Raw genomic sequence first — 136,933 nt, 5'->3', positions numbered from 1 at the left:
CCCAAGATACTTAAACTCCTCCACCTGGGGCAGGTCCTTTCCCCTTTCCTGGAGTGGGCATGCCATCCTTTTCCGGGCTAAGACCATGGCCTCAGACTTGGAGGTGCTGATCCACATTACAACCGCTTCACAGTCAGCTGCAAACTGCTCCAGCGAGCGTTGGAGGCATCCATGTGATTCAGCCATAAGAACAACATCATCTGCAAATACCAGAGACACCACCCTCCGGCCTCTACACATAATGCCCTTCTTACCCTGGCTACACCCTCACACTCTGTCCATGAATATCACGAACAGGAGACGGGGCACAACCCTGGTGGAGTCCAACGCTATCCACCCTCAGTGCCTTGCCACTGAGGCGCTTACCAACTACATCAGTGACCTCCACCAGGGAAATGGAACTTGACACCCCAGGAGCCCCTGGTCCTGACTACCGTGAGGGAGCCACATCTCCCGGATTGAGGAGTTCCTCAAAGTGCTCCTTCCACCGACCGACAAGGTCCTCATTTGAAGTCAGAATTTCTCCACCCTTGCTGAATACAGCTTGGGCGCAGCCACCCCAACCACTCCTGAGTCACCAGACAGTTGTCCAGATCCTCTTTGAGGCTGAACAAAAGTCTTTTTCCATGTCCTCACCAAACTACTCCCATGCCCTGGATTTTGCTTCTGCCACCATTGCAGCTGCCACCTTTTTACCCTTTCGGTACCTATCTGCTGAATCGGGAGTCCTTTGGGCCAACCACTCCCTAAAGACCTTTTTTCAGCTTGACAGCCTCCCTCACCACCGGTGTCCACCAGGAGGTTCTTGGGTTACCGCCCCCACAGGCACCCACAAGCTTTTGGCCACAGCTACACCTGGCAGCTTCCACAATGGAGGTTTTGAACAGGGTCCATTCAGACTCCACGTTCCCTTCTTCCTCCAGGACATGAGAAAAGCTCTCCCGGACGTGGGAGTTGAAATCATTCTGAATAGGGGCCTCCGACAGTTGTTCCCAGGACACCCTCACTGTTCGCTTGGGCCTACCAGTTCTGACCATCAGTCTTCCCTGCCATCTGATCCAACTCACCACCACATGGTGATCAGTTAAGAGCTCAGCACCTCTCTTCACCCTCGTGTCCAGAACATATGGTCCCAAGTCAGATGAAACGACAACAAAGTCGATCATTGACCTTTGACCTGAGGAGCTCTGGTACCATGTACACTTATGAATATCCTTGTGTTTGAACTTGGTGTTCATTATGGACAATCCATTCCTGGCACAGAAGTCCAATAACAATTCACCATTCGGGTTTAGATCAGGCAGGCCGTTATTCCCAATCACGCCTCTCCAGGTCTCCCAGTCATTGCCAACATTAGCATTGAAGTCCCCCAGTAAGACTATGGAGTCTGTAGGAGGGACCCTTTCCAGAACCCCGTCCACTCACTCCAAGAAGGCAGAATACTCTGACCTGTTGTTTGGTGCATAAGCACAGACAACAGTCAAAGTTTTCCTCTCTGCAATTTTAATTCGCACTGAGGCGACCCTCTCGTCCACCGGGGCAAACTCCAACTGTATGGTCACCAGCCAGGGACTTGTGAACATCCCAACACCCACCTGGTGTCTGTCACCCTGTGCAACCCCTGAGTAGGAGGGTAGCCAACCCATACCCAGGACACTGTGGGTGGAGGTGAGCCCAACTATATCTAGTTTGTACCTCTCAATCTCCTGCACAAGTTCTGGCTCCTTCCCCCCCCGGTGAGGTTACATTCCATGTATGGAGAGCCAGTTTCTGCCGCAGGGACCTAGGCCACCAAGGGCCTCCCTGCAATCTCCCACTGCCAATATGGCACTGCAACGCTCCCCCATGCTGGAAATGCGGGTGGTGGGCCCACATGGCCTCCCCATGTTGCCTCTTCGGGCTGAGCGTGGCCGGGTTGTGTTGGCTGCCCGGCCACCGTGGAACACTACCCCTAGGCCTGGCTCCAGGGGTAGGTCCCAGTGACCCTTTCCCGGGCAGGGTACCCTACCAGCAGCATACTGCTTTTGACAACTGAGCTCTGAAGATCCCTAGACCAAACAATTCCTTCCTCCACGACAAGGCCGCGATCCAGGAAGGGATATATTTATTTATTTATTTATTTATATTTATTTATATATACAACCCCAATTCCAATGAAGTTGGGACGTTGTGTAAAACATAAATAAAAACAGAATATGATGATTTCAATCCTTTTCAACCTACATTCAATTGCATACACTACAAAGACAAGATATTTAATGTTTAAATGGATAAACTTTATTGTTTTTTGCAAATATTCATTCATTTTCAATGTGATGCCTGCAACACGTTCCAAAGAAGTTAGGACAGGGGCATGTTTACCACTGTGTTACATCACCTTTCCTTTTAACAACACTCAATAAGCGTTTGGGAATTGAGGACACTAATTGTTGAAGCTTTGTAGGTGGAATTCTTTCCCATTCTTGCTTGATGTACAACTTATGTTGCTCAACAGTCCAGGGTCTCCGTTGTTGTATTTTGTACTTCATAATGCGCCACATGTTTCAATGGGAGTTCTGGACTGCAGGCAGGCCAGTCTAGTCCCCATACTGTTTTACTACAAAGCCACGCTGTTGTAACACATGCAGAATGTGACTTGGCATTGTCTTGCTGAAATAAGCAGGACTTTGCACTGATAACAATCTGGACAGTCCTTTTCCTCTTTGGCCAAGAGGACACGACGTCCATGATTTCCAAAAACAATTTGAAATGTGGACTCGTTAGACTACAGGACACTTTTCCACTTTGCGTCAGTCCATCTCAGATGAGCTCGGGCCCAGAGAAGCCGGCGGCATTTCTGGGTGTTGTTGATATATGGCTTTTGCTTTGCATCGCAGTATTTTAACTTGCACTTGTAGATGGAGCGACGAACTCTGTTCACTGACAGTGGTTTTCTGAAGTGTTCCTGAACCCATGTGGTAATATCCATTACAGAATAATGTCGGTTTTAATGCAGTGCCGCCTGAAGGATCGAAGGTCACGGGCATTCAATGTTGGTTTTCTGCCTTGCCGCTTACTTGCAGAGATTTCTCCAGATTCTCTGAATCTTTTGATGATATTATGGACTGTAGATGATGAAATCCCTAAATTCCTTGCAATTGCACGTTGAGAAACATTGTTCTTAAACTGTTGTTCACAAACTGGTGAACCTTGCCCCATCCTTGCTTGTGAATGACTTAGCCTTTCAGGGATGCTCCCTTCATACCCAATCATGACACTAACCTGTTTCCAATTAACCTGTTCACCTGTGGAATGTTCCAAACAGGTGTTTTTTGATTATTCCTCAACATTCCCAGTCTTTTGTTGCCCCTGTCCCAACTTCTTTGGAACGTTTTGTAGGCATCAAATTGAAAATGAGTGAATATTTGCACTGCGATGGACTGGCGACCTGTCCAGGGTGTATCCTGCCTTCCGCCCGAAGACTGCTGGGATAGGCTCCAGGACCCCCCCCCCGCGACCCTGACGGAGAAGCGGATTAGAAAATGGATGGATGGATGGATGAATATTTGCAAAAAACAATAAAATTTATTCATTTGAACATTAAATATTTTGTCTTTGTAGTGTATTCAACTAAATATAGGTTGAAAAGGATTTGCAAATCATTGTATTCTGTTTTTATTTATGTTTTACACAACGTCCCAACTTCATTGGAATTGGGGTTGTATATACGCCCTGGACCGGTCGCCAGTCCATCGCAGGGCAGACAGACAGACAGAACAGACAGTCACTCACACACTCACACCCAGGGGCAACACTGAGAACACGAAAGAAACCCACACAGACACGAGGAGAACATGCAAACTCCACACAGAGAGGACCCAGGTCACCCTCATTTCACAGGTCACAGCGAGGAGGGCCACTGCATGGTACAGCTCATCTCGACCCAACTCACATTTGGTACCAGCTGCTTAGTTTTCCATGGCATAAACATAGCGCCCTTAATGTAGCTTGTTGTCAGTGAAACTGCCGTGATGTGAAGGAGACAAATTTTGTTCAGAGAAGGTTAAAGTTCAGCTCTTCACTGTTGAGCTTTAGTTACATTTAGGGCATCATATGCCTTCAAAGAAGGGGACAATTATTTATTATCAACCACCACAAATTTTTCAGTGATATGAAGCTGAAGTCAGATATTCGCCAGATTCTTGTTCGAATTTTCCCGTTCCACCTTAAATGGAGCAGCAGTTACATTTTTGCGCTTCAGGTGTCAGAACTGCTGGACTATTTAAGGTGGAATGGGAAGGTTAGCTAGTCAGCTACCAAGACATTAGCATGCTATTAGTGATTTTCATGCTTGTTATGAAGAAAAAGACCAAAATACACTGAAACCATGTTAAACTAAGATAAAAAGTGGTTATCGTAATTTTTTAACAGCAAAAATTCTCACATTTGTGGGTTTCTTTGGTCTCTTGTTTAGCCAGCTTGCCTTTTTTTCCTTTTCCTCATAACTCTCCTTCTCATAACTTCTCTGAACAGCCTCTGTTTTGAGGGTCATGCAGCCCAAACACTTTACCCTACCCCTCCATCTCAGCAAGAATTGGGACACACTACCTCTATACATGAACGTGAAAAACAAAGGGCCAAGAGCTAAGGGGTAGAGGCAAAGGGTGAAATGGGATTGGGCCAAATAAGACATGAAGGTGGTGCAGGGCCACATATCTCACAATTCAACACATCAATGACATTTAACCATTTAAAATGTAATCCTGAATCTTCATTTGCAGCCGCGAGGGCCACACAACATTTAGGTCCATGTTACAGGCTGAAGGTTCTAGTAAAATTCTAATTATATATATATATATATATATATATATATATATATATATATGTACACATACATACATAAATACATATACACACACACACACATACACACTATATTTCCAAAAGCACTCACTCGTCTGCCTTCACACGCATATGAACTTGAGTGAGGTCCCCTTCTTAATCCATAGGGTTTAATATGATGTCAGCCCACCCTCTGCAGCTATAAGAGCTTCAGCTCTTCGGGGAAGGCTTTCCACAAGGGTTAGGAGTTTTGGGAATTATGGGAATTTTTGACCGTTCTTCCAGAAGACCTGTCTCGCAGTCTCCGCACCAATTCATCCCAAAGGTGTTCTATTGGGTTGAGGTCAGGACTCTCTGCAGGCCAGTCAAGTTCTTCCACACCAAACTCACTCATCCATGTCTTTATGGACCTGCTTTGTGCACTGGTGTGCAGTCATGCTGGAACAGGCTGAAGCATTAAGTGTTCCTTTCATGGGATCTAAGAGGCCGAGCCCAATTCCTGAAAAAACAACTCCACACCATAATCCCCCTCCACCAAACTTTACACTCGGCACAGTGCAGTCAGACAAGTACCGTTCTCCTGGCAACCGCCAAAACTGGACTCATCCAGTCAGGATTTCCAGACAGAGAAGCGTGATTGGTCACTCCAGAGAACACGTCTCCACTGCTCTAGAGTCCAGTGGCGGCACTTTACACCACTGCATTCCACGCTTTGCATTGCGCTTGGTGATGTAAGGCTTGGATGCAGATGCTCGGCCATGGAAACCCATTCCATGAAGCTCTCTACGCTGTTTTGAGCTGATCTGAAGGCCACATGAAGTTTGGAGGTCTGTAGCGATTGACTCTGCAGAAAGTCGGCGACCTCTGCATACTATGCGCCTCAGCATCCGCTGACCTCATTTTACGTGGCCAACCACTTCGTGGCTGAGTTGCTGTCGTTGCTAATCACTTCCACTTTGTTATAGTCCCACTGACAGTTGATTGTGGAATATTTAGTAGTGAGGAAATTTCACAAAAGAACTTGTTGCACAGGTGGCGTCCGATCATGGTACCACACTGGAATTCACTGAGCTCCTGAGAGCAACCCATTCTTTCACTAATGTTTGTAGAAGCAGTCTGCAGGCCTACGGGTTTGGTTTTATACACCTGTGGCCATGGAAGTGGAACACCTGAATTCAATTATTTGAATGGGTGAGTGAATACCTTTGGAAATATAGTGTATATAATTTGACATATATAAGGGGGTCAAATTAGAGCACAGAAATCAAATTCATTAACTACACAATTTTACTACAATTTTAATTATTGTAAACGAGTGAAAGCAGAATCACTTGAATAACTGCTTGGAGAAGATGTGAATGAAGTTGGTTACAGACTCGCTCATTGAACAGAGGGACGAGAATAAAGATGAATTTAATTAACATGAAAATGAATCGTTGAATCGGATGTTCGATTCATTGAGACGTAGACTTGAGGGAGTCGGTTCTTCAAGTGAATCAGTTTCCGCCTCTCTGCTTTCCTCAGTGGGTCTGTAACAGCGCGCTCCGGCTCAGTGTCGTCCCCTGCAGGCCGCGGCTGGATGTAGCATCTGTGGTTTTCACTGTTTTTCAAGATTTCGAATCCTCAGAGACTCAATTGCAGCGCGACTGTGAAATCCAAAGGCCCAGCTCACTATTTCACTCCAGTCTGAAATAACTGTTCATGTTTCGGGAGATTAAACTTACTGAACGTACAGTATAGAAGTATAGAAAAAACAGCACAGAATGGCATGCATTTTATACTGGTTTATGCTCTGGTGCTGGTTTAGCTGGTCACCCAGCACGGTCATTCTGGTTGACCAGCATACCAGCATTGAAAACACAACATATGCTGATGTCGTGTTGTATGTTTGGTGTGTTGATAAATTGTATTAGCTCTGCTATGTTTATTCATTATGTACACACATACACATTTTCTAAGCTGCTTCTCCCTCAGGGTTGCGGGGGGGGTCTTGGAGCCTATCCCAGCGGTCATTGGGCAGAAGGCAGGATACACCCTGGACAAGTCGCCAGTCCATCGCAGGGCAGACAGACAGACACATTCACTCACAGCTAGGGGCAATTTAGAAAGTGCAATTGGCGTGACTGCATGTCTTTGGACTGTGGGAGGAAACCGGAGAACCAGGAGGAAACCCATGCAGACACGGGGAGAACATGCAAACTCCACATAGAGAGGAGTCCAGTCGCTCAGCCGGGGAATCAAACCCAGGCCCTCCTCATTGTGAAGCGACAGCGCTACCCACTGTGCCACCATGCCACCCTCATTATAAGGGTAAATATGGAAAAGAAATCAAATCAATGGCCACAAATCAATATTTTGAGGGCATGAGTCGAGTTTCTTGTGGCCACAAATTAATATTATAGCACCTACTACTGGCTTATGTTGCTGTGGGCCCGCAGGAGGCATGGCCATGCAGAGTGGCCATGCTAGGAGGCTCTAGGTAAGTGCTGCGTTAACGATAGGAAAGACTTTAATGTGTAAATCAATTTATGTTGTCAGCTTTACACGTGTTTACATGTTGTGCTACTCTGTGCTGGGCTTTGGGGTAGTAGGTGCATTGTTAATGCCTACCGTCAGGAGCAAGTGGATGATTAGAAGTGACCTGCCTGCTTTGCTATTCCAGTAGAACGATTCTCCCCTGCTGTTGTCTTTGATAAAAGAGTGCATGATTAAAGCACAGTGTTTCCCATGTCTTATTTTATGCCAATGTCACAGTAGTGTCAGAAGTGGGACACCACCCCCTGAGCGGATTGCAGAGGAGTGGTGCTTCCATGAACTTAAGGTGAATTGGTGGAAGATTGAGCCCAGTCAATGATTTCTGAAGAAAAAGCTGCGTGGTGAGGATGGATGGCAAAGCAATTACTTTTTAACTTGGCACAAATTCCTCTTTAATTTAATTTTAAATGCTTCACAAAAAAGCAATAAGTGTGCATAATGATTGCCAATAAGCTGTGCACTTCAACTTGTTCTTGAAAATTATCCTGAGAAAAAGTCTACATCTGATTTATGACGTGTTCTTACTCCACAGAACTGCACATTTAAGAAATTTTTTAGACGCTTTGGTGATTCCAGCCCCAAATAGCTTTGAGAATACTTGCTAAGGATTATGAAATGACTGATTAAAATAATAAATTTAGACAAATATTTGATGATCAGTTTGTGGATATCATTTGCAAACACAAATAACTAAAAAAAGAAAACAAATAAATAACCACAAATAGCCACAAATAACAATCCATTGGACTCTTTTTACATTGCTGCCAACATCCTACCCTTAATCCTGGCCTCTGCATTTACTGCACATGAAATCCTCTTGGTTTTAGTTCCACTGCTCATCTGCCACACTTGGCAGAAGGGACAGCGTGTCCATAACACCATCTCATCCTTCTGCCCTTTAAACAGAGGAATCTGCAGACATGCAAAAGAGACAAATGAATGTTTGGAAGAATGTTTGGCCACCAAGTTCTCCAAGATGTCCTTCAAGGGCACAACACATTTCCAGACCCTGCCATTCTGGCCTCCTTCTTTGTTTTCAAATGCTTATGACATCATGTGATGGTCAGTTTCTTTATATGGACTGCGTGGACTGAGGAGTGACCTGCACATTTTGAAACTGTTTACATGCTACAATACATTTTTATTTGACAGGAATATTAGTTTTATCGTGACATGGACCCTTTTGAATATCCAGAACATAAACAATATAAACAATGTAGCGTTCAGATCTTAGACATTTACAAGGATTATGTTCTGATTTATTTAAACCAAAGGCATTAATAGAGACAGTAACAAGCTAAATATACTCACAATCCTCATTTATAGGGTATTTTCTATGAGGTCTGTCCTAAACCCCAACCCCTAAATTTACACTTCTGATATGAAATAATACTTACATTAAAAATTGTGTTTTAAAAGTTTATGTGTGACTAAGTGTCAAAAGAGTAAATAACTGTTTAATCATTTGAAAAGGGACATAGACAATTCAGTCGTAATTATTGATGATTTTATTTAGTTATTTTTGTATGAAGTATGAAGTATGAGTATGAAGTAATCAAGTCATTATTAACACACCATAATACATGGTTAGATTTCTACAATTCAAAATTAGTGATTATTCAGTAAATAAAACAGTGTATGGTTAAGTAGAAAAGTATCTTTCCTGAAGAATGTGCAGCTTAAGCAGTTGCCAGATGGTTGGTAGGGTGTTGCTAGGAAGTTGCTATGGTATTCCAGGTGGTTGCTAAATGAGAACCAAGAAGAAGATGATGAAGAAAAAGAAGAAGAATATGCTATCAGATAATAGTGCTGCACATGTTGCTAGGGTGTTGCTATGCTATCCCAAATGGTTGCTAGGATGTTGCTATGTGGTTGCTATGGTATCTCACATGGTTGCTAGGGTGATGCTATTGTATCCCAGATGGTTGGTAGGATGTTGTTAGGGTGTTGCTATAGTATTGCAAATGGTTGCTAGGATGTTGCGAGGTGGTTGCTATAGTATCTCACATGGTTTCCAGGGTGAAGCTATGGTATCCCAGATGGTTGGTAGGGTGTTGGTAGGGTGTTGCTATGGTATCCCAAATAGTCGATAGGAAGTTGCTAAGGTGTTGCTAGGTAGTTGGTATGGTATCCCAGATCGTTGCTTGGATGTTGCTAGGCGGTTGCTTTGGCATCCCAGGTGATTGCTAGGGATTTGCAAGGTGGTTGCTCTAATATCTCACATGGTTAAATGGGTGTTACTAATGGATTTCATGTTATAAGCTGGGAGTACCTCATTCATTCCTATGGGGAAAAATATTGTCATTTAAAGATGATTGTACGAAAACCGTACGTCCGATGAAACAGCTGTACACTATACTGAACATTCCAGTGCTGCTATCTAGAAAACCAACAAAAGGTATGGGTATAAAGGTAACATGCCTGATGTTAGGCTCAGTCCTTCACAAGCAAGGATGGGGCGAGGTTCACCACTTTGTGAACAACTAAGAACCAGGAGGAAGAGTTTATAACATAAACTGGATAACAGTACAGTTGTGCAAGGGTGATTTACAGTCCTAACATGGATCAGTCCAGCTGTCATTCACCTGCTAACCTCTTTCATCACTCTATTCAGTTGAATACACTACAAAGACAAGATATTTCATGTTCAAATGGATAAGCTTTATTGTTTTTTGCAAATATTTACTCTTTTTGTATTTGATGCCTGCAACACGTTCCAAAGAAGTTGGACAGGGACAACAAAAGACTGGGAAAGTTGAGGAATGCTCAAAGAACACCTGTTTGGAACATTCCACAGGTAAACAGGTTAATTGGAAACAGGTTAGTCTCATAACCTGGTATAAAGGTAGCATCCCTGAAAGGCTCAGTCGTCCACAAGCAAGGATGGGGTGAGGTTCACCACTTTTGTGAACAAATAAGAACCAGGAGGAAGAGGAAGAACATAAACTGGATAACAGTACTGTTGTGCAAGGGTGATTTACAGTCCTAACATGGATCAGTCCAGCTGTCATTCACCTGCTAACCTCTTTCATCACTTTCGGCAAACATGGTTTATTTCCATCCTTCCCTTCCCTCCACCCCCCCTCCCCCATCTGTTACATCTGCCCCCGTTATACCCTCACCTGCACCCCCTCCCCCCCACCCACCCCACCATTCTCTTCCTTTCGTCTGTCCTTTATGTAACCTTTTTTTGGCATCGCTGCTAGAACGTGGAATAATAACAAAATCTGTATTAAGTTCTTCTTGGCCAAAGCTGGGGATTAAAGTGCTTATGCAAACAGATTTGTGGCTTTAAAAGAAGGTGGAGTCATAAATTTACATAACCGTGCGACGGTTAAGGGGTTAAGGGTGTCGGCACATGCACGAAAGGTCAGCTTAGAGGACGTGGCGGAGAGATTTAGGCAGAGCGATAATGATAATGTCATCAACACAGCAGCATCCACATGATCTTTAGCCTCAGTGCTCTAATCCGTTTGGCACAGCCGCTACCAGGCCTTATAATGGCATGATCACCATAACGATGCCTCGTTTACTCTCATTAGCATACAGTTTCCAAATACTGCAACATATTTGAGTAGAATCCATAGAATTCATTATATGGTATTTATTATTAAGTACTTAATGATAGAAGTTTCGGTAACACATCCTATGAACCTTGTATTCGTAATGCTTTAATAAGGCATTATTAGCATCATTAAATGTTTCTTCAGATTGATGTAGAGTGTGTTTCTAGGGTTTAAATAGAACCTTTTTGAAAAAGGTTCTATGTAGCACCGAAAACAGTTCAGGCTTGACATCGTAACAATAGAAGAACCCTTTTTGGCGCTATGGGGAACCATCTTCAGCACATTCTACCTCAATCTGAAGAACCATTTAATGAATGTAGGTCTTTACCAGCGGTGGATGAAGTACACAAACCATGTACTTGAGTTAAAGTAGAGACACCCAAGGTAAAATATTACATTACATACATATTATGCCAGTGAAAGTAGAAGTTCCTCTCTTTAGACCTCCACTTGAGGTTCACCACTTTGTGAACAGCTGAGTGAGCAAATAGTCCAACAGTTTTAGAACAACGTTTCTCAATGTGCAATTGCAAGGAATTTAGAAATTTCATCATCTACAGTCCATAATATCATCAAAAGATTCAGAGAATCTGGAGAAATCTCTCGAAGTAAGCGGCAAGGCAGAAAACCAACATTGAATGCCCGTGACGTTCGATCCCTCAGGAAGCACTGCATTAAAAACCCACATCATTCTGTAATGGATATTACCACATGGGCTCAGGAACACTTCAGAAAACCATTGTCAGTGAACAGAGTTCGTCGCTCCATCTACAAGTGCAAGTTAAAACTCTGCCATGCAAAGCGAAAGCCATATATCAACAACACCCAGAAACGCTGCCGGCTTCTCTGGGCCCGAGCTCATCTGAGATGGACTGACGCAAAGTGGAAAAGTGTTGTGTGGTCTGACGAGTCCACATTTCAAATTGTTTTTGGAAATCATGGATGTCGTGTCCTCCGGGCCAAAGAGAAAATGGACTGTCCAGATTGTTATCAGCACAGAGTTCAAAAGCCAGCATCTCTGATGGTATGAGGGTGTGTTAGTGCCCATGGCATGGGTAACTTGCACATCTGTGAGGGCACCATTATTGCTGAAAGGTACATACAGGTTTTGGAGCAACATATGCTGCCATCCAAGCAACATCTTTTTCAGGGACGTCACTACTTATTTCAGCAAGACAATGCCAAGCCACGTTCTGCACGTGTTACAACAGCGTGGCTTCGTAGTAAAGAGTGTGGGTACTAGACTGGCCTGCCTGCAGTCCAGACCTGTCTTCTATTGAAAATGTGTGGAGCATTATGAAGCACAAAATACGACAACGGAGACCCCGGACTGTTGAGGACCTGAAGTTGTACATCAAGCAAGAATGGGAAAGAATTCCACCTACAAAGCTTCAACAATTAGTGTCCTCAGTTCCCAAATGCTTACTGAGTGTTGTTTGAATGTTAAATATCTTTTCTTTGTAGTGTATTCAAATGAATATAGGTTGAAAAAGATTTGCAAATCATCATATTCTGTTTTTATTTATGTTTTACACAACGTCCCAACTTCATTGGAATTGGGGTTGTATTTACCTTCAAATGTACTTAGTATCAAAGTAAAAGTACTAAAAGAGTAATTATGGCTCTGATGTCCTGTTATCATTTTTATAACAAGACTCGCTACATGAACTCATTTTAGGTGAAAATCCTCCAGTGTCTCTCTTGGTAAACCAGTCTTTTAATAGAACGTCAATAATTAGTGATGCTGACGTCTATTAAAATGATCATAAGCACAAAACACTGAAGGCAAACAGTTTCCATTAGGTAGAATCGAGTGGCTCTGAAATCACTTTTTACACACAAGCAAAGTTTCAGTTTAAGGTTTATTTACAACGTAGTTCTGAGTTTAAGTTTAATAAAAACTGGCTTAAACTCAGGATCACAAATGAGTTTCCCTTACTATATTGATCTGTAGGTTTCTGTTCATAAACATAAATCAGCCCAAACTAATTTACTATAAAATTAAATGGTGTTTATATAAATTCACAAAAAAACAAAACAAGCTCTAAACAAAGTGACCGCTGTGCCCTGATTGGTGCTCTTGCTTTGCGCTTCTTTCGTTCAGATACCAGTTACCTAAAAATAAATTACTCTATTAATTTCATTCTACATATAAAATATGTGCTTTTTAAGTTAATATTTTTAGAACCAATCAGTTCTTCATTTTAGCTGAGTCAGTAATCAGAACCATGTTATAACGCATTACATCATTCTTATGAGCAGATATTATAATGCATTATGAAACCCGACGGAATCCATTTATAAAGCACTGTGAATACAGTGTTCATAGGAAGTGTTACTGATGTTTACAGTCTTACTTTAGCTTGTTTGTGATAAAATATTTCACTTTACTACAATCATTTTCAGCTAAACTGATAAGAAGAAAACATTAATGTGCTTTGGAACAATGAATCATTGTTGGCTCCCCAGAGAACATTTCAGAGGACAAGTGTTTAGCCTTCTATCGCACACATTATGAGAGGAATGTTAAAAGACGTTCACTTTTTTTGTATAAAATGGATATTTAAAATAAATATTAGTGAATATTTTCCCATCAGCTCTGTTACTAGATTAACTGTGACAAATGACAGTCAGCTCAACTTCACCTCTCTTGAGGTAGCTCAACCGGAGGGCACTGGAGTTCTCTAGACTCAAATTTCTTCATTTAGTCCAATGTTCTCCTAACTCACATTTTTGGTTCTGAGTCTCAGTTTAGCGACAATATAGAACCAGGTTATCTGTTATCTGCCCTTGAGCAAGGCACCTAACCCTCAACTGCTCTTAGGTTTAAAAGCTGCATTTTTTTTTCAACTGTGTATGCTCTTTAATTTCCCTGCTAGCTGGGATTCTTTACATCACACAGCCCCAACAGGCTTTTTGTCCTCTTGGGCTCCCAGTTATGGATCCCTGTAGCATCACTGGGTTTCAAATTTGTAACCTCCAGGTGGAGATGAATACTTAGGCTCAATCCCTTTTCTTATTTCTACCTCTACCCCTTGTTTTCAAGTGTCTTTTTGCCAATGCATATATATGTATTTACACACACACACACACACACACACACACACACACACACACACACACACAAACACACACACACTGTATTTCCAAAAGTATTCGGTCGTCTGCCTTCACACACATATGAAATTGACTGAGATCCCATTCTTTATCCATAGGGTTTAATGTGATGTCCGCCCACCCTTCGCAGCTATAACAGCTTCAGCTCTTCTGGGAAGGCTTTCCACAAGGTTTAGGAGTGTGTTTATGGGAATTTTTGACTGTTCTTGCAGAAGCACATTTGTGAGGTCAGAAACTGATGCTGGACGAGAAGGCCTGGCTCACAGTCTTCGCTCTAATTCATCCCAAAGGTGTTCTATCGGGTTGAGGTTAGGACAGTCAAGTTCTGCAGGTCAGTCAAGTTCTTCCACACCAAACTCGCTCATCCATGTCTTTATGGATCTTGCTTTGTGCACTGGTGCGCAGTTATGTTGGAACAGGAAGAGGCCATCCTCAAACTGTTCCCACAAAGTTGGGAGCATGAAATTGTCCAAAATCTCTTGGTGCTGAAGCATTAAGAGCTCCTTTTACTGGAACCAAGGGGCTGAGCCCAACTCCTGAAAAACACCCCCACACCATAATCCCCCCTCCACCAAACTTTACACTCGGCACAATGCAGTCAGACAAGTACCATTCTCCTGGCAACCGCCAAACTCAGACTTTTCCATCAGATTTCCAGATAGAGAAGCGTGATTGGTCATTCCAGAGAACATGTCTCCACTGCTCTCGAATCCAGTGGCGGCGCTTTACACCACTGCATTCCATGCTTTGCATTGTGCTTGGGGATGTAAGGCTTGGATGTAGCTGCTCGCCATGGAAATCCATTCCATGAAGCTCTCTATGCTGTTCTTGAGCTGATCTGAAGGCCACATGAAGTTTGGAGGTCTGTAGCGATTGACTCTGCAGAAAGTCAGCGACCTCAGCGCACTATGCACCTCAGCATCCGCTGACCCCACTCTGTCATTTTATGTGGCTGACCACTTCGTGGCTAAGTTGCTGTCTTTCCCAATCGCTTCTACTTTGTTATAATACCACTGACAGTTAACTGTGGAATATTTAGTAGGGAGGAAATTTCACAACTGGACTTGTTGCACTGGTGGCCTCCTATCACGGTACCATGCTGGAATTCACTGAGCTCCTGAGAGCGACCTATTCTTTCACTAATGTTGGTAGAAGCAGTCTGCAGGCCTAGGGGTTTCGTTTTATACACCTGAACATCTGAATGCAATGACTTGGTTGGGTACGTGAATACTTTTGGAAATATATATATATATATATATATATATATATATATATATATATATATATATATATGTGTGTGTGTGTGTGTGTGTGTTTGTGTGTGTGTGTGTGTGTGTGTGTGTGTGTGTGTGTGTGTATAATATGGACCAAAGCCCAAAGGTGATGCTTGTTTATTCTGTTGTGAATGCCTGTTAGCTCGGAATTACAGTCTATACAGGTTCAAGCCGAATATTTACATAACGACTTGTTAAATAATGAGCAAACGTGTCATGTGTCCTAATCCCAGATGCCATGACATGAATTGGTGCGCTGTATAGAAACAGTGGAATTACTGTAATCCTATTCTGTTTACTCCACTGACCCACGCTAAGGTAAAACCTTACGGACCAGACGGAGGTTATATGATTTAGGTTTGACTTATTATTAAATCGCACAGCAGTTAAGAACATATCAGTGACATGTTTATCTAACAGCATGTGATGTAACAGAAACGTATACATAAAAGAAGTTGCATAAGATACCTATTTTTAATAATTAAAATACAAGTATGTTGTTTTGTTTACTTTTGAATCAACAATAGATGACATTCTGTGAATTCAAAGGTAAATCCCACCCACTTTTAAAATTTTCAGTATATTTCAGTGTTTGAGATGTAGATTCAGGGTGGTTTGGTGTGAAATGGTTCAAATGTCTTTACAGTGGTGGTAATAGGAACCAGGCGTCACCATGACTACAACACAAATATAGCCATTTTATTTACCATCCAGAACCACCAGTGAACCTACACGAGTCTTCTGAGTTTATATGGAATGTTGTTGATGGAAAATAGTGGAAAATCTGGAATAATACATTTTCTTTGGGAACTATTTTGCCTCTCTACCACGAATGACTTTTAAAAGATGCACCTTAGGCCCAAAATCTTATTTCAAAGCTATCAGCCCATTCATAACCATTTTATGTAGTCACTTTCTGAGGGGAGCTTTTAGAGGAGGACGTCTGGTTCCTATCACCACCACTGTGAACAGTATTGACTCTGTAAGTTTCTCTAGAACAGAAAGTTTCGCACCAGACCACTCTGAATGACTCTGTTTACATCTTAACCACTTAATTATGTGCAAATTAAAAAATAAGGGTGGAGTTCCCCTTTAATGCATGACATTGGCTTTGAGGTAAAAGTCCAGCATTTGTGTCATTTCTGTACCAACAGGTCATTCTATTTTTTGACCCATTCAAGCTGAGATGTGGATGATGTCATCATGACCACTCCCTCCTGCTGCTCTCCTTTTTTGCCGCTCACTCTATACAAACAGCTCACACACTCTCGGCCAGTCAGAGTGATCGAGAAGGACCGTCCACTCGTTTCTGACCACAGAGAGAGAGAGAGAGAGAGAGAGAGAGGGAGAAAGAGAGAGAGAGAGAGAGAAAGAGAGAGAGAGAGACAGAGAGAGAGAAAGAGACAGAGAGAGAGCGACAGAGAGAGAGAGACCACTGCAAGGAGAGAGGGTGGAAAGACCTCAGATCGACTGAATAGAGGTGAGCAGAATGATCATATTTCAATAGCAACAAAAAGTTTGAGTTAAAGGGTAACTCCACCGCTTTTTCAAAATTCCTGCATGATGAAATGGTCAAGATGTAAAGTCATTCATAGTGATTTGGTGTGAAATCCTCCGCTCTAGAGAAATTTACAGAAAATCACAACCCCTGGTTCCTATCACGACCACTGTAAAGTAATCTGAATCTCTGTAATGAACCATTTCAAACCTCTCTACATGGTTCTATTTGCATCTCAACTGAATTATGCAGAAATTTAGAAATATCAGTGGGCTAGGGATGCGCTGATATGGGAATTGATGCTGGTATTTAATCATTTTCTTGCACATATCCATCAACGCTGATCCATAAACATTCCTAGAATGTAGAAACTAAGCCTAAACAAACCTAAAATGTGAATATTTTAGTACAGTAATCCTGAACATTATACTCCACAATAAAAATATTATCAAATTTGAGCTTAAAATATCAGCCAAATCTAATCATTGGTCCAATACTGATTATTTATTAGTATTTATTCCTTTGGTCCTGCAGTGACGTGGACTCCAGAGCCAGGCACGCAAGTGCTGTACTCTCATTCAGCTCAGCATCATCTTCCTCACGAACATGACAGCCTGCATCTTCATTCGGGGCGGGAAGATCGTACGTATATCAAACATCCTACAATATTCCAGTATCTGCCTGAATGATTCATTATTTTAATACACAGAGTGATTAATTAGGGTTACTTTTGTGTGATGTCAGGAATAACAATACAAGAAAGATACTAACACATCTATCTATCTAACCACTAATCTATCTATTAATATATGACATGTATTTCTATATATTTTATCATAAAATATGAATATCAATGTTTAATGTAGTTCTTGTATGATATTTCTGACACCATATTAAATTAGCACTCATAAATCATTGTGAAATATATTACACTTTTTAATGTTAATACAATATTTTCTTACATAAAGAAAATATTTATATAGATATTTATGTGAATATTAAAATTGTATTCAAATTCATAGGGTGTCCTGAAATATCATATAAAATACAGAAAGACATTTTTTAAAAAGGTCAATAATTCTACAATAATTATAAGCTATTAATATATTTTATTCAGATAAAAGCTAAAGGTATTTCAATATATACATCACAAGTATAATATCAGAAATATCCATTTAGGAAAGATATGAAATTAATATGAATGTACTGAATGTTGGCTATTTGAATATTTTATTTTAAGATGGTATAATATTAATTACAATTTACATGACTAGTGATTATTATCACTAATATGATTAGTGAATATTAGTGATTAGTGGTGATAAATTCAAAACAGCAATATAAGAAAGTTGAATATCTTTATCTGTATTTATCACACAAAATCCAAAACACCAATAATAAGAAAGATACTAAGGATGATCAATAATATCACAAAAATAAATATTTATTTTGTATAAATATAAGAAAGATTCATGTATTTCTTTAAATGCATGATTTATCAGTGCAACAATGCATGTAGCATCAGAAAAATCAATACAAAAATTGATATGAAAGAGTAGTATTAATCTATTACATATAGACCAAATAAATCACTCAGTATATTTTATAAACTGTAAAGTGTAAAGTTTAATATACTTTGAAATGTTTTTGTTAAATTCACATAGTCTCAGAAATATAAATATGAGAAATACTGACAGTGCTTTTAGAGTCCATTTAGAATATCATATATTATGAATTTATAAAATTCTTTGTCTTTCAGGACAGACAGCTGGCAGAGGATGAGATTGAAGGTAAATAATGGAACTATCAAGTTTACATTCTACTCCTGAAATATAGCACTGGATTTATTTTGTGCCATGAGCCTAACTTTCACATTAAATTAAATAATATTGTTAATGTTTTGGCATTAGCATTACAAAAATATTAGTTATATTGGGAAAAAATTTGATCTTACTATTACATACACTCACTGGCCACTTTATTAGGTACAGGTAAAAGGTTGGACCCCCTTTTGCCTTCAGAACTGCCTTAATTCTTCGTGGTGTACTTTCAACAAGGTGTTGGAAACGTTCCTCAGAGATTTTGGTTGGTTATTTGAGTTACTGTTGCCTTTCTATCATCTTAAACCAGTCTGCCCATTCTCCTCTGACCTCTCACATCAACAAGGCATTTTCGTCCACACAACTGCCGCTCACTGGATATTTTCTCTTTTTCTGACCATTCTCTGTAAACCCTAGAGATGGTTGTGTGTAGGAAAATCCCAGTAGATCAGCAGTTTATGAAATACTCAGACCAGCCCGTCTGTTCAAACACCCCGGTGAAATTCCATATTTTGTTGCTATTCAAAGTGTGAATAAGTTAACACACCCTCAGAGAACACACTTAAATATCACATTTTTCACTTATTTTACTTTTAAATCAACAAGAACATGTCATATGACCATGGGCACCCAAGCTTTTGCATACGACCGTACATACCACCATCCAAGTTTGTTATCAAGTTTGCAGTCAACAGTTGGCAATGCTCAGTAGAGTTAATATGTGAAGGTAAAGGCTAACACAGCACAACACAGTCCGATTTTGAACATTAACACTATAAAAAATGTAGGATAATTTTTTTCGCTCTGGACACATTCAGTTCAATGTGGTTTCTTGTTCTCCAGTGAGTTTTGACTCTATAAATTTCCAGTATTTATTTTACAGTAAAAAACGATTGTTATTTTACAGGATTGTACTGCAAAAGACTTAACATACCAGTCAACTTGCTTAAAATACCAGTCAACACTTTTGACAGTAATTTACTGGCAGCAGAGTTGCAAGTAAATTACTGTAAATTCACTGTATTTCACTGTAAATTCACTGTATTTTACTGTATTTAGCTGTATACCTTGCTGTCAACTGTGCTTCTAGTAAATCACTGTAAATTACATTGTCTGGTCTGTTGCTGTAAACCAATACACTACTCCAAATGTTTAACAGTATGATTCTGTAAAATAGCCAACTTGCTTTTTACTGTAAAATGCTGTAAATTTACAGGACTTTTTACATTGTTGTTGCTACATCACTTTATTGCCTAATTCGTTATTACAGCAGTAGCATTTCTGCAGCATTTGTGGTTTTAATCTTACTTTGCAGAGCTGCGTGAGGCCTTTGATGAGTTTGATAAGGATAAAGATGGACTGATCAGCTGTAAGGACCTCGGGAACCTGATGAGGACGATGGGCTACATGCCTACTGAGATGGAACTGATCGAACTGGGCCAGAACATCAACATGAACCGTACGTTCTTCAGCAGAGATGATTCTTTAATGTTCTCTCCAAATTCCCCTTAAGTATGAGATGTTCATTTTTCAGGATAAACATATATAATCGTAAGCCAACATTTGAACACTCCTGGCCTAATTAATTAATTAATTAATTGATTGATTAATCAACATATTAGACAACATATATATATATATATATATATATATATATATATATATATATATATATATATATATATATATATATATAATGTGCCATCCAAATGTTTGCAAGTGACTGTATCTACTAAATATAACATCAGTTTTTCAGTATTTCATGTGTCCACACAAGATGTTTCTTCAAGGGTTCTTCAGTAAAATGATCCTGCATAGAACCATGAACACCCAAGAACCCTTTGCACAATTAAAGGGTTCTCTGCTTTGAGAAAACCTCTTTGAAAAGGGTTCCATATGGGACCAAAAGAGTTCTTCTGTTGTTACATTGTCAAGCTTGTATACAATGGTATACACTAGCAGAACCTTTTTGGTGCTATGTAGAACCACATACAACACATTCCCCATCAACCACAATGCAGAGAACTCTTTCATCATGCAAATGGTTCTTTAAGGGATCATGGTCCTATAAAGAACCTTTCAGAAAAGGGTTCTATGTGGCTCCAAAAGGGTTCTTTTATTTTAACAATGTCAAGCTTGTAACAACCCTTGTAAAAGCCCTCCTTAGTGCTATATAGAACCATATACAACACATTCTCCATTGATCTCAAGAACCATTTCACAATGCAGAGAGCCTTACACATGCAAAGGGTTCTTTGAGTCTTCATGGTTCTACATAGAACCGTTTACTTTACTGAAGAACCCTTGAAGAACCATCCTTTTTGAGTGCACTCTGTCCCTTTGTTCCAGCTTCCATTCTTTTCAGGAGACTTGCTTTCAGCTTCTCAAAGAATCTGCAGACACAACTGCAAAGTTCAGTCTTAGAAGCTGGTTGTATTTTCTGAAGTAATCAAACCCACTCAGTGGTGTTTTTTATTTGTTTTCCTTTGACTTTCCCGGTGACAGTACATTATCGCATCAAATGTCCTCCAATTAACAGTTTATACTTAATGGATGTGTTGAATGGAAATAAGTGATTTTCGGACAGTGCTGCATTTCAGTGGTACTAACTAACTGACCATGCCCTGCAGTGGGAGGCCGAGTGGACTTTGAGGACTTTGTGGAGCTGATGGCACCAAAGCTCCTGGCTGAAACGGCCGGCATGATTGGCATGAAGGAGCTGAGAGATGCTTTCAAAGAGGTGAGAGGAGAACCTGGAGGTATTTGGAGAGTTGAAACCTTTTTAACTTCAACACTAAAGAGGAGACGCTGCAGCGCTGGACATGGCAAACCTTGGGTTTTGTTAACTGTTCTTGTTCTTCTGTTTCTTCTTGTTCTGCAGTTTGACATGGATGGAGACGGAGAGATCACAACAGAAGAGCTGAGGCTGGCAATGACTAAGCTAATGGGGGAAAACATGAACCGCCGAGAGATCGACGCAGTGGTTAAAGAGGCGGATAACAACGGCGACGGAACAGTAGACTTTGAAGGTACAAACTGGTGTATTACATTGCAAATAATCTTATACTGACCATATCCTACATGTTGTACCCTGAGGTCTACATGTCGCTGCTGTTGGAACAAAACCTTGTATCTCCATTTTTTGTTGTTTTTCAGTTTTTGACATAATTGGAAAATGCCTGTTGCCCTTTACACTGTGTGTAAATTTTATGATGAATGGACAAAAAGAAACAGCCCCTAATTACATGGAAAAAACTCTGGTTCCATTAACTTAGATTAAAAGTAAAGTATCTTTTTTTCTTCTCCTGTAAAGTCACCATTTTGGAGATACAAGGTTTTGCTCCCACAGCAGCGATATGATTTTTGTGGGTCATTAGTTCATTTTTATATGACTATTTTCCCACTTTTCTTTATCCCTTAGAAGGCAAAAAGGCTGTGGTTACTGTTCCTTTAAGACTGATATAACACGCTCTGTTCCGACTGACTGACCTATTTTCTGCCTCATTCAAAAAGCAGGCTGAGTTGAAACACTCCTAATAACTTCAGTGCAAATTGAGCTAAGCTGCAGCAGGCCAAAAATGCATGTCTATGTAAATGCTTTGGTTTTTCTGACATCACAAAAACTAAGAATTCAAAATGAGCTGTTTTTGTCAGCTTACTTTCTGTACATGAGCTGTGTGGACTGGGGAGTGAATGGCATTCAAAGTATTTAAACTTTGATAATGTTTCAGAAAATTAAAGAAGTGTTGATTTTTCTTAGAATTACAGTTGAAAGTGTATATATAAATACGTTTTAGCATTTACTTATTCAAGTGTTCAAATAAAGAAATTGTAAAGTGGAATATAGGAAAATACAACAGACCTAAATCACTAAATCAGCCGAACAATCAGGTACAGATCATTTCTCATTTCTCGTAACATTTGACATGTAAATGCAAGATGCTGATGTGGGAGAATGGCAATGATGAGGCCAATCGATAAACAATTCGAGACAGACACAATGTAGATAATATTTTTGTGACCAAGCACAGAAACAAGCAGTCTTCATTCATCCCATACATTTACACCTAGTGCTGTAAAAGATGGGCCTGTGGTTATTTAGCTTTTACACAGTTGGCAGATAGTTGGCAATTATGAATTATTCAGTATCTACAATTAATTATTCAGTATCTACTATGAATTATTCAGTATCTGCTATGAATTATTCAGTAACTACTATGAATTCCTCAGTAACTACTATGAATTATTCAGTAACTACTATGAATTCCTCAGTAACTACTATGAATTACTCAGTAAGTACTATGAATTATTCAGTATCTACTATGAATTATTTAGTATCTACAACTAATTTTTCAGTATCTGCTACGAATTACTCAGTAACTGTTATTAATTATTCAGTATATAGAAGGAATTACTCAGTATCTAGTGTAAATTATTCAGTAAATACTATGAATTATTCAGTATCTGCTATGTATTATTTAGTATCTACAGTAAATTATTCAGTAACTACTATGAATTATTCAATACCTATAAGGAATCATTCATGATCTACTACAAATAAGTTAGTAACTGTAATGAGTAACTGCAAATCTACTACAAATTATTCAGTGACTACTATGAATTATGTAGTTATGAGAGTGAAGAACTGATCTGTGGACCCTCTGTACAGACCCTTAGAGTTTGAGGTTAAAATACCAGTCAGTATAAATTTTATTCAGCTGAAGAACCTTTATAAAAAAGATATTTTCCAAACATGTTGCTTCTCACCCTGGAAAACTAAGTGTGGAGCGAAGTCTAATACTATATTTTCACTTTTTCTTTGCAGAGTTTGTGAAAATGATGTCGAACTGCTGAGAGAGGAGCGTGGACACACACAATCACACACACACACACACACACACACACACACACACACACACACACACACACACACACACACACACACACACACACACACACAACGAGATAAAAATAAATAAATAAGTTGTATACAGAGACACTTTACCAAACTAAACGTCAGCTTCAAATATGACTTTCCACTGAATATTAAACAACATCAAAATGTGTATATATGAGGTCAAAATGTAATATGTTATATATTATATGAAACTATTTTTGGACATTGTTTACTAATAAATAAAATTGTGCTGTTTCCAAAAAAAGTCAAGTTCTACTTTTAATGCCTTGTTGCATATCGCTGCTGTCGGAACAAAACCTTGTATGTCCATTTTTTGGTCATTTTTCAGTTTTTGACTTAATTTGAAAATACCTATTGTTGTTTACGTTGCGTGTAAATTTCATGATGAATGGACCCAAAAAAATGGCCCAAAATGACTTGAAAAGACGTTTGGTTCCATTGACTTACATTAAAAGTAGAGTATGTTTTTTTTCCTTCTCCTGTAAAGTTACCATTTTGGAGATATGAGGTTTTCGTACGACAACAGTGAAATGTTTATGACCGAGCTTTGAGACGCATGAGGCCAACAGCACTGACCAGGCATCACAAATGACCAGGGATGGGGGTTAGGCTCAATCATTAAGCCAGACAGGTATTAACTGACCTTAGATCTGAACCTTGATGTGCTTTAGCCCAAATAGCCCTGTCACTGTGCAGGTGTGACATATTTTTATGAATGAAAGGAAAAGCATCTCTGCTAATCTGTCATTTCCATGAAGAGGAAAGAAAAACTCTCATCGCCTGTTTAATCTGGGTAATGGGTGGATTGGGAGGAGCAGATGGTGAGGAGAAAAATCTCTTGCGAGACGAAGCGACATTTAAGGATTAAGAGATGGGGAGAGGGTGGGTAAGGAGGGGAGAGAAAATCAGAATAATCCAGGCTGGATATGAACACAGCATGAAGCAAAGGCTGAAAGACACAAGAGTGAAAGAGGGCACATCGATGGGCCCTGTCTGCAGCGGAGAAGTGCAATGGTTTTAGGATACATGTGATTGGAAAAAGGGATTACAAATATGAAGAACAATATTTTTTAAGAACAAGCTGTGGATCCTTATAAAATTACACAAATATGTTTTATTTTATGATTGAATAAAGAAGGAAATATTTAATTTTGTAATTTTATCTCAACTCAAACAGTCCATACACTCTAAAATGTCTGTCATTAGGCAATAAGCTTAAGAAATGGTGTTGAGAAATACTGCATTCAGGTGTTGCTCACATATCCCAGACCAAAAAACTGACCACAGTCTTATATAGTGGTGGATCATGACTAGTAGAGCTAGGCCTTCAGTTCAGGCTATGAATTTTAAAATTTGAGTTAAAAATAAATAAGTAAGTAAGTAAGTAAGTAAGTAAACAAAACCCACCCACCTCTGTAATAATGCTGCTTTCTGTTAGTGACACTATGGCATTTCTAATAGTAAGTTGGTGCTGAGCTAACGATGGTACATGTTTTTTGGTTGTTCTAGATAAAACACAGACTTTTGAAGCTTGTAAATAACATTAATATTTTTAAGCCATTAACATGAATGGCGGCAGCACGGTGGCGTGGTGGGTAGCGCTGTCGCCTCACAGTAAAGAGGGCCTGGGTTCAATTCCCCGGCCGGGTGACCAGGGTCCTTTTTGTGTTCTCCCCTTGTTTACGTGGGTTACCTCCCACAGACAAAAGACATGCAGTCAGGCTGTTTGAACATGCTAATTTGCCCCTAGGTGTGAGTGAATGTGTCTGTCTGCCCTGCAAACTGTCCAGGGTGTATCCTGTTTTCTGCCCAATGACCGCTGGGATAGGCTCCAGCATCCCCTGTGACCCAGAAGGAGAAGTGGCTTAGAAGGTGTGTGTTTCATAATTGGCCTAGTATGTAGCAGTGACTCTTTCGGTAAAGAGTTCTGGCACAGAGCTGAAACCTGGTCAGACTATGGATCATATTCACAGTCAGTGATGTATCTAGAATGTCCAAAATTGGTCCGTCATTGTAAATCAAAACTTGAGAGATGGATCACTTTATTATGTTGGTAGTTAATCTTACGTGTAAGGCCTTCAGTGCAGCTCCTGAAGTTCTAACCAATGACAGAGCTCACTTGGCTGTATCTACCTAATAACCCCTGGGGAAAATAGCCTAAGATTAGGCTATAAAGCTACAAAACACTCTCTATATGAAAACAAGCTCTATATGAAAATTGGCCTAGCTACAAGCTATAAGCTCTAACCTCTAAATGAAGGCAGAGGTGGACGATGTACACAAATAATGTACTTGAGTTAAAGTAGAGATACACAAGGTAAAATATTGCTTCAGTAAAAGTAGAAGTCCTTATTCTAGACCTCAACTTGAGTAAAAGTACAAAAGTATTTGGCTTCAAATGTACTTAGGTATCGAAAGTAAAAGTACTAAAAGATTAATTATGGCTCTAATGTCCTGTTATCATTTTTATAACAACTAATTTTAGGTGAAAATCCTCCAGTGTCTCTCTTGGTAAACCAGTCTTTTAATAGAACGTTGTTAATTAGTGACGCTGACGTCTATTAAAATGATCATAAGCACAAACACTGAAGGTAAACAGTTTCCATCAGGGAGAACCGAGTGGCTCTGAAATCACTTTTTACAAACAAGCAAAGTTTTAGTTTAAGATTACTTTGTAACTTAATTACGAGTTGAATAAAAACTCAGGCTCTGGCTTTAAACTCAGGATCAGGATTGATCTGTAGGTCTCTGTTCATAAACATAGAAAAAAAGAAAAAAAAATGCCAGTCACGACTGCATATGTGGACATATTTCTATATTGTGCTCTATTTACACAAAGTTAGGTTAGTTCCATCATATAGGTAGGTGTATGTGCTCCCAAATTTTTACGCTGCTGTGCTGACGTTGAACTGTGTGCTGCACTGGGTCGGTATGACCAACACGTCAAAACAAGCTCAGAACAAAGTAACCGCTATGCACTGATTGGTGCTCTTGCTTTCCACTTCTTTCGTTTTGACATGTTGCGTTTTTATGCACACAGAAACCAAAAGGAATGACAGATTTCTCAAAATGTAGTGGAGGAAAAAGTCAGATATTAGACTTTGAAATGTAGTGGAGTGAAAGTAAAAAGTCACCCAAAATGGAAATACTTAAGTAAAGTACAGATATACAAAAAACTACTTAAGTACAATAACGAATTACATTTACTTAGTTACTGTCCACCTCTGTATGAAGGTTAGCCTGGCTATAAGCTTCAAGCTCTAACCTCTGTGTAAGCTTAATAAGGATGGCTTACCTTTCATTTGCAAGTGTAACAGTATAACACTTTTCCCCAGTCACTTTCAAGAATAGTATTGTGGATTTAACACTACAAATCAAACGTTTCACCACAGTTTGAAAACGGAGTGTTTAAACAGTAGCGACAAAAGCAAACAGTACAAACATTACAAGCGTCGCATTCCCAGAACGTGTCTCTTTATGAAGTGACATGTTTTAATAGAAAACGTATGAATACATCAGTGTATTTGTTCACTTTCGCCACAGAATGAGTGGATGCTGGTTGTCATTGTGACTAATAATAATTCTGTTCAGTTCGATTTTTTCAAAATCTATTCAATTGATTCGTCAGCTTGAGATCACAATGCACTTTTACACCCCTAATAGAACCTTTATTTCACAGCCTGAGCTTCATCCAGGCTGACCAAGAGCAGCTCTGCTGAATCACCTTATCAGAAGGTCAGAAGGTACAAAACCTCAGACTGACAGAACCTGCTAGAATTAGAGAGAACAGAGGGGAGGGAACGGCGCGATTACTGCGTGTTCTAAAATCCCAAATTGCCCCGGATCTGCCGGCTGCCGGCTCTCCGGATCCTAAGGTGATGGAGGGGGGATGCTGGAACGTCTGAAGGGTAAGAGATGAGACTGGTAGCAAGGCTTTTATACTGCATTACAGTAGTGGTTCTCAGCCTATTACACCGCAAGGTCGCAAGTGTCTGTTTGCCCAAAATGGGACGCGTGACACTGAAAATGAAATACTATTAAAACACATTAGGCTGAAATAAATTTGTTTTATTTCAGAAATCAGGCAGTATGATGGCAAACTAAGCAGAACGTTCCTGCAAAGCATGAACCCTGCAAAGTTTGGCCCACTGGGGACCACTTTCCTTCAGTATTGTCCCTAGGACCACCTTGGAAGGTGCTTCAAGGCCCAGTTGTGATCCATAGGCCCAGGTGTTGAAATATCCTGCATAGTACTTACACTACCTAATATTTTAACACCTCCCCAAAAGAAGAAAAGTTAGGGTTAAAATCAGTGGTGGACAGTAACAAAGTAAATGTAATTAGTTTCTGTACTTAAGTATTATTTCGTGTATCTGTACTGAAGTTTTTCCATTCTGGGCGACTTTTTACTTTCACTCCACTACATTTCAAAGTCTAATATCTGACTCTTTCCTCTAAATTTTGAGAAATCTGTCGCTCCTTTTGGTTTCTGTGTGTATAAAAACGTAACATGTCAAAATGAAAAAAGCACAAAGCAAGAGCACCAATCAGGGCACAGCGGTCACTTTGTTTAGAGCTTGTTTTGACCTGTTGGTCATACCGACCAGTGCAGCACATGGTTCAACGTCAGCGCAGCAGCGTAAAATTTTGGTAGAGTCTGTTCAACATAAATGATGAACTAACCTAACTTTGTGTAAATAGAGCACAATATAGAAATATGTCCACATATGCAGTCGTGACTGACACGGCTTTTTTCTGAATTTATACAAACACCATTTCATTTTATAGTAAATTAGTTTGGGCTGGTTTATGTTTATGAACAGAGACCTACAGATCAACACAGTAAAGGAAACCCATTTGTGATCCTGAATTTAAAGCCAGTTTTTATTAAACTTAAACTTGGAACTAAGTTGTAAATAAATCTTAAACTGAAACTTTTCTTGTCTGTAAAAGTGATTTCAGAGCCACTCGATTCTACCTAATGGAAACTGTTTGTCTTCAGTGTTTTGTGCTTATGATCATTTTAATAGACGTCAGCGTCACTAATTAATGACGTTCTATTAAAAGACTGGTTTAGACTGAGTTCATGAAGCAAGTCTTGTAAGTCTTGAGCCATAATTACTCTTTTAGAACTTTTACTTTTGATGCTTAAGTACATTTGAAGGCAAATACTTTTAGACTAGTACTTTTACTATAGTGGAGGTCTAAAGGGAGGAACTTCTACTTTTACTGGAGTAATATTTTACCTTGGGTGTATTTACTTTAACTCAAGTACGTGGTTTCTGAACTTCGTCCACCACTGATTAAAACATGTAGAATAAATAAATAATGTACTTCCTGATGGGTTGATGTCACAGTGTAAAGTACTGTAATGGTTTAACAGGTGCTCTCAGACTGATACTGGATATATTAGATGGTTTCCTAATGAGATATAAAGGTATACTACAGGAAACTATTGGTCAATAAACTAGCTGGCTTAGTTTTGCACTTTAAATGGAACCATGTAAACTGTCCTGTGAATTAATTTGCCACCTATACTGATACAAAAAGCAGCACAGTTTAGTATGAATTCCATGCTGGTTTATCTTTGTTTATGCTGGTGCTGGTTTAGCTGGTCAGACAGCCTGGTTGTACTGGTTGACCAGCATACCAGAATCCAAATACAACATATGGTCGTTTTGGTGGTGATCAGCATATTAACATCTATTACAGCTGACCAATGTAGTTCTTCAGTTCATTTTGATTAATATTACTTACTAGAATAGTAGACACTGGCTTTCGGCTAATGTTAGCTGGTAAACTTTCCTCAGTGGCTACCTCTACCACTGTTGGTTGTCCTAAAATTTGTATCTAAGCTACTTTTGTGCCACTTTGTGTCACTGACGTCATTTTTCCTTCATCAAGGTACAAACAGTGTAAATGTTCCCCCAAAGGTTCTACAGTGGTTTTAACTTCTGATTGTGAACCTTAAATCAGTTTTTCCAGGTGAAAAGTTGGTATTTATACCTTTTCATAACCGAATGTTTTAAAACAGAACAGTAGAACAAAAGCCGGGAGGCGAGGCAGGGTGTGTGGAGTCAGTACAGCTTAGAACATATCATTTCAGTGGATTATGGTTTAGTTATGTTCCCTGACTGAAGGTACTGAGGTGGAGCCTAGAGGGTCCCACCACAGTGACCAGAGGGGAACTGACCCAGTGGCAGTCTAAATAAATAACATAATAATAAATAAATAAAAAACAGAATACGACAATTTGCGAATCCTTTTCAACCGATATTCAATTGAATAAACTACAAAGACAAGATATTTAATGTTCAAACGGATAAACTTTATTGTTTTTTGCAAATATTCACTCATTTTGAATTTTATGCCTGCAACATGTTACAAAGAAGTTGGCACAGGGGCAACAAAAGACTGGGAAAGTTGAAGAATGCTCAAAAAACACCTGTTTGGAACATTCCACAGTTGAACAGGTTAATTGGAAACAGGTGAACTGAAGTTGTACATCAAGCAAGAATGGGAAAGAATTCCACCTACAAAGCTTCAGCAATTAGTGTCCTCAGTTCCCAAACGCTTACTGAGTGTTGTTAGAAGGAAAGGTGATGTAATACAGTGGTAAACATGCCCCTGTCCCAACTTCTTTGGAACGTGTTGCAGGCATCAAATTCAAAATTAGTGAATATTTGCAAAAAACAATAAAGTTTATCCATTTGAACATTAAATATCTTGTCTTTGTAGTGTATTCAATTGAATATAAGTTGAAAAGGATTTGCAAATCATCACATTCTGTTTTTATTTATGTTTTACACAACGTCCCAAATAGTTTGAAATTGGGGTCGTAGTAATAAAGGCAAATTGAAAAAATAAAAGAACCACAACAACCTAATCTGCAGGAGAAATTCAGCGCAGGTAAATGAAGTCAGAGGGGAGGCTGACTGTCTACATACATCAAATCTGTGATCCAAATTACCCAGATTCAATGGAAGCTCTTAATTCAGTGCATCATGGTAGAGATACGTTTGTGGTGCTTAGCCAGTGTAATTCTGTCCATATGGTGTTTTTTTTTAAAGGAACACTATGTAACAAGAGACTAAATTGCCAGTAGTTTTTAGGCGAATCAGCCTCTCACATAACTGTTCTAACTGTAGGACAGAAAACAGGTCAAGGTGCATTGCAGGTCGAAGTGTGATGATTTGAGTTTCAGATATATTTGACTGTTTAGTCAGTTTGCCAACAACAAACACAGCCTGCCCATTTCCCCAAACACAGATTAAGCCTAATCCGAGACTAAATTAATTTCCATTGCAGATTTATTGGCACGACAATTTAGTCCAAGGCTTAATCTTAATCTTAACGTAAGCATTAAATGCAATTTTTACCTGTTTTGGAGCCTCTCAGTATCTACACCTCAGATGTTTCTACACTCACTGTCCATTTATCAGCTCCACTTACTGTATAGGTGCACTTTGTAGTTCTACAGTTACAGACTGTAGTCCATCTGTTTCTCTGATACTTTGTTACCCTGTTCTTCAGTGGTCAGGACCCCTATGGACCCCCACAGAGCAGGTACTATTTGGGTGGTAGATCATTCTGATTACTGGATTATATGGATTATATTACAAAAACATCTGAGAGGATGCATTACAATGGAAGAATGACCACTAGGTGTCGCTGCAGAAAAAGGTTGTCCAAAACAGTTTATTCCATATTCCAGCTCAGTACTCTTATTCAACACTTATTACACACTCTTTGTTGATAATACTGCCTTAGAAGGGCCAGACTGTGATTTATTATGGGCTACTGTTCAAAGCTGTTTCTGCACTTTTGACTGTCCATATCATCAGAATCAGAAGCAGAATCCTTTGTTGATCCCAGAGGGAAATTCCAGTTGTTACAGTTGCAACCATTTATGTAAAAGAATAAACACTTTAATAATTTAAAACAAAGATAAAGAGAAATTTGCAATATGTACACAAGATTTAGGTTCTTATGAATATAGTAAAGTGGTGGTGACTGTTATAATAAATATTAAACATCTAGTATAAGGCAGTTCAAATTATTGTACCTCTGAGTTTTTACACATAATTATTATTATTACACATATGAACAGTTAGGTATTGAGTTTTGCACAGATGAACCACACTTTGTGAATCACACACTGAGGGAGGAGTTATAGAGTTTGATGGCCACAGGTAAGAATGACGTCCTGTGGCGCTCTGTGGTCATTTTGATAGAATGAGTCTTGCACTGAATGCGCTCCTGTGTCTCATCACTGTGTCGTAGAGTGGGTGGGAGCCATTGTCCATAATGGCCTGAAGCTTAGACAGCATCCTCCTCTCCGACACTGCCTTCAGCAAGTCCAGCTCCACACCCATAACATCACCAGCCTTGCGGATCAGTTTGTTGAGTCTGTTCGCGTCTGCCACCCTCAACCTGCTTCCACAGCATGCAACAACATAGAGGATAGCACTCGCCACCACAGACTCATAGAAGATCCTGAGCATAGTCCAGCAGATGTTGAAGGACCTCAGGCACCTCAAAAAATAGAGACGGCATTGGCCCTTCCTGTAGAGGGCGTCAGTGTTCTTAGCCCAGTCCAGTTTATTGTCAATATACACACCCAGATATTTGTAATCCTCCACAGCGTCCACACTGACCCCCCTGATGGACACAGTGCCATGCGACAAAGTCCTTCACCGTTGCCCTGTACTCGTCCTCATCACCCCTGCTGATACATCCAACTATTGCAGAGAATAATGAATATAATGAACTATACAAATAATATATATAACGTATTATTATACATATAATGAACTATACAAAATTACAATTCATTTTTCACTTCAAACATTTTTAATCTGAATGAATCTGGATTTGCAACCTTCTAATTTATGTTTTTCCTTGAAAGACATATTTACAGAAGAAGTAACTGTATTTTTTTCATTATGTTCATTATTTTTTTTTATATAGTTATTAAATAGTTATATAGTTATTTATTTTTATATAGTGCAGCTTCAGTTGAAAAGATGTCATTTTGTAATTTAGTAACGTTTTCTTCATTTGAAGATTGAAATCCCCTAAAAAAAATAACCTAAAATATCATGAATTACATTAGCTGAGTACATTTAGCAGCAGTTTGATATTCGAAAATGATTTATGGGACTAACTAAAAGTGCCCATAGTAACAGAAATACCCATAAATATGTCATCTCAGGACAGCCTCTCTTAAAAACAAATGAATGGATATAGAACTAAAGGCAAATTGAAAAGAAAAAAAAACACAACAACCTAATCTGCAGGAGGAATTTATAATCACAGATCCGATAAGCAGCTCTGGTCATCGGTTAATCACACATTCATCTTAATTTAATGCATTTAAGGTGAGTTTATGATGGGAAAATCAAAGCACCTCAGTAAGTTTAATAACTCGTGCCCAGTGTTTCTGAAACAGGTCGACAGCTGGCCTGGAGAGGCTTAGACCACCAATTACCCAAAGTGGACCGGCACCCATCTCTCTCTCTCTGTGTCTCACGCTCAGTGTTCACCATGCACATCTGTCCCCCTCCGCAGGCACATCTGTAAAAAACCCTCTTCTGCACTCTCTAGCCAGAGCCAAGACATGCTCTCCAAAACATGCTTGATTAAAACGTTACGCAACGCTTTCAGTTGCTCTGCTTTACCCGCCGCCCTCTGCACTCACTTTAAATCCTCACTTTTTAAACTCTTAGACGTGGCAGATATTATCACACTGTCACATCTATCACCTCATATCATACCTATTAGACATGGAATCTCTGGACGCCCTGCGACACCATTGTAGAACGCTAATAAGCATGTTTACAATGTTTATAGTGATGGTTATGTTTTTCTTTTAGGATGGAGTGCCCCTTCAAGGTAAAACCACCAAGCACATGACAGAAACGTGTGCCAGGACATAAAATAGAACGGTGTGTTAATGTGGCGCTCACTATTTTTAGAACCATTGCAAAGAGTTTGTTATAGTGGGTGGGATAGTGTAGTGGGTAACACCTCTGTCTTCCCCACTGTAGACTGGGTTTCAAGGCCCCAATTGGGGACCAAGCCTACACTATACCAGTAAGAGTCCTTGGGCAAGACACCACTTTCGCCTACATGTGTAAAATGATCAAATTGTAAGTCGCTCTGGATAAGAGCGTCAGCCAAATGGCAATGCTAATGTCACTGGCATTTATGCTAGGGGAATGTTTTCATACTCGCCAGAGAGAAATATCAGCTTTGTTCAACTCTACACACGATTTTGTGTAACTGCAGATGTTTGAATGAGTGTGAGCTCAGAGAAGTGCTCTTAATTCATTTCAGCAAAAGTAGTGCTAAGCAAAGCTAACGAAGCAACTAGCCATATTAGCCACTATGAATTAGCGATATTAGATGCCCGCCTTGCACCAAAAAGAATGACATGGTCTGAGTTTTAAACATTCCCATATGGAAATCTGATATATGACAATATATAGATTTCAAATATATAACATTTATTAGTGTTATGTCCTGTGTCTGGGTGTTTACTTTTCTTTCTCTCTCTCTCTCTCTCTCTCTCTCTCTCTCTGAGTGTTTTCAGGTGGTCATTGCTGCATGGCTGACACCTCGTTTTTCCTGGCGAATGATTGATTGTTCCAGTTGGCACCAGTTATAAAAGGTCTTTGATGTTGGAGTCATATGGAGCAGCTTTTTACTTATTCGGTCTCGCTGCCTGCCAGTCGACAGACCAGTTATTGCTGATTTACTGGCCTACAGGTACCTGTGGGCCAGTGAAGACACTTTGGTAATTTTGTTTCTTGTTTTAGAAAGGAAATGTCGGGGTGCCCTGCCCTTTTTGTTTGATCTGTTGGACTTTGTTTACTGGTAGTGTAGTGAGGGCAGTGTTTTTGTAATTTCCTTTCCCTTTCTTTTGTTAGTTAAGCTACTTATATATTCTTATTGGCTTTTATAGGCTTATTTGTTTGTTATTTTGGGCTTTGGGCCTCCCTGAAGTTATGTTTCCTTTATTTTTTTTGGTTTCTTTGCTTCAGTTGACTGCTGAGAATAATTTTGATGACTGGATGAAAGTGCAAAGAATCGAATAAATTGTCAAATCCATATCTGATGTGTTTATTATTATTATTTATTAATTCGATTTTTTTTGTTCTGGTCTGGTGTCTGTACAGGCAGTCTTGCTTCCTCTTTGTGTGTCTTACCCCTAGGAGAAGTAACATTAGCATATATGAGTTTCCCTTACATGTCCATGTATGCAACTGATATTAGTCGCATATGGCATATAAAACACATATATGGTAACTTTTTAAAAATTGGCCATTTTAAAATATGGAGCATATATTTCAGCCATATATCAACATTTGCACACATTATATGTGTAACACATATAATGAGGCATTATAAGCTGCCTCAGTCAGAGACTGCCTCTACCAGTGCAGTTTCTAAAGCTTTACTGTCCAGTCTTCAAACAGAGATCCTCTTAGCTTTTATTTGGTATGTAGCTTATTAAATTGTAAATACTGTTTGGCCAGAGGAGGACGGGTCTCCCCTTGTGAGTCTTGGTTCCTCTCAAGGTTTCTTCCTCCAGTCTGAGGGAGTTTTTCCCTGCCACCTGGCTTGCTCACTGGGTGATATATGTTGTAACTGTATGTTTCCAAACTTCTGTAAAGCTGCTTTGTGACACCATCGCTGTAAAAAGTGCTATACAAATAAACTTGAACTAAATTGAATTGAATTGTAAATTCCACAACGAATGGACCAAAAGAAATGTCCCAATGTCCTTTTAGCCTTCATATTATAAACAAAGGGCTTTAGGTTTACATTGATTTTGAGTATTAAAAACACCTGATATTAAATATGCAACTAATTTTTAAATTAAAAATAAAGCCAGTCTTGCGTTTCAGAGTTTTAGCACTGAGCCTGAACAACTGCACTTGTTTTCAAGATCTCTATAATTAAAAAAAAGCTAAATTTAGCAGGCGCTGGGTACATTATTGTTTAAATGTATAAAGATATCAAATTTCTGTCAGCATTTCATGTCAAACAATGGCATATCTGAGTAGCCAAGAGTCTCAACAACACATGTCACATGTCAATTACTTTATAATCGTAATTGTAATTGACCCAAAAAAAAAAAATACCCCAAAAGGTTCATTGTGGTTATTAGTCATGGCACACCAAATGGTGGAGAAAGACACAACCATCAAATACCAGCTGGCTCTGTGATATGACTGGGCCTTGTGCGTTGTTGCTAGCCACCCTACAGCGAGGTTAGTGGCTTAATGAAGATGAACGCAGGAATATTAATAAAGAAAACAGGGCAGAAGGCCAATGAAAGAGAGTGGAACGTAACAGCCTCTGCCACTGATTCGCTTCTCATCTGTCCAACATCCAGAACACTTGTGGCCTCTCTCCATCTCATTAATCCAAATTAATCCCCCATCTCTCTTTTTGAGCCATGTGAGCGGCGCGTGTCACCGCTGGGGGTAGTAACCCTTTCCTGTAATCAGATTTTCTCCTTCTGCTATTTCTCTCTCTTTTCCTCTGAGTTAGGATTTGATTGATTCCCTGGAATCCTGTTTCCATAGCGGATATGGATGGCCTGCTAATTCCTGGAACTCATAATCAGAGACCAGATAGCAACTGGTGCGTTTGGATTGAAGGCTATTCAGATGGACTCTACATGTTTGGTTTATCGCTGATGTCATTGTATTGTTTATGTCATACATGTTGATTCCCTTTAACCCTTTAAGGTTCAGGGCGAAAACGCAGCTATTTCTGCTGTTTAGGGCACTTTTTTTTTAGCTAAAACCAGGCTTTTTAATGCCGGGGCTGCATTTATTTTAAAAAATATGACCTGATGATGCAGAAATTTTATCATCGTTTATTTTATATGTGCCACTAATGACCTTTTTCAGTAAACACATGAACAGACCTCTGAAGAAACGTTCTTCTGTAGAGATGGTTCTTCAGAAGCACGAACACTAAATGAACCCTTTGCCTGATTAAAGGCTTCTTTGCATCATGAAATGGTTCTTGATTGACAGAAAATGTGCTGTTGATGGTTCATCCCTTTTGAGCGCTATTGATATAGAACCCACATTCTCCACCAATCTGAAGAACCCTTTCATGATGCAAAGAACCCTCTAAGCATGCAAATGGTTCCATGAGTATTCAGGGTTCTTTATAGAAGCATTTCTTTACTAAAGAACCCTTGAAGAACCATCTTTTTTGAGAGCGAGTATAAGGAACTCTGGGTCTAAACCATTTTCCTTTATGGGAAAAATCAATGGTATTTTCAAAAATCACTGCTGTCTCACGCTGTGGTGAATAAAACTCTTCCGAACGTGATCTGTTTTGCCGTACGAACACTCCTCCATTTATCACTGGATCTTCGGAATTACAAGGTCGTTAAGGAGTAGGAATATGAATATTGCCACATATTGCCGCATTGCTGCACATAGAACTGACCTCATAATACCGGCAAAGTCCAATAACTCTTCCTAAAAATTTTGCTAAACTTTTCTTAGGAGAAAAAATATTTAAATAAATCACATTTACTATGCACTTCCACTTATACACCCAGGCACAGTGTTTACAGTGTTTAGTCAATTTGTTCATTCACTGGACGTGACATGCAATGCTGCATCACCTGCATAATATTTATGCAGTTTTTCTTTAAAATGCAGTATTTTATGGTTGTTTTAGTATATTTCATTATATACACTGTATTTCCAAAAGTATTTGCTTGTCTGCCTTCACACGGATATGAACTAGAGTAACATCCAATTCTTAATCCATAGGGTTTAATATGATGTCGGCCCACCCACAAGGGTTAGGGGAATTATGGGAATTTTTGACTGTTCTTCCAGAAGCACATTTGTGAGGTCAGACACTTATGCTGGACTAGAAGGCCTGGCTTGCAGTCTCCGCTCTAATTCATCCCAAAGGTGTTCTATCGGGTTGAGGTCAGGACTCTGTGCAGGTCACTCAAGTTCTTCCACACCAAACTCGCTCATCCATGTCTTTATGGACCATGCTTTGTGCACTGGTGCGTTGGGAGCATGAAATTGTCCAAACTCTCTTGGTGCTGAAGCATTAAGAGTTCCTTTCACTGGAACTAAGGGGCCAAGCCCAACTCCTGAAAAACAACCCCACAACATTAATCCCCCCTCCACCAAACTTTACACAAGTACTGTTCTCTTGATAACTGCCAAACCCAAATTTCCAGATGGGGAAGCATGATTGGTCACTCCAAAGAACACGTCTCCACTGCTCTAGAGTCCAGTGGCAGCGCTTTACACCACTGCATTCCACGCTTTATATTGCATTTAGTGATGTAAGGCAGGGATGCAGCTGCTCGGATATGGAAACCCATTCCATGAAGCTCTCTACGCTGTTCTTGAGCTGATCTGAAGGCCACATGAAGTTTGAAGTCTGTAGAGATTGACTCTGGAGAAAGTTGGCGACCTCAGCGCACTATGAACCTCAGCATCATTTTACGTGGCTGAGTTGCTGTCGTTCCCAGTCGCTTCCACTTTGTTATAATCCCACTGACAGTTGACTGTGGAATATTTAGTAGTGAGGAAATTTCACGACTGGACTGTTGCACAGGTGGCACATTTATCATTCCTTTATACAAACAGCAAATTATGTGGAGCACTATAGCAAATTATTCTATACAACTGTCTGCTGTTTCCCAAATTCTCAATCACTTTTGTCATGCAAATCACAATATATTATACTTTTCTCTACTAAACTGTCCTACCCCACCAAAACACCTAGCCATTAGTTCATTGTATACATCATTATAATCAAAATAGTTAAGCCAGTTGTCAGGACCTAATAAGCAGATTTTATACACTTCTAGTGGACTTTTTTGTAAATATTGTTTGAACTGGTGATTAGCTCTCTGGTGAATCATGACTTTTACTAATGAAGGGGAGTGTCTGATGTTCTAGATCAACCCATGATCAAGCAGTTTTCTGAAACTACTCTAAGGTGCATCTCATGAACCTTCATTTGGCAAACATATGTAGACTAAACAAAACACAGTTCTACAATTTCTAACAATGGAAGATCCACAAAGAAATGACCATGCTCAACAGCCAGAAGTAAGAAGAGCAGTAAGAGTGCGTGGAAGGGGAGTAAGGAGGCATAACAGAGGGAGAGGTAGAAGAGGCCATGGACATAGGCAAGTTGCAGATGAAATAAGGGCCTTACTTCTTGTGTACCACACAGGTCTGCAGGGCTCCCTCACAGGGGTGGCAGAGGTTCCCTTTTTACACCTCAGCAGGAGGATGCCATCTGTGAAATGGTCATAGCTAATAATGCTATTAGACTTGGGGAGATCCAGAGTGCTATTATAGACAACCATGACATCTCTGAAAACATACAGTCAGTAAGCATCTCAACTATTGACAGAGTGCTTAGAAAAAAACAGATGAGAATGAAACAGTTGTACCGTGTACCATTTGAAAGGAATGGTGACAGAGTGAAGGAGCTTCGCTATCAGTATGTGCAGGTAAATCATCTACGTGCGTACACTACCCATTTCAGTAAATAGTTCATTGTGTAATGATACAATACAGTACATTTGACTAACATGTACATTTGATGTGATCTTCAGTGAATTCGGTTAAGATTATAACTTTATGTAATTTGTTTTTGTATCTTCTGAAGTGTAGAGTATAATGGAGCTGGAATCAAGTGAGCAACCTCATCGATTCATATACGTGGATGAGGCTGGCTTCAACCTGACAAAAGGCAGAAGGCGTGGTCGAAATATTATTGGACACAGAGCCACTGTTGATGTACCTTTCCAACGAGGGTGTGCTAACTCACATTCCCACTTTAGTGCCATACAACACACAGCATCTCGTCACATTCATAGATACACTCTACAGGGATCTAATCCCAGATGGTGAGATGGCTCTACATGATCGTGAAAATGCTCCAAATTTAACAAATTATGTGGTAATTTGGGACAATGTGAGATTCCATCATTCAAACACCATCAGGCAATGGTTTGCAACCCATACTCAGATGACTCTGCTGGCTGCCATGGATGCAGCATGTGAAGACATCACAGCAGAAGCTTGCAGAGGCTGGATTAGACATTCCAAAAGATTCTTTCCACGCTGCATTGCAAGGGAAGATATCCGTTGTGGTGTGGATGAGAATATGTGGCCCAACAAGAGCGTCAGGAGGTATAGAAAACAGCACTGTGATTTGTACTGTACAATGCTGCTTGTTTCCTAGGTTTAAATTTCTGAACATTTTATTCTTTGTGCAAAGTAATGTTTTTCCAGACTTGTCTTTTGTTTGTTTATTTTTTTGTTACAATGACATGATCCATCAATAAATTTCTTTACAAACAAAGAATGCATCAATGGATTTCTGTTCATTTTCTTACAATCATGCTCCCATAAACAGTAATGTGTAATTTTATCCTGCTAAAATTGACATATGCTTTATAAAGCATGTTCAATCTGTCATCAAAAGAACAACATTGAGAAAATCCTTACAGAGTAAACATGATTACAGGACTAATCATTTTGACTGTCTTGTTCGTAATCAGTGATTGAAGAACTTTTAATTGTGACGACTCTGACATGTTTACTGATATAAGTACTTACCTTTGGGGAATGAACAAAGGATTGTGAGTGAGGTACAGGCTTTAGGTGGCCAATCATTGTGTGGTGCTGTTTGAACAAATTGTTTTGAGAAATGCACACATTGTGGTGCAAATATTAATCCTGATTTGAGAAATGCTCCAAAGCGACTGAGAAAAACTGTAAATCAAGGTTTAACCATTTCCACAATGAACTATGGAGGCCCTAAAGGGTCATAGTCATGCTTTTTTCACTCCGTTACTAAAACATTAGCTATTTTTGTTTGTTTTCTTGACGTTCTTCACTGCAAAGTGAATGCTTTATTCTCAATATCTTTAACACGACATCACATAGTTTTACTGAGATAACATTTGCCATGTTATGATTATGGCATAAATATCTGGAGATCTCAAGAAAAGAACATTTGTTGTCAAGACAATGCTATAAATAACTCAAGATCTCAAGAAAACACATTCGATTTGCCATTATACTGACGTAAATGTCACAGGATCTCAAGAATTTATAAAATTAACTTGTTTTCATTTAAAAAGAAGCAAATGCATGGCCCTTTAAGGCTACTGACTAATGTGTTTCACCAATTTTAACAGTGAAAGCGCTTTTATGGTTTACCGACATTTTTCTCTAATGTCGATAAAGCTAAAATAAGAGAATAACTGTCTCTGCCTCAGATTTCCTGTGATTCTTTTTTAATTAAAAAAAAAAATATATTGTTTATTTTAAAAATAAATATTTTATTTATTTGTTAAAAATTAGTATTTCTTTTTTTTATGTTTAAACTTGCTATAAAACAGTTAAGCAACTGTCCACACTCGACGCAATTTTTATTTCCTTTTTTTAATTTTTAAAAGTCTTTCGAGTGATCTGAAGCAAATTACGCCCATGCAATGACGTTTGCCCAATCACATCTCACGTGCTTCTGAGACCCCACCCACAGCGCCCAGCCATGGAGCTGCAGTAGTGGACAGTGAGTTTACTTTCTGTTGTGTTTTATGGGTTTTGGACCGAGAGTTTGACTTTATTTTAGTCCCATAAGTCAGATTTCCATATTTTAAACTCGCTAATAATGAGGGTCGCTCAGTTTCTCCGCGCTGCGAACTCGTTTTGAGTTGAGCTCGTCAGCTTCTTATTCAAATGATCCGTTCCACCTTAAGCGGTGCAGCTTGTTGAATAGGGAACTGCAGGAGCCGCAATGTATATACACTGTACCATTTAAGGTGGAACGGAAACTGAATTAAGATAGCTAGCTAGCACGCACTGCCGTGACGAAAGCAAGCTAAAGAAAGCTAATGAACGCTACCAAAAGCTAACTAAGGCCTTCTGTTTGACTATAAGGCTCAAATTACATCCCAGTTTGTTGTAGAAAGTGAATGTAATTGATAACCCTGGATTTATTACGCGGTGTAACGTGCCCACTCAGTTTTACGGGTGTCTAGGCTGCATTCATTCTGACTTCAAAGGAAAACTCCACCTAATTTTCTGATTTTCTGCACAATTCAGTGGTTGGGATGTAAACAGAGTGATTCTGAGTGGGTTTGGTGTGAAATGGTTCAGATGTCTTTACAGTGGTGGTGATAGGAACCAGGGGACTACAACACAAATATGGATATTTTATTTACCATACAGAACCACCAGAGAACCTACACGGGTCTTCTGAGTGTTTATATGGAATGATGATGATGATGGGGAAATTGCTGTAAATGTGAAAAAATAATATTATTTTGACTATTTTGTCTCACAGCATCCTTCACATGTCCCTTGGCCATAATCCGAATACATTGTAGACCAAAGCTCTTTTACAGAACTGTCGTGAAACTATAGCATCTCAGGCGTTGTGTTCATAACCAAGCATTTCACACTAGATACATAATTTTAATGAACGTAATGGACTTTTGATGGACATGAAATGTTTTCCTTGAATTTAGCACTTCTTATTCTTTTACAGGTCGCACTTCATCCATGTTTTCTGAGTGTAGGATCGTGTCTGGAAGCCTCCTCAGACTGAGCTGCCGTCTGTCTCCACTGAACCTCAGCTGTAGCGCTACCTTCAAAAGACCTTCCTGTCCTTGTTCCTCTTTGCATCATTCTGCTTCTAATACATTTGGCAACCGCCCTGTTCTTTTTCTTTCTCACCTCTCCTCCCTCCTTTCCTCTCCTCATCGCTCTCAGAAGGCATCTCGCTGGCTTTCTCAGGCTGCTGTTTCCATGGAGTTAAAGGCAGTTCTGGAAGTTCTCGAGCAGCTCGCGCCACTCTCGTTGGCCGAATCATGGGATAATGTCGGTCTGTTGGTGGAACCCAGCAAACCACATCCAGTCAAAGCAATCCTGCTCACTAACGACCTCACATCCGCTGTTATGGACGAGGCCGAAGCGATGCAGTGTGACCTCATCATTTCATACCACCCACCTCTGTTTCGGCCGTTCAAGCGGCTGGTTCAGAAGGACTGGAAGCAGCGACTGGCTGTCCGAGCCATAGAAGGTGGGATAGCGGTTTTCTCCCCACATACATCATGGGACAGTGCCAACGGTGGCCTGAACGATTGGCTGATTGGAGGATTAGGTTGGTTATTATTATTAAAACTGCCACAAATAATCACATACTTTTATTTTCATTTTCTTCATCTTCTTTCATTCAGTGTCTCTCCGTTCTGTCTTTAGGTGGTGGGCGGGTGTCGGTGTTAAGCCAAGCTCTCTGTAGCGCCCCCCAAAAGAATAGATTGGAGTTCACTGCCAGGGGTCAAGAGGAGCTCAACAATATCTTGAAGCTACTAAAGGAAACAGAAAACAGTGAAGCATTTCAGTACACTGTGCTTAGGTATGCGGTTACTCACATATGCACTAAACTCTGTGTGACTAGTGTCTTTAAAGGGCCCATATTATGTGGAACACAGTCATTTCAATAATGGTAGTAATTTAATTTTATGAACTAAGCGTTTGATGTAGTATGTAAACTTTAAACGTGTTTCAAAACATACCATTTCCTCCCCAGACCGTATATGGAAATTAGGCTCCAAAAACAGTCCATTTTTTATTCTTTGTTTTTGTGATGTCACAAAACTATTGCATTCACTTATATACCTATTCAGCAGTTTAGCTTTGCCATATGAAGATTGATTCAGCTCAGAATGCTTTTTGAATAAGGCACAATACTGGGCACCCAATAAGAACAGAACTCATTTACACATATTAGTTTTAAAGGGAAAATCTACTGATTTTTAAAAATTCCTGCATAATTAAAGGGTTGAGATGTAAACAGAGTTGTTCAGAGTAGTTTGGTGTGAAATGCTCCGTTCTAGAGAAACTTGAGTCAGAATCGTTCATAGTGGTGGTGATAGGAACCAGACTCCCACCTCTAAAATGCCCCTCACAGAAAGTTCCTACATGAAATGTTTATGAATTCACTGCCTGATGCCTCAGAGATTGTTCTACAGTAGTTTTGTGAAAATTTTGGCCCTTTTAGTTTTTTTAAAATAAACGAAAATTTCTTGGCGGAGAGGTACATGCAGGATGTCGTGAGGCAAAATAGTCCCTAAAGTAACTTGCCACTGTTTTACCATCAGAAATTTTGCATATAAACTCAGAAGACATGTGTAGGTTCTCTGGTGGTTTGTGGATTGTAAATGTCTATATTTGTTTTGTAGTCATGGTGACCCCTGGTTCCCATCACCACCACTGTAAAGGTGTCTGAACCATTTCACACCAAACCGCTCTGGCGTTGCTTACATTTTAGAGTACAGAAAATGTAAAAAATTGGTGGAATTCCCCTTAGACATAGAGACAAAACCAGCTGTTTAATGTTTAATCCATAAAGAGAGGTTGGAAAATTGTCACATAAAAATGTTTTTGGTACATAAAACCACAAAAATAATGGGAAATGATATACAAGAAAATGTATGTGTATGGTTTGGAATCACACAATATTTATACAAATTATGATATAAAGTAAACAGAATAGATTATATTAAATGCTTACTTTAAAGCAGTTTATTATGAATCAGTTAAAGGTTCATGCAGAATGTGCCTGTTTGAGCTGACCATTATACAGCAGGTCAGACACACTTCTAATGCTGCTTGCTTTTTGGACAAGGATAAGATTTTCCACATTCATTCATCTCTTCATTCGCTTGTTATTAGAAATGAGGAAGGGGGACAGCAAGTGATCCTGACCTGTCCTAGCTCAGCACTGACCCCTGTTGTTCAGACCGTGTTAGGGAACACCACAGCCAGCCAGTCCCTCAGCATCACGCAGGTTCAACAGGTAAACACAGTAAAGCTGTGAATTCATACCTAATATTCTATAGTTATTCTGTCATATGCTACCTGTCAGAGGTTTGGGGACTGGGAAATGTTTACAATTACCCACAAACATTTAGGCCCAATTCCATTTCTTCTTTTTACCCCTACCCCTTGTTTTCGAGCATCACCCTAACCCCTTAGAATAGAGTTACAAGGGTAGTGGTCAAAATCTTCCTCTAAGAAATGGGACCCTCAAATAAAAAGAGCATCACTTCATTAACAACTACTAGTGCTGCTCTGTAGACGACCCTGCCCGTCTGCAGTGACAGCAGAGGAGGGTAAAGTTCAACTCTTCACTGCTGGGCTTTAGTTACATTTAGGGATCATACGCCTTCAAAGAGGGGGGCAATTATTTATTATCACCCACCCCTAATTCTTCAGTGATACGAAGCTGAAGTCAGACATTCGCCAGATTCTTGTTAGAATTTTCCCGTTCCACCTTAAATGGTGCAGCAGTTACATTTTAGTGCTTCAGGCATCAGAACTGCTGGATTAAGGTGGAATGGGAAAAGGTGGAATGGGAAAGTTAACTAGCTAGCTACTGAAACATTAGCATACTATTAATGATTTTTAATGCTTGTTATGAATAAATTGACCAAAATACACTGAAACCACATAAAACTAAGATAAAACAGTGGTTATCGTAATTTTTTTACAGAGAAAATTCTCACATTTGTGGGTTTCTTTGGTCTCTTGTGCTCCGTCTCGCTGGTTTTTCTATTTTTCTCATAACTCTCTATTTGGAAGGTCATGTAGCCCCAACACTTCCCCACCTCTCCATCTGTCCATCTGAACAAGAATTGGGACACCCCACCCATAGATGTGAACATGCAAAGCAGAAGACTAAGGGCTCAGTGGTAGGGACGAGGGGTGAAATGGGACTGGGCCGTAGTCCATTACATTACATTACATTACATTACATTTAGCAGACGCTTTTATCCAAAGCGACTTACAAATAATGTGGTAGTCCACAGCTAAGTTGCAGTTAGAAGGGAAATTTTGACCGAAATAAAAAAGTTAACCGTTATTACATCAGTTGTAAACATGCCTACTGTCTAATAACGACACAAATTTCCTGGTTTAAACACAAGGAAAATCCGCTTCTGGCATCAAGTTGGGAGGAACTTTTGAAAAGCTACAACTGCTTTGGTGACTCTGGATTCCATTTACTGCTCAATAAAGATAGAATCTCTGTTTTCTCTACGATTTTATCAACTAATCCTGCCTGCTAGCCAAGCCACGGAGCAATAGGTTAATAAACACAGCCTAGCTAGTAGACAGAATTAGTTGACAGCCCAGAGATTACTGATTTTTGTGTAATGCATGCTGGGTATTGTAGTGAGAGAACACCACTAAATGAAAACTTGAAAGAGGTATAAAATGATGAATTCTGTCAAACGTATGAGGCTACAGTACAGAATAACACATTACCCCACAAATAACATATTGAACTCAGCTACAGGCTGGAGTCCCCTTTTAATAGTAAAGTAATGAAACTGTATACTGTAAATATTAATACTTAATAATACTACAAATATTTTGGATTTAACTTTCAGATACAGATTTATATGATTTAAAGTGTCTTTCTTGGTATGAAGAGCAGGTTTGGCTTAACTTTGGCTTTGGTTTTTTAACTGAGGTGGGGCTCTTGCTCGTTCAGTTTTTCATTTTTTAGAGGGGATAATGGCAAAATCTAAACTTATTTCAATGTAATATGTTCAGTTTTGTCAATATGATAAAGAAGCCATGCTCCTTTATATTAAAACATTTAATCTGGTCCCCAAATTTAACAGTGTAGTTTTCTAGTGAGCTTCACATATTAATTCTAACATAAAGAAAATAAAATTTTGGTTTTATTTAGCATCAAGGTCATCACATTTAGCTTAACAGTTCATTAAATACATTACTAATGAGAAGTAGAACTGTATCGACAAGCAGATATGATATGTTCATTATAAAAATCGAATGAAATCTGAACAGTTAATTCATTATTCATTATTTCTGTTTTTCTAATGCTGATATTTCAGTTAATATTTATTGTCTTTATATTTATTGCAACATGTACAATGTAATGGAAAGCTTTGTCTCAGTGAGACTTACTGTATTTTCATTTTGTTTATATCTGTAGCCCCCCATGCTGGGCTGTGGTCAAGGGCGACATATTGTTCTGGACGAGCCTGTGTCCGTGGCTGTGGCAGTCCAGAGAATGAAGACGCACCTTGGCCTGCCTCACCTTAGACTGGCCCTGGGAGAGCAGAGATCTTTAGGTAAGTGGGGTGGGGTTGTTTAAGAAGCTTATGAGAGGAAATAAAGGTACACTACAATTCTGGAGAATGATTGTTGATATTTGAACACAAAAGCAACACAAATACACCCCTCCCTTTAGTGCTCCTTCAGAAGCTCTGCCCCTAAATCCTTGGATGCGCATTGCCAAAGCGAACACCACTGGGTTATTAATTGTTTCCCTCCTGTCAAGCAGAAATTGAGCAACCTCCTCAACCTCTATGAAGCTGTAGTCAACTCCTCATTCATCAACTTGTTCAGATTTTCCCATTCCATTAAATTGTGCAGCAATTACATTCAGGCGTCTCCGGTGCAGGATAGAACACCTGCACAATTTAAGGTGGAATGGGAAAATGCAAATAGGAAGCTAACTTCAGCCTCGTCAACTTAGAGGACTATTCTTCGGGGGACTGTTTGGAAGGTCTCTTTCAAACACTGCCCTCTACCGTCTTGCATGCAAAGTGCTGTGTGGGTAGTCACTGTCTTTGTCTCCTGGGGAGGGCAAAACAAAACATGGGGAGGACCAGCGTCTTCATAGGGCGGGATTAACGTGCACGCACGGTTAGGCCGGCTTTGAAAACAAAAAACAGAAGCTCAGATTAAACACGCAGAGGGGCGTGACTTCATTCTGTGCTCAGGACACTGTTACTCCACTATCTATTTACATAGAAAATGTAAGCTGTTTGCTGCTACATTAATGTCTAAAATGTTGTGTGTAGAACCTTTAAGATATGGAAATGACAAGAAGGAAGATTAAATTAAAAGAAGGTGGAATAAATTACTGTATTTTATACTTCTGATTGCTTTGTAAAATTCTGGACTTGATTGATGTAATATATTGTCTGTCAGTCACTCTCACGATATTGGCCTTTATTAAACCTGACATCACAGAAGGCTGCAGTATGCAAATGAGCCCTTTAACCTATCACAATGCTGTGAGCATCCTGACCAATCACAATTCTAGACTACTTTCTGTGGGTTGTTTGATCAGTCAGGGTGTTTCTGTTACCCAACAAAAGGAAATTATTTTGATCAAAATAATGAAGGTCAGTCCTGAGCTGGGCGACGTGGCCAACAGTGTTATCATGATAAACAAAATTCACATAGTTCGATATCGATACCTATCGCGATACATGTTAAATAATTTCTTTCAAGTTTGAAGGCTGATTTTTGCTCCTGGGTGGTCAGTTGCTGTTTTAAACTATCCTTTATGGTCGGAACACAACAAACACTCACCAAACAGTGGAACATTTCATAGATCTGTCCTGGGACAGTGGGAGAAAGTGTTTCACTGTATTTACCAGCTGGAAAAACACAGCCGCAGTTTTTGTAATAATCTTTTTTTTCCTTAAATTTTGACTATTTCAGCTGTCTGGTGACGAGCGCTCGGCTAACCTGTTACAAACGCTAAACAAGTGGCCAACAACAGTGCTAAACTGTTTAGTTTGTCAACGTCAACGAACAGCAAACCTGGCTCAGTAGGTGATGGATCACACTGCTTTACTGCCGTCAGTCCTACCACATCCATGTCAGAGCATATCACAGTATTCAGACACCAGCAGACAACTAGATTTCTCTATTTTATCGTAGTTTTTGAAAGGTGAACCACAATATATCAACACCAGACAAACTGAGTCCTTCTTTTAGGTACGTTTAAACTGAAAGCGGTGCTTTTGTGTCCTGTTTGATCTGCAGTAACATCAGTTCGCCTTGTTGTGCGAGTAACAAGAAAAGATAGTGTTCTCCCACTCTCCAATGCCTCACAGCTTCCTCAGTTTCCTTTCGCTTCATTCTTTCACTTCCGTTGCTCGGGAATGCACTAAGACTAAAATATGACGAGTTGGTGCTGTAACACAGCGCTGCAGACGTGATCACGTAACGCTGCTAAAGCTTGTTAGGATGTACAGAAAGAGGCGAGGTCACTGCAGGACAGTACAGTTACGCCACTGATCTTGTCACTCACGGGAGAACAGATTGCCGGTCGCTTCACTCAAACAGGGAGTGTATAACTACACGTTTTAGCCGTTGCTAAAGTTGACCACCCCCGCCATCCCCCCAGGCTTTAATCATGTTGAAAAACACGGAAGTCCACCTTCTCCTGGCAACAGCAGGAGATACTATCACAATACTTATTGTTATCGTTTTATCGCCCAGCCCTATCCTGAACACTTGAACGTTTCTTTAAACACACTGCTTTTGCAATGCATTTTTAATTTATCTCAATCATAATGTATAGCAGTATAAGTGCAATAATACCAGCTTCTCTTTATTTTGGATCCCTACTTATGGACGACTGTCTGTTTCTGAAGACGCTGTTGTGAAGACTGCGGCCGTCTGTGCTGGTTCAGGAGCTTCCGTCCTGCAGGGAGTGAAAGCGGATCTCTACGTTACAGGTAACCTTATAAAACACACACCAAACACCAAATGCTTTTCCAGAAACCTCAATTCGTCCCTTCAAAGCTCCTTATAACTTCAGTGTAGGGGAGTGACGCTTCAACAGTACATTTTGAAACACCTAACAGTGTTTAAATACTACACACTTAAAAATTATGGGTCGTCAGTTCTGTATAGATCCATGAACGCTTAAAGAACCCTTTGCATGTTTAAAGGGTTATTTTCATTGTAAACAGGTTCTTCAAATTGAGGGAGAATGTGCTGGAGATTGGTTCTTCATTATAGAACATTTTTGATAAGGCTTCTACATAGCACCAGAAAGGGTTCTGTTATTGTTATGATGTTAAGCTAGTTACATTAGAAGATGGTTTATAGAACCATCTATGGCACTTTATAGAACCATCTGTGGCACTATACATCAGTCAGAAGAACCCTTTCACAATGCATGTGAAAGCTGTTCCAGGGACGACACTTTAGTCCCACCCTATGAAGATGCCGGTCCTCCCCATGTTTTGTTTAGCCCTAGAACCATCTATGGCACTTTATAGAATCATCTGGGGCACTATACATCAGTCAGAAGAACCCTTTCACAATCCATGTGAAAGCTGTTCCAGGGACGACACTTTAGTCCCACCCTATGAAGATGCCGGTCCTCCCCATGTTTTGTTTAGCCCTAGAACCATCTATGGCACTTTATAGAATCATCTGGGGCACTATACATCAGTCAGAAGAACCCTTTCACAATGCATGTGAAAGCTGTTCCAGAGACGACACTTTGATGAACATGAAGTTGAGCTTTATGCTAACCAATGCTAAGTACTTAGTTAGCTGACAAGTAATTTTAAATTAAAGCAAACTTTTGGCTCAGATGAGTTTCTTAGACATTTATTGATGTTGTTTAGAATGAAAACTACAAAAGGTAAAAAAAAAAAATAATAATAATTTACATCACATAATTTAAATGTGTCAGTTTTTTAAACGCTGGTCTGGTTGCCCACTCAGGTGAGATGTCCCATCATGAGGTCCTGGACGCAGTTGCCAAGGGAACGAGTGTGGTCCTGAGTGACCATAGCAACAGCGAGAGGGGGTTTCTGAGTGTGTTTAAGGAGCGGCTGGCTTCCCGTCTACCGGACTCTGTTACCATAGCGATCTCAAAAAGAGACAGAGACCCCCTGGAGGTGGTGTGACCTCACTGACCCTCAGGGCACATTATCCCGACCTTTCTCAGTGAGGGTCCTCTGTTGTTATTGTCTGTTTAAAAATTTTGGATCATTTAATATACTATAATAACAAGATATACATATTTAAAAGGAGTCAAAAATGGATTTGTATTTCAAACATTTTGGGAGCAATAAGTTAGTAAGGGATAAAAAATATTAATACACTGTGTTGTGAGATTTGATCGGCATCATGTACAAGCACACTAGTTTTATATTATAAAAAAGTGATTCCAAACTTTTAAACAGTACAATGATCCAACATATGCCACCTTTACGCACAGAAACTCATTCAAAACTAATAAAATTGCTATGCAGTTGACTTGTTGTCAATTATGAAACTATATGAAAGATCTTTTTCTTAAAAAAATTAGAAATAGTTTAACATGGATGGTATGGAGTATAGAGGAGAGTGTTATTTTGTGGGAGGGATGGGATGCTTTCGAAGGTACTCTGACAGGACGGTGGGGTAGTCGCTCATCACTCCTGTGGCGCCGACTGAAAAGGCGGCTTCCATGTCTTTCTCCTCGTTACACACAAACAGCTGTACCTGAGAAAGAAAAGAGCAAGAGAGAAAGAAAAGGATAAGCCTTTCTGACAAAACAGGGATAAAAGAGGCATTGTAGAATCGAAAAGACTAAAGCGGCAGAGGCGAAATAAATCCTGATCGGATTTTCTTCGCGATTGGATTACAGAGCTGTGGCTGAAATGTGTCAGTGTCTGTATGTTTTTTATGTTGCACAGACATAATCCAGATTACAGAGGAAAGCGGTGCGGAAAACATACCTGCATTCCACGCTTCACCAAGTGGTTAAATAGAGACTTTCTCATGGTCAGTCTAGAACAAAGAATCGAGAACACTTAAGGCCACCTACATAGTAACTACATAGGTAACACAAGTATTGTGTAACAACATAAAGGGCCTTAACTAAAGTGTAATGTTACAGTATTCATGTCAGTTAACATAAGCCTAAATTAACGTTTATTTAAGAAAGTGTCAATTGTCATAAAGATCTATTACCAAAACCCTCTAAACTCGAAAAAACTGACCTCAAAATAGATGCGGATTTTTATGAATGTACTTACTTTTCCATAAGAAAGATCACAAATCTTTTCTTCAGTAAGGTTTCTTCTGGAATATAGGTTCTGTAAGAGCACACACAATTGACGTTAACCTACCACAGCAAAACAAAATGAGTTGCTAGTGTATGTATTTATTTCACACTTTGACACTATGACACCCTGTTATCTATAAACATGGACAAACGGACATTCAAACTGGACAGGCTGGGGCTGAACACTTCACTGCGCAACTGGCCGTTGGACTTCCTGACTGGGAGATCACAGGTAGTACGGGCTGGCAACAACACATCCCGCACCATCACACTGAACATGGGGACCCCAAGGATGTGTACTGAGCCCCCTCCTGTTTGATTATGCTTAAAGGGGCAGTGTAGCCTAAAACTAGCATTAAATATTATGTAATATTCTGTGGTGCAGCATTGTATCATCCCCCCCCAATTTTAGTCAGATCCAATTCCAGGACTCCCCGCATTACATGCCACCACCAGCACTATGAGGGCGAAGGCACTTCGTGTCTGACCGACTCATACCAGCGCAACACACACTAACACACCACCACCACGTCAGTGTTACTGCAGAGCTGAGAATGATCCACCACCCAAATAGTACGTGCTCTGTGAGGGTCCATGGGGGTGCTGACCACTGAAGAACAGGGTAAAAGGGGCTAATAAGGTATGCAGAGAAACAGATGGACTACAGTCTGTAACTGTAGAACTATAAAGTGCACCTATACAGTGGAGCTGATAAAATGGACAACGAGCATGGAAACAAGGAGGTGGCCATGATGTTCTGCCTGATCGTTGTATATATTCAACACTTTTCAGCCTAAAGGTTTTTAGACAGGGAAGCCACTGACCTGTTGATTATGCTGGGCAGGTAGAACTGTAGCAGACTCTCTCCCAGAGGCACGAAGGGCAGAAGGCCGGTGTAGAACAGCACCAAGAGGAGGAGGCCTCGTCTCATGGTGAAGCTGTAGGGCATGGCAGGGCACTGCGCAAGAGATTAAGCTGCAGTTATACATAAAGGCGTATTTCACTGCTTCATTTTACAACAGAAACTGGCTAACGACATCCAGACAGGGGGCAGCTGGGCGGGGGCAGCTGGGCAGGTCCACCTGCGGCAGTAAGGGTTAAGTGCCTTGTCAAGGCCAGAAAGGTTGACTAATCAAATCTAGCATCCAGGTGCTATCAACCCTCCAGTAGGGGCGGGCGATATGGCAAAAAACATTGTATGACAATAAATTTAGACACGATATGCATCATGATATTTTGTTTTTTATGTGTTGGAACAGAGGACATAGAATCTGTAGTGGCACATAAACTATGAAAATAATAGTAAACTTACAGCTACAATGATTTTTATTTGACGTTTCACAAGCAGCTCTGCACAAAATCGAATTAAACAGGCCTACTTATGCAGACCTTGTAATGAACGCAGTTAGTCTGTGTTCTCAATGTACTGACGAAATCCATGATATGCTCAGAAATGCATATTGTGGAGAACAGTTTCTTGTAAAACGTCTCTCAGTGTTCGACTTTTTACGAGGCTAAAGTTGCTTCTCATTCGCCACCTTCTTGTTCGAATTTTCCTGTTTCACCTTAAATGGTGTCTGAGGCGCCTGAATGTAACTGCTGCACCATTTAAGGTGGAATGGGAAAATTCTAGTGAGACTTAAGCTTCATGAATTTTTAGTGTATGTCAGTTTCTCATTTGTTTAAACATATCAGGAAACCAGCTGGAGTGACTATAAACACAAATCAGTCCATTTGTCTCTAAATTATCAATGTTTGTCTTAAATCTCTCTCTTTGCCTTTTCCTAGCTACTAGCTGGGCGAGACTGTCATCTGTGTTGCTATGGTGACCAGCAGTCTGTGCTGATCTTCAGGGTTAAAGGGTGAATCAGCAATTCTACATTAACTCCAGTGTTTAAGACCATTTACTGTTAAACTGTGTAGAACGATCAGCAGAGCTTTATTTTACTGTAAAGGAGGATTATTTTATTATTACCTACTAATCTAATTCAGCTGTGGAGCTGCAAGAGGGCAGTAAAAGAGCTACATGCAGCTCTGGAGCCACATGTTGCCGACCCCTGCTCCTGGATATAAGGCCCAGTTTCCCAAAGGCACTGAGAGCTCAAGGCTAGTCTGTGAGTGCAGATTGCGACTTGAGGAAAGATTGCAAAAACAACTGATCTGCTTAAAAAGGAAATTTCAAAATTTCCTCAGTGAACGAGAGGTAAACATGATGACCTTGTAGGTTTATGCTATCTTGCCATACCTGTTTCCTGCACTTTCTCATGATGTCGGAGTCTTCAGTGGCCCAGACGGTGATGCTCTCTCTGTTGTGCTTCTTCACTAGAGAGGAGACCTGTCGTATGTAGCAAAGCAAGTAGAGTTATCATCAATTCCAGCTGATTACAGTGGTAAGATAAGGTAATCAGCAGGCATAACACGCTAATACCTTTTCTATGAGCGTGTCATTGTTTTCCTTGACCTCGATGTTGATGGGCATTTGAGGGAACTTCATGAAGACGTCCTCCAGCGGAGCAAATTTCCGGTCCTGGCCTGTGCTGTAGTGCCCTGATGGAGATGATAGGGGATTTTCACTCGCTCTCATCGCCATCCATTAGTTCAGGGTTCTCAAACTACCAGCAGCTAAAATACTTACTAAAATTAGCAAGCAAGCAAGCAAAGCAAGCATTACTGCTACTGAGAGCTGATTGGTTAGCATTACTGCTACTGAGAGTTGATTGGTTAGCATTACTGCTACTGAGAGTTGATTGGTTAGCATTACTGCTACTGAGTGCTGATTGGTTGGCATTACTGCTACTGAGAGCTGATTTGGTTAGCATTACTGCTACTGAGCGCTGATTGGTTGGAATTACTGCTACTGAGCGCTGATTGGTTGGAATTACTGCTACTGAGAGCTGATTGGTTGGCATTACTGCTACTGAGGGCTGATTGGTTGGCATTACTGCTACTGAGAGCTGATTGGTTGGCATTACTGCTACTGAGAGCTGACTGGTTAGCATTACTGCTACTGAGAGTTGATTAGTTAGCATTACTGCCACTGAGAGCTGATTGGTTGGCATTACTGCTACTGAGCGCTGATTGGTTGGCATTACTGCTACTGAGCGCTGATTGGTTGGCGTTACTGCTACTAAGAGCTGATTGGTTGGCATTACTGCTACTGAGCGCTGATTGGTTGGTGTTACTGCTACTAAGAGCTGATTGGTTAGCATTACTGCTACTGAGTGCTGATTGGTTGGCATTACTTCTACTGAGAGCTGATTGGTTGAAATTACTGCTACTGAGTGCTGATTGGTTGGCATTACTGCTACTGAGTACTGATCGGTTAGCATTACTGCTATTGAGAGCTGATTAGTTAGCATTACTGCTACTTAGAACCGATTGGTTGGCATTACTGCTACTGAGCGCTGATTGGTCAGCATTACTGCTACTGAGCGCTGTTTGGTTGGCATTACTGCTACTGAGACTCTCTGCTACTGTGTTGATTGGTTGGCATTACTAGTAATTACTAATCTACAGAGGCAGATTTAACCAACTATGGCCTAAATTAGAATAAAAGCTGTGGCCAAATTAAAGCTCAGTGTGACCCTTCATGCAGTATCAGGTTTGCATATGAATGGTTCCTCTTTAACATCATAATCATGAGTCTGAGCTGAGTTTATACATCTTATGTTGGGGAACCAGACACAGTGTGTGTGTGTCACTAATGAAAATGTAATGTAATGTAAATGTTCAGCTACTAAAAAGGGAAATAAAAGACTTGTAAGTATACTTAGGTACAAATTCTAAATATGTGATGCTGCTGGTGGTTTGAGACCCCTGCATTAGTTTGCAAGGTCTGAGTGGTCTAAACTTACCGACATAGAATGTGACCTCCAGCTTTTCTTTATAGGGCGGCAACTCCTGCCATAGAAATGCATTTGGACATTAACATCATTGGGGCCAGTTAAGATTTATTGATGTGCGAACTGTGTTAGGACAGATCGGAATTCTCATGATGCACACCTGTAATTTCAGGGACGAGATTTCAATATTGTATCCAGTTTGTCTCCCAAGGTTCTTGTCATGGGACACGACCACACAGCCATCCTGGGTTAGATGACAGTCCAGTTCCAGCATGTCAGTTCCTGCTTCCAATGCACTGAGGGAGGAAGAGAGGAGGACTTTAGTGTGACTAATTTTTAGTTAATTTAAAATCATACATGTCTGTACTGGTTGCCAGTATTGATGTTAGTATTAGTAGTGGTGGTTGTAAAATACATGTGGTCCTAGGGGGTCTGGGACCTGCTAATTGACCTCTCAGACCCCCCTGAATGTCCTTAAAATTCTAGAGGGTCCCTTAAATAAACCTAAGCTCCTTGTTAGGTCTTTGGTATTATTAACTAGAGCTGCAGTGCTGGTCTGCCTCAAGGTGACGATGCAGCAAACTGGTTCACCCAATAGACTAGCGACTATAACCGGGATCAGTGTTGCCAGATTGGGCAGCTTCTGACCATATTGAGCGTATTTTAGTTTGGATTTGATGGGAGAAAATTGCTTTGATTGGTGGATTCAATTTGGGCTGGTTTGTCATTATTTTAGTAGGTTTTCAAAAAGTATATCGAATTAATAAACTGCATCACCTAAAAATGCAGCTTAAATCCAAATAGGCCTAACTTCTCCACACAATCAATCAGTCATCAAAACTTTGATTGACTTCTTCAGGTGTTTTTTTTTAGATGTTTATCATGCATTTTGGCAGGTTTTAAACACTTTTTTGTGTTTTGGCTGGAAACTATAGAATCAATCTGGCAACCCTGTCCGACTGTTTGGAGTGTAGAGTGACTGTTCCTCATTTCCCACTCTGAAGACAGAAGAGGAGGCGAGGAAGAACTCAGTTAATGTGAGGAAGTGCGTGGAACCACGCTAGAACAGAGACTTCACAGAAGAACATTTCTAAAACATTAGATTGCCATTGAAGTAGCACTAGCACTGCTATGGTGAGTAAAGGGGGTATATCACACAGTAGCAGTTGTAGTAATAATAGTGTTAATAATTCCACTGTTAATCTTTATTACCCGAATTACTGAGTCGTCATCTGTTTATCACAACAGTTCCCTGATAGCAAGAGATTAATGGACCACTGTTGGCCCCCTGAGGGCGAAGCTGACGGTAAACTTACTCAGCATTTTCTGGGCGGCCCAGCACTGGTTAAGCAGAGTATTAGACAAAATTCCACTTATCGTCGCTCATTTTCCACTCAGAGTCCAATTTTACCTAATTTTCCCTCCTTCCTTTCTTTAGTCATACTTTGTAAGTTAGTAAATGATTTTAATTTAGCTCAGTATCAGCAACAACTTTTTTAATAAATTATTTTATATCAGGTCTTGTAATTTTTTGGTTCTCTCAGTTGTTTGTAAGTTTATTTTCTAAAATCAAAGTCTCTGTGCATTTAAAATCTGTTTGTTGAGATCAAATACTAGCTAGTACAGAGCCCTGCTGGTGACGTCCTGTGGAGATAAAAATAATGCTTATTAAATGCATGGGAACAAGATCCTAATGCGTGGCCATGACTTAGCAAGGTACGAGGCCACGCGTTATTTTTATTTCTACAGGATGTCACCAGCGGGGCTCTGTAAGTTAGAGCTTGTATGCAGGACAGTAATCTGGGTGGTCTGAAGGTGGAACAGTCAGTAGGATGCTGACGGTATCAAGCCAGTGGACCGATACATGCTCGCTATCTGGGTTACAGTACGTTTGGACATATGACATCCCACCGAGAGAATCAGAAGTGCGGAAGGGAAATTTTATCAGTCTCCTTTATCTGCTGGCAGACTGTGGTCAAGACACGTTCACGACACATCTCTTTCGCTGTTCCCACTCTCAGACCTGGGAACGGATTGTTCAGAGGACTGCTTGGTCTGCATTTGTGGCTGGAGTCACAGTACAGCCACTTCTCCTTCTCCATTTTATTGATAATTCTAATCTCTTTTAGGGGCACTGAACCTTTTAAGGAGAACCTTGGGTCAAATATGCTTTCATCAAACACTTTCTACAGGGCTTTCTCAGCCTCCACAGCATGACTCAAACATGTCTCATCAACAACTGCAGTATCCAGCACTGCAGAGACTCCATCCCTGCCAAGCAAGTCATCTGAAAATCTGACTTTCTATTTCAGAAGCCAAATTGCCCAAGGTGTGTATGAATGTATACACTATGTTCCCAAAAGTATTCAGTCACCCATCCTAATCATTGAGTTCAGGTGTTACAATCACTTCCATGGCCACAGGTGTACAGAACCAAGCCCGTAGGCCTGCAGACTGCTTCTACCAACATTAGTGAAAGAATGGGTCGCTCTCAGGAGCTCCAAGTCCAGTCGTGAAATTTCCTCACTACTAAATATTCCACAGTCAACTCTCAGTGGGATTATAACAAAGTGGAAGCGATTTGGAACGACAGCAACTCAGCCACGAAGTGGTCAGCCATGTAAAATGACAGAGTGGGGTCAGCGGATGCTGAGGCTCATAGTGTGCAGAGGTCGCCAACTTTCTGCAGAGTCAATCGCTACAGACCTCCAAACTTCATGTGGCCTTCAGATTAGCTCAAGAACAGCATAGAGAGCTGTGAAAAGAACTCTTAATGCTTCAGCACCAAGAGATTTTGGACAATTTCATGCTCCCAACTTTGTGGGAACAGTTTAGGGACGGCCCCTTCCTGTTCCAAAGCAAGGTCCATAAAGACATGGATGAGCAAGTTTGGTGTGGAAGAGCTTGACTGGCCTGCACAGAGTCCTGACCTCAGCCCAATAGAACACCTTTGGGATGAATTAGAGTGGAGACTGCGAGCCAGGCCTTCTCGTCCAACATCAGTGTTTGACCTCACAAATGCACTTCTGGAAGAATGGTATAAAATTCCCATAAACACACTCCTAACCTTTGTGGAAAGCCTTCCCAGAAGAGTTGAAGTTGTTATACCTACATCATATTAAACCCTATGGATTAAGAATGGGATGTCACTCAAGTTCATTTGCGTGTGAAGCCAGATAACCGAATACTTTTTGCAGTATAGCATATGTCTGTGTATCTGCCCTGTGATGGACTGCCTTTCAATGAGCGCTGGGATAGGCTCTGGTTCTCCCCGGCAACCCAGAAGGTTAAGTGGCTCAGATAATAGTCAGTCCTGCAGCCAAAAGAGATGCACTCCCTACTCGGCTCTTCAATCTGAGTCATCACAGTAAAGGGGAAGTAACAGTTTGTGTGTAATTTTAGACTCTGATGTAAGTTTTAAACCACACATGGTGATTAAAATAGCTTTCTTCTATCTAAGAAATATGGCCAAAGTACGTCTATTTTTAACTCAACAGGATGTTGAGAAATTCATTCATTTAGAGTAGACTAGACATTACTCCTGTTCTGCTTTTAAATAAAGCTCTTAATGGTTTAAAGAAGGTGCTTCTTACATCATAGTCTGTGTTTACATGCAAAGATTTCTGTCAATCTGATCCGATTACAGATTAAGACGAAGGTGTTTATTCTCATTCTATTCAACAATCTGATGGAAATCCTCTGTTTACATGCTCACTACAAGTAATCCGATCCAAACTTACGCGCATGTGTGGAGAACCACTTAGTACAGACGTTACAATGATAACCAGCATCACGTGAGGTTCAGTCAGAGTGAGATGAGCAGCAGTGAGCAGTGCTTGTTTTTAACTGCTTTAAAATGACATCAGACTCAGGAAAACGTCCTTCACATGTCCTTATTAAAGAAGGCAGAGAGGAAGATGTCGTGCTCTGAGACACATAAGATGGACGTCCGTCCCACCCCCGTCTTTTAAAGATCAGAGCATAAACTTCGTCTGCAGACCTGTTTCTGCTCCGCTGTATAAACTCTCACTATGATGCGACGCACATGCAGAATGGAGTTAAACTTTCCGATAGGGAATGTAATCGGATACAGGCGTTTACACAGATATTATTGTTCTATTTAACAGATTATTTACAGGATCAACTAGATAGAAATTATATTCCGAATGGCTTCAATCAGACTAAACTATTCCAATGAAGCTGCTTACAGCTCTCAGTGAGATTATTAATGGATTAAGGGGTGTGTGGAGTTAATACAATTTAGAGAATATCATTTCAATGGATTATGTACAGTTATGTTCCCTGACTACAGGTACTGAGATGTACCCTTGAAGGCCCCATCCCAGTGGGAGGGGTACTGCCCCAGTGACAGTCTAGTACCTTTGTTTCTGAGAGTATTTGTGGTGCCAATATATTAGAAACACAATTTATTGTATTCACAGGATAAAAAACGATTATCGTGTGTATTGTAATACCCTTTCACAGTCAGGAATGTAACTAAACTTGATGGAACTGAATGAGGAGAGATGGAGATACTCACTGTGTAAAAGCCTCAATAGTGTTTTCTATCTTCTCTCCGGCACCTGAAGACCAAAAGATCATCAGACACTTGAGCAGAGCACAGCAAATAAACATACGTGGCCAAACGGTGGACTACACTACACTACATGTTTTTTGTAAAACATGGTAACAAGGTAAAAACAATGTAAATCTAAGGTACAACCTTGGTTTTCGGGTCAAATTTTGTGCCTTAAAGAAGTTTTTCTTAAGGAAAAAGTCCATTGTTGTAGTTTTTCATAGCCTCATGCTTTAAAACTCTACAATAAAACAAGGTTAGAGACGAGGTGTGGTGTGTGGAGTCAATACAACCTGAAAATGAATTGCAGGGGATTATAATATAATTATGTTTCCTGACTAAAGGTACTTAGGTGTAGCCTTTATGGTCTCACCCCAGTGACTAGAGGGGCACTGCCCTGGTGTTTAGTTAAGTAACTTTTTCCTGAGAGTGTGATAGTGGATAAAAGCAGTACAGAAAATTGTTCCATATTACAGTGTAAAAAGCAATTATTAAAAAAAAAGAAAGAGTGGATGCTTACCTCCTCTGTGGGAAATGTGTCTGCATTGAAATGCTAACTGTTTCTTCTTGTGGAGAATCTGAGGGTAAAGCAGTAGAAAAAGAGAACATAGGATGTAAAGTCCAAAAGCCAAGAGGTACGGCACAGCGTCCATAGCGTCCATTCAGACGAATCAGAGCTCGGATGTCAGGTAGTCGTATCTTCTCTATTGACCTGCCTTTCTTATATAGTGTAGCTAAAGCATGTGAGGGGGCATGTGAATGGTTGTGTGTGTGTGGGTGTGTTTGTGTGTGTGTGTGTGTGTGTGTGTGGTCAGGTATGACACAGCGTAAAACATACAGCTGGATGAAAAACCTGAAAAAGTCACACTGCTATTCAGTCATATCCAGACATTCCCTATCTGCATTACGTAACACTGGAAACTGAAACCGAGTCGTGCTCCGGCTCTGTTAACTGGTGGGAACCATTTTTCTGAGCTACTGTACATCTCATGACTTATCCCAGTTTTTCTCAGCTCTGCTCTGTGTTCTTTCCTTAGAAAATCACATGAACAGTGGACCGCAAACCAACCCAGACTTACCACCGGAACACAACATGGCAGAACATGATATCCTCTTTATAAGAAAGCCTGGCCTGCGAGGCTCTGGGTGCCAAGGTGAAGTACGGCTTATCTCAACTGAGACCACATAGCTACTCCCATTTCCTTCCGTGGAGGAGTTGCACAATGAAGAAACTGCTGATACTTCTTTAAAAGGACTGTCTGTCACCCTTTGACCTTAAATGCATCAGTTTGTTTAGTCAGTAGATTAGTGAGTGTTAGTGAGATGGGTGAGTACAGTGAGAACCTTGCTGTGAATCCCATAGGAAATACATTCATTTGTGTCCATTATAAAGGACTTTTTTGACATCTAAAAATCTAATAGTGTCTAAAATGACACTATTGCAGCTCATTCCATATTATTATGACTAAATAATTTGCAAGAAATGGACAGAAATACAGATATATTTGCAGATTGAAGTATATCCAGCCCTTGTTTCTGCACTAATTGTCCATTTTATGAGCTCCACATACTGTATAGCTGCACTTTGTTGTTCTAGAGTTACAGACTGTAGTCCATCTGTTTCTCTGATACTTTGTTACCCTGTTCTTCAGTGGTCAGGACCCTCATGGACCCTCATAGAGCAGGTACTATTTGGGTGGTGGGTCATTCTCAGCACTGCAGTAACACTGATGTGGTGGTGGTATGTTAGTGTGTGTTGTACTGGTCAGACATGGGTAGAACATGCCAACTCCACACAGAGAGGACCCTGGTCGCCCGGCCATGGAATCGAACCCAGGCCCTGCTTGCTGTGAGGCAACAGCGCTACCCACTACGCCACCATGCTGCCCTAATTATTAGTAAAATAATAAAAAAAAACATCTGAATAAAAATATTGTATTGATTGGAATGATTTTCTAACAGAAATCTTCCAATATTATATATACTGACTACATGTAAGACGGTTTCACTTGGCAACATCATTTTCATCTTCAGTTAAATCTGTTGGAACACAGTAACTTATTAAAACATGATATTATGAAACTTGCACATTCAGTGCCATCATCACTTTGACTAATATTTTTCAGTTTCACATTCACATTGAACTTCACACGTCATCGACCTCCACTCAGCTCAAATGACCAAACTTATCAATGACCTGCTGCCCCAGTTATTCATATATTTATGAATAATTTATTAGGTAAATTTATTTATTATTAATTTATATATATATATATATATATATATATATATATATATATATATATATATATATATATATTTCTTTTGGAAGAATTGTATTATCAGTTCTTTTGGTTTCTGTTTTGTTTTGAACAACGTTTTACATTAAGAAGCCAAATTACGCTTTATTTACAATTTAGTGACCCCTTTGATTAAATATTGGACATTGAATAATCCCACACCGTGCTTATATGAATTTCATAGCCCAGCCAGACAGATTACACATGGATTGATATAGAACAAACACTATGCAAAGATATCCAGATAGCAGACCTACCATTCATCACCCAAACACTGAAAAAAACAGGCCTGCTTTAAAAATCCAATAATCGCAACAACTCTCACAGCTTGATGGAAATTTCAGAAAATCACAATCTCTCCTCTCTCATTGAATATTAACTCCCCCATCTGGAATATCCCTGACCTCCTTATATATAAAAAACACTGCACTGTACTTCCTGGATTGATAAAGGCGTTACACACGTTAAACATATCTTCCACAACAATACCCTGGTATCATTCTCATATCTCAAACAGAACCACGGCATTGGCAGCAATCAGTTCCTCAAATTCCACCAGTGAAAGTCCTTACTGTGATCCATATTTAAAGTGACTGAAAATCTACTCCTCGCAATTTCAGATCCTTTGAATATATCCTCTCCAAACAAACTCTTGTGAAAAATATACGAACTCATTTCTAAATCAGACGCAAAAATAACCTTGCCGACTGGCAAAAAAATAAGATTGCCAAATGGAAAGATCTATCCATCACTCCCAGTGCCGATTTCTGGCTACAGATATGCAGAAATAATAGAAATCTGATCTCATGTTCTAATCTACAGCTCATACAATACAAAATCACCCACTGAATACATTACACTGGACAAAAGATGCTTAAAATGGGATTTACCAGTGCTGAAATCTGCTCTTATTGCACACTGAATGCCACAGATAATTATACCCATGCCATGTGGTACTGTACATCTATAAAATAAAATTGTGTGTGTTATTTATAAGAATTAGAGTAAGCAATTCTTCTGCAAAGCAGTGTAATAGTACAGTGTAGGTCATTAACCCCTGCCAACCGGCAGGTCCAAAGTTTTGCTACACACTTCTATAACCTAAGAAGAGCTCAGCCAGTTTGCACTATTGTCCCTGTAGTTACTGAATAATAAGCTTTAGAGTGTAATAAGCCTGAGATTTTAAGGGGTTAAACTGTAGACTATAATCAGCAACATACACTATATGGACAGAAGTATTGGGACACACCTCTTAATCATTGAATTCAGGTGTTTCATTCAGTCTCATTGCCATAGGTGTATGAAATCAAGCACCTTGCCATGCAGCCTCACACACATCAGTGCAATGTGTGTAAACTTGTCATTTAAATAATCTGTGTAGTGTCTGTTTACTGTCTGTGCACTAATCACATTAATAGCACTGAGTTAACAGCTATTTAGTGGGGTTGTGTTACGGCGGAGGTGTTAAAGATTGACTTTACAGTTGAGCAGCACAGTAAACACAGTCAGCTCTTGTTCATGAACAAAAACACACTCATTACCACTAATGTAGATGAGTGTGTCTGCACTGCTACCGCTACACACCTGTCCACTCATAAACACATTAAAGGTCATTACGCCTAACACAACACCCCCCCCATACACCCATGCTGGGGAGTAATGACCCCAGTGCCACCCTGAGACAGACTTCAGGAGGAGGTGTGTTCACACCTCCACTTCCTCCTCTTTCCCAGTCTGGCTTTCATCCCAAACTTCAGGTGTCAAACGAAAACAGCAACTACAACAACAGATCTGAGGCCCTGCTGTCAGAGGCTCTGACCGAAGACCAGGGGTTATGTCCATAGGAGGCTTTCTCTGCTGATCGAACTCCTTAAGTTGCACTAAAACTATTATGTTTGAACCTTATTGCAATTGTCTATTATAAAATGCAGGAGACAAAATAAGTTTCAGCCCACAGCTTTTCAGTCAATGTTTTTGTTTGTTTGTTTTGTTTGTCTCTTGTATTTATTTAAGATCTTATTTTTTTATTCATTTCTATGTTTGTATTTGTTTATTATAAACAAGCACCAAAATAAACAATAAACAACAAGCCATTTAGTCCAAAAGAGCTGTCAGGCCAAAACTTTCTCTGAAGTGCTAACTAGAAAATACATACATATATACATCATTTATATGCATACTTTTTATGGAATGTTGATAAGGGTAAAATAGTGTAAAATCTGAAAGAATAAGTTTTCTTCGGGACTACTATTTTACCTCACAACACCCTGCATGTATCCCTTCACCAATTATTTTTAAGAATAATTTTAGTAAAAAACAAAATCTTAGTGTTTTGCAGTCAACTGGCAGAAAATTTGAGGCATCAGGCAGCTTTTAGAGGTACTAAACTTTTTAGACGTCTGGTTCCTATCACCACCACTGTGAACAATTTTGAGCCTGTAAGTTTCTCTAGAACACATTTTCAGACATTAAACATTTAATTGAGCAGAAATTTTGAAAAACTGGTGGAATTCCTCTTTATTGTATGGATAGGCCTTTAGACCATTTCAACTGATCCAGTCATCATGATTTTTGACACAATGTAAAAGGCCAATGTGTTTTCACATTATTTCGAGAAAATATAATGATACATGAAAAATGGAGACACGAGGTGTTTATATACAGAGTGTTTGGTTCCATTCAGCACCTTTATTTTCAAGAGAGTAACAGACAAATGGCTTTGCAAATGGCTAATAATGCATAAATTAAGCACTAAGTGCTTGGACCCCTAAAAAGAAAAGACCTGAAAAATACGTGTGTCTCTGAGATTTCTATATTAATATAACCATATAAGAATATTGGAAATCATTTCAAACCCCAACCCACAGAAAATGGAAACATTTAAAAGGAAATAAACACCAAAGGGATGAGTAAAGGCCTTTCTGCATGCTCATTTGATTAGGACCTTTAAGATCAACCTTTAAGTTCATTGATTACTCAGGAACGGTAAGGAAATGGACCATACAGTGTATATTTAAAAGCACAGTGTATTACTGAGATGAATAAAATACACTTTAAAATATGCACAGTTTGTCATTCCTGACTGAACAGGCTGCTGTCTGCTCTGGGCGTGTGCGCAGGGGTCCTGCTGGTTGTTATTCCACAGCTCAGTGTTGTTGTAAGGCTGTTTCTGAGCCATGTGGGTGCATTTTGTCTGAGTTTGTTGTGTTTATCTAGAAGACCAAACTGCAGCAATAAGACCAAACTGTGTGTGTCACAGGTTTCCACCTGCAAAAGCCTGCCCCCTGTCCACACCTCCTGCCGAGAGAGAGAGAGAGAGAGAAAGAGAGAGAGAGGGGCTATTTATCTTTAAACACCACATACACTACCATTCAAAACATAGGAGTTGTTTATCATCTTACTCATTAATGTCGTTGTATATACGACAGCTTGCACAATGTCGATCTTAAGGGCTATTTAGTAATGAAAATAGTTCTATATAGAACCAAGGACACTTAAAGAACCCTTCGCCTGATTTAAGGGTTCTTTGCATCATGAAATTAATGGAGAATGTGCAGCGGTCAGAAGAAAACCTTGTATCTCCTTTTTTTTTAATCATTTTTCAGTTTTTGACATAATTTGAAAGTATCTGTTGTCCTTATATACATTGTGTATAAATTTCAAGATGAATGGACCAAAAGAAACAGCCCAAAATTACTTGGAAAGACGTCTGGTTCCATTGACTTACATTAAAAGCAGTAGGTTTTTTCCTTCTTCTGTAAAGTTGCTATTTTGGAGATGCAAGGTTTTGTTCCAACAACAGCAATATGGTTCTATGTAGCCCCTAAAAGGGTTCCTCTATTGTCACAAGCTTCACATTGTAACAATAGAAGAACCCTTTTGGGTGCTACATAGAACCCTTTTCAAAAAGCTTCTGTATTGAACCATCTATAGCACATTCTCCATCAATCTCAAGAACTGTTTCTTGATGCAAAGAACCATTTAATCATGCAAAGGGTTCTCTAAGTGGTTGTACACAGAGCCATTTTTTTTACTAAAGAACCCTTGAAGAACCATCCCTACCAGATTGTAGAGACTCAGATTTCTTTACAGTGGTGGTGATGGGAACCAGGGGTCTTCATGACTACAACACAGATATAGACATTTTATTTACCATCCAGAACCACCAGAGAACCTACACGAGTCTTCTGAGTCTATATGGAATGTTGATGATGGAAAATAGTGGAAATCTGAAATAATAAGTTTTCCTAGTGGATTATTTTTCCTGTGGATTTAAATATTAGTATGTTTAGTTTCACTGACTGAAGGACGAGCTACTTTGGGAAGTTCTTAAATGTCAAATGATATATTGTAATTATACATTTACAAAACTGCTTGGTCAGTTATCCAGCTGGACATTTGATGACCAGTTTTGATTTATGAGCCATTATGGGTTTTTTTTTAACGGAACTTCATGCTGTATTAATTTTATTAGAGCTTCTTTTTATTGTACCTTCATTCTTGACATGAATTTAGTTATAATTTCATTCTGGATATTTATTTCATGACAGCTTTGTTCTTCATTCTGGATATTCCTTTTGTTATGGCCTCATTCTGGGTTTGTGTGTTTCATACCTGCAAGCTACCACTCAAAGCTAATGACATGCTATGGCAGTAAGTCTACCATTATACCTGTATATACTGTTATTCACCAACACCAGCTGCTGAAACTGCAGCCTGAAACTGCCAAACGCCTCTGAAATACCACAATAGACAGAGTCTGCTGGTCTGTAGAGGCTGTTCTGGTGAGGTCAGTCTTATGATGTCATTATATGTTGTAGCCTGTGTGTAACAAAGTATGTATTGTAGCTCATAAATGACCTCATAGTCCAGAAGATCTGGTGATAATCGGAAGGAAAGTGTTCCCTGATGAACCTTTAGAAACTACTAGGATTAAAACCTAATGAATTGGCTTTCTAACAGGCTAGATAGCTTAATGGTTTCCAATATAGAGCATTAGTTTCCAGTAGATCACACAGGGAAACCATTAAACACATTGAGACTCAGCTGCTGGTCACCTGCTAAACCTTAGGGATCTTTACACTGTGATATCAAACCAGTAAAAAAGCCAAAACCCTTTGCAAAATTCAGCAAAATTCAGCAGGGCTCATATAACAAAACATCAGGTCTGGAGCTCCTAACATGGGCCAAATGACATAAATTTAGAGTTAATCAATGAAGTTCAGCCCTGAGTCCCAGAACCTGGGATGTTACCCTTGAGAAGCATCTTCTCTCTGAATTATGAGGTGTTAAGAGATGTCTGTGATCCAATCAGCACTTCGAATACAAACAAGAGGACCAATCAGGTTCTTGTGCTGTTTTCTTCATCATGTATGCCCTGCTCAGTGACTTCGGGAGAAGCTTATAAAACGCTATGAAACATGAAAATGTTGCCGAAACACTGCCTGTCTTCTTTAAATAGTCTTATTGACTCAAGTCTTATAAATACCTTAAAAGTCCTTTAACGTGATTAAATAACACACATTTGAATTGATGGGCTCTTAATTACACCATAAACATTAATTTCATTCATTCATTCATCTTTTCTTTTTCTTCTCTCGCCCAAAATAAGACATTTTGGCATATTTCTGATATAAAACCTTTAGACTGACCTGCTTCACTGACTCTCTGGGTCAGTTCATTACAGTATCTGGTTACTGTCTGAACTAAAGGACACTTAAACTAGTGGTTCCTACCTAAAATTGACCACTGGACAGAATATTTAGCACTGACCTTCAAACTTAATCTGCAGTGCTTTTAGGACTAGGTGCTTTATCTTAAAATGAGAAATAGATGGGAAAAAAATAAACATATAAATAAAATATAAAAATCAACATCTAAAGGTATTAAGTTAAGGCTTTATAATTCCAGCGGGACGATCTTTTAAAATATTGCTAATAAACATGCTTAATGCGGAACAGCAGTGCAGTGGAGTAGGTACATGCTAACTCACAGCTAAATGGGTGTAGATGCATGATTTCACATTAGAATTAGAGCCAGCATATTGCTGCTGTCGGAAGACAACCTCATATCTCCAACATGGTAACTTTACAGGAGAAGGAAAAAACCTACTTTACTTTTAATGTAAGTCAGTGGAACCAGACATCTTTCCAAGTCATTTTGGGCCGTTTCATCATGAAACGTTTCATCATCAGTCCATTCATCATGAAATTCATGTACAATGTAAAGATCGACAGGCACTTTCAAACTATGAAAACAAAACTGAGAAAACAATAAAAATGGAGATACGAGGTTTTATTCTGACCTCAGCAATATACGTTCAAGCAGGTAACTGTGTGCCTGTGTGTTTGTTTAGGCCGTATGCAAAGGCCAAGAGTGTGGGGCCTACAGGCCTGGCTGAGACAGAAGGAGAGGGAGGGAGTGTGAAGACCTCACCATTTGGTAGCTCACACTCACCTATATAACAGAAAGAGCATGGAGCAACGGGTGTTAGAAGAAATGCAATCACCTGAAGACAACTGAGGACAGAAGAAGCAAAGGCCAGTGATGCCGAAGGAATGTTAAACTGTTTGGTCAGTTAATTCCTCAGGAAGAAGATCCAACACTGAACTCAGAAGAAGACTGAAGAAGCACTGTAACATAAAAGCATGCTGGGAGTGGACATGTACCCCAGTTTGGCCCTTGGCCCCAGACTCGGAGACTGCTACTACCGAGGTAAGAGAGAGCAACACCAATATGAAACACGATTGATTGTACACACTGGAAAAAGATGGTTCTTCAAGGGTTCTTTAATTCTATGGTTCTATATGGAACTACGAACACTCAAAGACCGCTTTGCATGATTAAAGGGTTCTTTGCATTGTGAAACAGTTCTTCAGCTTAATGGACAATGTGTTTTAGGTGGCACCAAAAAGAGTTCTTCTATTGTTACAAGCCTTTTTGGTGCTTTTTATGAAAGATTCTTAATAGAACCACCTACGGCACATTCTCCATTGATCTGAAGAACCATTTTACAATACCAAGAATCATGCAAAGAGTTTGAGTGTTTATGGTCCCATATAGAACCATTTTCTTTACTATAAAGAACCCTTGAAGAACCATCTCTACCAGACTGTAGAGATGTCTTTACAGTGGTGGTGATGGGAACCAGGGGTCGACATGACTACAACACAAATAGAGACATTTTATTTACCATCCAGAACCACCAGAGAACCTACACGAGTCTTCTGAGTTTATATGGAATGTTGATGATGGAAAATAGTGGAAAATCTGGAATAATAAGTTTTCTTTGGGGACTATTTTGCCTCACAGTGCCATCTTTGCCATTAAAAGGTTTAAAAAATACCTTTTATGCCAAAATCTTGTGTCAAACGTATCATAAAGCAGAGTCTCAGCTATCAAGCAGGGTATTAGTAATCGTTTCATGTAATCACTTTCTGTGAGGGAGCTTTTAGAGGTGGATGTCTGGTTCTTATCACCACCACTGTGAAAAACTCACAGAGCGTTTCATACCAAACCACTCTGAACAACTCTGTTTACATCACATTGATTTAATTATGCTGACATTTTTAAAAATCAGTTTTATTCCACTTTGAATGCCTAGTAAATGTGTGCATTTCTTATTAATCTACTGGGCTTTTGGAGGGAAATTCATTGCTGTTTAGACTGTTGGACTTGGGGGTCTTGAGTTTCACTACAATTCATTCATTTTGGTGCAACTCAGAATTATCATTTATAAATACACTGCATACTCAAATGTGATCAGAGGATCTATTTTCATGGCAGTAGAATACAGACAACAGCCTTTTCCCCATTTAAAATAGCTGTATATTTTGATTTTGGTCAAGAAATGACCACATACTTTACTCAACATTGTTTACAGTCAGTTATTACTTTCAAATTATTGCATCATGGCCTTTTTACACCACTGTCCAATAGATATTGTCACAGAGTGATCTGTTCAGTGCTTATGTGAACTCAGGTTCCATAGGGACCTCCTGTGAATGGCCTGATTCGACAGCTGAAGGGTGTGATAATGAGCTGATGAGCTACATCATGCTGCTGTTAACTGCGCTGGATTCTTTCAGTTTCAAACTTTGGTTGTAGTTTTGTTTGGTTCACACAAACTCCTAACACCCACTGACATATCATCATTTTACCGCCCGGCAGATCGAGAGCCCCCAGCCCGTGTGCCCCTGTACCCGCCATCATGTGACATGGTGGCCCGAAGCTTGCCCCCTCGCCTTCTAGCCCCACCCCCTCCAAACAGAGAGACATCTATGAAAGCTCAGGGCACTGTGAAGTTGGAGTTGGAGGATGCATCGCTATGGAAACAGTTCACCACTGTTGGCACTGAAATGATCATCACCAAGAAGGGCAGGTAGTGCATTTTTGATTAATATTCAAAATTACACAGTCAGTAAATCAGTGGAATTTAATTCCTTTAATCAACATCTATGTTTTTAAATGAGTGGCAAATGCTTTTTCCTTTGAACATGAAAATATATATAAATATAGCACAGAATCGTGATCTCTTTCCTTGTCTCTCTCCATCAGACGGATGTTTCCCCCGCTGAAGGTGAAACTATCAGGCTTGAACCCGTCTCTGCGTTACATTCTTCTGTTAGACATTGTACCCGTAGACTCCTCCCGCTACCGTTTCCAAGACGACAGCTGGCAGGTGGTAGGTGGGGCCGAGGCCCGACTTCCAGACCGGGTTTTCATCCATCCTGACTCACCTGCGACTGGAGAACACTGGCAGAACCGCACTATATCCTTTCACCGAGCCAAACTTACCAACAACACACTGGACACACAAGGACACGTAAGTGTGCACAGTGCTTCACCTGCACGATTTTTCTCTGTGCAAATAATGGAAAGCTTTGAAATCGCAAATGCTCCTCAAGGATCCATATCATCAAATCAGAGATACACAGTGCCTTTCTCTGCATTTGGAGTAACATTTATATTAATAGTTTTTGTTATTTTATTCAGTAAATAACTTATAGAGTGTTTATTGGAATACAATAAACCAGCATAAGCAGGATAAATAATAGTGTGCCTAATAAAACGTGTCTAATTTATTCTTAAAAACCTTGAGATTTAATTACTAATTTTCAATATGAGGCATTTTGGAAATGCATGTTATTATAACTTATTCTATGTTATGTAGCTTTCTCCATTATTGTGGAATCTTCTACACCAATTATTTTGTACACTAAAATTTTCTTTTTTACAGCTTCCTGCTGTTTACTTGAAACCTGTGAAGTTGTAGGGCATTAGCATCACATTATAATAATATTATACCTGTATTTGCAATAAATGAGGTTTAATATTATTGATAAAACACCGGTTCCACACTCTTAAAAATGTGCTTCTAAACTTTTTTAAAGGTAGTGCAAATATTTTCCCACTTAATCTCTGTCCATCAGATCATTCTCCACTCTTTGCACAAGTACCAGCCACGGTTGCATGTGATTGAGGCCAGAGATGTGCTGATGTGGGGAGGAGCTCAGCATTCCTTCACCTTCCCAGAGACCCAGTTCATCACTGTTACAGCCTACCAGAACAACAAGGTGAAACATATTTGAAAATTAATGGAATAAAACTTGAGTCTGAGGATTAACTCTGCAGTGAAAAAACACAGGACAAACAAGTTTAGAATGTCAACACACCTTGATACTGCTGTCTTAGAAACAGTGTGAATTGTAAATCTCTGTATGTTTTTAGATAACTGAGCTGAAGATCAATTCCAATCCATTTGCCAAAGGCTTCAGGGAAAATGGAATGAACTGCAAAAAGTAAGTTTCAATCAATGGACACATAATCTATGCAAGATCAAGAGAATGGAAAACTAGCATTATAAACTCCATCCTTATTTCTTTCAGACAAAGAGAGGCAAGGCAGAAGAGGAAACAGCCCTATCAAGAAGAACCTCTCGACATAGGTAACTAAACTCATTTAGGAATGTCCAAAATAAAATCCAAATACAGAGTGATCATTTCTAACTCAGTGTATTTCTTGCCTTCAGAGTCATGTGACCCATGTGATTCCACAGAGGTCCTATCACAGACTATGGTACTGCAGAGTACCACTCTGCCTTTACCCGATTCAGGCTACTGCACTGATGTGGCATCTTACCCAGAGCAGACAGAACAGCAGCATAGCTCTGCGCAAGAATTTCTGGGTTCCCAGATGACCCAGATACCCGAGATCTCAGAGATTCCAGATTCCAGAGAAAACCGACCTCAGGCTTCAGATAATGATATGAACAGTGGATTGCTTCATGGGTGAGCAGTGCACCCTTACACATATTTGTACACCAGCTCAGTCTGTGGTTATAAGCTGAGGTTTGAAGTTTTGAGCAAGTTAATCAATGACTCCTTTGAAAGTCTAGGAATGACAGTTGTTTGTTCAATTGTTCAATTCTCTGGTTCTCTTTCTTATTTCCAGGTCTGCCCAAATGATGGAACTTTCCTCATACTCCACGTTTACATCCCCTCCAATTACATCCTCATCTCACCCACCTGTGCCTCTTCCTCAGCCAACATCCCTCTATTCCTCAGTGTCCTCCACTCAGGCACCCGATCTATCATCCTCTCATTCTGACCCATCCCCTCTGCAAGATTATTCTTCCATAGCTTCCTCCCACTATCCTATCCTGAATTCCTCTTCTTCAATCACATCTTCCTCTACCTCTCCCCAGGCTTCTACATATCCCCCCATCTCTCATTCCCTCTTCTTCTCCTCAGTTGGCACCTTCCTCCTCTTACACCCTGTCCTTTCATCCAAGAACACCTAGGTCCTCAGACACCATACAAATCCATCCTTCCAATCTCTTCCCTCAACCTTCTTGCCAGTCCATCAATGGCTGTTCTTCCAGTCTTTCCATAGACACAGCTCAGAACCAAGCTGTTGATGGAAGTTTGGTCAGTACACCCTCTTCTGTCCAAGACGCAGCACCGACTGCCTTCCCCTTCCCCCAGTGCAGTCATCTAACAACCCTGATCCCACTACGCCTCCATCCCAAGTCATTCCCCAAACTGCTTTCCCCTTTCCTCCAGTTCCACAGGCAAACCCTAATAATGGCACACCAGATTCAAATCCAATCCCAACAGCATTCCCTTTTCATTCTGTGCCGCAAACCAATTCCAACCCTGTAACTACCCCATCTGAACTGAACACTAACACAACTGCCTTTCCTTTCCCAACACAGCCCAACAATCCAAGTTCTTTGCCTAGGCAAACCCCAGCAGCATGCTCTTTCACAACCACTCAACTATCATCAACTTCTCATCTAAACCCTTCTCCATCTTTCCAAAACCCAACACATTCAACAACTGAATCCTTCATCTCCATCCCAACAATCAATTCTACCACTTCTCTGCCAACACATGCAATCCCTGGGCCCATTCCTAACTCTGTCCAACCCCCTCACACATCTCATCCCTTCCCAACTTCCATCCCATCCGGTTCCTATCCTCTCCAGAATCTAGGTATGCCAGCTATTGGCCCTTCTCATGGTATTCCAGCTATTCCAAATATGGTCCAAATCCAGCCCACTATCCCTCAGTCACTACCAGTCTCCTCTTTCTCTCATGTTCCTCCCCAATGTGCAAATCCTTCTCAAGTCCCAGCACAACCCTTTGTGTCTATACAGGCTTCCACAACTTCCCATTTTCCACATGCAGCCCTACAAAACCACTCTGTCCCCCCAGGTCCAACCCATGCCCAGTATCCTGCTTCTTTCAATGCATATCCTCCTGTTGCTCCATCTGAGATCGGGTCTTTTTCTCAGATGAATCCAGCTGCTCCCTACCTGCCTGACATGGTACTGCACCCTTCCCTTCTCCCTCCTTTAGATCATGCTCTTCCATCGTCTACTCCCCCTTCCCGCTATAACCCCTTTCCTTCCTATCCTCTCCGCCTATGCCAGGACCCTCGGACCTCTTTTCATTTACCACTCAGACCATCTTTACAGACAGCCCCAGCATGTACACTCCTAATAACCAAGGGCCCCTACCTGGACCTGGGAGGAAGGGCAGCATTCTGACGAGTCTCGGAAAGATAATAAGTGAGATTCTCTGTGAAAAGATGTGATTTTATGTTTAGATAGACTTTCAGCAACTTTGTGGCTTTTTTTTGGTCAAGCATTTAAATTAAAATGGCAGTTTTGTAGAGCAGTTATGGCTTCAAATAATGAAATGCCTTTTATTTAAGATCCCAACAGATGTCAATTTCTAGTCTTAAAATGTTTAGAGATTCTGTTTTAGCATTTTTATGAATGGGTTTTGCTGTTTATAATTTTTCAACATATCTATATACTGATATTACTAAATAAAGTGTGTTACTTTTTAACCTTCTTTTTCCATTCTTTTGTGAATAAATGCAGTGCAAGTTTAACAAAGCACTTTGCAGTAGCTTTAGCACTACTATGTTATTCATTAATACCATTCAAGAGTAACAAAATATGAACACAACCATTTTACAAGAAATGCAAATACCCTAAATCATGCACTACACATACACCAACATTTGCCAAAACATTGGTCAAAAAATGTAATGTCAATGAATGAATTTTAAACCATTCAAATGCTGGCAGTTGGTGGGTGGTAGCCCAGGGTTTGGAGTGGTTGAGCCAGCAACCAGAAGGTTGTGGCTTCAAATCCCAGGAGTGACTGAGTATACCTGGTAGTACCCTTATGCAAGTCACCTACCAAACCCCCACAGGTTGCCTATTTAATTTCATGATAGATGGTGGTGTGGCAAGCTTTGAGAGCATCAGGTTGTCTCAGACCTAACAATTTATGAGTAAACAAGCAAATCATTGTCCTGAAAATGTTTATTTTTTTCCTTTTTAGCTGAGATACTGGCCACTGCAATGATTACGCGAGAGTATGAAGCTGTCCAGGGTAGTTTATCATTCTATTTTAGTTATTCACTACCACTAATGAGCTAATCCTATAGATTTGATGGAAAAAAAACATCTGTGCCATTGTGACACAATTTAGTTTGAGGAACTAACAAACAAAAGCTAAAAAAGAAGTATTTAGTAAGAAAAGTAAGAAAATGTGATCACACTTCAAGTATGAAAGGCCCATTTGCTCAAGGGCAGGTGCTTCAAAAGGTGTGGGGGCACTGTAGGCGATGGGGAGGGGGCGTCATTAATGAACAGGCGACAACGACTCCAGGCCCCTCCTATCTTTCTCGCCCCATTTAGTGATACAGGGGAAAGAAGAATAATGGGTTAGATAAACAAACTATACTGAGTGAATGTTTTATGAGGGTAAAATGGATTTAAAACACAGTAAGATCACACATTACTAAAAGGGGGTCTCATTTGACTGTATTACATAATACAGAGAGAAAAACATACAGGACAGGACATGTGAGGTCTTCGATCACATGATTGCACCATTTCTGCAGCCTCGAGCACTTACAGTCAAGCTTATGATGCGTTTATGATGACATCACCACAAATGATTTCAGTTTCACATTTACATTCACGCTAACATGCAGTTTACTGACCACTACATATGAAATCCAGTACATTTATGTTTAGGGTCAACGTCATTACAATGTGCTTTTGGTGTTCCCAGCAAAGTCATTTCATTTCATACAAACATTGTGAAACAGTGGAAAACTACATAAATACATATTAAAATACATTTTGGACAATTTATACCATTTTCTTTGATGTGGATATGTCTGAGGTGCTCTTTTAAGTGGTTAAATAACACAACTTTCTTAGAATTTATACCTTTTCCTAAAGTTTTAAAGCCTTTTTTAGGTAAATTTAGGCCTTTTGTTTAAATGACTCATTTGTCATTTTCATAAAAAATACCAAACTCTTCAAACATGTTCAAGAATTTCTGTCCACTCTGCGATCTTTAAGAGAATGGCCAGTGACGGCATCAGTGACACCACAACCTCAGTATTGTTTTAACTTCAACAGACTGAAGACACCTGCTGCATATTCAGCAACTACGTTAGTTAATGTTTCACTCCATCATTTCCATGTGTAGCTAAGGTCAAGCTTTAGGTCCGTCCTTCTCTGGTGAAACACTGAGAATTAAAATAATTTTAGAATATCAAACAATAGGTCAACCACGTGTTCCTCAAATGCTAACTTTAGCTGAAACTGGACCTGTTTTTGATGTTTTATTTGTTGTTGTGTTTTTCTGGTACCACTTTCGAATAAGACTACCCTTATGAAGCCTTTATGAATGCTTTAAAATGAGTTTATTAATAGTTACTAGTCATGTCATAAACACTTCAAAAATGTTTAGTAATCAGTTGAGCTTTAACAGTTTCAATGAATGTGGGCTCACTATAAGGTGAACGGCTCACTGTTGCCCTTTTTATTTACGTTGTTACTGCTTATTCCATTATTTTTAGATGTTTATGACCTAGTCTATAAACATTAATAAACTCATGTTCTGCTCAACCATTTGTGCCAATGTGCCATCTCATTTAAAATCACTTATTTAAAAAAATGAATAAAACACATAAAAATAAAAATGACCCCCCAAAAAATCCATTGCTTTTTGATTGGTGAAGACATTAAAGGGTTAAACAGTTCATAAACCCTTCATAAGGGTGATCTTATTCTAGCTTATATATACACAGCTTATTCATCACTGCTGTCAGAACAAAACCTTGTATCTCCAAAATGGTAACTTTACAGGAGAAGGAAAACACCTACTTTACTTTTAATGTACGTCAATGGAACCAGACATATTTCCAAGTCATTTTGGGCTGTTTCTTTTGGTCCATTCATCGTGAAATTTACACACATTGTAAAGAGCAACAGACACTTTCAAACTATGACAAAAACTGAAAAATGGAGTTAAAAAGTTTTGCTCTGACAGCAGCAATATGTTGTGTTTGTCCATGACAGGGTGGACACTTGTGGTTGAGTCACAAGATGTTGGCTTGCAATTGCAAACTAAACAGCCTCATAACTATGATGAACATTCAAAGGAATCAGTGTTGGCGGTTAGTGAACTACCTGCAATTAAACTAGGAGTTTAACTATATTATGCAGTAGCTTGCTGGTAGGTCAACTACCTTCAATATTTGCATAGTGAGTCAGGTAGTTTTATTATTTATATTTTATATTTTAGTAATTGCTTTTTTTGCCATTTTTTTGTGTACTTAACTACTGAAACTTCAATTTGGGGTCACACTTTATTTAGATCTATCTAGATTCTATCTTTAACTAACATTCAAATTAATATCTATTAAATGCAACTGAACTTGAAGTTGCATGTAAAAGAGACTATTACATTTATCCCTAATCCTAAACCTAAAGCTAACCCTAACCCAGAGGCTGTAACCCAAATGTTAAGAAGAGCCCTTTTGTCAAGTTTCAACAAAAACCTAAACACCTTGGGAGCAATTTTATGTCCATTTTATTGAAGACATGTTTCAAGATCTTGGCTGTAAATGTGTCTCAGTATGTGCTAATGTGCTAGTATAGGCTAAAAAATATAACATTAATAAAAACACAGATTTACTTTGCCCTACTTGCTTTTCTCGCATCTCTGGCAGGAAACTTTCTTGTAAAATGTCTCTCAATGCTCAAATTTCTATGAGGCTAAAGTCGCTTCTTGTTAGAATTTTTCCATTCCACCTTAAATGGTGCTTGAGGTGCCAGAATGTAACCGCTGCACCATTTAAGGTGGAACATGAAGATTCGAACAAGAAGCTGCCGAATGAAAAGCAACTTCAGCCTCGCGACCTTTGAATGTTTAATGTTTGACCAGCAGTCTGTGCTGATCTTCAGGGTTAAAGGGAGAATCAGCAGTTCTACATTAACTCCAGCTTTTAAGACCATTTACTGTTAAACTGTGTTGAACGATCAACAGAGCTTTATTTGACTGTAAAGAAGGATTATTTTATTATTGCCTACTAATCTAATTCAGCTGTCAAGCCACAACAGGGCGGTAAAAGAGCCGCATGTTGTCGACCCCTGGACTAACCTCAGGGCAAAACCTAGGCAAACTTCTAAAACTAACCCTAACCATAATGTTGTTGATAATCAACTGAGTATCAGCAGAGACTTTGTTAATAATGTACGTATCTGTAGATCATCTATGGGGACCAACCAAATAAAGTGTGACCCAGTTTTAGGTCATAAAAGGAAAAATAATGTTATTTTATTTTTCGTTTCACCATTGCTATGGTAACTGACCAGCCCCTGCTTTTTCTTTCATCCTGACATAGATCGATAGATAAATAGATAGATACTTTACTGATCCTGAAGGAAATTTAACATCATCACTCATGACAAATCAGATGAGGTGAAAATCTTTCTGGATACATTCCCTGTCTGTGCTCTCATCTCTGACAAAGTCTTCATAAAAGTTCTAGCCAGTCCTGCATATGAGCAGCTTTTTAGTGTCAGCAAGGGCATTTTCAGTGCCAAACAGAATCGCCTGCTGGATAAGAACTTTGACAGACTGCTAAAGTGTCGAATAATGAACAGATTATGCTCTGACACATGGGCCCATCATTTAGACAGGCCCACTGTGTAGACTCTTCTAGTTATTAAGGCACTTTTTGCAGTGAACTCAATTTGAGTGGCATTTTTTGCTGGTATACGACTTATTTTGTATATACTTTGCATGATTAAAGTGTTCTTTGTGAAATTAACGGGTTCTTCAGATTTATTGAGAATGGGCTGCAGATGGTTCTATGTAGTACCTCTTTGAAAAGGGTTCTATATATCACCAAAAAGCTTTCTTCTATGGTCAAACGTTTGACATCGTCACAATAGAAGAACCCTTTTTGGTGCTATATAGAACTCTTGGTAACACTTTACTGTAGGGTGCTGTTCATAAGGCTACATGACAACCTAAGGTTGTCATTGTTCCAATAAGCCTTACTTGCTAAAATGCCAATTTTGGTCAAAGTCAGCTAAAGTAGCCTGTATGACAGATGATGCCTGTTGTAATAAGCATTTATAACCAGTTATGTAGGGTTATGTCAGTTGTAATGACAACCTTATATAGGTGTCGTGTAGCCTTACGAACAGCACCCTACAGTAAAGTGTTACTGAACTCTCTATAACACATTCTCCATCAATCTGAAGAACCTTTCATGATGCAAATAACTCTTTAATCATGCAAAAGGTTCTTTGAGTGTTCATGGTTATATACAGAACCATTTTCTTTACTAAAAAACCCTTAAAGGACCACCTTTTTAAAAAGTGTGCTATAATATTTTGTCATAATTTCATATCACATACATTATCAATTTGGTAACTTCTTACAAATAGCTTAACTAGATCTCTTCCTAAAGGATAACTTTACCATAGTTCAACCTCTTCCAATAGGAAGTAATTGGTGGCTTACAAAGCTATGCTTTCAAAGTAGCTTCCACGGCACTGACAGGAATTTTTTGGAACGTTTTAATGACTTTTTACTGTTTGTATGGTAGTAGTACTCATTTCTAGATTGCCTATTCCTAGGTGGAGGCAGTCGTGGGCCCAGCTGAGTCCCAGAGCCGACAGTACGTGACTGAAGTGCCCTTGAGCAAACTACCTGACCCCAACTGCTTCCTGGGTGCTGTGGATAGGGCTGTCCATCGCTCCTGGCACCTTACATCCCTATGCAATTGATCAGGCGATGCTGATGTGTTCTTCTTTAGTTTTGTATTTGGCTAATTCAGCTAATATGTAATAGAAAAGTGGGTAACAGTTCTATCAACCATGCTAAAGTAACAGCCACCATCTATGTTTATAGGTAACTGTTCATAATACAGTGTCAGGAACTACATGATCGGGCCTATTAGCTATATAATATTACACAACTATAACTGTGTAAATTCATCACTGAGCTGTTGCTTTAGTGACCATCTACTTGGCCCAAGTGATCTTCTCTTTTACTCTGCGGTGGACCTCTTGCCTTAGCAGGTCTCTCTCTTTGCGGATGCCTTGCAGAACGGTGCGGTTCTCCTGAGCTCTCCGCACTAGATAGGGCAGTGTGTCATCCACCGAGCCATACGGCACGGACTTGTACACCGAGAACCCCTGCTGGGCTGGAGATGAGGAGAACATGAGGAGACAGAGAGAGAAAGGTAGTCGTGATTGAGGCTAGTTAACCTACGACCGATAACAATGTGACCTTCCACACAAACACTAAATAAATATGCACCTAATCTGAAATCAGTGCATTCTAAGTGAAGATATTTTGAGAAAAACACACAAATGCATTATTTTGTAGCTGCGGTTGCAAAACTTCACAAGCTGTACAGAATCAGTTTCAACCTAATGCAACTACTGTACATCGCTGCTGTCGGAACAAAACCTTGTATCTCCATTTCTGTCATTTTTCAGTCTTTGACATAATTTGAAAATACTTGCTGTCCTTTACATTTTTTGTAAATTTCATAAAGAACTGACCAAAAGATATGGATCAAAATGACTTGGAAAAAAGTCTGGTTCCACTGACTTACATTAAAAGTAAAGTAGTTTTTTTTCTTCTCCTGTAAAGTTACCATTTTGGAGATACAAGGTTTTGTTCCGATGGCAGTGGTATAAGACATAAACATACATTCGAATTATTTACATCACAGTGCTACAATGTTTGCTTAGGATAGCAAAATAGTGTTGATTCAACACTGAACAGTGTGTGGACTTTTGTCATATAACCAACATCTAAAATCAACATTGATTCAGCAGTTCTGTGTTGGTGTATCATCGTTGTTTCAACGTTTGCTTTCTGTGATCGAGTTTCCACTTTAAATGCTGTGGTACTGAGCAGAGCTTGAAGCTAATTAAAACTGAGCAGCCTGAAAACAACAGGTTTTGCTGCCAACAATGCTTAGGTCCTGTCACGATTGGCCCCTCCCAGTCCTCCACGTGCTTTTGTTTTGCTTTCCTTCTGGTCCTGCCCCCTTGTTTCCAGGCCTGCCCTTGATTGTTCTCACCTGTGTTGTCCACCTGTGTATTGTTAACCCTCGTTTTTTCCCGGCATTTAAGTCCTGTGTTTTCCCTAGTCTCTTGCTGGTCTTTGTGGTGTGTAGTCTATGCTTTGCTTTGTATTCTCTTATAGTATATTGTTTGGTCTTTGTTGGTATTGTATTGTTTGAAGTGTATTGTTTGGATTGTCTGGTGTTTGTTCTTCCGGCCTCCGTTTGTTTATCCCTGTGTTCATTTTTGTCATGTCTGTTCCCCGTTCAATCCGTGTTGGCTCCCTTACCCTGGACCATCTTGACTTTGAAATGGATTGAAAATGGATTTGCCCCTAATACTCTACGCATATGCGTCTGCCTCCTCATCGCTCCCACTCGTTACAGGTCCCAAGTGTCAAACACAAGGCTGGGTCCAGATCAGGCCCATAGCTTAATCCTATCTGGCCTGTGAAATATTCTATTAATATTTTCATTTTCTATTAACATTAGCCCGTTTCACAATGCGTTGCACTACAATCCCCAGCATGCACTGCAGCATAGTGTGCCTAATGTAATGTAGCCTATTGCAATGAGCATAATATTGTGTATTTAAATGGTTCCTTGCATGGTGAAAGGGTTCTTCACATTGATAGAGAATGTGACTATAGAGAACCTTTTTGGAAAGGGTTCTAAATAGCACCACAAAGGGTTCTTGTATTGTTACAATGTCAAGCCTGATACAGTATAAGAACACTTTTCAAAAAGGTTCTATATAGAACCATGTACAGCACATTCCCCATGAATCTGAAAGAGCTCTTTAATCATGCAATGGGATCTTTAAGCATTTGTGGTTCTATATAGAATGATTTCAAAAAGAGTTCTTTATAGCATCAAAAAAAGTTCTTCTATTGTTCCAAGCTTGACATAAGTTACAATAGCAGAAGTCTTTTTGGTGCTGTATAGAACACTTTCCCAAAAGGTTCTATATGAAACAAAGCACATTTTCCATCAATCTGAAGAACCATTTTATGATGCACAGGGTTCTTTAAGCATTCATGGTTCTACGTAGAACCATATTCTTAATTAAAGGCCCTGAAAAAATCACCCTTTTACGATTGTGGACTTGAAGAATGTGAAAGAAAAAAGGTAAATGAAGTATATTACCAAGAGTGAGGGACACGTGGTCACACATCCCCAGCAGCTGACCGAAACACACCGACCCCCCATTCCGATCAATCCCCAACTCATCCATCCTGGAATAGAGATGAATTATGCTCTTTGAAGACTGCTTTCTGTACACAGATTAGGCCCTATAAACCTAAAGAACACCTTTCACTATTAGTGTAACTGCTCTGTCTTGTGTAACTGCACTCTGAGTATTTACTGTTTTGTGCTGCACGGTCATCAGTTTGTGTACTCGCTTGTTTACTTATAGTAAAGGAATATTTGGGTGAAAAATCAAATGTATGGGTCATTCTACAGAAACTTTAGTCTTTACAGTTATGTTGCACTTGAAAAGCATGTTAGGGTTACAATTTATTTATATTTTAAAATAAAACAATAAGTTATTTGAACAATCACACCTTCCTGAGCCTCAATTTAGCGATATTGGTTTATAAATCAATTACATAGACTTCCAAGCACCACAGAAGAGCTCGTCCTCACAGTCGTGTGTAAAATATGTGCCATATGTTGAGGCAAAAATATGTTTTTTCTGCTATTTTAACTGCAATAATCTATACATGACACGTGAAATACATGAATTAAATGACAAAGTAAAATATATAATTAAAGTTCCCCAGGAGTCCTGTCACTGGTGTTACCATGTAACAAAAAATCTCTTATTTTGAAATAAAAGTCACACTGATGATGTCACTCGACTTCCTTTGACCTGTTTTCTGAGGATCTATGAAGAAAAGCACATGGTGAGTCCACTGTGTCTTTCAGTTCTCAGAGATTTTCTCATTCAGCTCATGATTTCATATGTAGCTTTTAGCTGACATCACCAGTGTGACTGACTTTATTCTGAGGTAATTGTGGAAAAATAGAACACAAATGGATAAAATTCCATATTTTAGTGGATGTTCCATGATTGACAGCGTGTGGTTTGATGTTCTGTAGCAGCCGTTCTGTAAAATGCATTGTTCATTAAAAACGTCTCTGGTGTTTCCTTTATTATGTGGAACACCAATGAGGATCAGTAACACCACTGACTCCTATGGAAAGACAGGAAAGTGGACGTTTCTGTAGAATGACCTGTATATGACTTTCCCCTTGACCTAAATGTACTCTCATGTTGTCTACATGGTTTCTGTGTGGCATACTGTCATCTAAAAGGACACAGCAAAGCTAAAACAGTATTTTGTTTAGCCCTTTAAAGCCTGAATTTTGATCTTTTGTGCATTGCCATGTATGCAACCTGTCTTATTTTCTTTGTTGCACCAAGATGAACCACTATTTTGCTCGACTGCATTGGTTCTCCAAAGAAAGTTGTTTTTTTTTTTAAATGAAAGATTCTGTAATAAACCAAATTGGTTCTCCTCCAGCTTCGCTCTTAAGAACGCTTTTCAACTCCTTAATTTCTAAGAGTGTAGATTCAGCAGCCATACCGAGCCACTGCCCTTTTAACAGACTCCTCATTGTGCGTCGCTACTATGATCTTGTAGCGGTCAGGATGCTGGGAGATGAGGTTCAGCATGATGTCCAGAGAGCCGTTGTAGCTGCAGGCAAAAGTTGCTAAAATATGAGGACAGAAACATCACACAAAGCATTTGTGGAACATTCGAAAAGCTTTATGATCTGATCACCAATTATTTGTGTACTCCCAGGTCTCGTGAATGGGGTCTGTTCGTCTTTCCTTGTCAGCGAGTTTCCTCTCCTTGTCCATGTACGCCCCTCTAACGAGTTTGACCCCGAGACAGAAAGACAGGTCCTTAGAAAGACGGATGGCTTCTAGCAACAGATCCCTTGACTCCTGAAGAGAGAAGGTAAGGTGGGTCTGATTTGAAAGAACTGATTGGTGCTGTATTGTGCTACATGGTTTGGCACCTTGATATACTTCAGATCTCTTGTGTCCCTGTTCTACACAGGCCGCTTAGATCCTGTAATACATTACCTTTGAATAGTCAATGGTCTTAGTTGGGATCTAGGGCGGTTCACAGTGTTTCTGAGAAGTCTGATGGAACTTGACATACGTATCACTGGAAGAACTTCTTCTGCTTCTATGCAAAAACCTTATATTTCCATATTTGTCTTTTTCTTAAACTATAATTTGAAAATGACTCATTACCAGGTACCAGCTACCCTCAAAATTTCATGAGGAACAAGCAATGAGAACTACATTTACAGCACTTTGAACTATATTTAAAATCATAATCTAGCATGATATTTTGTGTTGTAGGCTGAACATTAGCTCAATCCCATTTCAACCCTCATTCCTACCACTTAGCCCTATCCCTCCGTTTTGCGCATTCACTTCTAGAGGTAGGGTGTCTGGGTTGTTGAGATAGAGAGGTGGGACAAAGTGTTAGACGGTGGTTTTTCAGAGACACTCCAAACAGAGTGAGAAAAAAATGGCGAGATGGAGCACAAGAGACCAAAGAAACTCACAAATGTGAGAATTTTCACAATTAAAAAAGTATGATAACCAATGTATTCATTTTTGTTGCATCATGGTCCTTTTCTTCATAACAAGCATAAGAAAGCACTAAGATGCTGATGTCTCAGTAGTTAGTTAGCTAAACCTCCTGTTCCACCTTAAAATGAGCAGCATTTACATTCTCAGGCATCAGACCTGCTGCACATTTAAGGTGGAACGGGAAAATTTGAACAATAATCTGGCGAATATCTGACTTCACCTTCATATCACTGAAGAATTAGGGGTGGGTGATAATAAATAATTGCCCCCCTCTTTGAAGGCATTTGATGCTCTAAATGTAACTAAAGCCCAGCAGTGATGAGCTGAACTTTCACTGCAGAGGAGCAGGGTCGCCTACAGAGCTGATCAGAGTTAATGTTCTTCTCAGCGAAGCTCGTTCTGCTCGTTAGTTTGTGCTGATGATGCAGTGATTAAGTCACTTGACGTTACCAAGTAGGATGAGCTCATGAGAGTCATTTCAGGATGAGGGTTAATCACATTAATGACAGATTTGTGTCGCTTACCTAAACCAGTGTGAAGCATTGTGATTAGGTTTCATTAAATCATTTTTTTTATTTTCTCTGCCGCACTTTGGTTAAATGTTGGCTTCCACTTGTGAATAAACTTTCCAAAAGCTTCCAACTAACCACCCACCTTCAAGTAACACTGGTAGGTGTTCCAGATCCAGGCATCATCTTGATTGAACTTCTTCATCATGGCCATGGTGATGAGAGAGAGCGCGGGGTTCATGTATGTGTATTCGGCGTCCACTAGAATTCTGACCTTGTTTATACTGGCCTGTTGACCAAAAATAAAGAAATAAAGTGTTTTTGAGTGAATAAATCAACATAATTTCCTGTCTTACCTCAAATGTAGTCAAAAACATAGATATACATTTCTAGATGCCATGTTGTCTGTTCTTCTCTGTCTGAGGTGATATGTCTGCGTGTCCGCCATGTTGGAGAGGTCAAGATCCGCTTGTGAACAGATTCACTTGTATTGAGAGACAAAGAGTCTCATGATTAAATCTACCACAACTTCCTTATTACTCAACCGATTTTCACCAAATCTGTTTAGTTATAATCCTCAGACTCAGATTAATCTGGGCTGCATGGATCTGCTCTTGGAAGCATTTATTACTTTAATAACTGATGCTATAATTCCATTATAATGGAACTATAATGCTATAAATCCAGACCAGCAGGGAAGTGGTTAGTCTGTACCGGACGTTAAAAACCGAGTTAAGCACGAGTAAAAACACAAACTAACACTCATCAGCAAATCCATCAATGAGTAAGTCACTTCTAATATTAATACACATAGAAATACAATAAACTCCCCAAAACACAGTGAGAAGGACGAAGCTGAAGTCGTCTTCGCATTCGCCAGCTTCTTCTTCGAGTTTTCCCGTTCCGCCTTAAATGGTGCAGTAGTCACTTTCTGGTGCCTGAAGCTGCAGATTTTAAGGTGGAACAGGAAAATTCACACAAGTAAATAAATAGTATTTATCACCTGAATAGAATATTAAATGAAATAAGCTTAATGTAAAACCAGAGGAAAAACAATCACATCAATAGGTTCTCTGGCGGTACTGAATGCAGTCCAGCAGCGATGCTGACCACGCTAAAATGGTGGTGCCGTTGACATGCCTGACTGGACCCAACTCGGCATCTAGGTCTGTATATCTATGGTCAAACAGCTGAGACATGTTTAGGGTCTTCAGTCTGCTGCTTTAGTTTTAGCCCAGGATCTACGAGGCTAATGCAGCTAACAAGTAAAAGTAGCTTATGTACAACAATTAGCATTGTGCTAACAGCATGTCTTCACACAATTCCCACAAAATGTTTTGGGTTGCTCAGAATCTCTGATAGGCTTGATTATGTGGTTTATGACACTGTATGACTCAACTTTTATCTCTGGGGTTTATCGACTTTTATCTCTGGGGTTTATCGACTTTTATCTCTGGGGTTTATCTCAAACAAATCATGTATGCTGAGAAAATCCGCAACAAACACCACCTTCAGCACCGCATCGTGGATGCTTATGACAGCATTTATACAGAGATTCTCAAGTGGGTTCATAACAATTGGATCCTGCGCCTTCAGCTCTGTGTTCAGCACCAGGGACAGCAAACTGAACACATCAAATAGCTGTGCGTCACAGGCAACGTTCCCAGTTGTTGTTGTAACTTTCTGTGTTGATAACTTTTGAACCACAAGAGATATTTGCAAATCTGATTGCGGCTCAATTTCTGAGACAATTCCGGTCTTCTTTGATCTACTACATGACCACCTTCCCTTTGGAAAAACTTGCCCTTGATCCAATATCCATAGCCCCCCTCACCCATTACTTGCTGGGGTATTCAGATTTGTCATTTTCCATTTTGTTTCTGAAATAAAACGGTGCCTTATGACTTACCCTGTATAAACACGAACAAACCATGGCGGCTACTGTTAGCTATGCTAATGTACGGCATGTTTACAGATATCAGTGATTCATACAAAGTCAGAAACCACATAATGAAGTCTACCAGAGACTCTGAGCACCTCCTCACGCTTTGCAGTAAGTGTGTATTGGTTATAGCATACGGTTAGCTAAATGCTATAACCTTAGCTTCCGTTACATTAGCCTCCTAGCTCCCAGCTCCATTTGAGTTGAAACTGTGTAAATTGGATTTTTCACCCAACTGTTCCTTTAAGGCTTTAACTGTACTGAAGTTTTGTACCTCTCCTATTTGGTCCAGTCTGCGGAGACCACACAGAAAATGTGTGTTTTCACTGTCACTGAGACCAGGAAACACCACCGCCTGCTAGGGCAAAACGATTCACAGTCATGCAACATCCTACTGTTTCCTGACCTTAAAAGGTTTTTGATATAAAGCAAAAAAATTCCAGCGTCTACCTCGCTGTTCATAGCTCCAACCAGGAGGTCCAGGTCATACTGTTGTTCCTTCAGCAAGCAGGTCAGTTTCACCTAAACACCGCAACACATAGTTACACCTGTGATGCCTCATGTGTTAAAATACATCCTGAAAGAGCCTCCCTCTGTTCCCATCATCCTATGTTCCTTGGGTTCTATATTCCTGGGGTCCTATGTTCCCAGTGTCCTATGTTCCTAGGGTTCCATGTTCCTTGTGTGTTATGTTTGTATGGTTCTATTTTCCCAGCATCCTATTTGTCTAGAGTTCTATGTTCCCAGCATCCTATGTTCCTAGGGTTCTATATTCCTGTGGTTCTATTTTCCCAGCATCCTGTGTTCCTAGGGTTCCATGATCCCAGTGTCCTATGTTCCTAGGGCTCTATGTTCCCCTTTTCTTATGTTTATAGGGTTCTATGTTCCTGAGATTCTATGTTCCCAGCATCCTATGTTCCTAGTGTTCTGTATTCCTGGGGTTCTATGTTCCCAGTACTCTGTGTTCCTAGGGTTCCATGATCCCTGTGTCCTATGCTCCTAGGGTTCTATGTTCCCTGTCTTTTATGTTTATAGGGTTCTATGTTCCCAGCAACCTATTTTTCTAGGGTTCTATTTTCCTGGGGTTCTATGTTCCTAGCTCCTGTAATATATATATATATATATATATATATATATATATATATATATATAAACCCTACATTTTGTACAGTGTCCTTGAGTGTCGAGATAGGCGCTTTTAAATTAAATATATTATTATTATTATATTAAGTGGAAACACAGGTGGGAACAATCAGGGGTGGAGTCACTAAACAAGGGGGCTGGACTACAAAACCAAAACAAAGAACACACTGGCTAAACCAAAACACAACACATGGACAGGACTGGGAGGGGCCAATCGTGATAGTTCCTTGGGTTCTATATTCCTGGGGTTCAATGTTCCCAGCATCATGTGTTCCTAGGGTTCCATGAAATCAGTGTCCTATGCTCCTAGGGTTCTATGTTCCCTGTGTCCTATTTTTATAGGGTTCTATGTTCCTAGGTTTCTATGTTCCTGGTGTCCAATGTTTCAAGTCTTCTATGTTCCCAGCATTCTATGTTCCCAGCATTCTATGTTCCAAGAGTTCTGCATTCCCAGGGGTCTATGTTGCCAATGTTCTATACTCTCAGGGCTCTATTTTCCCAGGATTCTATGTTCCCACAGCCATATGTTCCCAGGACTATGCATGCACAGAGTCTTATGTTCCAAGGATTCTAAGTTTCCATGGTTCTATAGTCCCAGGGTTCTGAATTCCCAGGGTCATATGTTTCTAGGGTTCTTCATTCACAGGGTTTTATAGTCTCAGTGTCCTTTCTTCCCAGGGCTCTAGCTTCTCAGGGTCTTGTGTTCCCAGGTTCTGTGTTCCCAGGATCCTGTGTTCAGCTGTTTATATGATACGTAACTCCTCAGATTGACACATTAAGGGAACCTATGAAATGTTCCAAGATCATGGGATCATCAAGTTGCAATGCACTTACACTCAGCTAGGCCAGCCACAGTGAGCTAATCAGTTATTTCAGACCATTTTAGTGTGGGAAAATAATTGTTTTGTCTGGCTGTTTAAAACATTAGAAAATGAGAAGGCCTCGAGGCCTGAGCCACAGATGGCTGTTTCCTAGAAACTTAATGAGGAAATAAGGGGAACATAATACCCTGGAAACATAGGGATGGCCTTCTAAAATGCCAAGCTACAAAAACATCACAAATCAGCAGTGGGTGCCATCTGAAAGTGGACATTTAAACTAATCTGAACTAAACTCAGTATTCTGAATGGGTCTGTTGCCAGTGGCAGGTCAGCTGGTCTGACCTGCTAAGAGCTGCGGTTAAAGGATACAGTTGTGCATCAGGATGCACTGGGAAGATCTTTTAGTGGCGTTTTGTTCTAACCTACTCACACAAAGCTCAGGGCTGACCAGTGCTGTGATCTTCAGCTGCATCATGGGATCTTTGCTCCATGAATTGCAGTGAGACATCCGCACACATTCCAGCATGGCGGCCAAGTTGTCATTGTACCTCCGCTCCCTGTTATAACAGATGGATTGTCTCTATAAGAAACCCAAACATTAATGATATCTAATATTCTCAAAAATAACATAGGATTAAAGGAGAATTCCGTTTAAATGGTTCAGATGTAAACAGAGTCATTCTGAGTGGCTAATGTAAAAGGCTCTCTGTTCTACAGAAACTTACAGAGTCAGAACTGTTCACAGTGGTGGTGATAGGAACCAGACGTCCATCTAAAAGCTCCTCACAGATAGTTCCTACATGAAATGGTTATGAATTCACTGCCTGATGCCTGAGATGCTGTTTTATGATACCTCTGAGATGGTTTTGGTCTTAAGATCCATTCATAGTGGAGGGATACATGCAGGACGTTGTGAGGCAAAGTAGTCCCCAAAGAAAATTCATTATTTGAGATGTATTATTTGAGTAAATAAAATGTCTATTTTTCTGTTGAAGTCATGGTGATGCCTGGTAAGTTTCTCTAGAACAAAACGTTTTACACCAAACCACTCTGATTGACTCTACATCTCAACCACTGAATTCTTCAGAAATTAAAAAAAAAAAATCGGTGGAATTTCCCTTTAAACACCCCAAAGACAACAAGGGGATAAAATGATATCTCAAGGTTGGGGCATTTGTCACCTTGAGTTTTGCTGATTGTGTACCGTAAGTTATTTATTTGGTCAAATCTTTGTGTCCACAAATGTTTAATAAGCATTATAAGTTAATCTATAACCAGTGCTCTTAACCTACCCAGTGCTCTCTCCCAGGTCCTCCTCAATGGGGACGGCCAGCATGGGCCGCAGTCCCAGAGAGCTCATCTTTTCCATGGACTCTGAAATCTCCTTCTCCGTTTCCCCGGCAACAAACTGGGCATACACAAACGGGCGAAGGACCTTAGCAAAAGCTTGTTTGCCCAGGATGGTCCGTGTAAACGTCATGACCTGAGAGACAGAGAGGGAGAGCGAGAGAGATATCCCTGCTTAGACCAACACATGCACTGTAGAAGATGCATTGCAGGATCTCTGGTTTGGTCTATAGGAGGCACTGACAGGGACGTCTCACCCAAAATCCAAAATGAGAGAATCGTCACTTTTTATTAGTGCTCAAGTAACAAGAAAATCTCTAATAGATGTCCATGTCACTTGTTAGCTACATTAACCTTGTAGCTCCAGAAGTTGTTTCTCCGAACTATTCCTTTAAAGGGCTCATAGCCAACTTTTTTTTGTCTTTTATTTTTTCTCTGAGCTCCACTTATAACACTTGCATGGTTTTATTTATCAACAGTCATAACTTACTTTTACATGACCATTTCCCAGCCTCTTTATTCCTTAGAATTAAACAAACTTTTTTGTCAGTGCACCTTTAATACTGAAATATGTACAACCCCATTTCCAAAAAAGTTGGGACGATGTGCAGAATGTAATTAAAATAGAATGCAATGACATGCAAATCAGGTAAACTATATTTTTAAAGGAAAATACTACAAAGGCAACACATCAAATGTTGAAACTGAGAAATTTTATGTTTTTGTGGCAATTTTGAATTTGATGCCAACATGTTCCAAAAAAGTTGGAACGAGGGCCTATTTACCACTGCTCAGCTGCTGTAGTTCTGAAAGTGAAATGTTTTCTCTTCTGGTTTGATACAGGATTTCAGCTGCTCCTCAGTTTCAGGGGCTCATTTGTCGTAAATTTAATTTCATAATGTGCCATTTGTTTTCAGTGGTGACCGGTCTGGACTGCAGGCAGGTCAGTTTAGCACCCAAACTCTTTTCATACGGAGCAATACTGCTATAATACATGCAGAATGTAGTTTGACATCATCTTGCTGAAATAATCAAGACCTTCCCTGAAAAAGACGTCATCTGGATGGCAGCATATGTGGCCAAAACATGTACATATAGTTCAACATTAATGGAGCCTTCACAGATGTGCATGTCACCCATGCCATGTGCACTAATGGCCCCTATACCATCATGAATATAGGTTTTGAACTGCGCACTGATAACAAGTTGAGTGGTCTTTAGCTCAGAGGACACAGCGTCCATGATTTCCAAAAGAATTTAAAATATTGATTCGGACCACAGGACACTTTCCACTTCCCCTCAGTCCATTTGAATGAGCTCAGGCCCAGAGAAGGTGGCAGCGTTTCTGGATCCTGTTTATATCTGGTTTCATCTTTTTGTTTTAGAGGTTTAACCTGCATTTGTGGATGCAGCGACGAACTGTGTTCATAGACAGTGGTTTTCAGAAATGTTTCTGAGCCCATGCAGTTATTTCCACTACAGAATCATGTTTTTAATGCAGTGCTGCCTGAGGGCCCAAAGATCACGGCCAGCAAATACTGTTTTTTGGCCTTGTCCCTCACATACAGAGATTTCTCCAGATTCTCTGAATCTTTTAATGATATTCTGTACCATAGACGATGAAAAGCAGAGGTTCTTTGTTATTTCACATTGAGAAATGTTTTTCTTGAATTGTTGCTCTATTTAATGGTGCAGTCTTTCACAGAGTGGTGAACCCCTCCTCATCTTTACGTCTGAAAGAGCTCTGAGATGCTCTTTTATACTTAATAATACTTATGTTACTGACCTGCTGCTGATCAACCACCACGTGTGTTTTTTAAGAACTACACAACTTTACCAGCTTTTTGTTCCCCATCCCAACTTTTTTGGAACGTTTTGTTGGCGTCAAATTCAAAATAGGCATATATTTATCAAAAAAACAATAACATTTCTCAGTTTCAGTATTTGACATGTCTTTGAAGCACTATCAATGAAATATTGGGATTAAATGATTTGCACATCATTGCATTTTGTTTTTATTTACATTTTTCACAGTATCCCAACTTTTTTGGAAATGGGGTTGTAAATAAAATGCCTGTATTTGTGCTGTAGTCATGGCGACCCCTGGTTCCTATCACCACCACTGTAAAGAAAACCATTTCACACCAAACCCCCTCTGAATCTCTCTGTTTACACCTGGGTGGACGAGTTCTGCATAAGTTGTGAAAAATCAAATACTCCTTCAAAGAAGACTGAACTGGACTGACCTTTAGAGAAGCTCACCTTACCACAGTTGTTGACCAGCGTAGGGAAAGAGCAGAGTCTGAAAACCCCCAGCGCTCGCATGAGCTCCCACCAGCTCTTCACCCGAAACGCCTGTGGGTCCTCGAAGGATAGGGGAGTGGGTGCAACAGGGTCCCTGAGGTCACGACCCTTTACGGCTGCAAGCTTTGCATGCTGTGATGCCAGCATCCGAGAGGCCAAGCTCATAACTCGCAGAGACAGGAAGTAATGCAGTGCAGGGGGCCGGAGAACAGAAGACATCCTTGGCTTGAATGAGCCTCTGTGTATGATCCTAATAGGTCACGTCGTAATAGTCGATGTTCTTACTTTATCGATATCTTCTGGTGGAGAATCAGAGGAGATACACCAGTGAACCTACTGTGAGTGAATTATAGAGACTCAGTGCCTCTTTCTGCATTATGGTATGGACTCAGACGCAAAATATACAATGCAGTAAAAGAAACTGGAGCAAACATCTTGCAAAAACCACTCTTACCTGTTCAATCTTCAGCAGATACCACCCAGACTGGCAGTGATTACAAAGTGAACGTTTTGACCTGACTCAACTCTCAGCTCTGGTTCAATAAACAATGAAAGAAGACCGGCGTGGGAGGGATGGTTTGTCCATGACTCTGGGATTGGGGTTTGCATTGGGTTTTGTGGTTAATTACTGACAAATGGCCTGAACTTTGGGCCATTTTGAGGTCAACACCTCTAGTGTCCTCTTGAAACTTCACTTTTTACCAAAATATATCTTAACCCCTTAAATAGTCAGGGCCTACCAGCAGGCCCACACTTCTATAACCTAAGAAAAGCTCAATAAGTTCAATTCCACGTAGTTACTGAATAATAAGCCTTAGTATGTAATTAGCCTGGGATTTTAAGGGGTTAATGCAGAACACGACTGAAAACATTGATGCATTAACTAGAGAGCTGTAGAGTAAAGCCACACTCATGCAAAAGTACTTTTCCTAAAATTAATATGAGTAGAAGTGCAAAAGTTTACTATTTGAGTTCTGCACAATTCAGTGAGCAAACAGGGTGATTTAGAGTGGTCTGGTATGAAATGGTTCAGATGTCTTTACAGTGGTGGTGATGGGAACCAGAGGTCGCCATGACTACAACACAGCTACAGATAGCTTATTTACCATCCAGAACCACCAGTGAACCTACACAAGTCTTCTGAGCTTATATAGAATGTTGATGATGGAAAATAGTGGAAACCTAAAATAATACGTTTTCTATGGGGAAAATGTTTGCCTCACAGTGCCTAAAATATCTAAAATGTTATTGAAAAACTATCGTAAAACAGCATCTCGGTCATCAGGCAGTGAATTCATAACCATTTCATGTAGTAACTTTCTGTGAGGGAGCTTTTAGAGGTGGACGTCTGGTTCCCATCACCACCACTGTGAACGATTCTGATTCGGTAAGTTTCTCTAGAACAGAGCATTTCACACCAAACTGCTCTGAACGACTCAGATTACAACTTTACTGTAGAATTATGCAAACATTTTGAACAATTGGTGGAGTTCCCCTTTACGTTCTGAGTAATGGAACTGCAGTGGAGCTTTTTAATTCATGAAATTTCTATCAAGTGAAGTTTGTTAGACTCTATCCTTCTCTTTTTGCATAATTCTGGTCTAAAGTAAAGTACTAAAGCTCCAGAGTGAGAGGAGTGAGCAACAGAGCAGGAGCTGAACTAACACAACAGGATGAAATTAAACCCTAAAAAAAGAGAATAAGGCACTAAATGTTAATGGCTAAAACAGAACCGAGAAGCAGTAATTCCTTTTTTTTAATGCAATAATGCAATCTGGTTGGAACTGGGAGGAAACCCAAATGTGATTCTCTCCCATTAACCTGGCACTGTTCATGTCAGACAATGCCAAGAGCACAAGAAATGTGCAGACGGAAATCTGACCCAGCGGGCTGTGACCTCTGAAGATAAACGGACTTTGGTCCAACCTTGACTCCGCTGACAAACTAAGGGTCAAAAATTAACTTTACACCACCTGCACGTTGCATCACTGCTTAAAACGGATCTGTTTATGGTGCATACCAAACTGCTTCCTTTGGAAACAAGATATTGTTGCTGTCAGCACAAAATTTGAGCATTTTCAGTTTCTAACAATCTGAAAAGGCCTACTGCTCTTTACACTGTGTGTGAATCTTACAGTGAACGGCCAAAGAAAATGATCCAAAATGACTTGGAAAAAATTCTGGTTCCATTCCATTCCATCCATCTTCCGCTTCTCCGGGGTTCGGGTCATGGGGGCATCTTAAGCAAAGAGGCCCAGACCTCCCTTTCCCCAGCCACTTCCACAAGCTCTCCGGGGGGATCCCGAGGCGCTCCCAGGCCAGCTGAGCAATATAGTCACACCAGCGTGTCCTGGGTCTTCCCCAGGCTCTCCTCCCTGCTGGACTTGCCTGCGACCTGTGACCTGCCTCACAAAACCTATTAAATGAAATGGTTGTGAAAACGGTGCTTGATGCCTGAGACATTGTTTTTTAACTTCCATAGACCACTGAAGTCGGGCCTCATTCTGTTGCCCTTATACCTATTCTTGGAATTCTAGGCCTAAGGACGATTGCTCTGAACCAGAGTAAATGGGGTTCTCCAAAAATCGCCTCTATTACAGAGCCCCACTGGTGACATTCTGTAGAAATTAAAATGATGCGTGACCACAACTCAGTAAGCGGTTCTCATTCCCACGCCTTACTAAGCCGTGGCCACACATTAGGATCTCGTTCCCACGCGTTAATAAGGCGTTGCCATGTGTTATTTTTATTTATACAGCTTTGTCACCAGCTGGGCTCTGTACTCTGTTGCACCTTAAATAAAAATGAAAGTCCAGAACCTGATACATTGTGTGCAAATCTTATAGTGAATGGACCAAAGCAAATGAGGATTCCAAAATTATTTGGAAAAAATTCTGGTTCCATTGACGTACATTAAAATTGAAGGAAAAAGTTTTCCTTCTCCTGCAAAGCTACCATTTTGAAGAGGAGTTAAATAAAAACTGAATGAAGAACATGGCCAGGTTTCCTGAGCTTTGACATCACTGGCTTCAAGGTCAAAACAACCAGCCGATACAAATAAAACAGACTGCAGCTTTTGGAAACTCAATCTCACGAGAGACCGTTTCATAAACTGAATAATCTTTATTGTTTCAAGTTAGATAGCACACAAAGAACCAACCTGTTCAACCCAAGTCTGCTAGGCTTCTACCTCAAAACCTGCTCATCCTCCAATTCACACTATTCACTGTTGAAGAGTGGATTTAGGGGAAGCAGATTTTGCACAAACTGTATTAGAAATGATTCAGCTACAAATCTGCACAATAGATAACATGGTAAAACAGGCTGAAGCAGTGCAGATGATTGAACTGCACAGAAGTGGAAAACTTAGGAAGTTGCAGTCTGGTCTTGGAATGAAAACAGGCCCTGTTGCGAATGGGCTGGCCTTCAGTAGGAGCTCTGGTTCTGGGACCTGTAGCCTCCTCGGTAGCCCTGCTTCTGCTGGTAGCCGCCTTTCTGATCTGAGAGGGAGAAAGGAGAGCAGAATAAAAAGTGGGATCAGTTAGAGAAAAATCAGGTACATGTACAATTCAAAAACAAATACAACACTGGCAAATGATGCTAGGAGTCTTGGTGCAGCAGCTAAAAAAAGAGAATGAAGGTGGGGAGGTGGAACGTGGTGGCTAGAGCAGGAAAATCAGAGACCTGATTAATAAAGTGCACCCAAATTAAAAACAAGCATATTCTTGAACAAACACTGACTGAGTAAAGGTCAGAGTGCATGTGAGCAAGCTTTTAACCTCCACCCTTTAGTTAACTGACCTATTTATGCTTAGAAATAAACCCATCCTTAAAGAGGTGTTTTACCCAGTGTTTATGAAGTCCTTATAACAGGCTAATGAAGTAATTTATGAGAGAAAAGCCCAAAATCAAAAGTTTGTCACCCCCCCCCCCCCCCCAGTTTTTCCCCTTACCCCAGATGGAGGCGATCAGGATCCAAATTTTGCTTCTTTAGTTCACAACAGGTCCCATGAAGCTAATGTTGCTAACAAACACGAATCAAATAGTCACCCAAATAGCTTCTGTAAAAACATATCCAGTATGACAGGCAGCCACCTCAAAAAACACCAGGGCTGGTATTAAAATCTGATCCAGGACTGATCTTGCATCAGGTTCCTCTGTATTTGAGGGTCATGGTCACACGTTAATTCTAGATCATCAATCCTGGCTCCTGCAGTGGTTTGTGGATACAGACCCTGGTTGTCCGTTTATTGCTGGGCTATAGGTCGGAGTTTAGTTCATTCTATAGCTCACAGTGAGCCACACTATCCTAAACAAACAACATCAAGTCTGCCACCATAATGAAGACTTGGAAGTGGACTGAGTGGGCTGAAAAAGTTATGTATTTTTATAGAAATGTTTTGGGCCATTTGGGTGACTTGAGTTCTAGTGTGAGCCATAGTATCATCAGCCTTGCTTCAGTTCCTATTTAACAAGGAAAAATTTGGACTCTCAGCCGACTCTAGATGCTATGTCTAGTAGGGTTGCACGATAAATCGTCTCATTATTGTGATATGAGTTTTCATTATAAACACACTGGGAATCCATAAAATGTACCAATAACTCAGCTTTTATGGAAATTCAACTAAAAAAGCTGCAGAAAAGGGGGAAACATGCAGCACACAGGCTGCTCAAGCGGGTCAAGACTATGATCTCAATAGAAAGTACCTCGTTGGTAACCTTGCCTCTGTTGGTAACCGCCCCTCTGGTCTGAATCTGCACAGTGAGAACAGTTTAGAGGCATGCAGCTGTGGATGTGTGTAGACAGATGCTATACTACATTGTGCTGAAACAAGCACGATAAATCGTCTCATTATTTTGATACGAGTTTCTGTGACAACCACACCGGGAATCCTTAATCTCCACATAACTCAAATTTTAATTCAACTAAAAAAAAAGCTCAGGCTCTGTTTTTCTGTCAGTTGGCCTACTGAAGCCCAGTACCTTATACCCCCCCCCAGAGCCCTTCAAGAGTCCCAGACCAACTAAGAAAAGTGACGGACTTAAACAATTTCAATTTCTTTAAAAACAAAAAAAAAGCCCTCCCCAAAAAATATCACTACCATTTTATCCAGCCAGCAACTCATTATTTTAATAGTACTTCATCACCAGCTTTATCGAACATAGCATTTTTTGTCAATATGGCGCAGCCCTACAGTCTAGGATAAGTGGAACATTGTGCAAAACTGATCTGTTGTGGAACCATTCCTTTAATAAGACAACATAATAATTGCAACTGTCCTGACAATAAAAGGGTCAAGACCATGAACTCAATAGAAAGTACCTCGTTGGTAACCTTGCCTCTGTTGGTAACCGCCCCTCTGGTCTGAATCTGCACAGTGAGAACAGTTTAGAAGCATGTGGTTGTGGATGTGTGTAGACAGATGCTACGCTACATTGTGCTGACACAAGCACGATAAAATGTCTCATTGTGATACGAGATTCTATGATTAAAAACACAGAGATAAACACACTGGGAATCCTTAAAAATGTCCCCAAAACTCTGCTTTAAAGAAAATTCAACTAAAAAAAAAGCTGCAGAAAAGGGGGAAACATGCAGCACACAGGCTGCTCAGGCTCTACCGTTCTTCTGTCAGCTGGGCTACTGAAGCTCGCTACCTTATGCCCCCCCGCAGAGCCCGTCAAGAGTCCCAGACTAAGAAAAGTGTCCAACTTATTTGAACAATTTAAATTTCTCTGTACAAATCCCAAAATGTCTTCACTTTTATCCGTACAGAGACTCATTATTTTAATAGTACTTTATCACCCCTTAAATAGTCATTGTGATAGTTTTATCGAAATTCGCATTTTCTGTCAATATGGTGCAGCCCTACAGTCTAGGGTAAGTGGAACATTGTGCAAAACTGATCTTTTGTGGAACCATTCATTTAATAAGTGAACATAATTGCAAAGACCATGACCTCTAAAGGAAGTACCTCGTTGGTAACCTTGCCTCTGTTGGTAACCGCCCCTCTGGTCTGAATCTGCACAATGAGAACAGTTTAGAGGCATGCGGCTGTGGATGTGTAGACAGATGTATGGGCTATGCTGACACAAGCAATACAGTATGACAAATATGAACATGGGGTTTCTCATGCAGCCTGGGCCATCTAGTGAAGATGACTAACTACCTTCCAGATTATGCTATGTCAGCGAGGCAAACGCCAGCAGCACTTCCCAACTTGGTGAGCTAAAGTCTTAATGCAAATAGTTGACTATGCAATGTACTAGAATTTATGCATAATTAAATGGTTGCGATGTAAACGGAGTCATTCAGAGTGGTTTGGTGTTTAGAGTCAAAACTGCTCATAGTGGTGGTGATAGGAACCAGACGTCCACCTCTAAAAGCTCCCTCACAAAAAACTACTACGTTACATGGTTAGAAATAAGCTGTCTGATGCCTGAAACAGTAGCTTTAAGAAGAAAACTTTTCAGATTTTTCACTATTTTACCACCAACATTCCATATTATACTCAGAAGGTTCACTGGTGGTTTTGGATAATAGATCATTGACGGACGACTGACTGTTGAGCTCTCCTGCTACCCACTTCAGACCAGCTGCCCACGCCCCAGCTACCACCACCTGCCTTGGACTAGCTATAGACTCCTTACTAATACTACTGCTATACTTGGGGGGCAGTCGTGGGCTGGATGTTAAGGTCGCCGGTTCGATCCCCAGAGCCGACAGCACATGACTGAGGTGTCCTTGAGCAAGACACCTAACTCCCAACTGCTCCCCGGGCGCTGCGGATTGGGCTGCCCACCGCTCCGGGCAAGTGTGCTCACTGCCCCCTAGTGTGTGTGTGCTCACTAGTGTGTATGTGGTGTTTCACTTCACAGATGGGTTAAATGCGGAGTTGAAATTTCCCCATTGTGGGACTAATAAGGGTCACTTAATCTTAATTAATATTAGTAGTATAATAACTTTATAGGTAGCTTGACCAGAGGAGGATGGGTCGACCTTGGTTCCTCCCAAGGTTTCTTCCTCAGCTCTGAGGGAGTTTCTCCTTGCCACTGTTGCCCCTGACTTGCTCACCTGGGGGTTTTACATTCATGTTAAAACTTTGTCTTTACTAGAATTCTGTGAAGCTGCTTTGTGACATCAGTTGTAAAAAGCGCCACAAATAAATATGATTTGATTAATAAGATGTCTATATCCGTGTTGTAGTCATGGTGCCCACTGGTTCCCACCACTAAAGAAACCCAAACCATTTCACACCACTCTGAATCATTCGGTTTGCTTCTCTCACACTGATATGTAGTGATTTTGAAAAAATAGTGGAACAAAAACACAAACAACCAGAACAGCTGGCTGTTTGTTGTGGCTAGTTAGCCAGTCATCTTACTATAAACTACAATGCCGAAGACATATACCAAAACATGTTTATTAATGCCATAATAATGAAAAAAACAAACAAAAAAACAAACAAACCAGTACATCCAGAAGAATTAAATCTTATCAACGTAAGTGTTAAATACATCAGTGCTGCACAGAACACTTACATTAAGCAACATTTGGGTAATTAGTTAAAAGTTTATAAAAGTTTTATATTTTTTATTTTAGTAACACAACATGTACAGTACTGTGCGAAGGTTTTAGGCAACTAAGCAAATTTTTAAACAACTGACCTCAGCAGTGAGTTTATCAGAATATAGAATTAGAATAAAGTCATATTCAAAATTCAAATAAACAATAAAAAGTAAAGAATTTCTTGGGTCCATATTTTTCCTTGACACCTTCACAGCCACCACAGAGACTTGTTAATATCATCAATGACATCATGAGCTCAATTTACTGAAGCACTGATTGGTCAAACCAGGAGCTGCTTTTTAACTACATATAATACTGGGCTTCCTCTAGGAGAGGTTTGAAAATAACAAACACACTAACATCCAGAAAAATATCTCTCTCTCTCTCTCTGTATGTATGTATGTATGTATGTATGTATGTATGTATGTCTATTAAAAAACCATAACACTTCTCAGCAAATAAACACAAACTACACAAATAAATAGATCTTGAAAATGTGTCTTGGGTGCCTAAGATTTTCGCACAGTACTATATGTATAAACTGCTACAAATCACTGGATGTACCTGATGCGCACTCATAAGAGTGCTACAGTTTTAAGCGATTAACACTTAAGCAGAAAATGATCATCTGCCTGTGAGCAGTTAAGAATTGTCTAAAATATAATTTGTGGAAACACTAACCTCTCTGGTAGCCTTGCTTCTGTTGGTAGCCTCCTTTTTGATCTGTTGCAAAGAACGAGATACAGATTAATGAACGCTTGGTTATAAAAACAAAAATAAACATTATGAATGTTAATTCCTATATTAATCATCTCGTGGCTGTCTGAAGAAAACCATGCATCTGCATTTGTCTACATTTCAACACACCACAGACCAATAGAAATGCTCCAAAATCACTCTGTGTAAAATCTCTTTACATAACTTGCACTGAATGATTTTTTTTCCCGCCCTAAATTAGATTTTTGATGTCCTGCCACCATTAATGCCAAAGTGTGACTGTTTAATATCAATGTAGAAAATTTTGGCAATTTTGACTGAAATTCAGGGACATTTTACACTAATGGTGACATTTAGCTAAATATACAGAACATTTAGATCTAATCAGAATAATAACTGCTGGTTTAACTTATGACAGAAATATAAAATTAAACATGCCAGTTTTAATTCAGAAAAGGCAAGTGGGCATCATCCAGCTTTTACTGGGGCAGTTTTGCCCCCCCCCCCCCCCCCCCCCCCAATATGTCTGATGCTGAAAGTGTAAGAGCTCCTCACCTCTGTTGAAGTAACTTCCGTAGACACCCTGTTTGAGGTCGAAGACGCGCTCATTGTTCTCCACAAGGCCACCCAGCTTCTCTGCCAGCTGCAGTGCCATGTTCTGCAGGGAGGTGGGCTCAGTCCTGTGCATCACTACCGTCTGAGTGGGCTGGTCCAGAGACGCCTGGGATAAAGGTGACAGTTCTTAGACCTTCTCTCTAATCCAAATCTAACAAACACAGAAGCCAGGAACTTCATATTTACCATGAGCTCCTCATTAATGATCATCTTGCTGATGATGCTGTGAACTGTGGGCAACTCCAGCTGAAACATCTCTGCCAATGTCTCCATACTGAGGAGGACACAGAGGAATCATAGATGGTATTAAAAGCAGGCATTAAAGCGAGTAGTGCAAATGTGCTTCCACTGAGCAGAGACACCTGTAGGGGTACCTGATTGAGTCGTATACGCTGCTGTAGGTGAAGAGGTAGGTCCGCAGAGACTCCTCCTGAATCTTCCTACAGAAGACATAAGGCAAAACACCAATGAAACAGGAGACAGACAGACAGACACAAACAAGACAGTAACAGCTTCCACTCTTCTAGGAATGCTTTACATTAGATGTTGGTACATTGCTGTGAGGATTTGATTGAGCATTAGTGAGGCCAGGTTTGATGGTCAGTTCTGGATCACTCCAACTCATCCCAAAGGTATTGGATGGAGCTCTATGACTACAGAGAACACTGTTCCACTGGCTTTATACGGCCCTCTAGCCCACACCTGGCGTTGGGCATGGTGACCTTAGGCTCATATGCATCATTCATTTCCTCCATAAAATTAAAATTAATTAAAAAATCAGAATTTTTAAAGCAATTAAAACTAATTATAATTTGATTTTGTATTCAACTACATTAAGAATAAAACCATTTGACAGGTCGATTTTCGTTCTAGCAGCTCAACTGCCACTAGAAAGCCTGCAGGCAGGGGTTAAATGTACTGATGGATCATGCAAGCATTTGGTTTAATTCTACTTTGTGTACGTTACTCATGTTGTCCAGGACCTGACCGTTAACAGCAATGGACGTCCTTTATTGGGTGCTTCAAGTCGCTTTGAAAGAACAGCTCTAAATACATAAATATGCCTTCTTAAAATGTTAAAGTTAACACCACCTAGGCTCCCTCAAATTTTAGGAAAACGGAAACTGTCAGCTTTGTCAGACATTCAGGAAGCATGAGCTCATTAACTTTATAATAAACTCACATATCAGCAAATACTATGATATTTTTGAAAAATAAAGCGAGCACGAAAACAAACACTATTATTGCGTACCTGACAAGCATTTCACGGACGCGCTGGGCCTCAGGGAACAGGTCCCAAACTTTGCTGTTCATTTTCTCGTTGATGATGAACGAATGGCAGGTGCGCCAGTCGCCCATCTTCATGGCCTTGCTGGCAGCCACAACGTGCTCCCTCATGCTCTCAGGGGGGCCTGTAAGAGCAAACAGGAGATTAGGTCAGTTTCATGGTCATCATGCTACTCAGGCTGTGATGTGCGAGTAAACCCTCCTAAGTCTCGCATGGTCACCTTTAATTTCATTTGAACTTGATTTCAATAAATGTTTCACTTTATGCCTCTCCTTGGATCACCACCTTATCGTGGTGGAGGGGTTTGCGTGCTTGAATGATCTTAGGAGCTATGTTGTCTGGAGCAAAAGCTCCTGGTAGGGTCTCCCATGGCAAACTGGTCCTAGGTGACAGGTCAGACAAAGTGTGATCCATAATAACCCCCATGAAGACACAAAAGCAGGACTTGTGTACCCTGCCCGGAACAGGGTTACCGGGGCCCCACCCTGGAGCCAGGCCTGGGGGAGGGGCTCGCCAGCGAGCGTCTGGTGGCCGGGCATTTACTCATGGTGCCCGGCCGGGCCCAGCCCGAAGGAGTTACATGAGTCCCCCCTCCCATCGACCCACCACCAATGGGAGGGGCAGTAGTAGGGGTTCGGTGCTTTGTGGATCGGGCATTGTCCGAAGGCGTGGGCCTTGGCGTTCTGATCCTCGGTTGCTGAAACTGGCTTTTGGAACTTGGAACGTTACCTCACTGGCTGGGAAAGAGCCTGAGTTGGTGCGCGAGGTTGAGAGATACCGGCTAGATATAGTCGGGCTCACCTCAACACACAGCTTGGGCTCTGGGTCCAATCTCCTTGAGAGGGGCTGGACTTTATTCTTTTCTGGAGTTGCCCATGGTGAGAGGCGGCGGGCAGGTGTGGGCTTTCTCATAGCCCCTCGACTCGGTGCCTGTATGTTGGGGTTTTCTCCGGTGGACGAGAGGGTAGCTTCCCTACGCCTTCGGGTTGGGGAACGGGTCCTGACTGTTGTCTGTGCTTATGCACCGAACAGCATTTCAGAGTACCCAGCCTTCTTAGAGTCCTTGGGAAGGGTGCTTGAAAGTGCTCCTCCTGGAGACTATTGTCCTACTGGGGGACTTCAACGCTCACGTGGGCAATGACAGTGAGACCTGGAGGGGTGTGATTGGGAGGAATGGCCTCTCTGATCTGAACCCGAGTGGTGTTCAGTTTTTGGACTTCTGCGCAAACCACAGTTTGTCCATCACGAACACCATGTTCGAACACAAGGATGTCCATAAGTGCACATGGCACCAGGACACCCTAGGCCGCAGTTCAATGATTGACTTTGTAGTCGTGTCATCGGACTTGCGGCCATGTGTTTTGGACACTCGGGTAAAGAGAGGAGCTGAGCTGTCAACTGATCACCACCTGGTGGTGAGTTGGATCAGGTGGTGGGGGAAGATGCCGGTCAGACCAGGCAGGCCCAAACGTATAGTGAGGGTTTGCTGGGAACGTCTAGCAGAAGAACCTGTCAGATTGATCTTCAACTCACACCTCCGTCAGAACTTTGACCGATCGAGGGAGGTGGGGGACATTGACTCAGAATGGGCCATGTTCCGTTCCTCCATTGCTGAAGCGGCTGACTGTAGCTGTGGCCGTAAGGTAGTTGGTGCCTGTCGAGGCGGTAATCCTTGAACCCGGTGGTGGACACCCCAGGTGAGAGATGCCGTCAAGCTGAAGAAGGAGTCCTACCGGGCATGGTTGGCCTGTGGGACACCAGAGGCAGCTGGCAGGTATCGACAGGCCAAGCGATCTGCGGCTTCAGTTGTCGCCAAGGCAAAAACCCGTGTATGGGAGGAGTTTGGTGAGGCCTTGGAAAGTGACTAAGTCGGCTCCGAAAAGATTCTGGCAAACCGTCAGGCGACTCAGAAGGGGAAAGCAGTGTGCCACTAGCACTGTATATAGTGGAGATGGTGTGCTGCTGACTTCGACTGAAGACGTCATTGGGCGGTGGAAGGAGTACTTTGAGGACCTTCTCAATCCCACCGACAAGTTCTCCAGTGAGGAGGCTGAGTCTGGGGACATGGGAATAGGCTTGTCCATTACTGAGGCCAAAGTCGCTAAGGTAGTTAAGAAGCTCCTTGGTGGCAAGGCTCCAGGGGTGGATGAGATCCGCCCTGAGTTCCTCAAGGCTCTGGATGTTGTGGGGCTGTCTTGGCTGACACGCCTTTTCAACATTGCGTGGACATCGGGGGCGGTGCCACTGGATTGGCAGACTGGGGTGGTGGTGCCTCTTTTTAAAAAAGGGGACCGGAGGGTGTGTTCCAACTACAGGGGAATCACACTCCTCAGCCTCCCTGGTAAGGTCTATGCAGGGGTACTGGAGAAGAGAGTCCAGCTTATAGTCGAACCTCGGATACAGGAGGAACAGTGCGGGTTCCGCCCTGGTCGTGGAACACTGGACCAACTTCACCCTCTCCAGGATTCTGGAGGGTTCATGGGAGTTTGCCCAACCAGTCCACATGTGCTTTGTGGATCTGAGGAAGGCATTCGACTGTGTTCCCCGGGGTATTCTGTGGGAGGTGCTTCGGGAGTACGGGGTACATAGCTCTTTGCTACGAGCCATTCAGGCCCTGTACAAACAAAGCAGGAACTTGGTTCGCATGGCCGGCAGTAAGTCAGACTCGTTCCCAGTGAGAGTTGGACTCCGTCAGGGCTGCCCTTTGTCACCGATTCTATTCATAATTTTTATGGATAGAATTTCTAGGCGCAGTCAAGGGATGGAGGGTGTCCGGTTTGGTGACCTCAGGGTCACATCGCTGCTGTTTGCAGATGATGTGGTCCTATTGGGGACATCAGGCCGCGAACTTCAGCTTTCGCTGGATCGGTTTGCAGCCGAGTGTGAAGCGGCTGGGATGAGAATCAGTACCTCTAAATCCGAGACCATGGTTCTCAGGCGGAAAAGGGTGGAGAGCCCTCTCTGGGTCGGGGATAGGCTCTTGCCTCAAGTGGAGGAGTTCAAGTATCTCGGGGTCTTGTTCACGAGTGATGGTACAAGGGAGCGGGAGATTGACAGGCGGATTGGTGCTGGGTCAGCAGTGATGCGGGCTCTTTACCGGTCTGTTGTGGTAAAGAAAGAGCTGAGCCATAAGGCAAGGCTCTCGATTTACCGGTCGATCTACGTTCCCACCCTCACCTATGGTCATGAGCTTTGGGTAATGACCGAAAGAATAAGATCGCGAATACAAGCGGCCGAAATGAGTTTCCTCCGCAGGGTGTCTGGACTCTCCCTTAGAGATAGGGTGAGAAGTTCAGTCATCCGGGAGGGACTGAGTAGAGCCGCTGCTTCTTCACGTCGAGAGGAGCCAGCTGAGGTTCGGGCATCTGGTTAGGATGCCTCCTGGACGCCTCCCTCGGGAGGTGTCACAGGCGAGTCCACCTGGGAGGAGACCCCGGGGAAGACCCAGGACACGCTGGCGCGACTATATCGCCCAGCTGGCCTGGGAGCACCTCGGAATCCCTCTTGGAGAGCTGGTGGAAGTGGCTGGGGAAAGGGAGGTCTGGGCTTCATTGCTTAGGATGCTGCCCCCGCGACCCGAACCCCGGAGAAGCGGAAGATGATGGATGGATGGATGGATGGATGGTTGGTTTCACTTTATACATTATAACTCACATTTTTTAAAATTAGAAACCCTTAAAAATCATTGTTGCAAGCAAAAACAAAATCATACAGTAATACCATCTGAATTAGTTCTATTTGTAGCTCAATGAAACAAGTGACGATACTGTGTGAAGCGCCAATTCTTTCACTTCCAATCCATATCACATTAGCGTCTAAGTAGAAGATAATTTATTATGATTTGAATTTGATGAGTTATGGTTGTGCATACAATCTTTCTGTGGAAATACAGAATTTAAATGCAAAAGTAATTGATTACCATAATCAGGGCTAATTATGTAATTACATTTACATAAGTAACAAACAAATTCATAACTCCTGACTAATGGCTCAGAGGTGTTTAACTGTTGTACATGGAAATTATTTGACCATATACTACAAATACAGCAGAAGAGATCATTTTGAACAGTGCTGGAGTACTCTAATAACTCCTCTCTTTATCCTCACCCAGAAGGGGCTGCCTCTCTCCCACTCGCAGCTGATGATGGAACTGCTTGCTGATCATCCTGCGACGGGCATCAAACTCGTGGGCAGCCATGTAGGGGATTTCCAGCAGCATAGCTGAAACTAGATACACGCACTCCAGCAGCTCCAGGTTAATGTGCATGTGGAATGGAACCTGGCAGAAACAGATCAATTGCACTTCTATTCACGGTAATCAACTGCATTTCTCCACACCCATCCATTGATCTCATTTGTCTACTGGAGCAGGCTGAAGTATTCGCTGTAAATATTGACCCTGATGTAAAGTTTCTCTGTGGTCAGAAACTGACCTTTGATGAACAGGGTACAGGTGTCTGATAAACTGTCCAGTAACAGACAGGCTACAGTCTGTAACTGTACACCTATACAGCTGACCTATTAGGTGGGTGGATTTCAAAAGTGGCCAGTGAGCAGAAGCACAAGGCAGGCGTTTCCAATAAAGTGGCCAGTGAATGGAAGCACTAGGTGGATGTGTCTAATAGCGGCCCTACCTGCCGCCTCTTCTCGATCTTCTCTTGCTCGGCGTTCCTTTCCTGCATGTTCCTCATGAGCAGGCCCTGACCCAGCAGTTCCTTGGCCCTACCGCTTGACTGGATGTCCAGAAGTGCATTGTGGGCGTCTTTGATCATGCCCTGGCGGAACGCGCAAATGCCCAGCTGCACCATTGTCCTGTTATACAGGATCTGAAGAAGGGAGACAAACAGATCCATCAACCAAAGGCCAACATGCTCAAAGTTTAAAGCACAGGAACAGTTAAAGTACTTTCAAAAGTTAGTGACAAAAACAATTTTCCCCCATTTGTGAATGACACATTATCAGGGTGGACTGGCTACCAACACTAAATTGAGAGATAACATTTTATTGCTCACCAGATTCCTTTTTTTGTTCATGCTACTTCACACATCATCCTCAAATTGGAGCCATAAAGCACCATTTACAAAACGTAAGCAGGTTAGATTCTACGGTGTGCCCGCACCTGTACGGGAGGGTCGGCGTGCTGAATGTTGTCCTGCAGGTGACTCATGAGCATGAGGTCGCGGGCCTGGTACCAGCGGCTGTGCAGGGCGTGGTGGTAGATGTGGCACAGGATGGCACAGGTGCGGATGCGGTCAGTGCGGTCCTTGGCGTAGATGAACTTACACAGGCGGTCCATGATTATGGCGCTGTCCTCCCCCTCGCTCTCCTCTTGGTCCTGCTCAGACTGTGGGGAGGGGGAAAAAAAAAAAAAAAAAAAAAAAAAAAAAAAAAAAAAAAAAAAAAGTCATTTCAGTTGTACTGCGGGAAATAGAAGCTGAAAGCCTGTTACTAGAACAGTAACTCAAAATATAATAGAGGGTTGCTGCACAGAGTGTCCTAATCATGTGATCAAGCTAAAGAAGTCATTGCCGAGCAGTAAAGTCGACTAGTTTTGTGCCAAACTTTACCTTATATAAGCTAAATATTCTAAGAATCAGGTCCATCTAAATTTCTGACTAAAACCCGCCACACTACCAGGCTCTGCTCACCTTGCTCTCCCCCTGTATGCCCATGCAGCGGCGATGGGTCTTGTAGTCGAACTTGTAGTAGGTGTGCATGATCCTGCGCAGGTAGACACGACACACCTCCTCAGTGCTGCCTTTATTCTCCAGGTACTGCAGCAGCCGGTCGATGATGTTGCACACGCGACCTTCGTCCTTCAGGTTATCCACGTACTCTGGAATGGAGAGATCCCACGTTAATGCGAGATCATGATGCACACTGGGCAATAAATCAGCACATATCCTGCAATTTGACCATTAAACATCTACACACACACTTATTTAATCAGGAGGACTGTAGATTTGAGATCAGACAAGTTCGGGAGGGTAAGAAAACTAAAGTTTACCCTTTCTCATTTATTTATAGCAATATATAGATTAAAAAGGTACATTGACAAGTCCAGCTCTGACTGTATTGATGCCAAAAACAACAGTCATTCCCCAATGATTAGAACTGTGTAGAGCTGTTCAGTATCTATTAGACTTCTGATGCTGCATGACTCACTGATATCTATAAACACATTACAGAACATCAGAATAGCAGATGTCGTCTAGACGCCTGAATTTTGTCTGCATGTTCACAGAAACTCCATAATCAAGTCCACTAAAGATTACTCAACTGTATCATGGAATCGAAAGGGCTAAATGTGTAGCATTCCACACTAACTGCCCTCATGCACCTCATGAGTGTGAGCGAGGCTCACAAGGCTCACCCTGTGAATGGGGGTCTGTGTTCTGCATGATTTTGGTGAACTCCTCATCCATCCTCTCCACCAGGGTCAGGATGCAGCCACGGACGCGGAAAGGCTGAAACACACAATGTATGCCCATCTCTTACACAAACAACATATTGGAGATTAATCAAGATAATACATTTCTCTAATAGCCATTCAAGTCTACAACAACAGAACAGTACACGACGACCTCTGATAAGCAAATGAGCTTCTCTTAGATGTTACACATTCTTATAGTGAAGAACCATAAGCAGTAATCTCCATCACAGGGCACTGCAGAGCCTGGGTCTTACAACTTGGTCAGAGTTTGTTTGTTTAGTCTAAAGAAGGAATCAAAGAGCACTGTGGCCATCCAAGTGCTGCCACCGCAAAGGATAGGTCACGGAAAAAAGCGACCAGCATCAATCTTTTATAGTGAATGCACCAAAAGAAACAACCCAAAATGACTTGGAAAGATGTCTGGTTCAACAAAAAAACTACTAAAATGGAGGCACAAGGTTTCGTCCCAACAGTGATATATAAAATCCTCCTTTTCTAATCCATGCTCTTTGAATAACAAACGTCATGTATCAATAATAATACATTTCCTGAATTTTGCCCAGAGAAAGGCAGCCACACCTACTTTGGCCTCCCCTCCCCATACATATTAATAAATGGCTAACAAATTTTGATGGAAATGCTCAACACTACAGCACACGGTAGCATTTCAGCTTCTAGGTTAGTTCATACCAACACAGCTAAGATGACTTGTTTTGCGGACAGAGGTGCTGACCTGGTCAGAGACGGCCAGGCTCTCGCTGTCCTCGGCGATGTTCTCGCCAATGAAGATGTTGCTGTTCTCGAACAGGATGTCCAGCAGCTCGTCAATGCAGTCCAAACACTTCTTCCACATATCCGGCTGAGTGGGTGAACAGACGAAAGAAAAGAGAAACGGAGGCAGAAAAACAAATACAGAAGAAAAATATTAAGAAAAAAAAAAGTGGCAGTTGATAGCACAAACAAAAAGGCCCTTATGTATGTAAACACAAAATATTTTAAAAATAATAAAGAGTCCCCAACCTTCATGAAGGTAGCCAGATTGGGGTTGTAGTCGTACAGCGAGGCAATGATGTTGAACTTGATCTTCACCATAATGCCTTGTCCCAGGTTGTTCTCCTCTGAAATTGCTGCTAAAGCGTGGAGGAGCTCAATCTGAGCGGCTCTGAGATAAACAGACAAAGCATTTTAAAAATCTGTGATACAGCGGCACAGAAAACTGACTAGATCAGGCATGTTTGTCAAAGTGTGTTCCTTCCAGACCACAGCTCTGCAAAAATAAATGTTTCCCCTCATCTTTTCCTCAATTCAGCTATCAAAAACCTTTCAAACTATGATAAATGCATTTGAAGGGGAGGGACACTAAGCCAGAGTGAGTTTAGCGAACTACACAGAAAATATGGTCGGTATAACACAGGGGTCGGGAGCATGTGTGGCTCCACAGCTGAATTAGATTAGTAGATAATAAAATAATCCTCCTTTACAGTATAATAAAGCTCTGCTGATCGTTCAACAGTTTAACAGTAAATGGTCTTAAACACTGGAGTTGATGCAGAACTGCACATTCACCCTTTAACCCTGAAGATCAGTGCAGACTGTTGGAACACACAACAGTCTCGCCCAGATAGTAGCGACGAAACGGCAAAGAGAGAGATTTAATATTAAAAATAAAAATAAAAAAAAGATAATTTGGAGACAAATGGACTTTAGTTTTTAATAGTCACTCCAGCTGGTTTCCTGATACGCTTAATCTGCAGCGAGAAAAACAAAAGTCACGAGGCTGAAGTCAGTTTCTCATTTACCAGCTTCTAGTTTGAATTTTCCAGTTACAGCAGATACATTACAGCACCTCAGGAACCATTTAAGGTGAAACAGGAAAATCTGAATGAGAAGTTGGCAAGTGGGAAGAAAGCCTTGTCAAACATTGAGAGACATTTTTACAATAAACTGATCTAGTTCTGTGGAAAAGTTTCCTGCCGGAGATGCGAGAAAAGCAGCTTCTATAATACGGCCGCAGAAGTTCCAGACCCACCTGTCTGTTCCTTTCTTTCCACGGGCCTGAAGGATCTCATTGAGCTTCTTGACCACCACAGGTATGTTGATCTCTGTACCCTTGGCGAACATCTTGGGTTTCTCCTTCACCAGCGGCACTCCACCCTTCACCTTCTCCCACTCTCCTCCCTCCTGCTCCAGGCCTTCCTCCTCAGCCTCCTCCTCAGCACGCTCCTTCCTCTTGCTCCTCCTCTTCCTCTCTTCCTTCTTGCGATCGGCTTGCCTGTCTCCATCCTGAGCTCTGAGAGAGGGAGGAGATAACTCTTAAAACCATAAATTCTGCTTTTATTTCTCTCAGATAAGACCATGGACCAATCTGATTTCACCCCTTGCCCCCATCACTTAGCCCTCTTGTTGACACAGAGGGGTGGGGTGAAATGTAAGGGCTACACGGCCCTCCAAATGGAGACCAAAGAAACCCACAAATGTGAGAATTCTCTTAAATTATAATATCCATTGTATTGCCTTAGTTTAATGTCGTTTTGACTTATTATTTCCTTCATGCATAAAAAAAACTAGTAATACTGATGTCTTTTTAGCTAACTAGCTTGCTAACTTTCCTGTTCCACCTTAAATGTTGCAGCAGTTCTGATATGTGAGGCACCAGAATGTAACTGCTGCTCTATTTAAGACGCAACGGGAAATTTCAACAAGAATCCAGTGAACATCTGACTGACTATCACTGAAGAATATATATATATATATATATATATATATATAAATAAAGTTGATACCAACTTTTTGAGGAACGCCAAAGCCAGGGAAGCAGCGTTTCCTTCGTTGTCCTCACTCTCGCTGCCGCTGTCTGTGGAGTCTGAGCCCCAGATTTCGTCATCATCGTCATCATCGCTCTCAGATTCATCATCCTAAACCGAAGCACAGTCAATTAGTACCACTAAGAGCACGAACACACTTGAACTTGCTGCCTATTACGACAATGTTAATTAACAACCCTTGTGTGGTGTTGATGTATTTGTTACTCTGTGGTCTGCTGGACCCACCGCATTATTGTTTTTAAATTGTTATTGCTGTATTGATTTATGTAAAAATACCAGATGTTTAAGTGGCCAGCGTAGGGTTCTCCTTTAGCAGCTGTAGCCAGTCAGCAGCTTGTCCATGTTGTCCACCCACACACAGACAGACTAACAGCAGGCCATGTAGGAGGAGAGCAGAGTGAAGGACACAGCACCTCCACACTTTTACTCCCCGCAGGTTCAGCCCAACACCACATGTGTAATATAAATGTGTGGGGAATGAACAGAGTGAAGATGCTGAAAATGGGCCATTTTACATGTTCTTCACAGAAAATGAGCAAAGGCCAAGAATCGGAGATTGAAATAATAATATAAATCACTTTTTCTTTTGGTAAACATTGAAAACGGGTCCCACAGACCTGAACACCACACAAGGGTTAAGGACTGCCTTGGTAATATCTATAACTAACTCACAGCTGCTCCCTTGAGGAACTTGCTGGCCTCAGGAGCCGGCTCAGCTGCAGGCTTTTTCTTCATAAAGCTTTTAGCAGTGACACCTTCTCCGTCGTCCTCGCTCTCCGAGTATGAACCTGGAGATCACAGAGACACAGATCAAGTAAAATTCAACACAGAGAGAACTTTAAAACATTTTTAACGACTTACTCCACTGATTCCACCATGCAAAAAATTATATTATGTATAACACTCATACACATTACTAAAGATTACATGACCATGACATGGTGCCAAAGCTAACATTATTTAAGCAATAGAACACAAGAGGGAGTGTTTTATCGCGAAAAAAAAAATAAATCATAGCTGTGACTTGGTCGCAGGCACGAGTCGAAGGTGAAATAAATGAATAAACTGGCCGTGAACGTGGTGTTTAATGTGTTTTAATGTTTGCAGTTCATTCAGCCAAATTATAGTTCAAGCAGCTCCGCCCACTTGAAGTTCACACTGAGCCATAAGCTTGCCATAAGTTCAGCTCAGTTTTTTCCAGATCAGCATTAACGTTGTTTTGTTCCAGCCAGTCTGTAAAGCTTCTTACAGCCCATTTAGTTTGGCGAATGGTATTGGGTTAATTTCTGGCTGATTCTAGATTGTTTAGCTGTTCTTCTGTCACAGCTGCCAACTGAAAAGCTGCTCAGGTGACAACAGTCTGGGAATTTAGTGTCGTCTGATCTTCAGAGTCGGACCAAATCAGCTGTCGGTCAAATGTTATCTTAAAAGTTTCCGTTTTCTGTTTGTGACGAAGCGAGAAGTAAAAACATCCAAATGGCTGAGCGTCTCCTACAGCTGTCAAAGTCGGTGCTTAGCAATAAAGTCTCAGCGGAGTGATACAGCGTTTGTGAAAAAAGATTCTCAACCAATCAGCTTGTGTGGCAGGAACTAACGGTCGTATAATAACGCAGTGGACTTAATATTTGGAAAACCTAGTTAAACTTTTCTAATTTGTCCCTTTAAACCATCAGTAACTCCAGTCTGAATCCCAGTCGCTGTGCTGCTGCCTATGCTTGTCTCCCTCTTGTTCACATACAGCTTTTAAATGGTAAGGACATTTATGGGACCCATTTGATAACATCAAAACTATCTGCAGCTTCTGCCACAGTTAAAGTGACAATAACTATCCACAAAAGGGGCCTCAGAATTAGACTTAAAAAAAAAAAAAAAAAATAAAAATAAATAAATAAAAACCAACACTCAGCTGGAACATGCAGCCACTGCTGCTCTCACTGGATAAAGTATATATCCATATATATAGTTTATATAGGGCAATGGTCATAAAAACTAAACATTTCCAAAGTGATTTTAACTAATAGACTAATGAAGCTTAATTTGTTCAGTCATTCAGCTATAAAACCGTTGTTAAAGGTCACTTTTGAGCAAATGAAACAAGTGCCACAATTCACAATTAATCTACACAAAACAAAGCAATGTATATCAAATGTCTTAACAGCGCTACTCTCCTAAAATGACTGTTCAATGGCTCTTCAGTAAAGTAAATAATTCTATATACAAGCATGAACACCGTAAAAACCCATGGCCTGATAGTGTTCTTCGCATTATTAAAGCCTTCTTCAGATTGATGGCAAATGTGTTATACATACTATACTATACAGAATCTTCTTGAGAAGCATTCTATATAGCCCCAAAAGACGGTTCTTCTATTTTTACAGGCTTGAATTTGTAACAATAGAAAAACCTTTTTCTGCACCGTTTAGAACCTTTAAAAATTCTATATAGTATAATCTAGATCATATTCTCCATCAATCTGAAGAGTAGTATAAAAGGTTAAATTTCTGGCATAACATACCAGACTCTGCCTCTTCCTTCTCTTCCTCTTCTTCTGCAGATTGTTCTGGGTTCTGAAAGCAATAACAGTGTAAATGTAGTGATGGCACTGCAAGAATACAGGCTTAATAAATGTTTTTTTTTCTCGAAGTTCTGAGCTCACCAACCTCTTTGTAGTTGGCGATTTCTGTCTCGAAGTCACGGTTGTATTTGCGGATCTTCTGGCGCAGGCTGCTCAGGGCTTTGGCGTTATTTTTGTTCATCTTCTTCTTCCCCTCTTTGTCCTCCCATAGCTACCAAAACAAACCCAATAAAGAAACTTATTCAGCCATTTCCTAATGCCAATTACAATCTAATGAAATACAGATGAACGAAAGAAAATATTTCTGTGACAAATCCACATAATTTCTCTCTATAGTTGATACACTAAAATAGGTTTGCCAATTCCCAGGTCTATAATCTTCCATCACTTGCTACATTAACCTCGTAACTCTAGTACAAAACTAAAGACACCAAATGCATTGACTGACCACACTTGATGCGTAGAAAAAACTAAATATCTTTTGCCACCAAACTATTCCTTTAAGAATAGTGTGAAACGCTCCAAACTCTCTTGGACCCCATTTACATCTGGTCACTTCTTGTGTCTGGTATCTGGATTGTATCCTGATGAGATTTTAGCTACATGCATTTACACTTGGGGGTCGAATGCAGCCCCAGTTAGTTGGACCGAAATCTGATTGTTGTGTGGGGTGGAATATGCAAATCCGCTCGTTACATAGCAGCCAATTACTGTTTTCAGCCCAGCATAGGAAGAGGCTGAGCAGATAGACAGTTGCTGCCTTAAAATCGGTCCATACATCTTACTGTCAAGCACTTTGTTTCATCCAGTCCCCAACCATGTGCATCTTCCACGATCAACTTCCTTGTAGACATGGACCACAAGCTTAGAGATGTATTGAACGGGAAGGAGTCTGGAAGGGGTTCTGGTTCGACTGGGGGGGGATTCTACTTGGACAGGACAGGGTTCTGGTTCTACAGGGAGGTGTTCCAGTTGCACTGGAAGGGCTTCCGGTTGTACTGGAAGTGATTCTAGTTGGACCGGAAGGGGTTTTGGTTCTACTGGGAGGCATTTCGGTTCTACTGGGAGGGGTTCTGGCTGTACTGGAAGGGATTCTAGTTGTACCAACTAGGGTTTTGCTGTAGGGGTAGAAATCTAGTTGTACCAGGAGGGGTTTTGCTGTAGGGGCAGAAATCTAGTTGTACCAGGAGGGGTTCTGGTTGTCGAATGCATCTTCACAGAGACTGATGTGTTTTACGCCACTATAACGTGGCTCAAATGAGTCTCCGTCAACCTCCTGAAGTGATCTGAGTAATCAGACCTGAATCTATTAAATGCACCTGTTTGTGTTTCAGTATCATCCAGATATATTCCTGATACTTAATACACATGAAGTGACATGGTGTAAATTGGGTCTTAGCAACGTTACGCTAATTATACGAAGTACTCTTTAGAAGTGCTGTACGTACCTGGTTGAGATAATCTTCCAGGTCGGCTAGAAGGCGGATGTAGAAGGGCGGCACTCCCTCTTTGTCCACTATCGCTTTACTCTTTAAGAACGCTCGACACAACTGCTCAAACTCCTCCAGACACTTGGCCATGTCCCTGATCTTCATGGCATTGCGGATGGTCTTGATCAGGTTTGTCAGCTCCTCAAACCTGAGAGGGAAAAACAGGTTAACTGAAAAGCCTGAGATCATCATCAAGTATGGAAACTTTGTATCAAGAGACATCCACAACGTTGCGTGGTATCCCCCATCCCAAGTGTGGAATATCAAAATACTGAAAAACGTGTTTCTGTTTAAAATCTTCACTCAACAAGAACGTTTTTTTTTTTTTTTTAATGCCTGCGGCCACAAAGATCTTAGCAAAAACGACAGGTTAGGTTCCAGAACCTGATACACATTGTTGGGAGTGTGGACTTATACAGTGTTGATTGTTACCGGTGTAAAGAATGAACTTTACTGAAGGGGTTTCCCATCATATATCAGCCATTATTCATTTAAAAAAACAGCCATATAGTCAATAATGTTAGATATATAGCATTTTGGAATAAAATGCTTCAAACTCAAAATCAAAACAATTACAACAAACGAACAACTCTGTGCTTCTGAATGTGTTTAAGCTTCAAAAGTAACACAAAAGTTAATATTTGTACATGAATTAAAAACAGATGACTTCTAAACGCCAGCATTCAAGCAGTATCTACTTTCACTAAAGTACAAGATTTGCATAGAAGCAAGTTGAGGGCATGCATATAATAAGCCCCTCCGCTCCCTCAACTTTCCTCTGATAGGCTGCACCCAGATGTCCAGTTTTGATAAAGGACCCTTGAAAGAGACTGAGGGGCATATCAGTGATAGTTTCACGTTAAAGCACATCGTTTCATATTTAAAATGTTTTTACACAAACTGTTACACCCTTCATGTAAAATGCTAATTTTTTTGAACAAATAAACCAATTTTTTTTGTTGTGCTGGAAATTACATGATTAAGTATATCATGGAGTATTTTTAATCACCAATTCAGTTTGATGGAAACGAGCTTAAAACTGCACTTTTTAACCTCTTGTTCTTCAGGGTATATTTTGGTTTGTCCATTTGAATTTTCATCACCAAGTCATAAGGCAAATTATTCAGTAAGCGGCTGAAATAATTGCACATTTTAAAAATGTTATTTACTTTTTTTGTAAAATCTCCCCTCAAATTAACAGAACATGTGTTATGATCTATAGGTCACTATATGTTTACAATTTACTGCTGAAAGCCAAAAATCTCGACGCCCTTTGTGTTATTTTATAAAAGTAATGTTTACAGAGCAGATCACTAAAAAGATGCCATCCATTTATAGTTTATACGCCAGATTTGGGGAAAAATGGGTCAACTTTCAGTAGAAAAACAAACTGAGTTCAGCTTCTTTATTATAAGGGTTTAAAATGACATCACCATCTATTAAACTGAAGAGAAGAGTTACAGCCTCATATGACGCCCAGCTTCTGAATGTAGCTTAAGAAATATGAACGCTATGAAGAATATTTTGGAACCGCCGGTGGTTCCACAGAGTTAGAAGTCATTTGCAATTTGCACAAAACATCGAGATAAAACTACTGTTTAATCATACTGTTTTTAACCGAAATGCTGGACCCTCCTCACCTCTTGTCCTTGGCGCTGCGGACCACTCTCTTAGTGTCTTCCTCATCATCACTCAGCAGCAGGTTCCTGAGAGAAAAACAAAGTGTATTGTTTTTAAAAAAAATAAAATAAAAAAAAAAACCTGACTCGTGCACCAGCAGATCCTCCACCCCTAATGAAAACTGGCACTCACTGCTTGTTGAAGGCAGTCCCGGTTGCTTTAGGGGTGATCTCCTCGGCGGACGAGGACTCCTCCGACTCGCTGTCGGATCCGGTGGCGAAAAAACGGGACATCCCAGACGGTCACTGTGCTGAGGTTTACAAGAGAAAGCATTGCGTAAATGAATAACAACATACACCCAGTACACCCAAACACAGAAACCCAGGCAGGAGTTTAAGGGCATAGATAAACGAGCGCTGCTCCAGTTCAGGGCTTCGGTTTGGATTTCAATAAAGAGAAATTTAAACAAATTCCATCTTCTTTGACTTGTTAGTGTGCCAAGCTCTCTTGCAGCATTAGATCTTTATCTTCCTTCCATCAGGTGCGCTTTGATATGGGAAACAAGGCTGCAATTTACTGCAGCAATCAATTTAAGATCATGGCAGCCAATCAGAATAAAGCCATTTACATGAATACTAGGGAGTACAGTGAGAGTTGGAGAGCTGTAGACAGAGATGCATGCAGGGCGCTGTGAGACAAAATAGTCCCCAAAGAAAACGTACTATTCCAGATTTTCCACCATCAACATTCCATATGAACTCAGAAGACTCGTTTAGGTTCTCTGGTGGTGCTGGATGGTAAATAAAATGTCTATATCTGTGTTGTAGTCATGGCGACCCCTGGTTCCCATCACCACCGCCTTAAAGACGTCTGAACCATTTCACATCAAAACATTCTGAATCACATCTCAAACACTGAACCATACAGGAATTCTAAAAAAACGGTGGAACTACCCTTCAGCGAAGTAGCTAAAATAACAGCGGTGGTGACGTCTTTGTGCACTTAAACTGTCAAGTCTACACTACGTGCTGCGCCAATTGGAACACGGTCGGGAAGGTTCTCGACAATATGCAAGTTACAAGCAATATTAAAGGCGGTGTTTTGCGATTTGACTTGTTTTATTGGTCAGATATAAACGATTACAGCTCGCTCTCCGCCGGTAGGTGGCGCCTCATTGGCTCTGTAACTATTAGCCAGAATAGCCGCTATTTTTTTGCATAACGGCCGTTTCTCCACAGCGGCGGCCGGAGATCCGCACTCCAGCTGAGGGAAAGGCCGCGAATTTGGAGCGTGGCCTTCGGATTCGGCGGCACGCGAGGGGAGGCTGAATCTGCCGAGGAGCAAAATTCGGCCCAACACCGGCGACCAGCGGGCCGAGCGCTGCGGCGTGACGCCGCTTCTTTCGGCCCACGGTTTTACCTCAATGCCGCCCTCTCTGCCGAGACCGGCCGCGTCCCTTACCTGTTAGCGGGCGGAATCGAGCGCGCGCCGGTGTTTCTGAGTCTTCTGCTCCGCTTTTAGATCCAGATTCGCGGGTTTCAGCGCGCGGAACGGCAGCGTGCGCCTCCGAGCTTTATCGGTGTCTTCCGACGAGACAGGAAAGAGGGGTGGCGCGGCGCGAAGCCACCGAGGCCCCCTACTGCAGAGGAGCGGCACTGCACACGCTGACGCTACGCAGAAGAGCGCAGCGGCCCACTTTTACCAGCAGGGGGCATCGTTTCACTTAGACATGACTGCAGAACCTGTAGAGAGGAGAATATCCGCTCTGCAACGTCTTCGGGATCTCTCAGACGCTAGAGGGCGCTCCCGATCGAGACCAGAACGAATGGGTTGATATGGAGCCTTTGAGCAAAATCATAAGTTTATAACAGCTGAAACATTTTTAATGGAAAAGACTTTAATAATTTCCTGAACAGCATAAAACATGCCAACAGCCAATAAGCTGCTCCGTTCGCCCATCAATCATCACGCTCTAGCAGTAAAGCCCGCCTCCTGCTGCCCTTGTAAAAGAAAAAGGTGACTATATGTATATAATATTTCTTTGCCTTTTTTAGTGAAAAACATCCTTCTACTTTCTAAAATTAAAGGAAAGTTCTGGGACGTTGAGCTCCGTTCACTCCCATTCATTGAGGACTCACTCGAGGGCGCCCTCTTTTGTAAAGAAGAGGACGGGAAGTCCACCCTGTTTAACTGGATTGAATGTAGTAGTGTGTAAAACGTTGAATATAATTAGATGAATAGTTTTTAATATCATTTTTCAAAATGTGGCGGTCCTTCATTAGTTTGAAAATTATTTAGATGACAGAAAAAAAGGTCATGTGTCGAAAAAACATTCCTGAAGTATTGCGATACGACAGATCTGCCATATTGCCCTCCTCTAAAGCAAAGTCCTTCAGAGCAGTTCGGTGTGAAATGGTTCAGATGTCTTTACAGTGGTAGTGATAGGAACCAGGTGTCACCATGTCTATAACACAAATACAGACATTTTATTCACTATCCAGAACCACCAGTGAACCTACACGAGTCTTCTGAGATTATATGGAATATTGATGATGGAAAATTGCGGAAAATCTGGAACGTTTTCTTTGGGGACTATTTTGCCTCACAACACCCTGCATAATGTATATCCCTCCACCACAAATGGCCAAAATCTTCTCTAAACTAAACAGCGTCTCAGTCATCAGGCAGTGAATTCATAACCATTTCATGTAGGAACTTTCTGTGAGGAAGCTTATAGAGGTGGATGTCTGGTTCCCATCACCACCACTGTGAACAGTTCTGACCAAGTTTCTCTAGCAACACCAAACCACTCTGTAGAACTGTTTACATCTTAACCAGTTCACTATACTGAAACTTTGGAAAGAAGAAAAAAAAAATCTCAATAATTATTGGCACCCTAACCCTAGTCAAATAAGGGTTAAAGGTCAGGTAAAAATATCTTTACCTCAACTTTAAGTCTAAAGACAAAAAAAGCCATTTTTTATTCAGCTCATATAAAAATGATTCACACCATTGTGTTAGATATAACATATCTATATAACATATCGAACACCCCAGATTCACATATTCCAGTTTTCCCACCATTTACGGGTCTACCGATCTACATACATTCATACAAGTTATGCAGATCCACCAGCCTATAGATAAACCTGTGCACACACAGTATCGGTTCTCTTAAGATGACTTAATGGTGAAAGGAACTGTTAACAAACTGAGGCAGCATTTCAAAGCCAAACGGACACTCAAGCAGCCACTGAAAACACCAAAGCCCAGGATTATATTCATACAAAAGTACAGTTTATTGTCACAAATAATAATAAAAATCAACATTTAGACCTATTGAGAGAACAGTCAGAGGAAAAAAAAGCATGTCTAAAACAGGTTGGTTCTGCTGCTTGTGTTCCAATTCTTTCCAGTGTAAGCTTTTCTTTCTTTTTTCTTTTTTTAAATCATTGCGGGGTCAAGCCCCCGCAGGGATTCCTTCACGAAAGTCAAAATCTGTACGACTGTGACTCGAGGGGGGGATAAAAGAATGTATAAACTAGGATAAAGAGTGGAAATGTCACATGTTCTCCTACATGTTTAAAACATAAGGGAATATTTTGAAAAAAAGAGACTTTAAAAAAAAGAAAAAAAAAAAGCGGGCGTCCAATAGCCTCTCTTTCAGCCTGCAGGTGAGCCTGTGAAGACGGCGTGGGCTTTGGGCGCGTCTCCCGAATCCGTGGTTGCCTCAGCTGTACGTAGTGCTATTCACATTGGTCAGAGAAACGCCTACAGCTAACAGCGTGTTTATGAGAGCAGGTTACTTCACAGCGGTGCGAGAGGCCGTAATGCCGAGTCTGTGTGCGAGAGAAATCCAGGCGATTTGAGTGTGGGGCAGAGAGAGTGAGAGACAGCGAGAGAGAGAGAGAGAGAGCAGGATGCTTATAAAGGACCAAAAAAAGTAGAAAAAGATTGAAATGATATAGAGTAAAAAAAGAGAAGAACACAGTTAAGACAGCTGGGCAGGGAAAGGGTGGATAGATAATAGAAATACGAGAAGATGCAGGACTCGCTTCCTGCGGAAAGGTTCCTAAAGTCGCCGCGGCCTCACAGGAAGTAGTCGGCCACTGGCTTTTTGGAGGGAATGCCTCGCGTTTCCTGTGGAGCAGCTTCGAATATGATAAACTCCTTCTGCAGGTGTTCGTCCAGCTCCAGGATGGCCGCCACGTTACCGCACCTGGGAGAAAAACGCATATATTAACAATAATTTATGTATGAACACACAGGCTTATGGTATATTAATGCCATCCATTCTACAAACAAGATTCACTCAAGGGACGCACCAAAGAAAAAATAAACGTAACTATCAAGGTTTTCCGGTTTAGGACACTAAGGGCCAGTCCCATTTCACCCCTTGCCCCTCAAACTTGGCCCTTAGCCCTCTGTTCTGCACGTTCACATCCAGGTTTAGGGTGTCAGGGTGTATTCATGCCAAATGTGTTCTATCGGGTTGAGGTCAGGACTCTGTGCAGGCCAGTCAAGTTCTTCCACACCAAACTTGCTCATCCATGTCTTCATGGACCTGCTTTGTGCACTGGTGCGCAGTCATGTTGGAACAGGAAGGGATCGTCCCTAAACTGTTCACACAACACTGATGATTTGGGTGGGTGAGTGAATAATTTTGGCAATATATTGTAGAGGGGTAGGGCAAAGTGTTTGGGCTACATGTCCCTCCAAACAGATGTTTTGAACTGGAAAATTTGAAGAAGCTGGCAAATAGACTTCAGCTTCATATCACTGAAGAATTAGGGGTGGGTGATAATAATTGCCCCCCTCTTTGAAGGCGTATGATCCCTAAATGTAACTAAAGCCCAGCAGTGAAGAGCTGAACTTTACCCTCCTCTGCTGTCACTGCAGACAGGCAGGGTCGCCTACAGAGCAGCACTAGTAGCTGTTAATGAAGTAATGCTCTTTTTATTTGAGGGTATGATTTTGTAGGGCAAGATTTCAACCACTAGGGTGACACTTGAAAACAAAGGGTAAGAGTAAAAAGAAGAAATGGGACTGGGCCTAAAAAACCCTCCTTCTAATGATGTAACTGATGACAATCGCTTTTACAAATACACCAAATATCAGTTTGAAATAAGTGTCAAGTCTAAAACATCTTATTTAAGCAATAATCTGTTGATACAGGTGTAATTCTGATATCACTGGGCCTCATTCACCAACCGTTCCCAAGAAGAAATCTGTTTTTAAAACCCACTGATGCAGTTTTGACCAAGATTCTGACTCAGTGTTTTCTTATTAGGGGTTTGTTCTTAGGTAAGAACAGAATCTACACACACACACACACACACACACACACACACACACACACACACACACACACACACACACACACACACACACACACGAGAACAGTTTACCATTTTAAGAGCAAGTTATGAATCTTACTCTTAGGACCTCTCACATGAACACATTTGAGATCAGACTTCAGAAGATACTGGTGAATGAGGACCAATGAGTGTCCACGATAAGTAATAGTGCAAGTGAATGTTATTAGTATATTCGCTCATACAAGCATGTAGGCGTAGTACCTGTAGCAGTAGTTGGGAGCGGACCACACAGTGAGCACAGTTTCATTAAAGTGCCACTTGTAGCCCTCCATGACGAGCTGGTGGGCTCTGCAAATCATATCAATGTCGTTGGCAGCGTTGAATTGGGCCACAACGTCACTGCCGAACAGATACCCTGCTCCTCTCGGGCTGACTCCCCAGCCTGTAGTGTCTGACCACAAACAGAACAGAGACAATTCAGTCAGATGAAGCATAAAATCAATACAAAAGCCTTGAGCGTTTCACTGTAAATGTTCTGCATATCTTAATGTAAATCATCTCAACAGCCAGATCGAAATTCATGGGGCTTTTACGTCGATCCAACTCAACGTTCGCCGTTATTTCACGCTGCTGAGACTCAAACATTTGGGCTGATGTTTCTGTACAAAAATTCAAAGAGACTCATCCAAAAACCCTCCATGTTCCAAGAGATTTCTAAAGAAATGCCCAAACAAGGAACTGTGCCGTTTCCCATTCAAGCTGATTTTGGAGATTCAGATCAAAAGAAGCACCAAACAATCGGTACAAGTATTTGAATCTTTGCTCCCAGCAAAACAGACAAATACGACAGACAGTGAAAAGGTGGGATACTGTCCATTTAGGAAAAGTGAGAGTAGAGTTCTTCCACATGTTACTAGATATCTGTGGCTCCGTTGAGCTGCTTTCAGAGATTTCGATCCTTTAGGCTTTTGTGAGAAAGTTCTATGTGGTGAACCCGTCAGCGTCACACCAACAGAGTTTGTTGCTGGCAAAACTTTGCACAGCAATGTGCAAGAAACAGTCAGTTATATACAAGCTCGAATGAATTTACTGTCGTTCAAACAGACTCACACGAGTAAACAGTGTTCAGTGTGTAAAGGCCTTAAGACTGGCATGAGAGGAAATGAGCTGTCGTAACAGAGAAGAGGAACCTTTTTTTTTTTAAAAGGCTGTAACTTACTGCTGAGCCAAACTTCTTCAGCTACACCCTTATTGTTTAACAAACACCTGATTACAATTTCTCAAGACTGAAGGAATAACTCAACTCAATAACTTTATCAAGAGATAAATAAAAACGTATGTACATAATTTGCCCCTTTTATGCCAAATACAGTCAATAATCCGTGACATGTCCAAAGTGAAAATACATTTTGTTTGTAAATAGAAACAGCACAAGGTGTGCATTAATACACCTGCGTGACACTGACTTTATGTACCAAATTCAATTATTTCAGGTAATACTGTGCATTACCTTCAGGGTCAGACCACAACAGGTCACACATTGGTCCATCGTGTGGCACTTCCTGTTTCCTGTCAATGGTCCTGATCTGGTCCAGAGTCTGGATGGAGGGCGAGAGGCCGCCGTGCACGCAGAAGATCTTTGGAAACAGAGAGAACAAATTAAGAGACGACAACAACAGCAGCAGCAGCTCTATTATGCACTATTCAGGTCACACTGTCCATGAATACGAACACATGCAGGTGAATGAACCAAAGGACGTATCTGAACAAAACACCCACTACAATAATCAATAAAAGCTTTAACACACTCAGCAGCCTGTTTAGGTGACTGACCTTGCCGTCGATGATGGCTGAGAGGGAAAGGTAGTCGAAGATTTCCGTGCAGTACCTCCAAACTGTGACCGAGCCGTACTTCCTCAAACACTCGTCGTAGAAGCCGTACACCTGCGTGATCTGCCTGGACTCGTGGTTCCCCCGGATCAGCGTGATTCTGTCTGGGTAGCGCACCTGAGGCAGAGGAGGGCAGGTTTGAAGGGGGTCTTCACTCAAAATAACCGTTTATTTCTTAATGAACGAAATCTGTGGACTAATTAGTGTGCAAGTTGCAAATGCAGTCCAGCTACAGCCTTGGGTCACTACACGACTTAACGTTTTAACAGAAGACAGTGGTTCACTATCAGACTGGTTTTTGGAGATTTTTTTGGTGACAAATATTGGGGATCCACACAATTTTTCAGAAAGTTCACTGAACTTCTCCCATTCTCCTGTTACTAGGAGATGCAAGTAAGCAAACTTGGAGCTGCTGCCGTTTTCTCTGCAGATTAACATGTTTAAGTGAAGATCATGGATTTAAAAACTTTTTTTTTTAACCCAATTTCCTCCCCAACTTGGTCGTCTCCAATTCCACCCACTAGTTTGGACTCCCCACATCACAAAATACCAACAGTGCTAGGAGGACGAGGACTAACACAGATTTACAACGAGACCTGTGAAGCACTGCTGCATCTTTTCGAACTGCCGCTCACACAACAGGACGGGACATCCAAACATGTTTGGAGGAAAGCGCCAACCACCAGATCTGTCACGTCAGCTAACAGACGCCTGTGCTGACCAAAATCACGTTGAGTGATGGGGGAGAAGGGAGGGCTTCCTACCCACCCAGAGAGCGAGGCCAATCGTGCTCTATTGGACTCCCAGCTATGGATGGAAGTACCAGGGATTGAGCTCGCAATCTCTTGATGATTAGACGGTTGCGCCACTCAGGAGCCTGATCATTGTCTTTTTAGAGTTTGAAATGTACATAAACTCCACTGCGCCTTAAACTCGGCTCCCTAAAAAGCTCCGCTCCACACGAGAGACTTTTCACAATTTTTCTTTGTTTACTTGCTGCATTTTCTTCTTTTGCACTCAGTTTTCATTGGCTGTTGCAGGAATCCATTCAGATTGAGTTATTAACCAGTTTACTCTAGATTACACACAGATTCAGGTAAAACAAAATCAAATGTGTTTGAAACGCGATCAGGAGGTTGTAAATCTGAGTCTGCGCCCCTCAAACACAACTCGTCTCTCTCTTCAACTGTCGACACAGACTGACCTAAAAATCTGCAGACTATAGCCAACCAGCTCACACTCAGACAGACTGAGTACTGGGGCTAAGATCTGGGTAAAAGTCATGTAGTGTAATACTAGCAGCTTGCATTAATGATCAGATACGCTTGTGTTTTGGGAGGATAATGACCCCGAACACCCTCTGGTGGGCCTTGGGAGAATAACAAGGTATGTTTCGCTGATCTATGACAGTATTTGTACTAAAATCTCATTTGCATGTAAGAACCCCAACATTTCTAAATGAACTGCCTATAATTAGAGCCAATTTGCATATAAATGCAGTCAACATCACCAGCAGTTAACAATTAGCTACGTTTCCCTTCAGCCAGCCAGCTGGATAACGCCTGCCAGATGCCCTCCAGTGAGAGGGGGATGACGATTGATTATAAAACAAGTATTTCTATAGAGTAAGGAAATAATGTTATTAGTATGTTAAATGTCTGTCTAGGAAAAAAAAAAGTCAAAATCTAGGCAAAGTCAATAAGTAGGCAAATGCTGTCAGGCTAAACATCAGCAACGAACTCCTACCTGCATTTTCATTTTCTCTTCAAGCGTTTTAATGCCTGCTCGATACTCTTTGGTTGCTGAGGAGGATAATGCACTAATTTTCTTGATGTATTCTAACATTCGGGCTTAATTTCTTATTACTGCCTAAGAACACCCTATATGGGGAAACACGGACATAATTCAATGATTAAAATCAACACAGCTGTTTGACCTGCAGGAAAAACAGTAAATACAGTTGTGAGAAACACTCTATGAACCTTAAGTGCCAGAAGCAAGAGGAAAGTCTCCACACTGTAAAAGCCTCTGTCCACAAAGTCTCCCATGAAGAGGTAGTTTGTTTCTGGAACGTCACCACCGACCTAAAAAAACAAAAAAAACAAAAAAGGTCCAAATGAGCTCCACTTATATGTCCTTCAGGCTGTATGAGGAGACCAGCAAGCAAACCTCACCCATCACTCACTCAGTTTTAATATAAACACAAAACAAACTGAACACAGATGCAAAAAACATTGAGAAAAGCTAGAATAACAGAGGAAGAACCAGAAAAACTGCCGATTATTAAAGCCAGGTGTTTAAATGCAGCCCAAGAGCCGTTTAATTGTCAGCGACACATTGGGGTGTAAATAAGACTCACTCTGAAAAGCTCCTTCAGGTCGTAAAACTGTCCGTGGATGTCACCGCACACCTGCGAAAGAAAGAACGTGTTAAATTAAGTCACAACACCACACGACGCAGAAGCTACTCTGCAATCTGCATACTTGACCGTGTGCTGTGTTAAGAGCGGAGTAGAAAGTAGACGAAGTAGAAATGGTCCGGGATGACTGTACATCCACTAATATAATACTCACTGATCAAAAACAGCAAAACCTCATTCCTTCATATCACAATTTATTATTACTGACATTGCTATTTTTGATCAGCAAGCATATTAATGGACGTACCCTCAACGTTTACTGTCAAAATCAACCTCTGGGACAAATAAATCAAATCTATCATCACTTATTTTATTTAGAATGAGTAATCAATCAATATTTATAGATCGATATTTCGATCTACTGTTACATGAAGATGTCTGAACACCCCCAGCACAATCACAGGTGTTGTGTGAAGAGCATGACTAGCATTCTGAAAGGAAATGAGCTGTCATAACAGAAGAGGAAGCATTTTTAAAGGCTGGAGCTTACTGTCAGACTCCTTCAGTAGCACCATTACTGTTTAACAAGCACCACATTATAATTTAGGAATACATTAGCAGAATGAAGGAATAATTCAGCAGTTAGATATTTATAAATAAATAACTAAGGAAATATATCTCGCTACTGTTGGAGCAAAACCTCGTATCTCCAAAACAGTAACTTTACAGAAGGAAAAAAAACATACTCTGCTTTTAATGTAAGTCAATGGAAATAGACAATTTTCCAAGGAAATTAGGACAATTCCTGTTAGTCCTTTCATCATGAAATTTATACACAATATATAGCATCATAGGCATTTACAAATAATCTCAAACTGAAAAATGGAGTTACGAGGTCTTGTTCCAACAGCAGCGAGATATTAGATATACATACACATACACACACACACACACACACACACACACACACACACACACACACACACACACACACACACACACACAAATTTCCTGCAATTTCCCCCTGGGATTAATAAAGGAATCTGAATATACACACAAACACATACATATATACACACACAATTCACACACATACTATGACTTAACATTTCTTATAAAAGTAATACAACACTAATACTACTATTAATGATCTGCACAACACACAAAACATGTAATCTCTACCATGCAACATTGATTGTTACTTTATTTAGTTCTTGGTTCACACCAGCTGTGCTCAGAACACATACAGCCACACATTAACACTGTCCATGTAAGGGTGGGCTGCACTTTACAGTCCCCAACAATTTTGTGAGATTTACTCACCAAAACGCAACACGTTTGCCACTCAGCTTGAACGCTAGAGCTCAGATAAATGAATGATTCTCTCCTACTTACCGTAACTGGAGAATCCACTCTCTGTACATTGCTCTCCTCCACAAGAATCTCCCTAGAACACAGACACAACCGAGAGATTAATATCAGGGGGTGGTATTAATACCAGGGATGGATACCGGAACTGGGATCACCACGGTATTTGAGGGGTGGGCACTATGGCCAAAAAAATTATATCACAATTCTTCAAGATATACTGACAATATATTTAGTTTTTCTGAGGTTTAATAACTCGAAACAGACAAACCAGAACTTGTGGTGCCACATTAAAACTAATTATTTTAGCATTTTTTGTTTTACAAACTGCTGCACTAAATCCAATTAAACAGGTTGCCGTGTGAAATCTTTCTTACCTACTGATATACGGCTCTAAAACAATTCTCCTTACTGCAGAGACAGTACTGATCTTCTGCTGTCTGAACTGCGCTGAACCACATCACTGTATCTCCTCTTATATATTACACACTGTGCAATATATATCACAACTATTACTGTAATGACACTTTCACTGTGCACTTTACACTACAATACTGATGCAACTCAAAGTTAGTTATGTCTATAATATGCACCGTTAGACTACCTCATACCACTCAGTGCCTGCTGTCTGTAAATACAGCGAATCTGTCTCATATGCCATGTAATTAGATATACTTTTATATTTTACTTCTCTTGTACTTTATATTATGTCTAGATTTTTTTGTATTTTGTATTTTTCTGCATAGTTTATGTAAGTTTGTGTGTAATGATATGTCTTGCTACTGAAACACTGCAATTTCCCTCTGGGATCAATAAAGTTCTTTTTATCTAATTATCTCTCTCTCTCTTTATAAATTATATCACAATAATATTTCATCATCATATTGCCCCTATTTATTGTCAGAGCTACACTCTCTCTCCAAAAGTCTGTAGACTTCAGCTTCTGAAATGAAGGTGATAATAGTGAGTCTGTGCTGCAGTAACAGCCTCGGCTCTTCTTGAAAGGCTTCTAGATGTTGGAACATTGCTGTGAGGATTTGATTGAGCATTAGTGAGGTCAGGTACTGATGTTGGATGGTCAGTTCTGGATCATTCCAGCTCCATCACTCCAGAGAATACAGTTCCACTGCTCCACAGCCCAATGCTGGGGGGCTTTACACCCCATGAATATGAATATACAGAGAGTTTCCGTTCTGTTTTCTGTCCGATTAACGTTTTCATTGCTGTGTGTGATCCTTTTAGTGTCATTTTAATAGAAACACCACAGTCCAGTCAAAACAAGTACCACATTTGTGCAACGTTCTTTCAGCACAGAGTAGAAGGTCTCAGGCAGCAAGAGCTCATTAATGTTATTAGTGCAAACTTAAAATACAATGACGGAAATGGCCCAAAAAATATGCAAATTAGTCTGGGTTTCCAACAGCTCTGTACGATAGAATAAAGCCCTGTCACACTCGCAGAAACATCTGACAATTAAAGAGCGAGTTTACAGAGAGGCCTTTAATGTTGAGCAGCCTCTAGTCACTGTTTTATGTTATTTAACTAACTGCATTTCTTTCTCCGACAAAAATAAATAAATCAAGCAAGCATTAAAAAAATTTCCATCAGCAATTTCATCACGACACTGTTCTGACATGCAGCAAAAGTTTGAGCACCCTTGGTCACATATTTTTCCCTGAGTGTAACCAAGTCAACATATCCTCTAAAGAGAGCACACACTCACATCCTAAAGCACAATTACTGTTTATTTGCTGATGTTATGGCCCATTATGTACTGCATGTTTTCACCCCCCCATTCTGTTAAACAAATTAATAGAAACTGTAGTAAATTTTGCATCTATTAACTTAAAATGAACAAAACGCAATTTGCAGGGCACTCAGACTTCTGCATACAACTGTACACAATCACAGAAGGAAACCAGGACACAGAGATTTGTCCGTGATGTAAGAACATACATCATTACTGGCCAGCAGTAGCCATCAGTATGGCTTACAGAGCACTGTCCCACCAATTTTAGCTCAGTCTCACCCAAGGCCTGTTCAAAGGAGCACTAGTGGTTTTTCTATGCAATCTCTAAGTGAAGCCTATTGATTTTTACTAGTAGTGCCTCTCTGTCCTTTTCCAGCGTAACACACTGATTGCGCAATGACATGTGCAGATTGTGCAGACAGACTGCAGATATTTACTGAAAAAGCAAAACAGTATCAGACAGATGTTTAGACATGACCTACACTCACTGGCCACTTTATTAGGTTCAATTGCTTGTTAGCACAAATAGCTAATCAGCCAATCACATGGCCACAACTCAATGCATTTAGGCATATACACTGTGTGCACATATTAGGCAAGTGAGAACATAATATGAACATATTGTACATATGTACATATTTTGAACATAATATTTTCTAACTCCAAGCTGGATTAACTTGATTACTTAATGGATTTAAGCATAGCAGGTGATGTGTAACTGTAATGAGGGAGGGTGTGGCCTAAGGAGGTCAACACCCTATATCAAGGTGTGCATAATTATTAGGCAGTTTTTTCTTTAGACAAAATGGGCCAAAAAAAGAGACTGAACTGACTCTGAAAAGTCAAAAATTACCAAAAGTCTCTCAGAGGGATGCAGAACTCTTGTAATTGCTAAGATATTGGTTCTGTGATCACGCCCCATCAAATGTTTTGTTGCAAATAGTCAACAGGGTCGCAAGAAACATGTTGAGAAAAAAGACGCAAAATAACTGCCAAGGATTTGAGAAGAATCAAGCGTGAAGCTACCAGGAACCCATTATCTTCCAGTTCTGTCATATTCCAGAACTGCAACCCATCTGGAGTACCAAGAAGTACAAGATGTTCAGTGCTCAGAGACATGGCCAAGGTAAGGAAGGCTGAAACCCAACCACCACTGAACAAGACACATAAGCTGAAGCATGTAGACTAGTCCAAGAAATATCTGAAGACAGATTTTTCAAAGGTTTTATGGACTGATTAAATGAGAGTGACTCTTGACGGACCAGATGGATGGGCCCGTGGCTGGATCAGTAACGGGGACAGAGCTCCACTTCGAGTCAGACGCCGGAAAATGTGTGTTTTTCATTTAGCTACGTAATAATTCTGCATCATTAAAGTTGCCTAATAATTGTGCACACAGTGTAGTGCTGGTCAAGACAACTTGCTGAAGTGCAGACCGAGCATCAGAATGGGGAAGAAAGGTGATTTAAGTGACTTTGAACGTGGCGTGGTTGTTGGGGCCAGATGGGCTGGTCTGTGTATTTCAGAAACTGCTGATCTACTGCGATTTTCATGCACATCCATCTCTTGGGTTTACAGAGAATGGTCCGAAAAAGAGAAAATATCCAGTGAGCGGCAGTTGTGTGGACGAAAATGCCTTGTTGATGTGAGAGGTCAGAGGAGAATGGGCAGACTGGTTTGAGATGATAGAAAGGCAACAGTAACTCAAACAACCAACCAAAATCTTTGAGGAATGTTTCCAACACCTTGTTGAAAGTATGCCACGGAGAATCAAGGCAGTTCTGAAGGCAAAAGGGGGTCCAACCTTTTACTAGCAAGGTGTACCTAATAAGGTGGCCAGTGAGTGTATATTACATAACAAATCTTCACAGCTTATCTATTGTACTTCAGAAGACCAGAATGTTCACGTGGCGCTCAGATACTGCACTAAAATACCTGCATTTTACTCATTTCACTGTTATCTGTGATCCTACAAAGGCTAAAATGTTTCAGGAATGCACATCCAAGTGCATCGAGTGCCAATTTCATTTCAATATACATTTTATAATTGATTATGTATTGGCTTTGGCATACTCCTACATGAAAAACACTGTATACAGAAGTCCCATACTGGTGCATCGCTAAAGCGCATTATCATTTGTGCTGTTTGATTGTACAAATCAGATGCAGCCGTCAGAGATTAGGCTTAAAAAACGCTGAACTCCTTTAAGGCATGCTGACCATGCAAGAGCCCAGGCTGGCCTGGCTTCTGCTGTTGATTACCTGGCTTTGGCACACAAGGCTTTGACCTCATTCTCCTTGATGAGCTCACACCTCCTCAGCTGGTCAATCTGTCTGTCCAGATCACTGATGTCACCCATGGTGAATCGCCCAAACAGAGTCTGTCTGTTTCCCCACACACGTCACCGTCCGCCGCCTGCTGCTGCTGCTGCCGACACGGCCTCTCTCAGCGCTGCGCTCACTCACTCTCAGACAGACGAGGCAGGGATGAAGCAGAGAAGGAGCTGAGATGGCAGAACGACCGCAGGTGAAGTCACCTGTGGAAGAGAAAATAAGGTGCTGCGCTTGGTTAATATGCTCACGCAATCCTAGGAAATCTCATCTTAGAAGAGCGTCCATCCTTGCAATCCACCCACAACTAATAAGGCCTCAATTTACATTTCATTTAATAACATAAGTGTTTATTGATTCGTGTCTACAATATTCATGCAATAGCTATTGCAATAATACTAATAAAGTCATTCAGAGTGGTCTGGAGCAAAACGCTTGTTCACAGTGGTGGTGATAGGAACCAGACGTCCACCTCTAAAAGCTCTGTGAAGACTCGTGTTGGTTCTCTGGTGGTTCTGGACAGTAAACAAAATTTCTATATCCGTGTTGTAGTCATGGCGACGTCTGGTTCCCATCACCACCACTGTAAAGAGATCTGAACCATTTCACAGCAAACCACTCTGACTGACATCAAGGACTGAATTACTCAGAAACTTTGAAACATGGGTGGAATTCCCCTTTCATTTCATTATGCTTTAAATTTCATTGAAATAAATGGCGTTCAGAAAGTAAAGGAATATAAAACCTACAAAAAGCCAAACAAACAGTTTACACAGCAAAATCTACTTTACATGACATCACTAACCACCTCACAGCATGCGTCCACTCCCACATCATTACATAACGAGGCGAACCTCGACGCGAAAGCAGAGACCTAGTTTTAACTTCCAGTTCTCGGATCAGCTACGGGCGAATTAACCAGGGCGGAACAAAAACGGGTGACATAAGCCAAGGCTCCACATCACCTACCTGACCTGTCTGATTTCTCACCCATCTGAATTAAAAAAAAAAGAACAAAAAAAAGAACAAAAACACAGTTCATCAAGGGTTCTAAAGCAAACCTGCTGGTTACACTTAGAACTATGAGTTCTAAGCAAAAGCATTAAAATGATTCTTTGTATGGTGGAATGGTTCTTTGGCTTGATGAAGAACGTGCTAAAAATGGCTTTACATAGCACCAACAGGGTTCTTCTAGATGTCAAGCTTGAACAGAAGAAACTTTTCTGCAGCTGTATAGAACCATGATTTCCATAGAGAAACATTTCCATGCTTATCCGGTTCTTTGCATGGTAGAATGGTTCTTTGGACTGATGGAGAACGTGTTGGAATTGGTTTTACACAGCACCAACAGGGTTCTTCTAGATGTCAAGCTTAAACAGAAGAACCCTTTCTGCAGCTGTATAGAGCCATGAGTTCCATAAAGAAACATTTGCATGCTTATATGGTTCTTTGGACTGATGGAGAACGTATTGGAAATGGTTTTACATAGCACCAACAAGGTTCTTCTAGACATCAAGCTTGAACAGAAGAACCCTTTCTGCAGCTGTATAGAATGGAATGGTTCTTCGGACCGATGGACAACATGTACGTCGTAATAGCAGGAACCTTTTTGGTGTTACGTCGTACCCTTTAAAAAAAGCGTTCTACTTAGGTTAGAACCACAAACATCACAGTCTGCTTTAGTCTGAGGAACTACTTCACCGCTGCAGAGGAAAATTCAAGCATGTAAATGGTTCCATGTTGATCACACACCCTTTATTAAAGAACCATCTTTCTTCAACAGTGTGGCTCTCAAACTGCTCATAATGATCGACCCGTGAAATCGAACATCATCGACCATTCGCGTTACATTAACTAGCTAGAACAGTCGACTACGCCGTTGACGTCAGACAACTTTTTCGGACAATATTAAGTATTAATTAAAAGACCGGCATTATTTAAACAGCAGTGGGCAGTTAATGAATTATATAAAGCAGATTTTAAAGATAATTCTGCGAAATCATTCTCGCAACATCGAAATATGTCGCCTGCTCACGGTTAGCCATGTACGTTAACTTAGACACGAAGCTGGGGTTAGCGTCTTATTCGAACTCCCCGTTCCACCTTAACTGGTGCGGCCGTTAATGGAACGTTTAAGATGGAACGGGCAAATTCGAACACGAAGCTAACCTCAGCCGAGCGGCAACCGAGCCAGGTCAGCTAAACTTCGCCACTACGTTAAACTCCCTGAGAGGGCCAGCGGCTGTTTTGCTATGCCACACGAATGAAAAGCCGTTCAGATCGCCTGATTAATATAAATATTTCACAACCGCAGACGCGAAAGTTGGCTTCCAAATCGAACTTCCCGTTCCACCTTAAATGGCGCGGCGAGACCGTAGCTTACTGCTGCGCCACTTAAGGTGGAACGGGACATTCTGAAAAGAAGCTAAACTTGAGCTTGGTCAGACGCGACCGAGGCTCACCGGCTAAGCTAACAGGACGAGGGAATCGCTTTAAAAAACTTTTAAAGGCTCAGATGCGGCTTATATCGCAAAATATTACTCATATTTCATAACGCAGTGCGGACGTTTCAAGTAAACAATAACGGTACCCGACATAAACTGACTCAACCGAGAAATAAGATCGCGCTAGCTTAGCTTAGCTGCCATGGCCTAACGCAGCGATTCTCCGGCTAAATACACACAACCAGCCGTTCGACACCGAACTAAACAAAGTCTCGACGAAAAGGAGTTCGTTAAATTACCTGAACCACTTCGATCACACTTGGAGTTCGGCGAGAAAAACCGAACAAACTTGTGGTGCTGTTCCTTTTTTTCCTTTGACCGGCTCGTCGCTCCGACCGGCTTTCAGCGCCTCCTCCCTCTGCCAGCCATCCGCTCGCTATACATCTCTACCCCGCACAGGATAGTGGTGGAGAGTCGATTCAAAAAGAATCGGTTCTTTGACTCCAATACGTCTAGGCGACTCCTGGTTAATGACTCTTTCCTTCATTTGGGTTGCAATTAGACACGGGACAAGGGACAAAAACGACAACAAACGCTGGAAAGGAGGATTAAGATCCTTTTTTTGCCAACTACTTGTTCAAATTCCAGTTCCACCTTAAATGGCGAAACTTAAGGTGGACCGAATGAGATGCTGGCAAATACGAAGCCAACTTCAGTTAAGAATTCTGACTACAGTAATGGTTTTCTCAGTACATCACTCCGCCCCTCATTATGCAAATAAACTCAATTTTCTTCATTATCACTATAATCTGCAGCTATTCAAAAGGGTAACACATTTGAGATGGTTTAAAATCTGCTGTGTCTATTTATCGCCGGCTAAGGGGCTGCATTGCTTTAAAAATTAAGCGGAATTGAAGAGTCGACTCCATTGATTCCAGCGGCAGGAATCGAAGGTCGGAGTCGACTCTAGAAAACTCGGAGTCGTTCATCACCAGCACAGGCGCTCTGCCGCCACCTAAAGGCCAACAGCACCGCACTAAATATCACACTGGAATGAGAAAAGTGCTCCGGTATGTGTGTTAAAGGTGAACTCCAACGAGATTTCAGAAACTAAGCATTAATACAGCGTTAAGATTTAAACAGACTCATTCAGAGTGGTTTGGTGTGAAACACTCTCTTCTAGAGCAACTTGCAGAGTCAGAACCGTTCACAGTGGTGGTGATAGGAACCAGACGTTCACCTCTAAAAGCTCCCTCACAGACAGGTATTACATAAGATACATCAGTCCTTTTTGCCAGGTCAATACTTGCATATCCACAAAACAACTTATTTAAATAAACAAGGTGTGTGGGGTTCAGAATTTTTTTTTCCCCATTTTTCCCCATTTTCCCTATCATCAACATTCCATATAAACTCAGAAGACTCATGTATGTTCACTGGTGGTTCTGGATGGTAAATAAAATGTCTATACTTGTGTTATAGTCATGGTGACCCCTGGTTCCCATCACCACCCCTGTAAAGACATCCG

The 136,933-nt window shown here is 40.8% G+C and overlaps 7 protein-coding genes across 15 annotated transcripts; 3 read left to right on the top strand and 4 right to left on the bottom strand.

Annotated features, from left to right (window-relative positions):
• The first annotated feature begins 16,588 nt into the window (after window positions 1–16,588).
• cabp5a (calcium binding protein 5a) lies at window positions 16,589–23,742 on the top strand. Its single transcript, XM_017695024.2, has 7 exons — window positions 16,589–16,793; window positions 17,346–17,453; window positions 18,571–18,601; window positions 19,947–20,090; window positions 21,262–21,371; window positions 21,513–21,660; window positions 23,457–23,742. Exons 2-7 carry the CDS (start codon window positions 17,418–17,420, stop codon window positions 23,483–23,485), a joined length of 498 nt encoding a protein of 165 aa, XP_017550513.1. The 5' UTR covers window positions 16,589–16,793; window positions 17,346–17,417; the 3' UTR covers window positions 23,486–23,742.
• A 17,344-nt stretch (window positions 23,743–41,086) lies between these two features.
• nif3l1 (NIF3 NGG1 interacting factor 3-like 1 (S. cerevisiae)) lies at window positions 41,087–50,720 on the top strand. Its single transcript, XM_017695126.2, has 7 exons — window positions 41,087–41,156; window positions 42,135–42,749; window positions 42,848–43,004; window positions 44,324–44,447; window positions 46,614–46,752; window positions 49,078–49,161; window positions 50,165–50,720. Exons 2-7 carry the CDS (start codon window positions 42,149–42,151, stop codon window positions 50,347–50,349), a joined length of 1,290 nt encoding a protein of 429 aa, XP_017550615.1. The 5' UTR covers window positions 41,087–41,156; window positions 42,135–42,148; the 3' UTR covers window positions 50,350–50,720.
• gdpd3b (glycerophosphodiester phosphodiesterase domain containing 3b) lies at window positions 50,688–60,959 on the bottom strand. The gene is made up of 10 exons (XM_017695127.2): window positions 60,433–60,959; window positions 59,877–59,919; window positions 55,497–55,632; window positions 55,349–55,394; window positions 53,923–54,041; window positions 53,740–53,829; window positions 52,319–52,452; window positions 51,466–51,525; window positions 51,166–51,217; window positions 50,688–50,929 (listed from the first exon to the last, which is right to left on the bottom strand). The coding sequence occupies exons 1-10, from the start codon at window positions 60,572–60,574 to the stop codon at window positions 50,795–50,797; spliced, it is 957 nt and encodes a 318-aa protein (XP_017550616.1). The 5' UTR covers window positions 60,575–60,959; the 3' UTR covers window positions 50,688–50,794.
• A 7,900-nt stretch (window positions 60,960–68,859) lies between these two features.
• tbx6 (T-box transcription factor 6) lies at window positions 68,860–74,264 on the top strand. Its single transcript, XM_017695025.2, is given in 12 exon segments — window positions 68,860–68,926; window positions 70,382–70,592; window positions 70,769–71,036; window positions 71,644–71,787; window positions 71,942–72,012; window positions 72,100–72,158; window positions 72,243–72,501; window positions 72,665–72,947; window positions 72,949–73,186; window positions 73,189–74,180; window positions 74,182–74,220; window positions 74,223–74,264. Coding segments are annotated over 12 exon segments (2,673 nt in total).
• A 3,855-nt stretch (window positions 74,265–78,119) lies between these two features.
• On the bottom strand, window positions 78,120–93,373 carry prodh2 (proline dehydrogenase 2). Of its 5 annotated transcripts, none has more exons than XM_017695129.2 (11): window positions 93,267–93,373; window positions 92,771–93,111; window positions 90,454–90,644; window positions 89,592–89,718; window positions 87,648–87,719; window positions 87,472–87,555; window positions 85,401–85,544; window positions 83,917–84,083; window positions 83,719–83,829; window positions 82,274–82,362; window positions 78,120–80,254 (listed from the first exon to the last, which is right to left on the bottom strand). In XM_017695129.2, the coding sequence occupies exons 2-11, from the start codon at window positions 93,029–93,031 to the stop codon at window positions 80,073–80,075; spliced, it is 1,428 nt and encodes a 475-aa protein (XP_017550618.1). In that variant the 5' UTR covers window positions 93,032–93,111; window positions 93,267–93,373; the 3' UTR covers window positions 78,120–80,072. The 5 variants fall into 5 exon arrangements, with proteins under 5 accessions (XP_017550618.1, XP_017550621.1, XP_017550619.1 ...); XM_017695132.2 differs by having other exon boundaries at window positions 87,472–87,552; XM_017695130.2 differs by having other exon boundaries at window positions 92,771–93,108; window positions 93,267–93,368.
• Window positions 93,374–95,915: 2,542 nt separating this feature from the next.
• On the bottom strand, window positions 95,916–119,565 carry eif3c (eukaryotic translation initiation factor 3, subunit C). Of its 5 annotated transcripts, none has more exons than XM_017695134.2 (25): window positions 119,407–119,565; window positions 118,138–118,255; window positions 117,966–118,031; window positions 116,284–116,473; window positions 114,921–115,046; window positions 114,776–114,827; window positions 112,933–113,048; window positions 112,223–112,350; window positions 111,465–111,725; window positions 110,456–110,597; window positions 110,169–110,294; window positions 109,376–109,469; window positions 108,651–108,838; window positions 108,122–108,346; window positions 107,637–107,828; window positions 107,110–107,281; window positions 102,967–103,126; window positions 102,089–102,154; window positions 101,901–101,988; window positions 101,655–101,820; window positions 101,064–101,105; window positions 98,773–98,835; window positions 98,136–98,183; window positions 97,520–97,567; window positions 95,916–96,312 (listed from the first exon to the last, which is right to left on the bottom strand). In XM_017695134.2, the coding sequence occupies exons 2-25, from the start codon at window positions 118,236–118,238 to the stop codon at window positions 96,239–96,241; spliced, it is 2,934 nt and encodes a 977-aa protein (XP_017550623.1). In that variant the 5' UTR covers window positions 118,239–118,255; window positions 119,407–119,565; the 3' UTR covers window positions 95,916–96,238. The 5 variants fall into 5 exon arrangements, with proteins under 5 accessions (XP_017550623.1, XP_017550624.1, XP_017550625.1 ...); XM_017695135.2 differs by having other exon boundaries at window positions 98,788–98,835; XM_017695136.2 differs by lacking the exon at window positions 98,136–98,183 and having other exon boundaries at window positions 98,788–98,835.
• Window positions 119,566–121,225: 1,660 nt separating this feature from the next.
• Window positions 121,226–135,844, bottom strand: ppp4cb (protein phosphatase 4, catalytic subunit b). Its single transcript, XM_017695139.2, has 9 exons — window positions 135,705–135,844; window positions 132,893–133,167; window positions 128,908–128,959; window positions 127,513–127,563; window positions 127,136–127,237; window positions 125,097–125,270; window positions 124,774–124,900; window positions 123,525–123,714; window positions 121,226–122,164 (listed from the first exon to the last, which is right to left on the bottom strand). Exons 2-9 carry the CDS (start codon window positions 132,988–132,990, stop codon window positions 122,035–122,037), a joined length of 924 nt encoding a protein of 307 aa, XP_017550628.1. The 5' UTR covers window positions 132,991–133,167; window positions 135,705–135,844; the 3' UTR covers window positions 121,226–122,034.
• Between the last annotated feature and the right edge of the window lie 1,089 nt (window positions 135,845–136,933).

Source organism: Pygocentrus nattereri, chromosome 13, assembly GCF_015220715.1.
Source record: "Pygocentrus nattereri isolate fPygNat1 chromosome 13, fPygNat1.pri, whole genome shotgun sequence".
Classification (NCBI taxonomy): Eukaryota; Metazoa; Chordata; class Actinopteri; order Characiformes; family Serrasalmidae; genus Pygocentrus; species Pygocentrus nattereri.
This window is presented reverse-complemented; position numbering and strand designations above follow the sequence as displayed.

What these genes read in the sequence shown, in the direction of transcription:
- nif3l1 (XM_017695126.2), top strand. Translation starts at nt 42,149, where the DNA reads ATGTTTTCTGAGTGTAGGATCGTGTCTGGAAGCCTCCTCAGACTGAGC. An exon ending in TTGGCTGATTGGAGGATTAG is followed by an intron (nt 42,750 to 42,847) that starts GTTGGTTATTAT and finishes TTCTGTCTTTAG; the next exon opens with GTGGTGGGCGGGTGTCGGTG. An exon ending in GGGAGAGCAGAGATCTTTAG is followed by an intron (nt 46,753 to 49,077) that starts GTAAGTGGGGTG and finishes CTGTTTCTGAAG; the next exon opens with ACGCTGTTGTGAAGACTGCG.
- eif3c (XM_017695134.2), bottom strand. Translation starts at nt 118,238, where the DNA reads ATGTCCCGTTTTTTCGCCACCGGATCCGACAGCGAGTCGGAGGAGTCC. An exon ending in GCTTTGGCGTTCCTCAAAAA is followed by an intron (nt 111,726 to 112,222) that starts GTTGGTATCAAC and finishes TCCCTCTCTCAG; the next exon opens with AGCTCAGGATGGAGACAGGC. An exon ending in ACGCCGACCCTCCCGTACAG is followed by an intron (nt 107,829 to 108,121) that starts GTGCGGGCACAC and finishes TCCCTTCTTCAG; the next exon opens with ATCCTGTATAACAGGACAAT.
- cabp5a (XM_017695024.2), top strand. Translation starts at nt 17,418, where the DNA reads ATGACAGCCTGCATCTTCATTCGGGGCGGGAAGATC. An exon ending in CCAGAACATCAACATGAACC is followed by an intron (nt 20,091 to 21,261) that starts GTACGTTCTTCA and finishes CATGCCCTGCAG; the next exon opens with TGGGAGGCCGAGTGGACTTT. An exon ending in CGGAACAGTAGACTTTGAAG is followed by an intron (nt 21,661 to 23,456) that starts GTACAAACTGGT and finishes TTTTCTTTGCAG; the next exon opens with AGTTTGTGAAAATGATGTCG.
- gdpd3b (XM_017695127.2), bottom strand. Translation starts at nt 60,574, where the DNA reads ATGGACGCTATGGACGCTGTGCCGTACCTCTTGGCTTTTGGACTTTAC. An exon ending in TCTCGTCCCTGAAATTACAG is followed by an intron (nt 55,395 to 55,496) that starts GTGTGCATCATG and finishes TTTCTATGGCAG; the next exon opens with GAGTTGCCGCCCTATAAAGA. An exon ending in ATGACACGCTCATAGAAAAG is followed by an intron (nt 53,830 to 53,922) that starts GTATTAGCGTGT and finishes TACATACGACAG; the next exon opens with GTCTCCTCTCTAGTGAAGAA.
- prodh2 (XM_017695129.2), bottom strand. Translation starts at nt 93,031, where the DNA reads ATGTCTTCTGTTCTCCGGCCCCCTGCACTGCATTACTTCCTGTCTCTG. An exon ending in TGGTCAACAACTGTGGTAAG is followed by an intron (nt 90,645 to 92,770) that starts GTGAGCTTCTCT and finishes TCTGTCTCTCAG; the next exon opens with GTCATGACGTTTACACGGAC. An exon ending in GACTGGACCAAATAGGAGAG is followed by an intron (nt 85,545 to 87,471) that starts GTACAAAACTTC and finishes TTTGGTCAACAG; the next exon opens with GCCAGTATAAACAAGGTCAG.
- ppp4cb (XM_017695139.2), bottom strand. Translation starts at nt 132,990, where the DNA reads ATGGGTGACATCAGTGATCTGGACAGACAGATTGACCAGCTGAGGAGG. An exon ending in ACCTGAAGGAGCTTTTCAGA is followed by an intron (nt 127,238 to 127,512) that starts GTGAGTCTTATT and finishes TTGTTTTTTTAG; the next exon opens with GTCGGTGGTGACGTTCCAGA. An exon ending in CAGCCATCATCGACGGCAAG is followed by an intron (nt 124,901 to 125,096) that starts GTCAGTCACCTA and finishes CTGTTTCCAAAG; the next exon opens with ATCTTCTGCGTGCACGGCGG.